The sequence below is a fragment of the Akebia trifoliata genome, chromosome 12, assembly GCF_017979445.1.
Source record: "Akebia trifoliata isolate Shusen 1 chromosome 12, ASM1797944v1, whole genome shotgun sequence".
Lineage (NCBI taxonomy): Eukaryota > Viridiplantae > Streptophyta > Magnoliopsida > Ranunculales > Lardizabalaceae > Akebia > Akebia trifoliata.
This window is the reverse complement of record NC_141386.1, coordinates 29,187,731-29,331,909: the sequence shown is the minus strand read 5'-3', so window position 1 is coordinate 29,331,909 and position 144,179 is coordinate 29,187,731. Positions and strand designations below refer to the sequence as shown.

Here is a 144,179-nt window from a genome sequence, read left to right as displayed (position 1 = left end):
GGTTTGGGTATAATTTGAGTTCAACACACAAGAAAACTTTCAAAACTCCATGTGTATACATATTATCTTTTTCATAGTACTCATATCCACATATTTAGTGAAGACTCCTTCTGTTTAAGATTTATTATTTTTATATCTCATTCTTCAAAATCACTACCATTAACTTTCATCTTTGAACTCTTCCTTATATAAATTAAAGAAATTTAATATTTCTAGACATGTTTATCAAACATTTAAGCATTAATACAAGTCAAGAATACTTGGATATTTCTATACATATTAGTTAAACTTGAGATACTTCTAAACATATTTATTAAACACTTCAATTCTTATTCTAAATAACTAGCATAGAACATATTTAAAACTAAGAACATCATATTTTTTTATGACTAATTATACTATTAAGACACATTTTCAAAATGCAAAACACATACTCTCCTACTTAAATTGAGTTACCATAGCTCTTGTTCAAAGAAGTTTAGGGAGAAGAGATATAAAAGGAGTGAAAAATTAATTTGCCGATCGACAATCTTGATATTCAATAATAAATAAAGCTTAACGATTATCTATTGGTTAAACCTTTAAAGTAAAAAGAGAAAAATAAAAATATTATCATTTGTATTGAGATATAATAATTTTTATAAAAATAAGGGTTAATTTGTGTTTTTACCGCTCTTTGCAGAAAGTATTTTTTACTTGTTTAATTCGGGAAAAGAATAAATCGTGAATGTAGCTACGTGATTTTCGTCGTCATGACGACCACAACTACTAAATATTGGAGTCGCCACCATTCAGATTGGAAAGGGGTGTGAATGGTCACCCGGTGTGTGCCTTGTCGAAAAATTGCCATTTTTGACGTTAGTGACTCGCAACGGATAGGGTTGATCAAACCTAGAGGTTCGGGTAAACGGCTCCGTTGGAGAAAAGGGAAGGTGTTAGGCACCCCTTTCTCCCCGCCACGTGGCGGTAACCTCAAATAACTCGGTCATTTTGATTTTTAAAAGAAAGTGGAAGGTGTGTCCCATGGGTATATTTGTTCCCTAAGTAGGATTTAATTTTGGCTTGATCATAGGATCATCTCATCAATGGAGATGATCCTTGTAGATCCAAGCCTTGAAGTCCATACATGCTCAACTCATTTAAAGTGAAATGAAAAGAGGGGGAAGATAGAAGAGGGAAGAGGAGAGGGTAGAGAAAGGAAAAAAAAGGGGGGGGTGTTGATTGCTCCCACCTTGTACTCTTGGATTCCTTCTTCTTCTTTTTCTTCTTCTTCTTCTTCTTTGAATTCTCTTTAGTCTTTGGTGAGTTGAGTGAAGTTATTTCTCTTAGAGTGTGTTATAAGAGAGTAGTGAGGAGGAGTAGATAGAGTAGATTTTTTTTTTATGGAAACTTGGTGTGTGTACCCCTTTTTGGGGTGAGAGGGGAGGTATATATAGGTGTTTGGAGGGGGTTTGGGGGATAATGGGGTTGAAATGTGAGAGAAGGGGTAATGGTATAGGATTTAGGAGTGAGGGATGTGAAATTTAAGGTGAAATGGAGGGTAAATGTGTAATGAATGAAAATGGGTGAGGTTTAGACCTAAATGGGTTGGATTCTACCCAAACCCATTTGGGTAGAGTGTTTGATGGGTTGACATGAGTGATGGTTGGTGGTGGAGTGGGGGTGTAAGAGAGTGGTTTAGAGAATGAGTGTTAGGTTGGTGATGAGGTGAGGTGTGTAGATTTAGGAGAATGGGTTGTGTAAGAGGTTGTTAAGTTAGTTTTTGGGAGGAGAAAGGAGATGATGCCATATGGCAATCATGATGAGGGGGTGAGGTGATGAGATTGGTGATTGGTTGATGTGGGTAAGGGTTGATGGGTTGGGTGGTGGGTTGGATAGTGAATGGGGTATGGATAGTGGTTTATGGGCTTTTAATGTATTGGGCTTGGGTTTAGAAGGGTTGTGGGTTGTTTTGGATTGGATATCGGATTTGGAGATGGAACAGTGAAGATTGGATGAAGGGGTAGGCATCCCAAGTCTCATATTATTTTTCTTTTGATTTTTTTGATTTTTTTGATTTTGAAATCATTGATTTAATTAAAATGCCACGTGTTGGCGAATCGGGCTTTTGGGCCCGTTATCGGTTTTTGCACGCGAGTGCGGAGCGACGACGTTGAACAACTGTAGGATGGGTCACCACCCTTTTTGCGAGTCCTCGAGACCCTGGGGTGGTCTTAAGAACATTGATTTGACCGAAGTCACCACCTTTGATGTTTTTGGGCCTTAGGGGCCCGTTGGCCCCTTTTGTTGGAAAATCGATATTTTGCATGGAGCGGGGTGGATGGGAGTGTGCCGAGCCCTTTTGGTGGACCTACTAACCCATTGAAAGGTGTTAGTGGCTGGGTTTCGGCGAAAGTATCATTTTTCGATGATTCGGGCCATTGAGGCCCGTTGGTCGAACTTATTGAAACCCTACTATTTTTGGGCCCTTTCAAGTGAGGGCCCGTTCAAATCGAGGTGTCTACAGTGAATAATTCAAAAAAGGTCAAAAAGTCACAAATTTTTACAAGGTGTTGAATTGAACGGAAGTATTAATCATTTATTAAACTATTCGAAAAATGCGGATATTAATTGTGAATTATTCATAATGGTTAAAACTTTGAAACAAACTAGCCTTACTATTGTTGGATAATATGGATTTCCACATAAGAAATCCAACATCACAGCCTTCTAGATTTTATGGAAAAAACTCAAATTCCAAAAATATTCAAAAAAGTTCTTATTGTCAAATGATGTTTTTGGATGCGACAAGATGATGCAATCACCTTAAAGTCGGTAGAGCTACTAAAAAGTGTTTTTGTGACTTTTAAGTATTTTTTTTTTTTTTTAAATGGTAGAAAAACACAATTTAATTTGGCCATTTAAAAGTATACTTTTGCAAAATAATTTTGAGAAAAAACATCTAAAATAAAAGTAAGAGAGAAACTGTTTCTACTTATTATTCATGAGGGAAATAGAATTTTCTTCATAAATTAGTTGTGAGATCGAAACTTGTTGTGCCTAACAAATCTCTTGTACGTTTTGAGTTGATAGGCATGCTTACAAACACGTATAATTATTATAGCATTAAAAGAACAAATTGGAAGAATTACCTTGACACATATGTTTGATGCAAGTATGTAATATTTGCTTTTTTAGGTCCACTAATCTAATGGACTGAAATTTGATGGGCTTATTATAAAAAATAAAAAAACTCAACTTGATTGGTAACTTCTAGTCATTAAATTCAGGAGTCGTGATACCTATTTTTTTGGGGGAAGTGCAGTTTTGTATCTCGATGCGTACAGATTTACGAGTCCCAATGTTGTCACGTCAGGAGAGTTGATTGAGTGTGCCACGTGGGTAGTCAGATTATCACGATTCTAAATTTAGAGTGCTGATTTTGTAACTCAACCTAACAGTCTAACTCAAAAACTCATCTACGTGGAGCGCACTTCTCATCTGATATGAATACCTTCTTGGCAAACATTGGTTTCTAATCCACGTCAGCATAAACATTAAAACAAAAAAGGGTCATGATAATCTGACTACCCAACGTAGCACACTCAATTGACTTTCCTGATTTGACAAGTTCGAGAACTGTAGATTTGTACGCCTCGGGATACATGATTCCCTCTAGATGCACTTTTTTATGGGGAAGTGCAGTTTTGTATCCTGAGGCGTACAAATCTCCACTGTCATGCACAACAGAAGATACCACCATTTAGGGTTAGCTCAAATATTTACCAAAATGTTGAAGGATATAAGAACCGTAACAATTTAGACTTGGTGATTCTTAATTGTATCTCAAAAACAAAACAAAACAAAACAAAAAAAATCTAAATATCAATAAGAACAATTCGAGAGCATCGGATGTTTCTGTAATACGCAACTAAGATGTGAAAATATTCCTAGGGATTCCATGAGAACAAATCGATAAGAACACTAAACCTAGGGTTTTTCTTCTCCCATCTCAACTATTTGTTTTAGTTGGAATTTAGAATGGTGTGGACCAAAAACTACTCTATATTTTATCTATGCTTTTTTAACATTATTTTTCTTCTCAGCTCAACCACTGTAGTTTGATGGATAATAGCCCATAAATTTAATTTGATTTGGTCTCCCTTAGATATTGTTTTTGATGAGTAGAAAAATCCAATTTAACAATATTTTAAGAGAGCTTCTATTGCCAAACCAACTTTCACTAAGAGTAACCCAAGATGTGCCTTAATTCTGAGGTGGTTTACATATGAATTGAGGTGTTCTTAGCAAAAGTTGGTGTTTCTCTTTGTTAATTAACCTAGACGCCTCCCTTGAAAATATAATTTCCTAGTGTTCAAAATTGTGTACTAGTCAAAATAATTTTAGAACTTCAAGTACTATTACACCGGCAATTTCTTAAATTATTTACGAGACCGTAATTTAAGATTAAAACACAAAACACACTCTTAGAACATTACAAAGGTTTGGCTCAATTATAAGGTGAATTTCTATTTCATGAGTTGAAAATGAGTTATTTATAATTCTGACTTATTGTTCATTTTAATTATCAAAACATGAACAATCTCGTTTTCATTATAAAAAAAAAACTTAGAACGAAGTGACCATTTTGCAAGTTTAAAGTGAAATTGTCACTTTAAACTAGTAAAATAATCACGTTAAAAACCTCTGAATTTATTATTATACACATTTTGATAATTAAAATGAACATTGAACCAGAATTATAAATTCATCAAAAGTTGATCACTTTTTTCGTTAATATCTCCAAAATATAATCTCAACATTACAAAATATTATAACACTCATTTAAATAATTTCGATTATGATTAGTCTCATATAAAATCCTTCATAAAAAATAAATAAAAATCAAGAGAACTTTTATTGGCACTCCAACTTTTACTTATTATTAATCATTCTCTTTTTTTTTTTGAGACCTTTTTTGAAAACTTGCGTATCTTATGTAAAAATTCTTATTTTCGTATACTAATCATTTTAATTCCCAAAACATGTTATCGAGTGAATTCGTTAACAAATCATTCGTATTTTATCAACAAATTGTATGAGTCCGAATTTTGTCATATTAAACCCACGAAATGGAGATTCACCCATTTCTTTATTTTTAATTGAAGTGCAATAAGTAAAAATGGGTTGCCAAATAGCAGTTCTCCCTATTACACGTTTGGATTTATAAAGTATTTTTTATTAAAACAATAGTCATATGACGAAAATACCCTTCTTCTTTTATCATTATTCCACCAAAATATCCCTCAAAACCCTAACCCCCATCTCTCGTCTCTACTCTCTACTGGTTCTCAGGCAATTTACAGAGGATACGCCATCTCCAACGATTTTCGGAGGTAAAAACGTATCTCTCATCTCCATCTATCTTGCCTTAACTGGCGATTTTTTAGAAGGAAATCTTCATCGATTTTGGTTGTTAAGATGAGTTGATTCAAATCCTGTTTTTTTAGCTCTGATTCCATTGAAATTTGAAACGAGTGAATTTTGGTTTTTTTTGTATTGAATCACTTCTGAGGATATGTTCGGGTAAATTTTTTAACAGGTTTTGTAAAGGTGAACTCGATTGATTACTTTATCGTTTTTTTTTTTTTTTTTTTTCAATTTTTCGCCCAATTTTTATCGAATTCTTAAAATTTTGTGTGGATTATTTTTCAGAAAGTAAATACCTACGTTGATCGAAATATTTGTTCGATATTTCAAACTGCAACCAATATTTGTTTCATCATCAATAGATTTAATCAAACCCTAGTAAAATTGAGTATTTCCTGTTTTTTCACCAACTTAAGCACAATATTTCAAGAATATATGGGATTTGTCCTCAAAATACTTGTTGTTATAACATTTGATTATCTTGCAATTGAAGCAATTCGTTTTTTTTTTTTTTTTTTCCTCTTCAATTTATGTAGCTAAAAGTGGTAATTTTCGTGTTCATTGAATTCTAGAAGTCTGAAATGGGTCCAATGTCGAAGCGCTCAAGGCAAGTAGGCAACTACAGCACCGATTCAGAAGACGAGAGTGAAACGGACATTGAAATTGTAGCCATTGATCAAATTTTGAGTTTTTTTTTTTTAATTAAAATAAAATTGATAATTCAAATTATCTGTTAGTTTACAAGTCAAGGCTTTTGATGCAGGAAGAAGAAGAAGAAGAAGAAGTAGAGAACGAAGAAGAAGAAGAAAAAGAAGAAGAAGAAGCGGAATTTGAGAAAGATATTTTGGATCAACGTCAAGAGGAGCTGTAAGACGTACCATCAATTCGATAACTACAATCATTGTGTGCTTGATGAATGAAAATTAATTGATATATATCTTTCAAAAAAAATCCACGTTGGAGCGACCAACTTTATTAAGAGTCATGGTAAAATAAACATAGTAATGAAAGAATTTAAAGAAGTATAATAATTTGAAAATTAAAAGTGAGGTTCAATGCAAAGTAATAAATGAAATTGCTACTAGCTGAAATTTCAAGGTTAAAAATGATAGTCATCTTAATAATGAATCTTGTAATGTAACAGTAAATATCAAGTATTATCTTTTTGATACTATTTTTTCATTTGATATTGTGAATTTGATTAGGTCTTGGTTTGTATCAGGTTCATATAGTGCTTAGTAGGCCACATTGGTGCAATTCTTTGTTAAAATAGCAATTAATCATTGTGTTACGCTATTGTTTGATATCCAGCATAACCCAATTTTGGTATTGTTGAACAATATCATTTTAGTAGATTGATATTGGTGCCTACCAAGGTCTTGACTATTCCTTGATACCGTGAATTGTATGCAAGACATGGTCAAAGTTGTTTGAAATTGCTCAAAATCAAAATGAACCTCCTAAAGTTTTGAAGTTTCGAAGAAAATTCAAAACTTGGCATAGTTACTCAATAATGTCCCTTGTTCAAGACGTACCATATTTGCTTTTGAATTTAGTTATCCATACCATATTCATATTCATGAAATGTGGCATTATTTTCTTTATTGATGGGATATATATGTTAGTGTTAGATACTTAGATCTTCGTATAATTGTTATATATGTAATTGCTTTCTTTTCCTCCCATTTTTTTACTGTAGAAATATCTTCAAGAATCTGAAGCATTATAAGAAGGATGATTCTGTAAAAGGTCAAGCCGTGAAGAGCCAAAAGGTATATCATGTTCGAATTAGCCTATAACTTATGGGCTTGTTTGGATACCAGGAGCAGAACTACTCTTCCAAAGAACAGGAGCTGAAGTACTCTATGGAGGAGTTGAAAAAGTAATTCTGTGTAGAAAGGGCGTTTGGCAATCAACTCTGTGAAGTACTGGCAGAAGTACTTTTGTGCTGGAAGTCTGTTTGGGAACCATACTGACTTCTCATGACTTCTAGAAAAAAGACCAGAATACCCTTATATTATACCAGTTATTGTTTTTTATCTTTTAGTGTCATAATATGCTTTCAAACTATATTGTTTTTAACATTTTAACTATAAATATTAATATAATATAATATAATATAATATAATATTTTAAATATTAAATATTAATATAATATGTTTAAATCCATTATACTCAAAATTTAAAAAAAAATTGACAGACTGTCTTTTAGTGTCATAATATGCCTTCAAACTATACTGTTTTTGACATTTTAACTATAAATATTAATATATATAATATAATATAATATTTTTAATATTAAATATTAATATAATGTGTTTAAATCCATTATACTCAAAATTAAAAAAAATAAAATTGACAGACTGTCTTTTAATGTCATAATATGCCTTCAAACTATATTGTTTTTGACATTTTAACTATAAATATTAATATAAATAATATAATATTTTAAATATTAAATATTAATATAATGTGTTTAACTATAAATATTAATATAATATAATATAATATAATATAATATTTTAAATATTAAATATTAATATAATGTGTTTAAATCCATTATACTCAAAATTTAAAAAAAAAATTGACAGACTGTCTTTTAGTATCATAATATGCCTTCAAACTATATTGTTTTTGACATTTTAAATATTAAATATTAATATAATGTGTTTAACTATAAATATAATATAATATAAATAATATAATATTTTTAATATTAAATATTAATATAATATTTTAAATATTAATATAATGTGTTTAAATCCATTATACTCAAAATTTAAATTTTTTTTTTTAATATTAATAAATGTTTCTTTCATTTGATTTAAGGGCAAATGAATTAGGAATATTTTCATAGAAAATTAATAAAGCTAAGGGTATTTTGGTAAAACGAACCGTTAGATTTTGACTCCCCGCAAGATGAGTTTTGAGAAATAGGTTTTCTCGACTTCTTCACAAAGAGTAATTTCTTGCTCTTGCGCGGAGTAACTCTTCGAAGGAGTTGTTCATCAAAACGCATCCAAACGACTTCTAACTCCCCGCAAGAGTCAGAAGTAGCCAAGGAGTCCTATCCAAACACCTACTATGTTTCCATAATTCTTTCTTTCTGTTTTGCAAAACTTTAGTCTATTTCGTTTAGTTTGTGATTCCTTAATCATTCCTATATAGCTTAGTTTATTCTCTATTTTGATTATATTTATATTTGCTATTGCCACATCATTCATAAAACTTACTCCTTTTGAAGGCTCTCTGGGACAAAACTCTCGAGTTCAGGTTCTTACTGCAGAAAGTATTCTCAAGTTCAAATAAGTTACCACAGGTATGCTTTGGTTAACACTTAACACTTTAGGGAAAGGAAGACTTGTCAAGATTTACCTGAAGTTATCTTGTTGCGTTACTACTTAGTGAACATATGGTGCATTCTTTGCAGGAACCGCTGAGGTCTTCATTCTTTGGTTCGGACAGAGCAGTCAACAAAGCATACTCAGATCTTATAACCTCATCTGAGCAAACTTTAGATTGTTTGTTGGAACTACAAGAGGTTTATTTATTATACCTCATTAATCTCTGCTTGTACCATAATGTCTTATTATCATTCCCTCTTTGGTCCAAGTATCTGATGCTTTGTTTATGTTGCAGGCTATAATTGAGAAGAATACTTCTATTGTTCAAGTTACAAATGGTATGGAATGAACCTTCACATTGTTTTCATATCTGGTGATGGCTGATCGTCGAGTATTAAAATGCTATCGATTTACTCTCTTTTGGTGCTGTTGATTTTCCAAAATAATTTTCAACATTTTTTTTTTGATTGGGAGGTGCGTAAGAAAGCTTTGTAAGTGTCTTACCACAAGGACCACTGATTGAAACTAAAAACATTCTCATGTTGTCTTGCTTCTGCCATCAGTCTTTCAGTTCTAATCTGTAAAATGTGGTGTAGGTTCCTCTTATCATTTTGTTTCAAGTTCTCCAATATTTCAACAAGTCCAATTTTATATATTTCATATTTGGATGCCTTTCTACCATTTTTTTAATCCTTCCACCATTTCTCATTTTATTGTCTTGTAATTGTAATTGATCAAAGTAGATATTGAAATTTCTACTCTGACTTTCTCTGCTGGCTCTCAGTGATGTCCTTTGCACCTTCTGGTCATTTTTGCGTTCATCTTGTTATGTAGTTGCTTCATTTATTCTGTCCTTACTCCTACATCAATGACTGTTTGAAACACTTGTAGAAGAGCTTTAATTTATCATCAGGAGTTGGATATCTTGTTAGACATAAACTTCTCATAAAATCTAGAATATTTGTGTTATTTTGATGTTTATAATTTACTTAATGAACATTTCTCAGTTCAATATTTTTTTCCCTTTTCCTCATGTTACTAATATTTACCCAGAAATCCCCAATCAGACCATAAAAATCCTAAAACATTCTAGGATTTTTCCTTCATGGAAAGTTCTTGTGGACGAGTGGTTGTGATTCTCTTTGGTCTTTTATTTCTCTTTTTTTTAGAAAAACATCAGTAAAAACTACGATTTATCAAACAAAAAGAAAAAATAACCAGGGATTATTCCCTGTATGTACAACTTATCTAAGGTTAGGTATTCTTTTGTTATTTCTACAAAACTATTAAGTTCATTTTGTCATTTGATTTCATCCTGAAGTAAAAAAAAAAAAAGGTTTTTATCATCCATCAAAGATTAGATTGGATTGGTTTATTATTATTATTATTTGTGCGTGGGGGGGTGCGCTGTTTGAATCATGTTAAAAACATTATTGATTGAGCTGCTTTTTCTTATCAAGGGAACACAAAAAATCCGTCTGATGGTCAAGAAATATCTCAGAATTCGGAAGACGGGGATGATGAAGAATGGTTACGGATTCAACATATGCATTCCAGGTATTACAATTGTTAGATGCTTCTGCTTCCTATCTATATTTCCAGGACTGTTCATAGAATGATCACTATAATATTAAGGGTGAAAATTCAATTTTCCATTTGAAGAAAGAAGACATGCCACGGTTATTTTTGCATAGTGTATTTTTTTTTTTCTTTTGGCACTTAATTTTTTCTTCCTTTTTGTTGGGGGGGGTGAGGGCTAAGCATGAGATTATATAAAATAAAAGGGGGGAGAAAAATACGAGGTCAAGATAATCTACTAGGAGGAAAGAAAGCAACCAAAAACAACAAAACTAGGCTCAATGCTGCATTCCCTACCTTATCACCAAGTCCAATCTATGGACAAAATCCTCGAAAAGAGACCTTGAAACTCTTCAAAAAACTTTAACCATTGGAAAACGAGGCCCAAAGTGCTGATGATAACTTCCTGAATCAGCTGAACTTTCCTATCAAAAACTTACTTTTTGTCCCTTTCAGAAGAACCAACAAAGTGCAAATTGGATCAAACCCCACAAGATTCTTTTTTTAGATATGGAAGGTGAGGAATGCTAGCTTAAGAAAAGACAAAAACAGTGAACTTAGAGGAATCTAATTTGTCATGGTTTGCGGAGCCTGATGGTATTGGTCGATAAGAAGGTTTTGTTAATCAAGCCACGCATCCAATTGGTCGAGCTTTATTTTCTTGAGGGAACCACGTAAAAATCTGTGTTTTGTATGTGATTGCATCTTGCTTTATTTTCTTTCGTTATTGTTCTTGGATTGATTTCTCTAAACAATTGATATCAAGGAGGCTGATAATGAGTTGACAGAGCAAAAGTTGATTAACAGATTCCCCACTAGCATGATTTAGAGACAATGACAACATCCCGCAAATATGGTGATCAATGACTAAGACAGCTGCCCAAATGAAAATCTTTACTCTCTGGATAACCCATCGTCTGCCTTCACCAAGAACTCCTGAGCTGGCCAATTTTTCTTTTTCTTTTTTGAAATAGAAAACAACTTTGCAAACTGAAATCTATTGGTCGAGTCACCACTCAAATAGTCCTCCCAAAAACGAAGCATACTTCCTTGTCCTATTTTGAAAGTCATTCTTTTTCTGAATTCAAACATGTCCTTTTGGATGCTAATAGCCTAATCGGATCACTCTCCCACTGACTTTCAACTTCTTACAGTAAATGCTTGCTTTGATATTTCACCAGAAATTTCACATGTTTGTAAAGCTGGCAACTTCAAAATAATCTTGTGCTTGTTCTGGTGAATTAATCAAGTTTCTATCCTGATTCCTAGGTTTCTGAATATTGTTTCATGTAAATATACTTTTTTCTTAAACAGGTATGATTTGTGGCCTACACAAACACAATTTAAAAAAAAAAAAAAAATGTTTTGTGGGGCCTAGCAGCCTCACATAGTTCTTTCTCCTCTCAAAGACCGGTAATATGGTGTGGCTAGTTATTTTTTTCTACACCCCTCTTCCAATGCCTGTTTAATATTGCTACTTTACTTACATGTTGATTACATTTTTACTTAATTAAAATATGTATTCTTTTGTCCATTATATAGATTTAACATTTGCTTGTCTCACCCCCTTCTTAATGCATGGTAGTGTTATATTTCATATGACATTCTACTCAGCATGCATTATCACGTTTTTTTTATATTTAATCCTGAGCTTTGGATTAGGCATTTGCTTGTCGCATTCTTTTCCCTATTTGTGTTTCTTCGCTGAAAAAGTATATATAATTCCTATGGTCTCTATATACAACATTAAGGTCTTCAGTACATTGGAGATACTTTCGTGCATAGTTGCTCTTCACACGCTTTTTTTTTAGTTGTCCTATGTTTTGGCTGCTCGAATCAGTCAAATAGATTCTTACTGGTCTTATCTTTGCAGAATAGCTCCATTCAGAAACAAGTCCATAGATAACTGGCACGAGAAGATTCAGGTGGCAAGTGGTGTAGCTGGTGTTAAAAGAAAGTTGCAAGCCTTTAATCAGGTTTGCCCTAAATACACGACTGAGATCCATGGTATGTGAAAGGTACTTGTGTGAGTCATTACGTTAACTTCTGAGTGCAGAATATTAGTGACCAAGTATCTGGATATATGAGGGATCCAAGTAAAATGATTAAGAGAATGCAATTGAAGAGGTCCACTGTTGTATTATTGGAGATGTAAGTTGATTGATTTGCCCTTGAAAATCTGAATTTAAATGAAAAAATTGGTTTCTTTTTTTTCTTTTAAAATCAGTAGTAATTGTCAGGTTGATTACCATGCAGGTTCCTGACGTGGTTGACAATACAGAGGAGGAGGTAATTAATTCTACTTTTTTCCATTCATACACTTGGCTTTACTACACTCTCCCTTCTGTGAGGAACTCTCGACTTTTAGGCTTTTCTTTATACCATTTTGATAAGACAATGCAGAGAGAATTTCTAAAACATTTAACGGAAAGCTGGGAAGTAACTTGAATTTCAAAATTCACTATTAGTATTTCCTTATTACTTTTTTTTAATTAAAAAGAGCAACGAGTCTTTTCTTGGCCATCTGATTTGAAATAATTTTTTGCTTTTTAATGGAGCTCTCCCTCTATGGGATATAGATATTATTTCCTGTGTACTGTTTCCTCCATGGAGTAAGTAGACAATGATCATGTTTAGATAACTGGTAATATAACCTTCATACTGCCTTCACATTCCTAATCAATGTATTTTCCTTCTAATAAAAGGACTGGCATGTTTTGTTAAATGCTGAAAGATATAAAGCCATATTTTCTTTTTCATCTTTGTTTTATTTGTCCATTTTGATGGGCTTTTGTTTTTCTACATAACACACTCATCTTTATCTGGAAAAGAGGAAGTTGTGATATTTAGTTAACCTTTTGTGCGTGCTTAGGGAGCAAATGTGGATGGAGACCCTCAACCAACTGTGGATGGAGACCCTGAACTCCTTGATGATTCTGAGTTCTATCAACAACTCCTCAAGGAATTCTTTGAGTCATTTGACCCTACGTCATCTGGTAAAAAATTTCTGCAATTTTTCTTTCCACTTGCTTAGTTAATTTGTCCATTTCCGTATGCCCATTGCCATGCAACCTTACACCCAGACCTGGGCTCCCGATTAAATTCTATAACATTGTGTGGTCAGCATAATATTATTTTATATGCTCTAGCATATAATGTATAGTAGAAATAATCCATAAAATTATGTATGAATTTCATTTCATTTCATGAGAAAATGTTTTAATGTCAGGACTAATATGAATATTATTTATTCCTTATATTTACAGATCATGATATGAATCTAGATCACTAAAAAGATTAGATATGTGTTGAACAGATAAAATTAAATTGGCATAGAAAAGGGGTTTCTTTTCTTTATTCCTACAATCAAGCGTTTGTGGGGGTCAAATTGGTTGGATCATCTCATGATGAATCTGAACCAGCATAGACATATTACCAATGAGTTTACAGCCGGTTTTCATTACCCGCTCTGGCATTAACCCAGTACTAGCATACGTCCATAGATAGTGGATTATATATTTGGATCTCCATCCATTTCAATATTGTCATTTTTTACCCTCTAATTGATTGTTTCATTTATAAACTGGAGTTGCTCAACTGGAATCATATTTGTTTTTTCCAAACTGCAACCATTATTTTTAGAACTCCTTTACTTCCATGGATTATGAGTCTCTACATTGTTATTTGGCTTGTCCACAGAGGCTGCTGTTTATGCTCTGAAGAGACTGCAGAAGACTAAGAAACGGAAGAACGTTGATCGCCGTGCTTCAAAGAGCCGAAAGATCAGGTAATCTGTCTTTGCTCCCTCTCTTCTTTGACCCCTTGGGAGATTGGCCTTAGCTATTATGATTTCTTTCTATATTCCCTTTTTCATTTTACTTGTCTCCGAATGGATTTTGCAGATACAAAGTTCATGACAAGATAGTCAATTTCATGGCTCCAGAACCTATGAACCTTCCTCCAATGGCCCCAACACTATTTGAGAATCTGTTCGGACGGAAAAATCAGAAACCCACTTCCGTTGCTTAATTCTCACTGCTGAGTTTTGGTGATTGGTTTTTCTTTGCTGAGATGACCATTTTTTGTAAAATAGTTTTGGATTCCCTGCAGAGTTCAAAGCAGTTGGAATTTCAAGCAGCACGACACTACTACTACATGAACATTTTTGTTTTTTATCCTTTGCATATCATGGAGATGCCTATGCTATTTAGGATATCTGATTGATGAGTTTATTGGGAAGAATGAATCCAAAATGGTCATCCCTCCTGTTGTATGTTCCCACTGTGTTTGTCTCAGCATTCCCCTTTGTTGGGCCGCTATAGAGTCTAAATAAATTTATTGTCAACAAATTGAAATCAGTGGCATAGTAACAAAGTTCGGATTCAGTAATTGTTCGGAAAGGGTTCAATTCAGATAAATTTGGGAAAGTTTCATAAAAAAATCGAGAAATTTTTGGAGATCAAATAAAATATTTTATTAAATTTGTTTCCAAAACCAATCATCTTCAAACCTCTTTCTAAATCTTATCTTCTTGATGTTTGAATATTGAAAAAACGAAAATTTTGGAGGTGAAAGGTAAAAATGTTACCATATTCCATGATTACTAGGGGGGATTATCGATTGATTCACCAAATTAATCGGCTTACCCTTAATTTGGAGAATTTTATGTATTTTTTAAAAAATTGCACGAATTTTGTGACTATGATCAGTGGAGCTTTCTTGAAGAATTCATGGAAACATGGATCATAATCATTGGCATTCTAGAGATGATCAAGCACTGTTCTTGATTTGGTGGATTTTTAATTTTTTCAAAATGGCTTATTCATAACTTCCCTTCAATGATGATTGATTTATTAGTCCGTTCATCCCATTTCGGTATGTGCCCAATTGTCTGGTAATTAATCTATTTTGTATTGTTGGGCATATATCTAATGCATGACAGAGAGATTGAACCGAGGGATGATTGTGATAGAAGGCCAGGAAGTAGGACTTTAAACAGTATGTAGTCCAGCTTTACCCCCAAAAAAGTTGAGAATTATACTAATGTTAATGGTTCTAAAAAAAACCTCATTGAGGGGGACACGGGGACATCTTAGACATGGTGGCTTGCGCATGTCGGAAGATGTATTTTCTCCGAGATACGAGTAAAATGCATCTATGGACATGTGCATGATGCCACCACCCGCTGAGATCACTCCAGCACGACTCTAAACTAAACTATGCTTTAAAAAATAAAAATAAATAAATAATAAAAAACCATTTGATAAAAGCTTTAATCAAATGATTAATTGAATGGGATACACCAAATCAGCTGTAAATAAGTATTAAAAAAAAATTAATTAATTTTATGAAAATCTGAAGTTTGACCCAAATCCATCTTAAAGGCGAGACAGACAAGAGTACAAATATGGAAGCCATTTAAGTACTTGTTTTCCCAAAACGCCCCGTTTGCTCTTTAACTAAATCAGCTGATTTATATATATTTCACCCAAAAAGAAGGGCTATCGATGGAACACATCAGACCAAAAATTTAATCAATGTCTTGAGAACTTATGGTCTGGATTAAGGCCTACGGTTCATATTCTCTTTCTTATGTTGGGCAAAGTGAGATGATCTTTCTCATATGGAATATGCGCAGGAGAAATTGACTTTTATAAATAAAAAAATGAGATTTTCAGGTGTAGTGTTTTTTCACTGGAAAACCATTTACCTACTGTTGTGTTATGGGAGAAAAAAAAAATCCTACCCTAACTGAACCAACCCAGTTTTGACATTTTCCTAGGTGCATTTGAATTGCAAAGGAATTCATATTCTCTGAAAAAACAAATTCCCTGCAATCATACAGAATGTTAAAGAACAATCTAATCTCATCTTGTTCGATGGTGGAATATAGAATCAGATATATTTTAGTGACAATCACGATAAATTCTAAGGAACAAGACTCAATATATCTTTCTTCAGATCTTGCAACAAGATCTGGTAGAAATGTACATCAGAACAAAACTGCTTTAGAGCATTTACACTCCTAAGCCCTAGACATAATTTACAATTTCCGTTACAATGATGCATCTCTTCTTTTTCGCCAACCAGCATCTCAAGCAACTTACACACTCTTATGTTGTTGTTCAGAATCATAGGTATTGTCCAAAACTTTCACCACTAAGGGTCTCCAACTCCTTTAGAATCTCTTGCGCCAGAGACTTGACTGAAAGCTCCACATCCTCGAGCAGTTCAGCAAGGAAGGGGATGGTCTCGGGCAACAAAACAAGATATTCCTCTTTCAGATGCTCCACAAGGTACTTCACAACTCTAAGGCCTAAGATCCGTGACCGGACCTTCTCACTCCGAGTTTGCATCAACACCTGTGGTTAAAAACGAACACCATGAAAATCACAAAACAACAAAGAATAGTTCAAACTTCACATCGTTGACATGTCGGTCTGACATTCTAAAGAATGAGGCTAATTGGTTCACAAGTTCAGTTTTAAAAATATGGCAAAAATGCAAGTATTGGAGTCTTAAACCAGACTAGTAGAGAGATTCTTCACTCACCTCGTGGTTTAGAGGCTTCCATAGAAGGTCAGAGCCTGCAGTGACAGCCATCTGACCCAGGCAACCAACCAATGAATCATCGACTTCCTTCACAGAAGGTACTCCTGGCAACTCTTCGGTAGAAGCTGGTGGCTCTGCCACCAATTGTGAGACAATGGGTTTTAATAGAACCTGCAAAGAAATATAAACATGATTTAATAATAGAGAAACACCAACCAATAAATAAATCGTCCAAGAAACAAAACCCTGCTTTCACCAACTTACCTAACAAAAACTTTTTTTTAAATGAAAAAGAAGGCCAATATGAATTAAATAGTGCAGATGTCCTGGTAACTTCATATTGCAATTATGCTTTGATGGTGATGTTGAGTAGTCGAAGTGAATACCATGGGGGGATACACGGAGTGAATCTGATACTGTAACTAGGTCTAAAAAGGCATAACAATACATTTGAAAAACAATCAAGTAACCACAATTCGATGCCAGTTCTGACAATCAACCCAATCTGATGACTAAAACCATCCAGTCTAGAAACTCCCTTGGGATGTTTGCAATATTTTATCTAGATTCCAGATGGTCAGTCTTCTGATTTACTGGAATAAAGTCCAAGAATATCTACCAAATCGAAATACATGAATGGTGGGTTCCACCTCCATCAGTACATCAAATGCATGCCTATGTTGATCATAGATCGCAGCTATTTTCTATGACTTGAATCAACAGTGAAATTGAAATGTTGATATGATGGAGGTGGTCACAGAATTCTGATTTACTGGATTAAAGTCCAAGAATATCCACCAAATCGAAATACATGAATGGTGGGTTCCACCTCCATCAGTACATCAAATGCATGCCTATGTTGATCATAGCTCGCAGCTATTTTCTATGACTTGAATCAATGGTGAAATTGAAATGTTGATATGACAATGGTTGAAACAACAGATTTTTTTCCTTTGACTTTAGGAAAAATTCAAGGTATTCACAGGGTGGGCTCCAAAGAGTTAAAAAAAAAAGCCACCTCTTTGATAGTCCCACAAGGATGTCTAGTCGGAAACAAAAACGGATCAGATGACTGAACTGCAACTAGTCAATTTATAGTATGCCTTTGGATGGTGAGAAATAATGTCAAGTGATTCGTTTTTTGTTTTCTTTAAACAAATGGATCATTTTGTTCATCAATCATGAAATTTTTTATATAGAAAGACCTATGCAGACCAAGCACGCAAGATTCCCACGACAGTTGTTCACCCTAGATAACTCTTAGAAAGGAAGTCTCTAAAAAGACTAGAATACAGATATATATACAATTTATGCTTCTCTGTATGGATCCTAGTTTAAAGAGGAAAAGGTGAGATTGACTAACCTGAAAATTAGATGAGTCGAGAAACTTCAGGCTCCCAGTGTCATAAACAAAACATTTATGCAAGGAAGATATGATCAGTGCTCTTAGATGCCACTGTTGAGGTGATAACTCTCCTTTCCATTCTTTCTTCTTGTTGTTTGCTTCCTCAATCTTGGCCTTCTTTCTCTTTTGGCTTAACCCAGCAGATTGTGTGTCTTGGCCATCTGATAGATGGTGTGTACAGCCCTCAAGCAAGTACTTGAAGTAGGGAACAAACAAGGATCTGCATTTATAATAGCATTCATTTAAGGAGCAACCAAATACAAAGACTGATATTAAATAAATAACGTAACTCAAAAGAAAATGCCTTGCACCAAAAGCTTAAAAAGGGAATAAACAAATAAAAATCCCTCATATAAATCCAGACCGACTGCTTGATCAGAAAGTTAAAAAATGACCCTACAATGATAGATGGAAAGGTTTGCAAATAGAAAAAAAAAAAAAAATTATAACACCATATAAAAGGACCAGGTGAATAATATTAATTAAAATCACTCGAGAAATCGATTAACAGAAAATGGTAAGGATGCAAATGTAACTTGGGTTAGTAGGGTCGGATTGGATCTAACTCAAGTCCAACCCAACCTGAGGCCAGGCCTGAGATGCTTAGTTCGAGCCTTAACCCAATATACAAACTACTCAACCCCAGGCCATAGGTTAGTTGGGTTGCAGGCCTAACTACTAATGTTTCACCCCATATTATCAATATTACCCTTATAGTGTTGATTATTACTCCCATAAATCCCCCCCCCCCCCCCCCAAAAACAAAAAAAAAAAAAAAAAATTCACTTTGAAAAGTTTGGAGATTTGAGAACTCAAGAATGGTACAACTTAGAGAAAAATGAAAATGTAAAATTTGTTGGCATATTATACTTAGTGATCAGCTTGAGTTTCGCTGGGCTGGCCAAGTCTTCAGCCCAGGCCCAATACAAGCCCAGAATATATGCCAGTCACCCAAGGTTGGATTGAGCCCACACAAATACACCCCTAGCAAATGAACTATCTATAAACATAAAAGATTGACTGACTCACCGGTGGTGTTCAGCAAGTTTATTGACCAATCTGTAGAAAGAAATAGTTCTATCCAAATTCTTGCTTTCAGTAGACCCACTTTCATCCAATTCAGATCCTGCCCACTCAAGACTCCGAATGAAAAGAGGTTTGAACATGGTCTCAGTAAGTTTCATTGTCAAACCAATCATTGCATGGATGACACTATGTTCTACGAAATCAACATTTTTAATAGATGCAGGATGTTCGCGCCGAAGATCAAGTGCTAACAAGCACTGTTCAAATATTTTTGCATGATAAGATCCAATGGATGATCTGTCCATTGTACTAATTAAGGTTGCTAGCATTTCAAATGCAATTGATAGACTTGAGTCGCCGGACTTGACAGCTTTAGGGTACGACATCAGCAGTGGTGTAAGAGTAAGGCGAACCTGAAAATTAAATCAGAGTTGAAGATAAGAAATGGAAAAAAAAATTCTGAATAAGAGAAAGTGCAATAAGCAAAAATAACACTGCTTGCAAAGTCCTACATGAATTTTCTCAGTGATAAACCTTCTAACTGTGTCAGCTTTTAGTTTAATCTTTGGATCTGATTCTGAAGCATATTCTGGATGCAGCACCATAAGCTCTATAATATCTTGAAGATACGGATTTAAAAAAGAACCAAGTTTGTCTACTACTGCCTCCAAGGTCACAAGAACAGAAAACAGAAGAGATTCCTTAAAACCAGGAAATCCAGAGACAGGTTTGACGTGGCTATGTTTGAGTTTTATAGCCAAACTTGAGATGTCCCTAGCTCTGTTTAACGTGTGTTCCATGATGTGAGGAAGCTCAGATAATGCTCTTGGACCAAGCACATTGACCAAAGCACCTGTGGTCCCAAGGCAACCGGAAGAGACAGCCAAATTTTCAGAACCAATGTGCTTTGCTACAGACGTTAGACATGAGGCGAAGATTGAACTACTGAAGGGAAATTTATTTGCCAACACTTCAAGTGCAGAAATTGCTGCTAGCTTTACAGGAGTATCAGAACCATCCACATAACTGTCAACCAACTGAACTATTTTCAAACACATCTCATCAAATGATTCCCGAGAAGTTTCATTGAAACTCAGCCAAGAACGAGCTACGTTTCGGTTGACATTTCTTTTTTCATTGCGCTTCAGTTTAACCATATCGTGATCGTTAACTGTCTCACACAGAAGACCAAGAGCCTGCAAGTATAAATGAATATGGTCAATAACAACAGATCCAAAACACACGCATTTGGATGTTTCACAAGCCAGTACCCATTGAGCAGACCATAGGTATAGTCCTCAGATGCCACAATTTTATGTGTCAACTGGGGATCTCCTCGGCCAAAACTCTATTTTATTGAATAATCTTAGCCATCCTAAAAAGTTCTTTCAAACCATGGTAGCAGTCACGTGATGCCATTGGTGACTGTCCTATCAATTAAAGATGGGTACTTCGGCTTTCCTGTAACATTAAAGATTACATCAAGAGAAGTGCAGTGCAGCTGTACCTTCTTTCTCACATTTCCATCTGCATGCCCAAGCAACAAAATGATGCTTTTAAAGTATGCTGAAGGGATCATTCCCTTTGTAATAGTTTTTATGACAGTATGCATGCACTCCTTCAGATCTTTTTTTACACCAACAGGAACACTTAATAGCTTGCTTCTGGCATTGACAAGTTGCAAGGAAGCAACAACCTGCTCCATAAGTGCTCCTAGCATTCCCTATAAAATTAAATAAATAAATAATTCACTCAACCGTTGGAAACATCAATTCAAATGAAAAGCTGTTGAAAATTATACTGCTCCATATAAATGTTCATCATCCCAAAATAGATTCAACAGGAAGTTAAAAACATGCAATTTAAACAGACATTAACAGCTAAAGCATACAAGATAGAATACGATACCTCATTCCAAGATCAAGCTGTAACAGTTAAAAAATCGAAAAAAAATAAAACACCCTGAAAGTACTTCTAGAACCATGTGCAATGATAAAGCATACTACCAAAATAGGAATTGGAAAGTTTTTTTTTACTCCACATATCATATCTAACACAAAAATAAGCAACAAAGCAAATGCAACCTCAGCAAGAGTCTGTACGGGAATGAAAGAGTCACAATAGCATTCCCAAATTCAAGTTTAGAGTACTCACATCTAGGTAAACATAATGTATCACAACTGATCAAAATATATATATATACAAACAATGTATCAGAAACAGATCCATTTTCGTGAATACCTGAATGTTATCTGATTCTTCCCCAGATTCAAGTTTGAAAACCAATTCAGTGTCTTGCAATTTGTATAGAACAAAATGCATCGCAGTTTGCAATTCTACAACTTGTTCTTGTAATTGATCACCCAAGCGAATATGTTGAAGAAGTTTAACTAGAGATGGAAGCCAAATCCTGCATGAATACTGCTCGCATACTTGTGTAGCAAACACATGCTCCCACTCTTTGTGGATGATCGAAACAAAAGATTCTGAAGCACGTATATTTTCATCAGAGCGAGATTTACTAGTCCTTGAAACCAATGAACGGGTGAGCAGAACAAGCAGCAAAGCCAAGCTACTTTCTTCTCCTAGAGTCCTGTAAGGTAAGCATGTCAACTTAAGTTAAGAGTAAAGAATCCAAAAACACCAACAAAAATTTCAATAACAATACCTCAACAGGTACACTATAATTGTCAGCCTTCTATGCTCAGCAACTTCTGGCAAAATGTTTACAAAAATCTGAAAGACGCATTTCACAAATCAGCAGAATATTTTGGGGAAAAAAAAACACCTCCATCACTACGGTCAATGGTGGAAATGTGTACCTCAACTAAATAAATTAAGAACATTTTACATACCTGAAGCAGTTTCTCAGCATTATCTGTTTTAGATAGCCAACATGGAACTATTGTGGCTATCAAATCCTCAAACACACGCTGTGAATAACTGTCACTCTAAGAAGCAGATGAAAAATAAAATAAAATCGTTAGTTACAACAAAATTGCACGGAAACATATCCCAAATCATAATGCTAGGTCCAATACCGCCCTCACACTCATGTATAAAAAAATAAAATCAAACTAATCTAATGGAGGACAACTTGATTGTAAATTGAGCCATACTATATGTTCAAGTACTCACTTTACAACACAACGAAAATTTGAAGAAAAAAAAAACTAATAGTGACCAACCTGCGTGACAGCTGACTCCCCAATGACAGTAAGTATACCAATGATATGATCTAGAACTTTGTCAGGAACGAGCTTTGCGATAGACGTCAACAAAGAGAACACATGATTGCGAGTTGTTGCATCCTTCGTAGCACGTGCACACTCAACCAACAGTTCTATATCAATTTTATTATGGATTTTATCCTGCAAGCATAACACGTATTCCTCATATTTTAAAATAAAAGAAACAAAAATTAATCTAAACTAAGAGAAATATTCCTGATCTCTACAAATTGACATTTCAAGTTCAGGGAAAAAAAAAAGACAGCAAACCTTGAGAGGAACATCAGATAAGAGTGAGGCAATGATGTCTTCAAGAATTAATAGTAATGTCTGTTGAATGTAACATATTGAGCTGCTAATAGATTGAGAAACGCCAGATGAAGCTTCAATCCATTTCTGAACTTGGTCAACAAGCCTAAGAAGCCAATCTTCTATAAAGATTGATCTGAGAAGCTTGGATAGGGGCTCTATCAAAGAAGCCCTACAATTCAGAGTTCAATCCGTTAGTCTGGGGAGTAGGGGAATTGCATCGAGGTGAGGAAAAATTGGTAGTCGTTACATAATGAAATTTTGCATAAGTTAAAACATTCCAAGCTAATCCAGAATTAATCGTAGAGATTGAAGAGAACCTGTGCTCTATATCTTTCTTTAGCAGTAACACATCAAGGAGAGAGCTAAGAAAAGAAATTATGTTTTCCCCTTTGTAAAACAAACCACAACGCAGTTCAGGAATCCGTTCTTTTCGTGGTTTCTTTTTCTTCATTCCATTTGATAAGTGGGACTCTTGTGCAAGAATCGAGTCCAGTAACTTGACTATGGTTAAGCAAGGAACCTACAATATTCAAATGCATAATGTGAATCGCCTTTATTTGGGATGAAATATTTTTAAATGGAGATAAGGTGCAAATGATAAAGATGCAATCAACAGGGAAAAATTCAGAAAGGTGACACCTTGGTGAGGTGGTAAAGTCTATGTGAGGTAATATTATTACAGACATCAGATCAAAACCCCACCTTCATATTTAAAACATATTAAAACAAATAAACAAAGAGGTAAATTCAGCACCTTATTTACCAAAATTTTCACACTATTGAATGAGTCCTAGAGAACATGAGGACCTACACCATCAAGTGTCTGATTTGTTAAAGAAGGGACAACAGAGCCAATAAAATCATTAAAAGCAAAGAAAAAAAGATGAAATTTAAAATATCGTAGCCGTAAATGCCAAGAAAACTCGACAAGGAAAACATCGCCAATACTTAATAAAGTGGAAGGATTGCCCCAGCATATAGATAACATGTGGATCACAGAACCTGAACTAAAGAAGTTGAAAAAAAGATGTTCGGAATGTACATTAAAGACAACTATTCCTCTCAAGCCAGGTAGGATGATGCAGTCCTGATTGCACAACCAAACACCAAACAACCCATGTGAATAGTAAACAGTACAGCAAGGATTAGGTTATTGGGTGTTATCAAGACCCAGATCCATTACACATCTCTTTCAGATCCTAAATTTTAGGATATGATGAGTTCTCAAACCCAATTCAATGACATCAACAGAGAGCAATAGGCACCTCTTTCAGATTCTATATTTTAGTATCTTTACGTTTTAAAGAGCAGTCTTGGTTTAGGTATGCATGGCTTTTATTTCCAAACGAAAGACGTTATTATGGTTTGTAAGGATTTTGTTTATTGAGTTATCAAGACTGTTTTCTAGATTTTCATTATAAAATAAAAAGGTCAAATTTCTTCCTTTTCTTTGCTGCCTAGTCTTATTGCTATTGATTTCCCTGTTGTCACTATATTAATTATGTCTAAAGCGAGCTGCAGTTTGCAATACATATAACAGGCATGAGAAAATCTAGGAATCTAACATACTATGCCCAGTCCACAAATAGGAAGCATGTGTAAATACAGGAATCACATTTTCAAAATAATAAAGTACAAGATTTCATAAGAGGTGAAAACAAACATTTATTCGCAGAAGGGACTCTCTAGCTGCAATTTGTATAGCACCATTTCCATTTCGAAACAGAAAAACAAGGTCTTGAAATAGCTGATCCTGCTCAGCAACAAGAAAATGAGTGAAATTCAAGCATAAAAAACAACGAATAAATAGATGTATCATTTATCCCTGTAATCCAAACCTAATGACAGCTAGATATTAGATGATCCTTTTTTAAAGAGAATTTACAAAAGCACATCATATTATCCTTTTCATCACTTGTGGGACAAACTAAGTGGAAACGAAAGAACAAAAAACATATACGCTCAAGATCCAAAATGCATTTCAAATTTAACTTCTACCACCTAATTATTAACCATAGTTCATCTAACGACAGCTAGATATTAGATGATCCTTTTTTTAAAGAGAATTTACAAAAGCACATCAATAAGGCAAGAACTATCCTTCATCACTAGTGGGACAAACTAAGTGAAAATGAAAGAACAAAAAACATATACGCTCAAGATCCAAAATGCTTTTCAAATTTAACTTCTACCACCTAATTATTAACCATAGTTAATCTAAACTCCGAACAAAACAAGAAGGCATGCTACAACTGAAGAGGTACAAAGAGACCTGTATCTCAATCTTCAAACGACTGTACAAGGAAGAGTTCAGCTTTTGTAAGACAGTAACACAAGGTTTGATGACAGCGAGATCTTCTGAGGACACACCATCCACCTGGAAGGTGAAGAAGTATGAAACAGAAAAGTAAATGAAAACTTGAGGAATCAGCATCTCAAACTAGAAGAGTCATAATAAAACATGTGATTCTTTTTTTATTTAGGTGAAATAAATCAGGAAAGTTGCTACTTACTTGCAAGGCCTTCATTAGATGCTCTGATGGAATATCCATAGCAAATGAAGCACTTGGTGCAGCACAGCTCTAAACCATGGATCTATTAGTATGGAATATTATATAACACTGAGGTCATGGAACAAAGAAAAATCTCACAAAATTTACCTCCAGAAGAAAGCATAGGGTCTCAATTTCAATTTTTGACAATGCTTGACAGGATCTATCAAGCCCGAAATGATACTGACTGCGTCTTGCCAAAAGTTCTGACAGCAAAGAGTTGACACCTTCTACATGCACAATAGCACTGCCCATTTCTTTGAATAATGATAGAACCATAAGCTGCAAAAAGATATCAGCATCATTTGATTTCTCTGTCTCAAGCTTCTCTTGTTCTATTAAGAAAACTGAGGAAAAGATCCTTAAGCATAATAATTGCTCAAATGTTGAGAATAACTAGAGAAGCAAACAAAATAGAAGAAAAGAAAAGAGATATGAGGGAAGATTGAATGCAGACCTTCCCGTATGAAGAAAATTTAAGTGCTGAGCTCACAGTGTAAAGAAATATGGCATCTTTCGTACGCTGATCAAACCTAATATGAAATTAAATAGGATTTGTCAAATCAATCATGAAGAACCATATGGTATGTCTTGGTAAACCTTTTAACAAAGGTTAGATTATATAATTGTACAGCATAAAAATACAAATGGACCTAAATGAAAGCAATGTATTTCTGTGGAAGACGTGAAAGATTCGATTAGAGCTAACAAGTGGAAGAAGTATCAGTCATAAACAAAGAACATAATAAAATTCTAATCGGATCGTTAGTGTTATGGATGAGTAAAAGACTAGGAAAGATAAAATTAGAAAGTGAAAGTATTCGGGAAAACGTGGGAGTAGCTACAAATCCAATAGGCAGTAAACTAAGAGAGTAAAATGAGATGGTTTGGACATGTTCAACGAAGGTAGATTACGGCCCTTAGTTAAAAGAATATCCAAGTCAAAGGTCCTAACAGAGAAAGAGGAAAACCCAAATGAACATGGATGGAGAGGGGGAAAGGGCAGATATGAACTCCTTCTCAATGACAAAAGACTTGGTCTTAAACACTTGAACACAATGACAAAACAATCTCTTGACAATTTCGATTGCAATATGGAGGTGGTTTTAAACTATTATTTATAACCAAAAAAGATCTTCTCAAAAAATCAAAATGACGCAGCAAGCTGGTAGTCCTCCTTGGTCGTGTCACTTTATCGCTCCATATCTCCTCAATATTTTCAATTAATGGTCTTTCAAATTTGATTGATAGACATGCATTTCTTGTCATAATGCTACTTTTCTATTTGTAGTGTTCAAGGTTTATGAAAAAGAAAAGATAAAAAACATCAGTCATTGGTGTATGGGAAATGTGATTATCACTATTTTAGGACTTATTTTCTTTTGGAGTGAGTTATTTCCCGAGTTTAAGCAGATTTTATTTAAGGATTTCTTTGTTCACATATCCTCCAAAATCTAATTATCTCTCTTTTCTAGCTCTGCAACTCATTCCAAGCTAAATTTATCTACCTGAAATATTCTCTTCCGAACTTACATGTCAAAACCAGAAACAACTTTCCAACTCTCTAGACTTCTCTCCTAGCAGGCTAGCACCATAAATATTTTTCTCCAATTAACCAAACATACCATTTACCACCAGCAATCTTTTTAGTTAATTATTAAATCTTTATAACAAGGCCACGCCGTTTCTAGAGACTTTACCAAAGAAATCTTAAACAAATTCAATTATTTCAGCCACCATTTAGTTTTTCCGATAAGTGTAATGTATTAAGAATGGATCCAACAAATTAAGAATGGATACCGACAAACAGTTGCTGTCTAACAGTTCATCTAAATCTCCATACAAGTATTTTGATGCCAACAAACATGCATTGAAAAAAAAAAAACTACGATAAAAGGGGTCTCTAACTTCGTCTTTCTCCACCACATACCCCACTTTGCATTCTGCATAATTTCATTTGTATTGAAAATTTCTAGCAGGAAACAAAAGAAAAGGAGACAACTACAATAAGAGAAATGTGTTAAAAACAGTGAAATAACTATAAGAGCCATGTACTAAACACCCCAGTGAAACAATTAATAAAGAAACAATGCAAGCATTAGAAAAAGATAAAGAAGACAGTAAAAAAAAAAGGAAATATCCATTCTTTAATATGAAAAAAATGTATGAGACTTGCAAATGCTTTCAAATGGATGTCGATGACATGATTGGAGAAAGAAATAATGTAATATTAGAAGAAGACCTCTGATCGGTATTTTGCGGCACTATAAGGCTATGGCAGGAAGAACCAAGTATAGCCGTCAAAAATGATTGAAAGAAATTCTGGTCTGACAATATCAGCCTTTTTTGTTGGATGATTAAGCCCAAAAACTCCCCAAGAAAAGGTGTCCAAATGTTATGGGGCAAATTAATATCATTCCCTGTCATTTTATGATATCAGTACACATCAATACCAGAGAGAAAAAAAAAAAAAAAAAGAGGAGGGGGGGGGAGGAAACGAAATTATATAAATTGGGTGTATGCAGATTTTCTACACTTAGAATTATTCTTTATAGAGAATAAATACCATTTTTTCCGGCAGAAATATCCATAAGATGCCAAAGAGTGTAGAGCCCTTCAATGCACTTCATTGCTGCTATCCGGATATCCTGAACACGAAGATGGATGGATGGATGGATCCTTAACACAAAATTTATCACATAATGGCACAATAAAATAAGATATAGTTGTATGCACCGGAAATGAGAAACCTAACGAAATGAGAAGAAAATAAGCTTGCATCTCCAAACAGGAAAGCACATTACAAAACTTTGTATCAATCATACACAAGTGTTAGTTAAAATTGCCAACATCGCTACCTAAAAGGCCCAAGGTCAAACCTGGTTATTACTGGAAAGTGGAACCAAAACTGAAGGAAAACCAAGCAGAAACTCCAAATATCTGCTTCTTATACTCTTTTCTGATGATGCAGATTGAGAACAAATAGTCGTGAAAGAATTAAGACTCTCAACTTGCACTGCAACAGAAAAATCTGCAAGATACAAATTCAAAAGAATTACAACATATGAAAACTAAATATTCTCAGAGCCCAGCAATAAAATGATCAAGCCTAACATAATTCCTTAAAGAATAGAATCAAAAACACAGACAATGATGCATATAGTATGCAAGAAGTGATAGTAAGAACCTTCTTCAGTAAAAAATCTGGACAAAAAACAGATAGGAGAGATATTGCACTTTGTCACAAGCAAATGAAGATGTTCCTTAAAAACATTCTTCAGACGGGATTCCGCAAAGAAGACAAACAGATCATTAAGAGCGCATAGCCACTCCCTATTATCAGCCTGCAAGATAAAAAGATCCACATTATAATAGGTGCCTAAATACACCATTAATTGTGAGCATAGTCACCAAGTTGGGGGTTCGGGAATAAATCAGCAAGGGAAAAAGTTGAAAAAAAACAAAAAAATGGGGAAAAAATCGAAATAGTGTTACGACAATATATATTTTTTCTACTAAGTGATGTTATCATTTGTATCATCAAATCCTATTTTAAACTTAAGAATAAATGGCCTTTGAAAAAATCCTTTTAAAATAGCTTGTTCAGCAAAAAAAAAAAAATCACATTTTTTAGTTTAAATTTCGACTTTTTCAAAAAGTCGTGATTTAATCGTCAGTCTTTAAAATCGCAATTTAAACACGATTTTTTTTAAAAGAGGGCGACTTTGGTGACTATGATTGTGAGCACTCCACAATGAATAAAAGATATAACATGATATGCAACAACACACCGAGGTATCCAGAGGAGCCATTGAAATAAGTGCTTTTAGTAACCTCCAATATATGCAAATCAAAATATCTGCATTCAATTCTTTGCAATTTGAATTGGACAATTGGCCCAAGAATGTACTGCAACACCTGTCCAGCTTTTCTGCGTTGAACTGCCAATCGGATGCGACAAAAGAAAACAAGTGAAGAAGAAAGATGTAAAATATGACATCAAAGATTAAGTTATCGGGAATCTGTTACCTCTTCCCCTAGAAAGACCCCATCCCTAGATCCAACCTCACTCCACTCGTGCTTGAGAACTGGAAAACAAACTTGAAATAGTGCCACGAAGCTTCCAAGCTCTAATAAGTAGGAAGGTACAGCAGTCAGCTCCCCACTAAACTTTGTGGAGAAAAATATTGAAATAACATTTACCAATGGAATTTGAAAAGGAATAAAATAGCTCCAACGGGCCACAAAGTTGTTCATCATCAAAACAAATATATAAGCATAATAAGGACCAACCAAGTAAGTCCCAGGACACTCGATGGAAGATATTCTCTTGATATGAGGCAAATTATCATCACAATGATGATAATGGAGCTCCATGATGATGATATGAAAATAGAGCTTAGAGGTCAAGACAAACTCCTTATATTATGAACATACCAATCTCTAGGAACAAAGGACATGATGAAAATGAGTCAAATAAAAAAATAATACAAATTAAAAGAAGGTTATAAGAAGCAAGATTTAAAATCTTGTTATTTATATTTATCAAAAAAAAAAAAGATTTAAAATCTTGTTCGGAACAATGTTTTGAAATCAGGCAAAAACCCAAAATGATCTCGACAAGTTACCCATATTGAAAATCAAAGTGTCACACGTGGACAAGTTACCCATTTTGAAGAGTTAAGCAACAGATTCCAGAGATTCCCTGGAACTTGCACTCAAAGTTAACATATGAATGCAATTTGGAGATTTTTGGACTCCGTAAAAAAAGATCTTGACCACGTTGATTCGGAACCTTAGGGCCCTGATTGTTTGGGCTTCTGGAGTTGGCTTTTTTCTGGGTTTTTTTTTTTTTTTTGTTTTTAAGCCCAAAATGCCAAAAGAATGAGTTTGGGCTATTTTTGCTCCCGAAGATTTCAAATGAAACCGAAAACAGCTCTTAATGGAAGTCATCCAAGAGGGGCTTCTTCAAATGGCCTTTGTGTGAAGCTAAAAACGTAAAACGGGTCAAGTGTAGTTACCAAAATACCCTTCATCTTTAATCAAATTTCCAACCAAACTTAACCTTAAAAAACGAAAGGAGATTATCAAAATACCCTTCATCTTCACCAAAATACCCTTCATTTTTAATCAAATTTCCAACCAAACTTAACCTTAAAAAACAAAAGAGAATTACCAAAATACCCTTCATTTTTAATCAAATTTCCAACCAAACTTAACCTTAAAAAATAAAAGGGAATTACCAAAATACCCTTCATCTTTATCAAGATACCCTTCATCTTTCAAAATACCCTTCATCTTTAATCAAATTTCCAACCAAACTTAACCTTAAAAAACAAAAGGGGATTACCAAAATACCCGTCATCTTCCAAAAGGGGATTACTACCAAAATACCCCTTCATTTTTACCAAAATACCCTTCATCTTTACTACCAAGACCAAAAGCAATTCATCATCACTACTTTATTACCAAAACACCCTTCATCTTTACTACCAAGACCAAAAGCAATTCATCATCACTACTTTATTACCAAAACACCCTTCATCTTTATGTGGATTTTGGATTGTGTATTTTACATGTATTTTCTTTATCAGGAAAATTTCATATGTCCATTTTTAAGAGGAGATGTCGAAATTTTGATAGAATTATAAAATTTATAAATTTATTTAAATTAAAATAATTATTTTTATAATTTTTTAATATAAATTTATTATAATATATATATATAGTATAATTATATATTTATTAAAATATTCTGGTCATTTTTTATGCATTATCAACATTAAGGGTATTTTTGTCATTTTACCATAATCCAACAATAAAAAACTGTCAAATGAACATCAATTTCTAGCTTATGTGCTCCTGTAACGAATAAGCTTCTACTGGATATAGCTTTTCAGGCTCTAGGCTTCTGCTTGTTCCAAAAGACAGTTTCTGAAGCTGGAGTTGGCTTCTGTAAAGAACAAACCCTTAATATCTCCCAAGTAGATCCTTGTCCCATTTCCATTTTTATTTCATTTGTTTGAATATTATTTTTTTCTCATGCAGTTTGGCAAATCAAATATTGGTTCAAATAACTAGAAATTGTGAATTTTAGATTAATCAATTCCAACAACTATCAAGCAGCACAATAAACACTTACTGCATCAACTACAAAATGGAGTGACAAACCGTGCTCACATAATAGTAGGAAGGAAGCAATAGAATATGACAAACAAGAACATAAAAACATAACAATAAATATAGAACGTACTCACCTTCCTTTGGCTTCATAAATGACTGCAGTATAACCAAGAAGAGTAATGTCTTTGATAGCTCAAAACCATTAGAACGCTCGACCAACCAAGGCATGTACTCTTCTGGGCTTGTTGAGAAAGTTTCAGCCAAAGCTCCAACAGTCTTCATATTGATTGAAGTTCTGAAACTAGGTTCCAATTTCTGCATTATTTCAAATTCTCAAAATCAGATTACAGATAGTCGATGCCATATCCAAACTAATAAATTGGTACACCATATTACACTAGTAAAACAAAGAAAAAATTCAACAGCCAGATTTGAGAAATACAAGTCTTTTTTTAATTCAGAAATACCTTTTCATGGACTGTGGAGATCAAGGCAGATGAACCAAAAATATTGCGGTAAAATGACCACTGTACTTCCTTTGTTAATTCCAGAGCCTTTAGATTTAACCTCCATGTCTGCAAGTTAGCAAACAAAAAAATAAAAAATAGAATAAAACTAATGGCTTAATGTAAATAAATGGACCAATGTACTGGCAGACACTCAAAATGAATACGTAAAATATAAAATCATAGAACTAGAAAAAGGCTTCAAAATGAAATCAAATAAGAAACCTTCGGCAAAATCAGAAGTAATGGAAACATCATTGTAGCAACACCCTTTGAATAGTCAAGGTGGTCTTGGAAATTTGAAATAGCACAATCAAGGCAAGATACAGCAACATCACAAGCTGCAGATGTAACCAGTTTTGGACCTGCAGAAAGAGAGTCAGGATGAAAAAGGATCCACAAGTAAATCAAGATATTCCAATTTTTGGATAATTAAAAATTCAATTTGCATCGGGAACAATTAAAGAACCCAAAATCATTGTTGCCTGTTCAAGTTTACTTCTAGTAGGTAAAATAAGGTTAGGCATAAGAGATTTCATGATAGAACCCCAAGAAACAGGAATAAAAACATAGGAAGCCTTCACAAGAGGCCGAGGTGACCTACAAGGGAGACTAAAGAGAACAGAAGAACGATAAAATGGAAGCCATTAACCCAGTTTTTCCATCCCTGCTATTTCTGCACACCTGGTTGTCCTTGCTTCCAGGGGAAATAGTAAAGTTAGTGATGGAAGCAAGCAGACTAATCATACGATGTCTACTTTCCCTACCTTGAATGGAAACCATTAACAAAGCTTGTACTCATTATGAATATCCCTCTAAACACCATAGCTAAAGTATATCTAACATAGTTATTGCAGAAGCTTTCAACTATTCAAATATAAAATATTTCTTTCTTATTGGAATGTGAAATAATAATATTTTATATTATTAATGTTGGAGTAACACTTGGAAATCGATTACATGGATTTCAAACTTGATATGGAGAGAGAGAAAAAAGCATTATCAATGTCCTAATCATTATCATCATTTATTTAATGAAATGACACTATATTGAACGACTTGTAATTTTGCATCTCATTTTCTCACGGGTATTTTAGAAACACCCCCATGTAAAATTGGTGATATTGGGTCTACCCCCTAGCAAATGCAAGATTAGGTTCACCCCCCTTGACCGTAAGTCAACAATGTTTTTTCTTGGTGACTTAACACTAAAAATTTTCCAAATTTTGATTTAAGTTAGAACATTTTGAAAAAATATCAAAATTTTACCGTTAAATCATCAAGAAAACGCAACGCTGACTTATAGTCAAGGGGGTAAGCCTCATCTTACATTTTGCAAGGGGGTAAGCCAATATCATCGATTTTACAGGGGGATGTTTCCAAAAATACCCTTTTCTCACCCGTATTTGTGTCCATTTGTGTAGAGCATTATTCATCCCGTGCACCGTGTTCTCCCAGCACTTTGGCAGTAATTCTTCAAACTTCCCTAAATTGACAATTTTGTTTTACAAAACTTCTCCATGTTCAATTAAATTTCTCAAATTAATTCTGAATGTCTATTGACAAAGCATGGGGAAATTTTGAAGATAAATGATTTCCAGTCTTAGTCAACAAAGAATCTTAGAAAATTCACTCAGGCACCATTGAGACCAAATGAGAACAATGTATAGAGGAACTTGAATTCTTAATAAATAGTTAAAAGCAAACATAGTGAACTCAACTTACCTGCTGTCACAATGTCGACACATCTGAAAAGTACATTCTGAAATGCTTCAAGAAGATCAGGGATATTTATAACGCCAGACAATCCATCAAGAGATAAAGCCGCTTGAACAACACTGAGGTCATCATCGCGGAGCCGGCGTAACACTGCTTCTTGAATAGTTACAAGCTTCTGGATCACATGTAAAAAAAAAAAAAACATTAAAATTTGAGGATAGAAAGAATATCAGACAAAGATTTAACGAACCAATACAAATAAAATATTAGAACATTCCCCAACAAAGTAAGAAACCAAGTAGGGAAAAACTGCTAAAATACTGGAAAATTAAGACTAAGAGCACCAAAAGTACCTGTGATTCAATGGCCTTAGCTTTCAGAATACCAGATTTGGCCAAACAGGATAGTGAAGCTCGACGAACCTCAGCCTAAAGACAAATTCATCAAACAGTTCTTTCTAGAAAAATGAATGGAAAATTGAATGAAATAGCAGTAAAAGGGGCATACAAGCCATTTCCAAGGAGCGGGAAGGAAGGGAAAGGTTAGTGGGAAGAAAACAAAATATATTTAATTAATTAAATCTTCTGAAGAATACCAGTTCCAACAGATAGTACCTTTGGATGTTCCAAAGAAAACCAAATTTTCGAATCAGAGATCTCAGGTGGTACAGCTGAACTTCCGTCTAAAATCTTGCCCAAAACCTCAAAAATGGAATTCTCTTTCTTGGAGTTCACTTTTGAATCCTACAAATGAATCACATTAAGGATAACAAATTAAAACTAGGGTCGAGCCAGAAACTGGTATAAATTAAAGAGACAATAAGTCAACAGACCTCCGTGGCCTTGCGAACAGCTCCCTGTAGTTCAGATGGATAATGTTTACGAATTGTATCTAAAATTCGCCAGAAACCTAAGGATTTACGCCAGAACCATCAGAGAGTCAATATATTCATAGTAGAACGATGAGAGTTGGTCAATTAGTGCAACATAAGATACAATAATGCATGTCCTAAGCACAAAAGCACTGAAGAAACCAATCCAATCCGAAGAAATGTTTGCATAGTAGAGAAAATTCTGTTGAGGAAAATAGCATCAAACAATACCTGATTCACATAATTTAGAATTATCTGTGCTCTTTAATAACAGATTGTAGGAAGTGAGCACATTAACAACAATATCACCAATAAAATCCTTTACAGGAACGGTCTCAATTGTGTATATCAAGGCAAGGCAGCAGAAATCATCGGATGAACTGCAAAATAAATGATAAATATCTCAGCATAAAAGGATAAGGGGCAAGTTCAGGAAGGCATTAAAGACGGTAAAAAAAAAACCTGTATTTTGCCAATGATGCTAAATAAACAGACAGAAATTTCTTGATATTGAACTCCTTTGACAGTCCGGAAAGTACTCCAGCAAAATCACTTCATCAGAGAAAAAAAAAAAACTATATGTATGAAAAAACTAAAACGTACATCACACCAACAAATAAAATGGGGAAAAATATGAAGGAAAAAAAACTACGTCTTGGGGGAGCAAGAAATACCTAATTTCGTGAAGGTTCTCCAAAGCTTTCTTAGGGAACATTTGGACAGAATATGACTAGCAAAGGAAAAGGTCAAATAAGCTAGAGTGAGGGGAGTACAAGGCAAATAATTGAAAACGAAGAACAAGGTATGGCACCAAAGCAACATAAAGAGTGCAGTAAGAGTAGGGTAAAGAATTAATTGAAATCATACTGAATTAAAAATAGATAGAAACATATAACAGCAAACAATGTCCTCCATCAGTTTGAGCCTCATAAATCTATTAGGAAAAAAAATACGTATAGTGATTGCCGTGTGACATAAAGATCTTCTAGTTATAATAGAAAAAAAAAAGGTTATAATCAAAAATACTTCACGTCACCTTAGATCGACAGTTGATATTTGTTATTCAAGCCTTAAGCTGTGTTTTTTGGATTTTATCTCAACAGAAATAATTCATAAAGAGCATCGCAAAGGAGGCTTAAGAACGTAGTGACTGTGAATTTATCTTTTTAGTTCTTGCAAGAACTGTGAGCATTTCTAGGAAGAAACTGTGTATGATGTTTTAACCAAGTTTACTTCTGAGAAACCTCGGGTTTAACAGTAATTGGAGTTTTCAAACTTACTTTTAATGCCCTACTTGTTCATAGTGGGTATATTTGAGCTTGGATCAGTAAGTATGCAACAAACAGTAGATGCTTAGAAATAACAAAAATGAGCCAAATTTATTGGCTATTAACATGACATTACCTGAAGAAGACTGATTATGGCCATGAGCGACAACCGAAGCCAAGGCAAATCGGCTGATTCTTTGGAATCTTGTCGAGCTACCCTCGCAATGGATTCAATCAAAGTTTTGACATGCTTAGGATTCAACGCCGCTCTATTTGCTAGTAAACCGATTATCATAAAAGCACCAGCCTGTACAAAGAATTGTGAAATTTCCTCAGAACCAGCAACTAAGAATCAATAAAGAATTTGAATGTACCAACTTAAAACTAGGAGAGATAAATAAACAATAATTGGAAGGATAAAGGCATGTCACATTAGGCTACTGGCTTAGACAACTGTTCTTCAAAAAAGACATTTGAAATCATAGTCACCAAATTCTCCAACTTACTAAAAAAGACTTGATAAAATCATGACTTTTTCCCTTCACAATCAAGATCTTTGCAAATTGCAATTAAATCAGACCAAATAAAATATGGCCTTGATGCACTAGTAAGAGAATATGACCTTGATGTAGTTGATGGGGGCCATTTTATCGATAATTCGTAAGAAAATGAGGATGACATTAATTTTGATGTTTTTTATCGGTTGATGAATCCAAACTCAGACTCATGATTGTGACCTTTTTCATATTTTAAACAATATAAACCCTGAATACGTGTGGACCTCTTGTTACTAGTTGTGGATGCATGAATGATATCAATACGGGGTTTGGTGATGTATTATTGTAGTTTAATATGGGACCTTATAATACAACATGATAACAATACCCAGTAGGAACAATTATAGAGGCTTACTCTAGATCAATTTTTCCAGACTTTTCCCTTATCGTCATATTCTCAAACCTCGTCTTTGGTGACTGTGTTTGAAATTATTCATTTATCTACCATGGCATTGTGTATAAGAACCATTATGCTATGTTGCACAGACTAATCTAAAAGGCGAAGAAGCCATGTCAACTAAATTTTGATGCTTCATAGACTCTAGTGCCACACTTCGAATTTTTTTCCTTTTTATTTCCTTATTGCAAGACATTGGTCACAATGATCACCGATTATCATAAATTTCAATCAAAATTTTCTTCATAGTAAATACTACATTAAATATACATTCTCTTACACCCGAGTATATGATACGTACTAACAAAGACAACTCATCATACAATCCCTGGTTATCCATATTATTGCATGAAAGTAGTGTAGTACGCGCAATATTATGGATAGGTGATATGGTTCCTTTAGGTGAGTTCACAATTTGTTCATTTATTCAACCTTTATTAAATTATTTCATAATAATAGAAATACAAAAATAAGATGACAAAAAGCTCAAGGGAAAAAGTAATCAAGTAGATAACCTTATTTCATAGAAATTGAAGGATAAAAACAATACAGCAAAAGCTCAAGGGATCAAGTATTCAAGCAAATGGCCATAAATTATGTAACCGTGTTCAAAAAGGATTATCAATTATGTAACTTGACCAGCAATTACTATGAGAATAAAGTGCACTGTTGCGAACAAAGTCTAGAAGTTTCTACATTATGCATAAACAACAAAAACCTTCAAAGTTCACCTTGTGATCTGGACCTCCTTTTGTGGTAGGCTCAAGTCCGAAATACACAAAAGAAAGAATTTTCCTCACGACACTATCATCAATGATCGGCAAGGCACCCAGCACCTCAACAAAAACTGCAGTAGAAAAGCTGATCACCGGTATCGAGGACTGATTCTTCTTCGTCGACATTGCCTGTAAAATTACACTCAATAAATTACTTAAAACACTTAAGAAAATCATGACTAATAAAAACAATTTAGCAATAAAACACTCACATAGTCGCATAAAGCCCCCAACACATTCGTATCTCGTATGCATTGTTGCACTATGACCTTTCTCGGTGGTGGGGCACCCGAGGTTTTAACACCTTCAAGAAATCTCCACTTAGAGTTCCTGCACCAAGAATTGAGGGGGGAAATGAATAATTCACATAAGTGATCAATTTATTCATTAATTCGGTTTTACGGGCAACAGGTTCTCTCACCCCAAGTCCAATAACTGCACTATTCGAACAAAGGCATGTGTGTCATGGTATGGCAAAGCACAAAAGATCAGTTCTTCCGTGTTATAAACATGAACCCTGTAATTCCCCAAAAAAAGAACAAATTTCAGTAAAAATATGCCCAAAATCTTCAATATTGTAATTTCTACATAAAAGGGCAGAACTTTTTCGATGATAATTACTTGTATCGACGAATCAAGTATTCGAGAGTCTTTAAAGAAGAAGGTAGTTGAAGATGTCCAGAAAGTAATCTCAAGTAGGAAGTAATCGAATCATTAATTTTTTTATTTTCTTCAACACCCATTAATTCTCTATCTGATTCTCTACTTTTGTAACTAAACAGACTGTTCTTGTAACCTTCAAATCGAATATCTACTTTTACAAGAGCCTCCAAACCTGAAATTCAAATTCCAACAACCAAAACAGATAAATAAATGAATTTGAAGTAATCTGAACGTTGGTTGATGGCTGGGATTAAGGAGATTTGGCTTACTTGATAGAGCAATGGAGAGGATGGTGTCGAGATCGATATCGGCCGCCTCTTTAGGTTCGAAGATTATGGAAGGACGAGTGAAGGGTTTTTTAGATGGTTCTGCATCGGATTGTATGAAGGATTTGATTGCCTGCAACTGAGAAGCGATTGATGTCGCCATGATTGAGATAGAATTGTGATTTCAAGTAGAGTGGATGGACATTAGGGTTTTTGTGATGTGTTTTCTTCGACTAAACCAACAAGAAATCTTGTGTGTTTTGCTTCAACCCTGAAGTTTGCAGAGGTCTTTTTCTGAGTTAGAAGTGAGAACTTCAAATGGTGGCGGGTTTTAGGGTTTATCTTTACCATTATAAACGAGAGTTATTATTAGCACCCCATTTTTTACTTATTACACCCCAGATGAAAATATAAAACAAGAGGTGTAATTAACAGTCTTTCGGGAAACAGAAGAGTTCTGTAATTTTATTTGGGGGTGTGATAAATTATTTCATTGATTGGAACGTAATAAGTAAAAAAGATTGGGGTGCCAATAATAGCTCTCTTATAAAATTAGGGGTGTCAATGGGTGCCTACTTAACTAGAATTGAACCGAACCAAAACTAAAAAAGTCCGGTTTGGGTCCCCTTTTATTATAACCGATTAGAGTCAAGTGTAAAATAGAACCAAACCGTTAGGCATCCACCACTACCTATGATTGATTTATTTTATCATTTTTTTTAATTATATAAATGATATAAGTTTTTCCAACATTGTAAAATTAATACATTTTATATAAAGTTTTTCACTTTTTCTATAGTGATCAGTGTAACTTAAAATGGGTCATCTCTTTTTTAAATATTGTAACTTGTAAAGAAGATGAATGTTAATTTTTTAAAAAATCATGAACTTATATCTTTAGAATGATAAATTGTAATTAAGTTGTTTTTCTTTCTTTCTTTTTTGTGGATAGTATTTTAATTTATGAAGAAGAACAAAAAAATAAAAAATATTTACAATGACAGAAATATTTTTTTTCTCTTTCAATTCATGAAAATCAAAATTGATAGATACCCGCGTGTCTTGATTGTTCTAATTCTACTTATTTTAGAATCAAAATCGGACAAATATGATGATTATGATTTTAAGTAACTTAGAAATTGAATCAGAACCAACCCACTAGCACCCATACCAATGGGAGTTATGGCTTCGATGGTAGATGTAAAAGGGGAAGCCATAGAAAAACTCCCCAAATTCCCCTTAGCTAGTGAGGTAGAGTTATGCCCAACTCATGGGTTTTATGAGAATCTAGATGGGAAGAGCAAAGTCAATGTGTTTGATATCCATATAGGTATGGAAGTGGTGGTAAAAGGAACTTTGTTTAGAAGAATGTGCACGATGGCACTATTAGATCTCGATACTCCAAAGAAGTTCTATAATAGGATGAAGATCTTTCTCAACATTTCCCTTGGGTTTTGGATAGTGAACGAAGGCAAGTATAAGCATATATTTACAAAGTGGCAAAAAAATAACAAATTACAGTAATTGTCGAACTTCCTCGTCGAATTACTCCTACACCCACCATCTTTTCCATCTATCTACCAAATGAAAACCCAATCCATATCACCATCTTCTCCTTATTATCCACCATTGACTTCTCTCCCTCTCATTCTTCTTTTTCTTCTTCTTCTTAATCTTCTTCATATTCATCTCCTTTTGAGTTTTGTGATAGATTGAATAAATGGAAATTAGGTTTTAGTTTTTTTTTTCCATGTTATATTAATTCTTTTTTTAATTTACTTTCTTTTTTGTATTTAATCATCAAGGGAGATGGAGCTATTAAATCCTTCAAAACAACGATTTTTAATCGAAGAACTCAACGTTTTTTTTTTGACAAATTTTATTCAGTAGGTTTAAACCAAACTTATTTTAACCTACTCAGTAGGTATCCTGTCAAATATAACTTCATACCGACCATTACAAAATAAATTCGATAGGTACATACTAACATTAGAAATGGATTTTGTAAACTAGATTGGAGTGGTTAGGGTTACATGAGAAAGTTTGGTTCGATAGGTATTTATCGAATCTATTTTGTAATGTATAGTAGGTATCCATCAAATCGGTTTTGTAATCTTTGGTATTAAGTTGTGTTCGGTACAATGCCCACCAAACAAAACTTTCTCGTGTTTGGTATGTCGATACATACCGAATTGGGTTTGCAATTTTCGGTAGGTACCCATTGAATAAACTAAAACAAGATCAATTTTGAACCTACCAAAAGTCATTCGATGTCTTTTAAGTTTTTTGTAAGTGGGCACAAAGAGCAGGTGGGCGTACAACATGATATGAGAAATTAGGTGGGTTCCATGAGTAAATGGACGTCGAGACCGTATTGGCAATCCAGTACAACAGTTTAATCGTTTGTCTTAGGGGTTAGTCGAAAGAGTCTTGTTACTTGTACCCACCATATACGATATCGGTGCCCATTTTCTCGTGGCACCCACTTATTTTTTACAACCATTTACTAAAAAATTGAAAAGTCATCGAACGACCTTCGATATGTTCAAAACCAAACTTGTTTTCGTTGATTCGATAGGTTCATATCGAAAATTACAATCCCAATTCAATATGTACTAGCATATCAAACACAATAAAATTTTGTTCGGTGGGTATTCTACCGAACATTACAAAACCAATTTGGTAGGTACCCACCATACATAACAAAACAATTCGATGAGTACCTACCAAATCAAACTTTCTCGTGTGACTCTAACACTTACAATCGAGTCTATCGAATCTATTTTGTAATGTTCGGTAGGTACCTATCAAATCGGATTTGTAATGTTCGATCGAAAGTTATGCTCGGTAGGATACCTATTGAATCTGTTAAAACAAGTTTGGTCTAACCTACCAAATAAAATCTATTTAAAAAAAAAAAAATCTCTGAGTTTTTTATTCAAAATCATCGTTTTGAAGGTTTTAATAATAGGTTTTTCATATTTCATGATGATTAAATGCAAAAAAGTAAAAGAAAGTTCATAATAATAATAATAATAATAATAAGATAACTTGAAAAAAAAATTAATCTCCATTGATTCAATCTCTCACAAAACTCAAAAGGAGGTGAATATGAAGAAGAAGAATAAGAGGGACAAAGAGAGAGATAGATGGTGAAGAAGAGTAAGATAATGGATGGAGAAGATGGTGGGATGGTTTGAGTTTACATTCGGTAAATAGATGGAGACAATAGTGGGTGTATAAAGTAATTCGAAAAGGTATATGTGCAATTTCCTTTTTTTAAAGATTCACCTTAAGTGAGCGTCAAGAGAACATATGATGGGTGCGAGTAGAATGACTTTAATTGAAACAAAAACTTTGTCATTAGACAAATGAATGAATGATAGAAAGTCAAGTCGTTGTTCAACTAGCTGCCATAAAAAAATGATCATCTTCATTTTCATTTGGCCCAAGGGTCAACAAAAAACTGACTTGGACATGAATTTTGTATTAACCATATGAATTTATTCTTTATTGTGAGCCATGATCAAAATGAGAGGAACCGATCAAAATGAGAGGAACCAATCAAAATTGAGGTATTAGGTTTTGCCTTACCGGAAATGATGATTGTTATACCATCAAAAGTACTAGCCTCGTGAACAAAAAAATTGATAAGAAAAACAACAATGAGTAAAGGGTGAGGTAATATAAACGAAAAAAAAAAATCTGAATTTAATAGAAGCACATTTATCTAAAACGATTAGCTAAAATTCAAAATGTTGTGACATGCATAGCATAGGTTTGTGGTCGGTTGGACTTAATTATGGTGAAGGTTCAAAGAGGCAATGTTTCTAGACATGTGCAAGTAATATTGATCTCAAAAACATGGTTTTAAAATGGAATGCAATATAATAAGAGGTGGCACATGCACTCCTAGAGTCTCAAGGTCATAAACTATTAACGTTGTTAATAAATGAGGTAAGTACATGGGAAAAATGTGAAGTCATCATTTGCATGCAACTATGACATCCAAACTTGTTTAAATCATTGGTAAAGAAATAAAGGAATGTTAAAATATCCCCAAGTCCCATAACACAATAATGAGATTGGTGAAGTCATTATTGAAAGAAAAATGAGAGAAAAAATAAATAAATAAATATAAATATAAATATATATATATATATATTGAAAGAGATTTTCAACCAAAAATCATGAAATATTGATTAGGTATTTCACACATCAATATGAACAAATAATGTGATCCAATTATGCCTAAATACATGACCATGAATCGCACGTGATTAATTTCAATGACCAATCTCAATTTGCTTATATTGGTCCAATGGGAAATGATCCTCAAAAGCAATGTTTTTAAACCAAGACTGGACCCATTGGTTTTAATGGGTCGAGAGAATCTAAAAGCCCATTTAAAAAAATAAAAATCAAAGGATTTTAAACACACCCCTACACATTTTGGTGAATATTTGAGATACCCATGCATTTTGAAACTGACAATGTGACCCATTTAGCAAATGTCTTCTCCTATAGACTAATGGAAATGACCCAAATGTTCTCATATTCAGGTTTGTAACAAAAATAATTAGGCTTAAATGATTAACATATGAAGATTTTAAATCTCATTAAGGGTTGTTGGACCCAAGTACGGACACATTGGCCAAATAACACCACAATCATCTGGAGTTCACGACTTAGACCATATAGATAGGGTGAGGATCTCGTGACTCCTAAGAATGACTCATGAAAAAAACACATGATTCCAACCCTTTAAATGCAAAATCCAAGGGTTGAGATTTATCATCAGGATAAGTATATTCGAGATTTGTGTTATGAAGATACTCATAAATCTCAATCATTGGATTTTGTGTTTAAAGGGTTGGGATTATTGTGTTTTTTTTCATGAGTCATTCTTTAAGAGTTAACAGATTCTATGGCTTTGAAAATTGATGGCTACTAAACTCTAAAATCTCAAATTCAAAATACAGTGGTGAAAAACATATTTGTTTCTTTTTGAAGTTCTTAAAATTTTATAATCTAGATATCACCGTGGCATCTGATCATGTTTTTGGTTGTCATGTGGAAGTGTTGTAATGGAATTTTCTTTACATTGTGAAGAACATGCTTTTCTAACAATAAAACCATTGTTTTTTAATCCCGAAACTAGTCATTTCAAGTTTTTCATCTCTTAAGGTTGAAGTTGAAGATATTTGTTTGTGGGAACAAATCAAAACATATTTACCAAATATTTCACTTTCAGATCAGATTAGTTTGGCATGTCGATCTGATTGATTTAAATCGACCTTGTCAATTAGTTGGGTCAATGATCGAACGAGTTTTTAAGCATTATTCCGAAGTACAATGAATCTATTCCTCTTAATGACTTATCTCTCCCAACAAAATAAAAGTTTTAAATGCATCTCCCTAACAACCCTGTCAGCCTATCACACCTCACCATTGTAAGAACCAATCATAATCTAATCAAGCATGGTTACCATAGTTGATAATGCTTAAATGTTATTTATTTTGACATAATTATCATAAGCATTGTCATGTTAATAGTCCAAACATTCTTTCTTTTAAGTTCATTACACGATAATTCTCTTAATTGTAGGATAATCGCAATCATAAAACTTAATATTGGAGACTATGAACATGATGAAGACTAATTTGAGAGTATAGGTCATTGTTTAGAGAGATCTCAATGTTTATCTATGGATTATAGGGTCCTAAGAGATAGATAAGGACTCATATCTAAAAGCTTCTTTAAATGGATTTGTGGAGACCTTTTAGTATTTTGCCACTATTTATTGGAAAATGGGTCATTATATTGGATGGGCCACCCAAACTTACCTAGAAACCTCTTTTAGATATTGAGTCCACTTTCATTCAAAAGTCACCAATAATCTTTAGATCTTCCTCGAATACATCACTTGTATCAATGCAAAGAAAATGCATCTACACCGTTGATCTTGGAGCTATTATATGGCAAAATCTCATTACCTTGGGACATTCAAAATGAAGTTAAAAATGGCAAGACATGGAGCCAGTCATCTCCTTGTGCATGCATGCACATCCCAACCACCCCATAGTTCTTTGGATTCCACACCTCCTCTAATTGGTTCTTCAATCCTTATGTCATGCATATATTCACTAAGAACCAATGACCCCTTATTGAGATTTTCTATACTATTTCTTCCAACTTCTCTCACATACTTGCACCAAAATGGTCAGTATTTTTTTTACTACTTGGAAACCACATCCTTTCACATCACCATTACTCCCCACTAATCCATTTTCATTTTCTCTATTTAAAGCATTGATTTTCCATCGTTCTTCATCTTTTGACCTTGTCTCATTTCAATGTTGGAGCTTAGAAGATTCTTCTTCTATTTTTATTTATTTAATTTTTTTTTTGTATTTCATATATTGCCTTGGTTTTATTATGTTAAGCTAAGACCTTTTAAGGCATAGAGAGTGTGTTATTCCCTCTCTTCTTTGGGATTTATGGAGTGTTTATTTATGTTATAGATTTTATTTCTTATGATTTATTTATGTTATAGACATGGCCATGTCTTGTTTTTGTATGTCTTTCCTTTCACACATTATGTCATGTATATTGAGTCGTTAGTATTCATATTAATGGAACTTTTTTAAGTATTTTACATTTTCTTCTTCTATAAGATTTGATGTCTATAGACATCCCATTTTTGCACTCGCATGATTAATCAATTTGTCAACCCGATTGTAATAGTTCCCAATGATGGATGAATATTTCAATATTTTTAGATATATTTCAGAAATTCGGATGAAGTATTTCAAGCAAGCAAAACTTTAGAAACCACGCTACGCTAGGAAAATATGACCCAAAACCTATAAATCATCATTATTGGGACAAAAAGAAGTTTTATAAGAAAAATCACTAAAAATGATCAAATTATCAAAATACCCCTAACATTAAAACATTCATAGAACCTACGTTACACTTAGAAAAATCTTTTCGAACACATAAAACAACAAATTAAAATCAAATAAATCATTTTACCAATTTTCACAAAATTCGATAAAATTATGAAAATGCCCTCATAGGGTCCACGATCATTTTACGCAAAAAAAATTCATAAATGACACAAACTAATACTCCCATTAAATTCCTTATGGAAAACTGATTTCAAAACATCAAAAAATGACTTTTCAATGCAAAAATCCTCTTTGAGGGCAAAACATTAATTTTTCAACTCTAAAAATTTAAAATTTTGAAATTAATAATTAAAATATTAATAAACGTAAAGTAAAATCTTAATAAATTAAATTAAAATTTTGAACAAAAAAAATCAATTAATCAAGCTCACGGGTCAAATTTTAAGTGGTGGCCCACTTATTCAAGTGAGACTCACCTAATATTTATAAAATACCCCTCCATCTAGAGTCCCAAAGAATTAAAAATATAATCAGGGGGGTTCTCCAAAAAACTTAAAATATTCATTATACATAAGAATTGAAACCTTAATTCAAGATACCTAATTAAACCATTTAATTTCGTCTTGAGGAAACTTAATCAAACTGAAAAACTCCCAAAAAGCTCTATAAAAAGGAGTCTCCATAACCCAATCTCGCAAGTCAAGAAAAATCATAGGAAAGAGAGGCCAAAAACTCTCCTTAGCCTTCCCAAAACCTTAGATATGAAATCTTAACTCCTTACCTAACATCTAAATTCCATTTTTTACTAAAAAAAAACCCAAAGACCCTCAGAACATCCAAAAAGTATCCAGATCTAAGAGGAAGACACCTCGTCTTGAAGATCGAAAGTGGATCTAGTGATAAAGACAAAAATAGGAAGATTCATATGAGAAACACACTCCGCCAGTTCTGAGGGAATCAATCGTCGCAATCATCCAGGTAAACTATTTTTTATTTATCTTATTCTTTCTAGGTCATTTTTCGCAATGTAATATTTTTGGGTATAATAAAGACCGGCATTCGCCCAGTGGGATTGGTGCCTAACACCTTCCAATCCCATAACGTAGTCCCCGGACCCTTTTTTTCGTAGATTAATACTTTTGATAAGTTTTGAGTCATGTTTTGGCTTCTAGACCGTAAAACTAAGTGGTAACTCCCAAACCCTAAAAAAGCAAATCCGCAACCCACAGATCGAGGACGCTTTCATCATCATTTTTTTTATACTTTGAATGTCAAATATTCATAGTGTTCACGTTTTACACTAGATTCCCATACAATTTTAAAACACAAGTTGATTATAGTTTGAGTGTGAGTGCTTAAAAATATCTCATTGGAAAACTTACATTTAATATACTTTGAACTTTATTAATATATCTAAGAAGGAGAGAACACTCACTAGTAAATCCTCCCCATGTGATTGACCTTCATAATGAATAAAAAATATCGAACATACCAAATCTTGATACTCTAATCCTTCACCTCTTGATTTTTTTTAAATGCTTTAAGTATTTTTCTTTACATTTTTAAAGCAACACAACTTGATTTTGGGTACATTGCATTTACCACTCCATTCCAATTATTTAGGGTGTGTTTGGAAGCAGTAATTAGTTGAATTTGGAGTTGTTGAAGTTCATTTTATGAGGCGCCCCACCAAACACTAACACAAATCTCCATGTCAAAACTCGAGGTACTAGGTGGCACCTCAAAATTTCGGCATGGTATCCTCTGTTTATGTTAGCATTCCAAGGCGTTCAATCTGTATTTGATAAACGACATACATTCCTGTATATATATATTCAAAATATAATACTAACGGAAGCCTATATATATCTAATAACATACAAAAATCAAAGTGCGGAAGAAGAAGTTTATATACACAATTATACAGAAATTCCTCACTTTAACAAAATTTCTAACGCTCAAAACCAAAATCTATATTACTATTAGACAAATCGACACCACTAGGAGTAATAACCCCAGTATTCACCAGGTAATGGACTCTAGTTGTCTATCTGACCCACCAGATGGTCCCCACTCGCTGGTTCTACGCCCGTCTCGCCGACTATAGGCTCTGAAGCTATATAAAATAGGAAGGAACGGGTGAGTAACAATGGTTACCCAGTAAATAAATAAACAATTTATGCGAATAACATCTTTTAGTATGAACGAATAAACATACTAAATCATTTTAACATATGCAAAGTTTTACAGAATAAACTACGATTAACTGGTACATATAGCTAGGGATGAGCAACTAAACATTTTAAAACTGACATTACATCAATCAACAGTACTCACTATAGTATTTTCTTTATATACAAATCTAATTGACCAAATAGAAACATTAAACATGCATTTCATTTTATATATCAAAGTAAAGCAACAGATACATAATACACTATGGTGGAATATTGGAATTAGAAAGTTGGGATTCACGACTAGATCGTTCTCAGTCGGGATATGATGTTACAATTATTTTTTGGCTTTTAGTTCCTGATTTTGTGGTCAATCGCTGCACTTACCACACTTGGTTGATCATTTATTCGGCTCAGGCTGGCCGTTTGACGTGACCGTAAACAATGAGTCTCTTTTCAATATGTCAGAACGTTCGACTACTATAGATTGTTATTGATCACTAATCATCTTCGTCTATGCCTATCAGGCGTGTATGTGATTTCCAAATATACAAACCATTCGTATACGACTACCTTTAAATTACAAGTTAACTGGTAAAGATAGAGAGGAATAACCCGGATTCCAGTTGTGATTCCACTCTCATATGCGTCCCATACCACGTATGAGCTTGGTGGTCCCTACCGTACATATCAGGATAGTACACCACTCCAGATGATATGACGCATTATCCTTTCAGACATTCACAGACTTTCTAACAGCTCACAAAATAACTACATATATATATATATATATATATATATATATATATTATTTTCATTTGAAAACAAACGAGAAATTAACAATATAAGGTTGAGAATGGATATCCAGTTTCCTACCATGCAACTGTGACTCGTCGGTCTAAAATAAATAACAGAACGGAAACATAAACAACGCCTTGCGCTAACAGAAAGTAAATAAACATGCAACTAGTAACATTATCCCTGGATATCCATTCACCAACCTACAAACAACACAACAATATAAATGCAGACATCACCCCTCAGGTGTGATTCTGACATTTTACCGTTTTCAAACCCTTTTACCTTTTTTTATGAATTTTACAGTTTTCAATATTTTAAACAAATTATTTACTTTCTGATATTCATCAACTCAATTTGAGTTCATTGAATATTAAATCATTTTTTTTAATTATGAAATTCATTTTCATCAATAATATTGAAAAAGTACAACACTTAGATCAAAACGGGGTCCAAGCGGTGCACATGACCCAACTGACACAAATAACCCGTTGAAATATCCTACCCACGTATAATTTGTTAAAAATTACAATTAAACATTTCAAATATACAAGTTCTGGCGTGATTTTAAAATAATCGATTGAATTCTATATTTTTGAAAACTCATCACAAATTTTTAATAAAATCCTAAATGCAATTTTCACAATCTACAATTACTAATAGAAATTGAGAGTTCCTTACTATCTCTGTGTGCAATGATCGAAACGTGTGCACAAAAATTGAGCCGAATGGCACAAAAATCAAGATGGATTGAATTTTAAAGCGACTGATTTTTTAATCTGATTCGGTGATTTTGAAGATCTCAATGCCTTCGTCCTTTCTCCCTTCTGCGACAGAGGACGGTTTGACCTCGAAACAGGCGAAATCTAAGGTTGAAGTTTTGAAACTCCCGTATATAAATATAGCTGATTTTTGACGATACAGGGTGAAAAAGAAAGTGAAACGAAGAGATCTTGGGTGGATTTTATAAATGTCGAGGCTGCAGACCTTTCTCCCTTCTACGTCGGAAGTCGATGGAGAACGGTTTATGACGAACCCGAGGTTGAAAATCAAAGAAAAAAAAAAAAATTAAATGGGTTGGCCATTGGACGGGTTGGAGAAGATGAAGTATATAAAAAAAAAATTAAAAATTTTATTTATATAAATTTTGGGACGAAATCGGTATTTCGCCTATTGTTTTGATCGACGATAACTTGACCATCCGAACTCCAAAACTGACAAATGAATACTCTATTTCGCATAATTTTTTATTCTGGATCTAATGATATAGTCAATTTCTACAAAATCTATCTCTAACAAAAGTTTACATTTTTGGCCTGAGGTGATCCCTAAAATTAATGTCATTTTCATTTTTGACAATAATTCGACTTTTTGTACTCCAAAAATGACAATTAAATAGTCCATGTTCAATAATTTTTTGTTACGAACCCAATGGTATGATCAAATTTTGAAAATTCTCGCTCTAACAAAAAGTCATTATTTTAACCTGGTCCGATTCGGTAATCAAGGATTTTATGATTTTTATGTACGGATTCGCATTTGAGCGTGTTTACAAGCTAAAGTATGTTTTTCGATCATTTTAAAATGATCAGAAACATCCTAAAGTTTTACCCCTAAGTCCCACTTTCAAGATTTTCTCAAAATTCTAATATTTATTTTTCTTTTACATTTTAACTCCTTAAATAAACTCTAGTGTTTGGTTTCGTGTATGAATTCAGTCGATGAATTGTTGACATTTGACCAAGATCCAATATGACTCTTCTATTACTTGAAAAGTATTGTCATAACCAATAAAATTCAACTGAGTCAACTGGGATTTATATATTTTGATAAAATAATTATTTTTTGGTAATTGAAATATTTATCATCTTAAATAAATATGATTTTGTGATGAAACATATTTTAATCTCGGGCTTAAAGTGGGTTGGGTTTGGATCGGTTATGAGTATATCCATACATTGATCTGAGTAAGATCTTATTAACTAAATCCATATCCGAATCATATTGATTACTCTAAATTTGGATTCAATTTCAATCCGACTGAATTACTTGATTCGATTGGATAATTTTAGATTGTTTACCATTTTTTTGTTATGTTTTTTTTCTTCTATTGGCTAAACTATTCAATATGACTATTACAATTGATTTTTTTTTTTAAATCATGTTATGTTAAAGTAGTACATAAAAGATATTTTGAAAAGTAAAAAATTAATTTTCAAAAGCAATATATTATTCGGATCTAAGTAGAATATTTGACCATCTTTAATTACCTCTTGTTTATATGGATATAAATTTGTGTTGAAAAACCATGTTAAGTAGAACACTGATTACCTATCACACACTATTTCATGAATAAATCTTCTTGGCTCCCATTTAAGCACGATTAAAACAATTGGATAACCACTTAGTAACTAACAAGTTCCCATGGTCTAATGTTATATTAACCTACGTTCATTGATGAGAAGTGTGGAAGTATCTTTTGGATTCCCCCGTCAACCAATTATATAATCACAAACACACACACACAGAAAATGAAAAAAAAAAAAAAAAACCTAGATAACATAATGATTTGCTCACGAGGTTCCTCATAGAATCCATTGACAATGTCCTCAAACTCCATGGGAGACATTTTACTATAAACCCCTACCCTCCAACATAAAAATAAAATAAATTAATTACATCTCCTTCGCATTCTCTCTCCCCCTTTACATTGAATCACATCTCCCTTGCATGGATTAAAAAAAAAAAATCAATAATAAAAAAATCCTACACTTTGCAAAAAATGACGGCAAATCAATACATACTTATAAAAAATTAGTAATTATCAGATTTATGTTTATCTAAATAAGATTATGACATGTTGCATTATATATAGATCTAGTACAATATTGAAATAGGTGTATGTACTCGTCAAAATATGTATTAGATAGATCTTAATATTGAGATTCACATTGATTGGTATAATATGAATGGTCCAGGAGAAAGATATGTTTTACCCCTCCACGAGAAGCTCTATATTTTACAGTAGGTTTCACTAAGACACTACTTACACGTAATTAGTCGGTATTTAATAAAATATTCACGTGTTGAATGCTTAATCACCATCACAATAAATTGAGAATTAACTACTTCCAATACAACGAGAACATACTAATATCACAACAAACATATTAATGAAACATCCAACTTTATAATTGTACATGATCATTCTAGATATAAACAATTGGTAAGCTAATTGTACTGTGTTAGTTCAAAACTAATCATTTAGTTTGCATACAATATATCTCATGACCTTAATGGTATCTGTATACACCCCAATTTGAACAAGTCTCACTTGAAAAGGGCTCAAAAAATACGTATTTATCAAATAAATCGTTAACGGACCTAAGGGCCAAATTTTTCGAAATTCAATCATTTTTATTCAAATCAAAAGACTTAGAACTTCCAATAACCCAATGGCTCACTGTAGGATTAGTTTATCATTTGAACCCTACCACTTTCTCAACCTCATCATCTTCTCAACCTGTCATCATTATAATCCTAACTTAATTAAGTCCAACCCAACCTCTAAGCCCGATGGACCTAAACCAATCATAAATGCAACCTAACTTAAATCATTACCCAATCTTAAGCCCAGGCCCCTATTCTAGTCCAAACCCATACCCATGTTCATGATTATAACCAATCAAGATTCATACAACCCTTGATCATCAAGGTAGACACATGTCACCCTCCTTGTTAGCAATCACCTGTTTAATTCTTGAAAAATTCACAAATTTTTTGTTTTTTCAATGAAAGTATTATTCTTCAGATTATTAAATTATTTTGAATAATTCATAGATTTTAAGTTTTAAAATAATAAAATACGTTTTTTACAAAATTTTATAAAACTCGATGGAAAAAAAATTGCTAATATAACTTTTGTTTATTGCAATTATAAACTTGTAAGTTGTGACGTATAACACAAGTTAACTTTGTAGCGGCCGTGCTTCAAAATTTTGGAAGAATCCACATTTTTATGTGACAAATGACATGACTCTCTACATTTATTTAAGATTACATTTTAATTTTCCATATTGATGATTTGTCACTTGACTTTGGTCTTCTTTTAAAACTCAATGGAAAAATAACCTCAATGTCCTAATTATCACCACCATCATTATTATTATCACCAATTTCATCGTCACCATCATATGGCGGGATTCTTGAAATGAAATAGATAATACATGTGTGAAACATATGGCACATATTGTCCATTTATCAAAAAATTTGACCGAATTTTTGCAATCTAAAAAATCAAATATAACTTGAATTTTTCACGAGTTGAATTTTTGTCGTATTCCGAATTGCTAACAAGGGTTACCCCCACAATCAACCTCCCAAAAGAAATCATTATCATCACCCCATCATTATTCCCACATCATACCACGTGTCACCACCTAACCCCATTTATTCTCTTCAAAACATTCCACAAATTATTTTCATATCCCCACACCCCTTTTCTAATAAACTCACCTAATACACACCCTCATAACTCTTTATCCATGTGTCACCATCTCTTCCACCCTCATAAAATATCAGCAATCACCTTCTTACATAATCATTATTCTGATCAAAATCCATATCCCTTAACCCCACCTAACACTCAACCCATATGAGTTGAAAGATCTAATCCATTTGAATAAAAAGCAATCCATTTGCACCATTTTCCACATATACCCTTCCCCTAACCTTAAATCCCAAACACCTCACCCACAAGTCTCATGTCATTTTTCACCATTTTACATTTTTACCGCATCTTACCCCTAAAAAGTTTCCTCAAAACCTATAAAAACCTCCTTTCCCTCTAAAAAAGTTCATGCTTGAACACCCCTCTTAAGTCATCTCTCCTAATTCCCAAGACTTGAACCTCTTATCAAGACCCAACTCTCTCATCACTCAACTCTAAAAGCCCCCTCTACTTACTCATCACTTAACTTTCATTTACCCATCAACTCATTACTTCAACCTTCAAAGTCTACAATACAAACCACTCAAGTCAAGATAAGACATATTTAAAAAATACAAAGAAGAAGAAAAGTCAAGTAAAAAACAAGGTAGAGTAAGTATAAAAAATAAATAAAAATACTACATTACCACCCTTCTCTCCATTCCATTTCCCCCTTTCTATCTCTCCTCATTCTTTTTTTATTTTCATTTTTGGAACAACCTTAAGATGTAGTAGATACCTTCTTCTACTTTCGGTAGATTGGGCTTCGACTCGGTTTGAAGGGTAGGGATTGAAAATCACTTTCCAAAACATTTTTTTAAAATGTTTTGAGACTAAGACTTTAGGCTATTTTCTTATGAAAATGGGCCCTTGATCAAAGAGTCTATACGTTTCAAAATTTTATAAAGGCATTAACCATGATAGGCCCTTTCCTCAATAAGAAAGTCTTTGTTAGTTTGAGCGAAAATCGAAGTCCCTGGCACTTGAGGTCACAAATCGATTTTATCGACTTTTATTTTCTGAAAACGACTGAATCCAAGGTTACCACCTATGGTGGAGGGAATAGGGTGCCTAACACCTTCCCTATTCCCAAACATGGACCCTTTACCTAGATTTTAGGTAGACTAACATCCTTATCCGTATGAAAATCACTACAAACAAAAAATAAAATTTTGAAACTATTTTTTGGGTGCCCATTAACACATTTTTTCTAAAAAATATAATTTTGGTGAGCAGAGATATTCGGACTCGAAAATCTCGTGTCTATAGTATCTATGGAGATTTTTTTGGGCTTCCACTCCTCGAGATTTTTTTTATAAGTTGTTGGCTAATCTTTAACCCAATCCAATGGTTGAGAAGTCTTCAAGATAAGCTGGATGCTTTAAATGACTTCAATGGAGACCGTTACTTTCGATGATGAGGAAAATGTGGAAAAAAATAGGCATTGGTGTGGTGTTTGCCAATAATTATCTAACGATCAAGTTAGTGACAGTGAAGAATAGATAAATATGGGGGAAGATGGTGAATAGTGAAATTGCATGAGGTGTGAGGATATGTCAATCTCTCTCAAAGGGGAATTTATGTTCTGAACCCTATATATGTCTTTGAGAGTGGTTTTTATAGTTGAGTTTCCAAGGATAGGTGTCACCACGTGATAGGTCTATGTCATCTTCTGACGAGTTATTGGACGGGGATTGCTGACTTTACCATTGGGGAGTTTAACGCCTTATTGATGTTTACACTTGAGTTGAATTAATAATATCTCAGTGTATTTAATGTGGGGTTGATGAGATTTCACTGTTGGAGATAAGTTAGTTAGAGAATGTCATATCTTAGTCTATTACGAAAAGTACCGTGAGACCTAATTCATTGATGCCACCTAAATACTTGATATTTATTGAACTGGTGTGATGATGTCTTCAAACATGGGTTTGCATTATCGTATAGAGTGTTTGCTAAATTTGACGACTTGGATGACGATCTTACAAAGGGGTGAAAATGGCATTTACAATCAGAGCTCGGTTTACAATGCATAGCGTCACTATATTTAGTGACACTATCACGATCTCAGGGAGGGACAAAACAAGATTGTAAAAGAAGATAATTACAATCACTCGAGATCAAATGAGGCATCAATCACACGATCATAACAAAAAGAAATAGGTATAAGTTGACCCATGAAGGGTTAAAAATACTTGTTTAGGTTCATTTAATTTTAATTTAATATATATTGTGAATCTGACGTAAACATAAACAATTCTTAGTAAATACCATACCAATTCAAAAAAATCACAACATCTTTCGAATGATGAAAAAATCTCCTAACATACCCTACAACTACCATATATACATCCAATTTTATCAAATCAATTGTTGTGAGCTATAGTTTTTGTTGGCAAATAAACCATACCCAAAGGCCTAGCCCCTCCTTCACCTCCTCAAAGGTACACTAGACTACCTGCATTGCCACTCTCCATGTGGATCATTTTTCACAATAAAAAGGGGTAAGAGGGGCGATAAATGCCTTGAGGGTTTGGCCAATTGGCTCTGCCTCTCTCTCTCTCTCTCTCTCTCTCTCTCTTCCCATCTCATAAAATCCCCCTTTCGAGATCTTCAAAGGAACTCCAAGAACACATTTTTAGTTCACAATCTCGCAAAGTTAGGGTTTACGCAGACCTCGAAGAAGAGGTGAGGTATGAGAATAACAGCTGTTGATTTTTATTCTCGTAAAGATATTAGAAATTAATACAATAAGATTGAATAGATTTCGTTACATCTTCTTAGATTTGTATATCTTTACGACGTGTTGATCTATAAATTTAGTCTGATTGATTGGCAATTCGATTAGGAGGATTGAGGATTAGGGTTTTTGAGGTCTTGGGTTTTTCGTTTCCTGGTTTTAGCTTCTTTGTTTGGGAATCTTGCGTTCTTGTGTGATCAAAGGTATGATTCGAAGAGTTAGGAGAAAAGGGGTGCAATCGAAGGACAAAGAGAAGGTGATTTCGCATAGTTATTTGGAAATCTGTGATGGGAGTTCGAGCTCGGAGAGGAAAGGTGAGGTTGATTGGACAAGTTTGCCTGTTGATACGGTCCTTCAACTGTTCTCTTGTTTGAATTATCGAGACCGGGCAAGCTTGTCTTCGACTTGTCGAACTTATAGAGTTTTGGGTTGTTCTCCTTGTCTATGGAACTCCCTAGATCTTCGTTCCCACAAGTGTGACATGGTGACTGCAACTTCACTTGCTTCTAGATGTACCAATCTCGAGAAACTTCGGTTCCGTGGCGCAGAGGCGGCGAATGCCGTAATGAATTTCCAAGCAAAGGGTTTACGTGAAATCAGTGGTGATTTCTGTCGGGAAATCACTGATGCAACACTATCAGTGATGGCGGCGAAGCATGAGGTGCTCGAGAGCCTCCAACTTGGGCCGGATTTCTGTGAGAGGATCAGTAGTGATGCTATTAAAGCGGTTGCCCGTTGTTGCCCTAAGTTGAAGAGGTTACGTCTTTCGGGAGTTAGGGATGTCGATGGAGACGCGATTAACACGTTGGCGAAGCATTGTGGTAATTTGGCTGAGATTGGGTTCATGGACTGTTTGAATGTTGACACGGTGGCATTGTCGAAGGTGGTATCTGTTCGATTCCTCTCGGTTGCGGGGACTAAAAACATGAAATGGAGTTCGGCTTCAAAACATTGGAATGAATTGCCTAACTTGATTGGGATAGATGTTTCGAGAACTGATATTGATCAAAGTGCCGTTTCGAGAATGTTGTCGTCGTCGCATAGTTTGAAGGTCTTGTGTGCCCTGAATTGTCCGGCTCTCGAAGAAGGTAACTTTGTGGCACATAATCTCAAAGGGAAGTTGTTACTCTCCCTTTTCAAAGACATTTTTAAAGAAACAGCCTCTCTATTTGCCGATATTACAAATAAAGAGAGGAGTGTGTTTTTGGAATGGCGGAGTTTGAAGAATGTGGATAAGAATTTGAATGAGATTATGATTTGGCTTGAGTGGATACTGTCACATTTGCTTCTACGTATTGCGGAGACCAACCCACAAGGGCTAGATGTTTTTTGGCTTAGGCAAGGTGCCTCATTGTTGCTAAGTTTAATGCAGAGCTCACAAGAGGATGTACAAGAAAGAGCGGCTACGGGTCTAGCAACTTTTGTGGTCATTGATGATGAAAATGCTATGGTTGATGGTGGAAGGGCGGAGGCAGTTATGAGGGATGGCGGAATACGTCTTCTTTTAGACCTTGCAAGATCTTTTCGTGAGGGTCTGCAATCTGAAGCAGCGAAGGTTAGCTTAACTTGTCTATCCGACCTATACCACAGTTTTGACTTGTGAACTTGATTTTGTTGCATAAAATCGTTGAATTCAGTTTGATTGTTTTCTACTGTTGAGATTATAGGCTATAGCAAACTTGTCGGTGAATGTGAAAGTTGCAAAAGCTGTCGCAGAAGAAGGAGGAATCAATATCCTTGCTAATCTGGCAAGGTCCATGAATAGATTGGTTGCTGAAGAGGCTGCTGGAGGACTTTGGAACCTCTCTGTGGGAGAAGAGCACAAGGTTGTGCATGTTACACACACACATATATATATATATATATATATACATCCTCACAAAAAATCATCCCTATCCGAAACTTTTAACCCGTATCGGACAAATTTTGGTGCCCGCGCTGGCTCCCTAATGTTGGCTGCCGAACGGGGCCCTATATATATGGATCGGGTTCTGTTGACTCAAGAAATGACCTAAGATCTTGACCATGTAAATGCAAAATCTAATAGTTGAATGTTATCCTCGAGATAAGTATCATTGGGATAGGTATTGTTGAGATACTAAAAAAATCTCAATCGTTAGATTTTGTGTTTGCATGGTCAAGATCTTGTAGCATTTCTTGAGTCAACGGAACCTGCCCCTATATATATATATATTTTAATCTTTTAAAATTTCCCTTAAAAATAGTGGTTATAAATCAAGATTTCTTTTCAGGGTGCGATTGCGGAGGCTGGTGCTGTTAAAGCTTTAGTGGATCTGATTTTCAAATGGCCCTCTGGTGGTGATGGAGTTCTTGTATGTGCCTTTTATGCTGATGCGTAATTTATGTTTTGTACGACAACTGGTTTTGAAGAATGAGGAGCTTAAGTCATGACTTTGTTCTTGTTTGTTTTGATGCCAGGAACGTGCTGCTGGTGCCCTTGCAAATTTGGCCGCAGATGATAAGTGCAGTATGGAGATTGCTGTTGCTGGTGGTGTACATGCTTTGGTGATGCTTGCCCGGTCGTGTAAATTTGAGGGAGTACAAGAGCAGGTGCAACTGATTTCCTTTGTTGTGATTGTTTTGATAGGCAACTTGATTTTGTTGTTTGCACCATCTAAGAACCTTCAGTATTCATCAAAGTAGGCAAGGGTACATCAGAGTGTTTTATTTTTGGGGTCGAAAGTCTTCAAAGAAATTATGGGCATGAGGTTTGAAGACTTTGTAGTGAATTGGGAAGGGGTGTGTTGTATTACAGGAGAGTAGAACCGTTGTATTTTGTTCGTGCTTGGTTGGTCACCTCGGCCGACCTCGGTCTCTTTCAATTAATGAAATTTTACTTATTAAAGAAATACATCAGAGTAAACCTTCATTAATAATCAGTTTGTCCTTTGTTCATTGCTTATTGTTTTTTTTAAATGATAGCTAATAAGGCAAAAAATTGTTCATTAATTATTGTTTTGACTTGCTTCTAGACATTGGTTTTGTTGATGTAGAGCTCAGCTGGATAGTCTTATTAAGGATAATTGAACGTAGTAGAAGTAAAGTTTAACTTTTGAACTCCTGCGTTCTAATTACAGTCGTGATTCATGCATTGCTTGATGCTGGAGTTGTATTCCTGGCTATAATTCCCAAATCCAAAATGGCTAATTTTGTTCAAAATGTGCATGAAATAGCTATTTTTTCCTTAGTTCATTATTTTTCATTTTGCGTGTTACACATCACTCTATGAAGTTCATAATTTCCAGGAATAGGGTTCGGTTTGTAATCATTATTACATGAAGGTGCATATTCAGTAATGTTTTTGTCTTGGCATTTATGCAATACACTCATTAAAGGCATGCACATGCTGTGTGAGGAAAACTTAAATATTCAATGTGCAAAACATACATTTTGAGGACAGAAATTGATGCCAATGCCAATTGCTATCCAGGCTGCTCGTGCATTGGCTAATTTGGCTGCTCATGGTGATAGCAACAGTAATAATGCTGCCGTTGGACAAGAGGCAGGTGCACTTGAAGCATTGGTTCTGCTTACACATTCTCAGCATGAAGGTGTCAGGTAATTTATTTGGTTTTGGGAATGACATTCTTAGGCTTAAAACATTGTGGTTGCTCTTCCATATGCTTTTCAGTGTTTTTGGTTTTTTATTGTTTGAAATGTATGTATTCGTGCTCATTATATTTGGACAACAAAGAACTGGGAAGAAAAGAAAAGAACCAAAGGTTAAGTGAGCTGCCTGGGTACTACAAGCTTCAAAGAGCAAACCGACGACTAATTAAAAGGGGAAAATCCCACTATACAAAAAGTGGATGAAGATGTTGAGGTATTTCCCTCATCATCACCAATCCCAGTAAAAATCTTTTGAAAAGCAAAAGTTTATCTTTTGAAAAGTCAATCCCAATAAAAATCTGGCAACACACAAAAATTTTATCTTTACCTATCAAAAAAAAATTTACAGTTCTCTCCCAACCTAACACCAAAATTTTAAACTGAATACTTTTAGGAGTATATACTAAAAGGAGATCAATGATACACCAGCCCTTTAAATCTTATAATTACTGTTGAGAGTTTCATCCAATATTACAAATTTTACAATCCCTATCTTATAGTCTTACTAAATACTCACACTGACAGGAAAGGGGAGAAGTCTCACAATTCACAAGTCACAAAATATTCTCCGAGCACTGAAAGAAAATGATCAACCTTGAAAGAGCTGGAATCATTAAACAGATTCAAACGTATTGAAAAAAATTCCACAATTCACTGACTGCAAAGAGGATGCAACTGATCTCTTGGTCAATGCTAACAATCCTTCTTCCAAATTCCTTTTGGGTCATAGGTTCTAGACAATTGATAGTTTGATTGACGTGCTCTTCACTCGATGTGGGTTGGGAGAGGGATCTTTTGTAACATTCCGTGGCTATGTTAAGTATTTTATAATCACAGTTGAATTAGATAAGGTTTTACTTAACACTCAGCTGCATATTCTCAGTCAATTTGGTGTTCAATCGTAGTATTTGATTATCTCAATTGCATGAGATAACACTTAATGCCACTTTCAGTTACTTATTCTCGGTTAATCTGACATTAATGGGTTAAATTGTTGTTTTTTCCCCCCAACTTTCTTTTGTCATATTAATAGTCAATAAGACAATAACAGTGCTTTATGTCAACTGATAGTTTTACCATTTGTGGAATCCATTGACAAGTTGGTTACTGTCAAGGTAAGGTCTGTGACTTGTAATACCACAGACCTGGCTTTAGTATAACCACCTTCACCTGCTTGCTTATCAATAAATTAAAAAAAGAACTGCAGTGTTCTGCTGGTGGGTTTAGTTTAAACGTTAACTTTCCATTTTTGTGATTGTAATAGTCATTGGCAGAGCCTTTTATCCCCCGACCTCGAGTTTTTACCGCTTTGACAAGTTGGCTACTGTGAAGGGTAAGTTGGTAACGTGTGTGACTGGTAATACCACAAACCTGGCTTCAGTACCAGCTTTCATATCCTTGCCTACCAAAAAAGGAGCTGTCTGGGGGCCTAAGGTCCCATAAAAAATCTTTATTTGATTGGCTGTTCGGAAGAGGATGCTAATGATGGACTAAGTCATCTAGTGTGGTCTCATTACTCTGAATTTCTGTCCGCTTTGCAGGGAAGATGGGGAGACTGTGGACCATCTAATTCATTATTGCATGTTTTTCGTGACATGTGGTCTTACTTCTTCTCTATCATGGTTTGCTTGCCTAGTTCGTTGTTTCCTTGTTTGAACTTTGAAGGAAGGCAATTTCTTGTAGATTCCTCCACAGCCTCAAAATCATTTTCCGATGGAGCATAGCTCCATTCACCATTTGTTGAGAAATATAGTAGAGGAGTTGAACACATCTTTGAGGATCTTAAGCACTCACATCAAGAGATGATCATTTCAGTAATGGGGTTTATGGTTTTATTTGTAAAATCTTTAGCGAATTTAGATTGTTGTTTTTCGAGGATAACTTGGGTAGATGGGATTGGGATGTAATACTAGATGTGAGGAGTGAATTGTGATTGGGTGTGTATGGGATGTTGCCACTGCTGCTTTGTATATAGTCCTTCAGCTCGATTACTATTTCCTTTGATTAATAAATTTTACTAATCAAATTTTTTTTTGGCACTAGAAAAAAGTTTTCAAATGTGTGAAATAGAAATATATTATTTTAAAACGAAAACGTGTGCTTCATCACACAATTATCGACTACTCAATAATTAAAAAAAACCTTATCCCAACTGCCAGTTTTTACTGCTTATGGAGTTCATCGAGTAAAGTGAAGGTGCTGGCTCGGTAATTTGGTAAGGTCTCTGAGTGTAATAAATGCCACAGAACTCACCTGCCTGCGTATAAAAAATAAATAAAATACTTGACTATGCCAGTGTTCAGGTGTTCTTTCTTATTTTTTGAAGGGTGAGTCATCCTTGGATACAGTAGTGTTCAGGTGTTCAAGAATCATATGTTGCTCGATTGATAATATTTCCTTGAATGTGTGCCAACTTTGCACTCCTCCGACTTTTCATTTAAAATTTTGTAAATTGCATGCAACTACACATGTTGCCACACCCACACGCATATGGATATCCTATGCCTGTACATATATGTATATGTACGTAATTGGGTTAGTCTTATCTGATTTTGGCACTGTTGTACATACTATTAAACAGGCAAGAAGCTGCTGGTGCTTTGTGGAATTTATCATTTGACGATAGAAATCGTGAAGCAATTGCTGCAGCGGGTGGTGTTGAGGCCCTGGTATGTCTATTGTCTAAGCCAGACCAATTTCTTTTCATTTTATTTAAATATTGTTTATTTGTTTTCTTTTATATGCACATCTTTTGTGTTATAGTCTTGACACTAAGTAGAGTTCCTCGTTTCAGTTGAACTTAAGCTCAACCTGTTTGTTTGCCTGTCTAGCTGCCAAAAGGGAGTATTACAAAACCTCCCACACGCTTGAGAGATAGTTCCCTCAAATCTTCCTCATCCTTGATTTCTCTTACAGTCAAGTGGTTTTTATGCATGTTTAGACTTTTTGGACCATAGTTATCTGGTCTTGTTATGATACCACCCAATCTTCCTATGCTTGGTAAAGAATGCCTTTTAAAATGTTTGTGCCTTGTTCACGATACTTGGACGTTTTGGAACTGATCACTTCTGAAATTCACGTCAATGCCTCTTGAAATCTTGTTGTTGTTTTCCTGCTATGTTTCTCAAGGTATTGGAAAACAAAATTTTCCATAAACATCTCATGTCTGCAGATACGATTTCCTAGGTGGTAGGCTTTTAATTGTTTTCCTCGGATATACATATATAATCAATGTTACATGTGCTATACATTGTGCCAAGAATAGGCAATGCTTTTGGGCTGCTTGCTATGTTATGTTCTGATTTTTAGCCTTCTTGGCTGCTCTGAAACTTGGAATCAATACTAAGAATGGACACCCTTTTATGTTAAGTTCTATTTCTGCCAGTTGAAGCATTGTTCGCACTTTTGTTATTTAGGTTGCCCTTGCACAAACTTGCTCAAATGCTTCCCAAGGTCTTCAAGAAAGGGCTGCAGGCGCTTTGTGGGGATTGTCAGTTTCAGAAGCTAATAGGTGTGTGCATATATCTTATGTTCCCCTTCTTCCAAGAAGAAAGTCTTAGTTGAATCTAAGTATTGTGTTCCGTGCTAAAGTTTTGGTAGTGTGTGCACCCTTTCTAAATGTTCCATGCAACTCAATCTTTTGTACCATTGTTTTCTGACTGAATTGAATCATGAATCTCGAATTCATTCTGTTTTTTTGCGAAAATTGTAAAATGATGAAAAAATAGAAAAATAAATCTTATAATAATCAATTATACCTATAAAAAATATGTATTACAACCAATTACTTAACTAATTTTATGCATTTCCATTAATTTACAAGTAGTGAGCTTTTACATGCCATACATTCGTATATGCTGCTAGATCATCACAATGTCACATGGATCACAATTCAAAGGTCAATAACTGTTCACCCTCCCCCTCCTCAAAAAAAGAGGAAGTGTTTTGTTTGTAGGAAAGATAGTGGGAGGGAAATATATTGACGTTATCCAGCTCATTGGGAATGATGTAAGAATGTTATCATCTATTTTCTTTTTTGATGAATAAAAACATTTTTATAGGAGACCTAAAACCCCAAAGGATAACAAAGTGAACAAAAGAGAAAGGAACTAACAAAAAAACACATCCATCTATTTTTTTGGTTATCGCATAACTTTTCGATGAGAGATCTGGGAGAGGATTCCCACATTCTTTATTTCTATGTTTTGTGAACGCGTAATCCTAATTCAGTAAAATGCTATCTTTTTTGTTATAAAAAAGATTTTAACCTTACCCTCCCCAACTTTTGTTGGATTACTCATCTGATTTGTGGCATTTTTACGAAGTTCTAAAGTATAAGTCATCAACATGGACTTGGAAGTTGTTGCGAGATTGAAATCTTCAATTGTAATTTGCTCAATTGCATTCAAGGTTAAGTAGTAGGTTCTTGCTGCATGAGACATTTCTTGAATTTGGGCTATTTTTGTGTGTGTGCTTGGGTTTGTGTGGGGGTATGGGGTGTGTGCTAATCTATAAGAAAAGAATATTTTTTAATAAATGCAATAATGGAACTACAAAAGGGCGAAGGAAGAAGAAAACCTACAAGAAATACACATCCCCACTCAATACAAGACCTCTCTTTCCCTCACCTCTCACATCATAGTAAAACTTGATCAATTGATTCCCTACTTTCTAACCCCCCCCCCCCCCCCCCCCCCCCCCCCCCCCAATGATATTGGTGTCATAGTTTGTCATTCTCTAGTTATCTTCTGAGTTAAATACTTTTCTTGGTAGGAAGAAGTCCATCTCTAAGCTTCTGCTATAGGTATTAATAAAATTGTTTCACTCTTTCTTTTTTTAGCATTGCTATTGGACAAGGAGGAGGTGTTGCACCTCTTATTGCATTGGCACGCTCAGAGTACGAAGTAAGTATTGATCTTTGGTTGATTTTCAATCCTTTTAATTTTTTTTACTTATTCCCATGGAATGATCTTTCTAAATATTTTCATTTCCATTGTTATTGTATTGTTATCAGTTACTAGTATTTGATTTATTTCCCACATATTCATTTTATTTACAATCTACGTTGTGGAATGTAACTCATCATTTCTTCTGAGGTATCTACATCAATTTTTAGTCAAACTCATAATACCATTTATTGCATTGGCTCATGTAACTTTTATAAAAATAAAAAAAAATTAATGTGACTCTGAGATGCTGAACCGAAATTGTTGGCATTTACAAGTTAAGCATGCTAAGTGTTGCAAAAAATCATTGATGATAGTACAATAAGTTACAAATCCCAACTTCCTCTTTGGGATACTACTTGGGGGTTGCTTATAAGAATAAAGGGATTTGGGACCCTGTTATAGAAAGAGTGGGGAGGCAATTGGTTCTTGAAGGTGAGATACCTTTTCAAAGGGGAGAAATGACAAATTAAAAGCACCATAGTAAATATTCTGATCTTCTTCCTATCATTATTAACTTTGCCTAGGACTGTGGAGTGGGGAGAAAATAAATTGTTTTGGGTTTTCTTATGGAATGACAAGGATGGAATCCACGAGTGTCATTTAGTTGATTGGAACTTATCGGTTCTCCAAAAAATGAAGGGGGATGTGGGTTCATGAAAATTAAGTGTCTAAACTTAGCATTTTGCTGGATAAATGGGGAAGTTTGGAGTAGACCAAGAGAGGTATCAAGGAAAAATACTGATACGGAAGTTTGGATTACTCATCTTATTTGTGCATTTGTGACATTGACGTGAGATCGAGTCCTCCCCCTTGCGATTATACTCGATAAACAAGTTTGTGTTGGCTGGGCGTATCCATAGGGAGTAGTCCTACTTCCAAGGGGGATGGGGAACACCCTACTTCATAAAAAAATGGTTATGAGATAACGAGTCTTCGAGAATTAGTACTTACTATACACAAAGCATTATTTGTATATATTAGCTCTCATACAGAATTATCTGTTAGTAGGTGCAGTTAAAGTCATTGCTCTGTGCACAAAGTTTGCTTATGTGTCTTGATAGGAAGCTCTTTCTGAATTAATCTAAGTTTAATGAAAGTAAACTTTCTGTATTTGTTGATTTATAGGATGTACATGAGACTGCTGCAGGGGCACTTTGGAACCTTGCTTTTAATCCAGGGAATGCTCTTCGTATAGTGGAGGAAGGGGGAGTTCCAGCCCTTGTTCATCTTTGTGCTTCATCATTATCAAAAATGGCGCGCTTCATGGCTGCATTGGCATTAGCTTACATGTTTGATGGAAGGTATTTAGTCATGTTTGTCATCCTGCATAAATATAGTAACCCTTTTTGTTGTTCATTTAATTATTTCTTTGCTTTGAATTCTGTAGAAATGTTCATAATGGTGTCTCTGGGTTCCGTTTACTGGATGCCAAACAAACATTACCCTCATCTTCAATCCGGGCTTGGAACAAACAATGTATCTGTGAAACCCATTGTATTTTTTGTGCATAGAAGTAAAAGAATTGGTTTCCCTTGTTCTCTTGATGAAAACTGAATTTTTGTTTTTCTGTAAAGTTTTTGAAAATCTCTGTCAAAAATACAGTAGATACTTGTAATGGACATCTTGAACTTGTTCTACTTGCAACAACTTTTGATCTACTTGAATATCTTCGTATGTCTGGTAAAAGAAATATAGTGTCAGAAGTATTCACTTAAAAGGAAATGTGGTTTCTTCATATGGGGCTCGTTTCTCCTAATTGTTGTTTCTTGTGCTAATCAAGTGCGGATTCGGTGGATCATATTGCTTTCTTCCCTTGTTCTTTCATCTGGGGCTCGAAGGTTCTGTCCAAAGTACGTTTCTTCATTTGGCTAGCCACACTTGGTAAACTTCCTACCACCGACCACCTCATCGTCAGTGGTCTCGTTTCTCCTAATTATTGTTTCTTGTGCAAATCAAGTGCGGAGTTAGTGGATCAATATTTTATTGCATTGTGTTTTTTCAATGTCCCTTTTGTTTCGTTTTCTTTCTCTCTTTGAAGTTCTTTGGGTGGCCCCTAGCTCGACGCTTAATCATTTCCAGTGTTGGGATCTTTCCTTGTCGGTTGGTAGAAAAAAAAAAAATCTCGTGGAGGTTCCTTCCTTTCGCAGTCTGTGGAATAGAAGAGTTTTCAAGGATTCAGTCTCCACAAGTCAGGAGACCTTTTTAGACATTCTGGGTTTGCTTTTCTATTGGTGTAAGCTTTGTCCGGAGTTTAAGTGTGTATTTTTTGAGGACTTTGGTTTTTAGATGGGCTTCTTTGTGTGAACCTTAGTTGTTGCTGTCTCTTGGTTGGTCACCTAGATCGTCTTTTGTATTCTCGTTTTCGTGAAATGACATTTATACTTATCAAGAAAATAAATAAATAAATCTGGTTTAGCATTTTTACCTTGATGCTAAGCTGGTTAATCCTCGCAAGTGGTGTGGCATCTAAATCTGTAGGAAGTGAGGTTCAATTGAAGTTTTTGTGCTTGTTTGTGATGTCTGTGAAATTTTTTTGTCTATGTGGGTCTTTTGTTCTCCATCTTTGGAGTGTGGGCTATCTTCTTCTTCTTAAAAAAAAAATAATTCTGTAAGCTCATTTTTAATGAGATCAGTAACTCAGTGATGATGGGAATTGAACCCAGGTCTATGACATGACATCATCACCCATAGACTTTTTACCAAGTAAGCTAGCTGGCACCTCAAGGGTGTAATCATCTTTACCCCCTTCCCTCGATAAATTTTTAGTAGCCAAAGGGAAAAAAAATTCTGTTATCTGAGTGATGGTTTATAATCTTGCATTAGGACATATTTAAAGCTGAACTATTGTACATATCTTGTACAGAATGGATGAAGTTGCTCTGGTAGGACCTTCATCGGAAGGTATTCCGAAGTGTGTAAGCTTAGATGGTGCTAGAAGGATGGCCTTGAAGCATATCGAAGCTTTCGTTCTCACATTTTCTGATCCACAATCTTTTTCTGCGGCTGCTGCGTCATCAGCCTCTGCGTCCCTGGCACAGGTAGCAGAAGCAGCGCGTATACAAGAAGCAGGACATCTGAGATGCAGGTTCGCTTTCTTTTCTTCTATTTGATGGTTATGTAATCGGTTTCTTAGTTGCCATGACGCCGTACACCAATGGAGACTTTTTTAATCTACATGTTGGTAAACACACACAACAAGACAGACAGATATATATAGGATCGAGACAGATATATATATACATCGGGTTCCATAGACAAATAAAGCTACTTACATCTGCACATATATATATATATATATAGAGAGAGAGAGAGAGGACAGCGTTTGGTGGCCAAAGTTTTGTCCTATATGGATAAAAGTTTCAGAATGGGCTGATTTTTTGTGAGGATGATCTCTATGGTGAGGAGAACATCATCACAAAAAATCACCACATTCCGAAACTTCTAACCCCATCAAAAGTGGTTTACAAATTAATTGTAAAAATTGACAGTCAACGATTCTTCAACTTGTAAACTGGGGTTAGAAATTTCAGAATGGGTCGGTGGCATTCAAGGGCCAAACATTTTTCCAATGTGTTTTGTCAGTAGTTTCAGTGAGGAGACCATCCTCACAAAAAATCAGCCCCTTCTAAAACTTCTAACCCCATCAAAAGTGGTTTACAAATAATTGACGGTCTACGATTCTTCAACTTGTAAACTGGGGTTAGAAGTTTCGGAATGGGCTGATTTTTTTGAGGATGATCTCCTCACCATAGAGATAAAAAAAACCAGCCCAATCTGAAATTTCTAACCCATATAGGACGAAACACGTTGTAAAAATGCTTGGCCCTTGAACGATCCCCTATATGTAAAAGCATTTTACATAGACAATGAAAGAATGCATCTTTTGTGCGTGTCGTATGCGTCCACACGTGTGTGTGCATTCAAACCCTCGTTGTGTTTTGTTGTTGATATAATCTGTGTTTATTGTAAAAATTATGAGGAATGCCAGGAAGCAACAGTCATGCCACACCTTACTTTTTTGTCTTTCGAGGGGGATGTGCTTCTTCTGCATTGCTCACTGAAAGAATAGATTCCTTTCCTAATTGCTTTATCATATATGTAGTTATTACTGATGGAATGTTAATTTTATCCATCACTTTATATTTCTCACACATTTTCAGCAAGTTCTGACTTCTTTTTTGAAGCTTATTTTTCATGTTTTCTTTCGAGTTTTGTTATAATATGGTGTTTTTGCATAATAGGCTGGACAGAGTCGTTACCTGTCCTTAATGCCTGTCTTTACAATCTAGTTATGTTTTCGGTTTCTATTTTTTATTTATTTATGTTTTTCTTCAGTGGAGCCGAGATTGGGAGATTTATTTCCATGCTTCGGAACACTTCTTCTATACTTAAGGCCTGTGCTGCTTTTGCTCTTCTCCAGGTAAAACATGGGATGTCAATCCAAGTTTTCAAGCATTGTTATCTAATCTCACTCCTTATTTTCTTTAATGGAAATAATTGAACTTCACTGATCCGCATAGTTTTTTCTAATGTTATTCTTTAATTGCAGTTTACTATCCCAGGCGGCCGACATGCAATGCACCATGCAAGCCTCTTGCAGAAGACTGGAGCTGCACGGATCTTACGTGCTGCTGCTGCAGCAGCAACGGCACCCATTGAAGCAAAAATCTTTGCAAGGATTGTACTTCGTAACCTTGAACACCATCATGCAGAGGCGGCTTCAATCTAAAGAGACTTGACTCAATGGATAAAGAAACTTTCAACATTGGCACTGCAATGGAAGTTGATCTTAATCTCAGACTACTGTCATTGCTTTAGGTCTGCACTTTATTGTGTTATTGGAGTATATCTTCTCAATGCAGACCAAATTTAACCTTCAAAAGAAAAGTGGGTAAGAGAAAATGTTTCAAGAACGGAAATACAAGTTACTCCCGTATGGGTTTCTCTGAAGCAAATCCGTTCGATACAAGGAAGACATGGTTGTCTGAGAATCTCAAACCAAGGATTCCAATTAGTTTTTTTTCCCCCCTTTTAGTCTCATTTTATTCTCAGGTATTTGTGATCAGGTTTGGTGTGGTGTGATTTTTTATTTCCTTTTTCTTTCATCCTTTTCAACATGTACAAGGTACCAGGATGCTGAAAGAAGAGTTTTACAATTTTTTTTTTGATTCTCTATTACATTGTGACACTGTTGTCATCTATTATTTTATATGTTTAAGCTATTTGGGACTTAATGAGTCTGACAGCTATCATCGAAGTTTTATCTCAAAGATTTGGTGTCGGCTATTATTGTCACTATTACACAACATTGACATCATTTCTCCTGATTTGTCTGTTTTAAGTTTACGAGCGAGGATTAAATTTTTAACCAACTAATCCTTGGGGCACGTGCAGTCCCCTCCGCCCATACGCACCAGGTAAATTAATTTCAGATCTTTCCGAAATTTGTTCGTTCCATGTCAAGAAATTTTTGCTCTTTTAGTGTGTGTGGAGAGGATGGATTCTATTATTAATTTTTCTTTATTTTTAAATAAAAAAAATATTTTTTAAATTTAATAAAATTATAGAGCAGTTCTCTAACTAAGACATCCTATTGTAATTTGTTGGGTTTGATGGAGGGTTGTTAATAGCCATGGTGAAGTGGGAGTAGGGATTTTTTTTTCCTTTTTTGTTTTAATTTTTATGATGGGTGCACAAAAGCAATGTTTTCAGACAGTAGCTATTGCAAGTCTCTCACATGCATGATATTTTAAATAAATAATTGAATATAATATTTAAAATAATTAATCTTAAAAACTTAAAAATTAGGATAATCATTAAATATTTCCAAATTTCAATTCCATACAATCAAATTTTAAAATTTAATCCATTACAATAAATAATGATAGCAGTGCCGGCTAACTTAGTTGCAAAGTCTTTGGTTGATGATTCTTGGGACCTGGGTTCAAATCCCGCCGGCATTGAGTTTCTGAACTTGTTAAAAACATGTTTATTGATTAAAAAAAAATGATATATCTTAGAAAAATCAAAATAATTTGAATTTGAATAATTGAAAGTCTCTACAATAAAATAATTATTTTATATTTATTACAAAAATACATCAGAATGTTTTTTTTTTCAATAACTTCATTTTTATAATACTTTGATACGACAAAACTATTATAAATCAACTCATCTCAAAGAATTTCTTTTTTAGTATTTGCATATATTACTATTTTGTATTTGAAGTTATTAACAAAGATTACAAAAAAATCTTGTTTAGATAGTTGAAAATAAAGAAAAAAGTAAAGTATAAATAAAAGAATAGAGAGTTAAGAGGAAGAGATGCATTATTTTAAATGCATACGCGTTAATGGCGAATGCCTATTATAAGTACCTCATGGTTTGAGGCATAAGCCTCGAATTGCTTTTATGATTTAACCTAATGCCTTAGAATGTTTTTAATGAGCCTCATTCTAATGCATGCCTTGAAGCGTGTAAGGCTCACACGTCTCTAAAAACATTGCACAAATGTACAATGGAGTGGGGTTTGGAGGGATGGGGAAAATTCAATGTGTGGTGGATTGATCAACGTCGTTGATAAAAGTTGTAAGGGTTCAATCTTGATATATAGTGATTTTCTAATGATTTCCGATTTGAGCTATTAGATGAGATGGGTCAAAGATTGGCTATTCGTTGACAATATTATTTTGTTCCTTACTAATAATTAGGTATGTCACATTCCACCCTTCTTGAAAACATCCTTGCCCTTAATGTTAAACCCACTAGCATCCCAAATTGTATTTGAGATAAATGTGTTTATTGGAACTAGTGTTCTATAGAACAAGTGTCTTTTGTAGTTGATGATGACCTTCTCGCACAAAGACTAGTCAACAATATCATATTCTCAATTCCACTTCTCTCTCTCTCTCTCTCTCTCTCTCTCTCTCTAATGGGATATCCCTGTAGACAAGGGATGGACCTGTATTTGGGCTTTGCCCAGTCCATAGACCATGGTCTTGTCCAAGTATTAGTCCCGAGGCACATGCAATGCTTGCACAACACATGCACCAAGTAAGGGTGTGCTCGAGGAATTAATGCTTATACTGAGTATCTAACTCACGACTATGGGCATTAATCGCTTATCGGTCCAAAATTGCTATTGAGCCAACTGTCTGAGGGGTTTCTCGATGATGATTGACTTGATTACATGAACCTTAAATTCGATCGAAAACACAAAACCAATTGCATCTTACCTTGTGTTTTCAATGTGCTCAGTGACATTGGAATTTTATCTCCTATACTTTTCGGGACAATGATTGTGGGGATTGATTTCTATTATGGGATCATCTTTTTTGAGAAATTACTGTCTCTAAAAGATCATGGTAAGATTTAAGTATTTTGTTTTGATAAAAAACTTTTTCCCCTTCATTTTCGTCGTGTTCGAATGTGATGCATGGTTTTTAAATTCGTTTTGATGTCTTGTCTCCTCCATGAACGAGACCAAGTTGTCTCGGATGAGTTTTCTGATACATTTGAGTCGTCTCGTTCAACAATGAGACAATTGAACCATGGTTTTAAATCTTGTCTAATATGTTTGACTTGTTTGTCTATCTTGTAGGTGGACGATATTGAGACGTATCGGATGAATCGGCTCGGTCAAGATTTAAAACCATTATTTGATGTACAATGCTGATCTCATTGTGATACCAATTATAACATTTCTTTAGGATTATTACAACAATTAAAAAAAAAAAGAGAAAAAAAAAAGAAATAGAAAAGAAGACGTTTAATTCAAGGTAGTCGAACCTCCTAAACCAATTCAAGACGGTTGATCTCTTAAATCCCAAAGCTTCAATTAACTTTTCTCAATCCTTTTCAAATCGAAATACATAAAATATTTATTGAAATATTCTCTAATCAACTGATTTCTGTCCTCCCCATATCCCAATTTATAAATGACCTCGACACCAAATATATATATATAAGGGGAGCGTTCAAGCAACATAAGTAAAAATATATGTAAAAAGAATCATTTTTCAAAATATTTAGAAAATTCAGATTGAGCTGATTTTTTGTGAGGATGATCTTTATGATGAGAAAATCATCCTCACAAAAAATCACCCCAATTTGAATCTTCCAACCCCATCAAAAGTGATTTAGAATGTGGACTGTCAATTTTTTTTATCAATAATTTGTAAACCACTTTTAATAGATTTGGAAGTTTCATATTGAACTGATTTTTTGTGAGTATGATCTTCTCATCATATATATATATATATATATATATATATATATAATATATATATATTAAATAGCAGGGCTGAAGTGCTAAAGGTTGTAGAATTGTTCATTTAAAACAAATTAGGGGAACTTTATTAAAAGAGGGTTAAATATCTTAATTTTTACAAATTTTTTTTTTTCAAAAAAATTACTAAAAACAAATTAAATTACAGGACAATCTAGCGTTTTTAATGTGTTAAAATACATTACTTTACTAAAATGCCATCCAAATTATTAAAACACTAGACTATCCAACGTTTTAGTAGCTTGCTTTAACATCCCAATAATTTTATTTTGTTAATCGAGTACTCCTATAGATAGGGGACCGTAGACCATCGAGAACTAGCCCCGGGGCATGAATAAAGTCCCCACATCACACACGCCAGGTAAGTGAGGGTTTACCCTCACAGGTGGCCCCTGAGGAATTAATGCTCGTATTGGGTATCAAACTCATGACCTATGGGCATTAACTGTTTATCGGTCCAAAATTTTCATTGAGCACACCCCAGCAATTTAGCATCCATGTAAAACATTGGACAATCCAACGAGTTACTAAAAAGTCGAACTCTCCAATGACTTAATTTGTTTTTTTGGTAATTTTTGAAAAAAATAGATTCTTTTTTTCGTAAATATTTAACTCTTTTTTGGTTTTTTCCCAAAATAAAAATAAATAAATAATAGCAGGGCTTTAGTGCTAAAGGTTCTACTGTTCATCGAATTTGTAAGGTGTGTACTTAGACAGCACATCTTGTCTTAGGTCCACCATACTTACAAACTGTCTCATTAATTTTCTTGGCCAATGGCCATTAATGGTGGTCGATATATTTGCCGAAGAAAAACGACTTAGAGATGGGACAATGTGAGAAGAAATTCCATTTAGATTAGTCCATGGTGTGGGACAATATATGATTGAAGGGTGAGGCATTGGGAGCAACTTGAAACATAGTTTTAAAACTCATTGAGTCGACTCAAAATTTGGATCAATCAACCCAATTCAATTGGATTTTGAGGTGATCAAATCCGAAAACTCGATGGAACCAACATACGGGGTAAACGTGAAAAACCATTGAATTAATTTCTCAAATCAGTTGAATAAGCACGAAAATATGACGAGTCAAGTCAGAAACTCAACCGAGTTATTTGACTTATGTAATATATTTGTGTTAGATAAAAGTAAATATTATTATTTATTTTTAAAAATAAAAAAAATATTTTAAAGTATATATAAATTTAATATATTTTTGTAAATGTTAGATTAACATTTTGGGATTGATATAAAATGATACAAAATCATTATTTAAAAAAAAAATATGCATATAGTTTTCAAGTTATGTGAAAATTATTTTGAACTTTGACACAATATGAGGCGTATTTGATATCCCTCACTTTGCATATGGTTTGATAATCTGTCAAATTGGAGTGTACGCTCGATTCCAATAAAACGTATGTAAAATATATGAATTTGTATATATTTTGTAAATCGATCAAATTTTAGGATTATCTGGATGAAACAACTGGTTTCTTAGAGCACCATATCACGCCAGAATCCTCAATACATGCTAATACTCCAAAAACCACACGTACTAGGTTAGTCGGGATTAGGACTGTCAACGAATGCTTATTATTTCGGATATAACAATATCCGAATTCAAAATTTTTATTTGATATCTGAATTCAAAATTAAATCCGACAGATATTCTAAAACTCTATCCGAATTTGAATCCGATTATCCTATCGGATATCATATAATATCCGATTAGAATTTGAATAATTTGTATATAAAAAAACATAGTTTTTCCTTGTCAAACTGATTTTTCAATATTAAAAAAAAAAATTAATATATGATATAATATTTATATAATAAATAAATAAATAAATAATATATATTATATTATTTATATAGAAAATTAATCAAATAAAGTAATATATATTATATATTATTTCAAATTGTATATTATCGGATTCGAAATGTTATATCCAATAAGTATTCGAACATATAAAACTATCTGAATTCGAATCCGATAATCAAAATTTTCGAATACGAATCAGATTCGAATTTTCAACCATCCATTGACACCCTTAATTGGGATAAATTCTTGTGGGTGTCTAACAAGAGGTTTGAACTCAAGACCTCTTTTGATCCAATTCGTTTTGTTATTAGGTCAGATTTGAATCTTAATATTGAGATCCAATAAAAAATCCAATCCGACAATGATCTAATCCAATTCTTATCATATCAATTCCGAATTTTATCTTATCCTTAATGGATTGGTCCCACATTGGACCCTACCATTAATAGTCCTAAAACCAAATGCACTTCAAATTTTATTTCTCAACTCCAACATTGATGGTGCAACCCAGTCATACTTTTAGTACTTTTTCTGTTGGTGGTGTGACAAGTAATTAACAACCATTTGAACTGCACAAAAAACATGGAAAAATTACTTCAAGGACCATGGCGGAGGGATTTATTTGTAAATAATCCTTAAGTTTTGAGGGTTAGTTTGATAATTTATTTAGTAAAATTTTCTTTTCTTAGTGGTCTCTCATTATTGGCGAGCTCACCGCTTTTCTTTTCTCAGTGGTCAAACAATTTTATTGCTGAGTTCACGACTTTTTATTTAGAGAGATTCTATTGCCCACACCAACTTTTGCTAATGACACCCAATTCATATATAAATCACCAAAGAATTTGCACACATCTAAAAGTTAGTGTGGTAATAAATTCTCTTTTTTCATTTATTATCCAGTTTGACATTTTTTAAAGTTGAATTTGATAATTTTAAAAAAATGTCAAACTTGACAAAAAAAAGTGGTGAACTCGATGTTGGTAAAACACACCCATTTTTGTTTTTCGAGTTTTTTCGACTAAAATACATGAACAATTCGACTAAAAACTTCAGATAAAGACTTGTCTAGATGATTTCAAATCAAAAGTACCATCCTTGATCAATTTTCATCCAAAAAAGAATAAAAATTGAAAAAATCTTAATCTTTTACATATATCTTCAAAAAGTTTGAAAAAACTTGAAAATGATTTTTTCTTCCTTCTTAAATTTTTTCTGACAGATTGGAATCTTCAAAATTTGATTGGGATGCTAAAAATTTAATTTTTAGGACGAAAATGGTGAGATTGAACAATTAAGACATTCAATCGTGAGAAATGTGGAAATGGGTTCAGGGATTGATTAGATAAGAAAATTTTACTAAATGAATTATTAAGAGAAGTCCTAAAACTTGGAGGCTAATTAATAAAAAATCCCTCCACCAAGTTCTCTTAAGTAATTTTTCCTAAAGACATATATTTCAAATTTTTTATAAGGAAAATGTTGAAGTGACTATGCACAACACTGTATTACACGCTACGCTGATAAAGATGTGTGTACAAAATCATATATGTTTTTCAGAAAATACTGGAATGACAAAAGATATTTATTGCGATTCTCACAAGTCTGATGTGGGATGTGCACATAACCATAAATGTGTTTCTTTGTGATACTAGTAAAAATCATCTACGGTTATGTATGCATGTCTACATCAAAATTGTGAGAATCACAGTAAATCCCATGTCACCCCAGCATGACTCATGTTTTTCTTTGAAATATGAGTGAAAAGTATTTTTATGGTTTCACACGCACATCCATGTCAACGCGGTGTGTAAGGGTAGCGTCCAACGCAATCACTCCAACACGACTCTTTTTTATAATTATGACTCTATCTTCATTCAATTTAGATATTTATGATTGCTATCCATTTTGGTATTTACAATTATAGTCTTTTACTTTTTTTAATAATTACAATTATATTCTTTAATAATTAAGTTTTAATTTTTATTATATATTTTTAAATTTTATATAAATTAATTTTTAAATAGAACTCACCAAAATAGTTTAGAGTTGGCGTTGGAAGTCCCAAAAAATTATTTTTAACAGTCAATAAATTTCTATATATAATATATATGATATAATACTTTTTAAACATAAGTATTAAACAATAATTTATCAAAGGGAACTACTCTTTGCACTCCCAATATTTCTAAAAATACCCTCACTTAATAAAATGACACCCATGTCCCTCCCCAATCCCTCATTTTCTCAAATCCATATCTCCCTCATCTTCTTATTCACCACCACCACCACATATGGTTTTAAATCTATTTCAAGACCAAGACGACTTGTTTGAGTTGTCTTGATATCATCCACCAACAATATGAGTTGACAAGTCGTCTCAAAGATATTATTTATCTTAATTCTAAGGTTTTTTTTAAAATCTCGTTTGAGACAACTCAGATAAATCAGATATTTTGTCTGAGATTACTCGATATTGATCATGCACGAGACGAGATGTCAAAACAAGTTTTAATACCACATGAGAAAGCACTAAAAGAGAGAAGTAGCAAGAAAGAAGAAATAAAAGAATATGAGAGAGAGAGAGAGGGGATGGATGCAGCAGTGGTGTTGGGGGAGAGAGAGAGGAGGTGATTTGAGTAAATGGGGGATATAAATGTCATTTTATTTTAATTTGGGTGTACTTTTAGAAAAGTGGGGACAATTAGTGCTAGTCTTTTAAAAAAATAAAAATAAAAATAAAAATAAAAATAAAAATAAAAATGGACTTCTCAACTTTTATATCCATCACGTTTTCATATTTTCTATCACAGAAGCTGCCAGCGTTACCAATAAAATCCATTAATGAGAAAGCCAACGAACAGATAATAAAAAAGTTATACAAAACCAATTTTCTCTCTACTGTTTACGGCTAAATTTACTTTCTTTACGTTTTCACATTGAGATCTTTCTTTCTTTCTAATACTTATAACTACCACTACTCCCATCACGACCGCATTGCGCCTCACCATTTTCTTTGCCGAGTTTTTTTGACATTTCTGCAAAATTCGCCCAATTTTCTTCTCTCGTGTCCTCTGTGTTTGATCTTCTCTTTGTTTTGCGATTTCGTTGTTGTTGATCGATTGGATCATAAATGCAGAGGAGGTGAGTGTGAGTAAGAACAACGATCATGGATCGCGATCAGGAAGATAACAGTGTTTGTTCGAGATCAGTTAATGGTGGTCAAGATGTTTGGAGTTGTAAGGATTCTGCTTCTGCAGCCGATCATCTAGTTGTTATGGTTAATGGTATCCTTGGGAGGTGAGGTTTAATGATCCCGATGGATTACTTTTGATTTTGTTTGTTTTGGAGGAGAATTTGAGTCTGGTTTAGGTTTTGATGTAGCACATGTTGACACCATTACTTTACATGAATTGGCTGCGGAAATCCACTTTTTATTGAGGTTTCAACTTCACATGGTGAGCTTTGTGTCGGTCGCTGATGTTTATCCTTTTTCTTTTGCAGTTCTAAAGACTGGAAATTCGCAGCCGAGCAATTCGTGAGAACTCTTCCTGATAAAGTGATTGTTCACTGTAAGGAACTTTTTTAATTAAAAAAAAAAAAAAATTTAATGATTTGTATTGTTTTTTTATTTTGTTATTAGAAAATGCAAATTAAAGGGTTCAATTGTTAAAAAAACGATTTTTTTTTTCCTGGGTGTTCTCTTACATTTTCTTAATTTTCATGTTGGGCGCAACATTTTTTTTTTAAAGCTTGCACCCACCACTTATCGTACATAAAGAGATGCGTTGAAGGAAATGGACCGATGATTCAAATAAAATCCATAGACCTTTGGAATGGGTTGGGTGTTGGGGATCTGAGACTTGTTTCCAAGGTTGAACTGCCTTGGAAACTAGTTTACTTGAGAAACTGAGTGAAAGAGCTCTGAGTTTGTAACCAAGTATTGGTGTCAACATGTGCTACATGCCATCTGTTAACATAGGCAAGGTTTAAAATCTCATCTCGAGGCAATGTTTCGGTCAGGATAAAAATCAGGACTATCTCGACTGAATATTCCCAAAACCTTCAATTTTTTGGGTTCAGTGTTTTATTCCAGTTTCTTCCAAAACTTGAATGTTCCACTAAAATATTTTAAAACAGAACAAAACTTAGAACCATGAACATAGGTGTGTAAGGGTTACATTTGTGAAATGGATTCGATTAAGTTATTCTGTTGATTAATTTCATATAGGGTTTGGTCCAGGGTCTTTCAATGTCATCTAAGGTGTGTTTCTTTCTTCTTTGGTACTGTGACCCTCGATGATAACATGCTTACATTGGATTTGATTAGAAGGAATATTTTGGTTAGCATGTCTTTCATGCGAAAGAAATTGGGGAGAGGCTAGATTAGTTCGCAAATTATGTTTTGCCAACTGTTTAGCAGCTTTCTTGTATCAATTGGGTCATGTGCTGGTCAGGTGGAACTTAGCTTGGGTTGGTCGATATGATGGTTGACAAGATCAAACGTTGCTTTTCTGCTCATTTTCTTTTCTTAAAAATTTTAAAAGGAATTTTTTGCTAATTTTCTCCGTAGTTGGAATCTTATAATTCATGGCTTCTTTAAGACATATTTTAAAGCGGGAGCTTTGTATGGGTTTAATTTTGTTTCTAGTGAGATTTTTTTCTTCTTTTTGATATAGTTTCCATCCTTATGATTAAAGAAAAGTTTTCTAGATTACATTTTCTCTCCCGAGGATGTTTCTGTTATTTATCTGTGGAGGCATGGAATTACAGAATCATTGCATCCATAATGCATGTTTGACTAAAATTTGTTTTCCTATGACCTGGGTTGTTTACGTGTTTTGCAGGTAGTGTTTGCAATGTGGCGAAGCTGACATTAGATGGCGTGGATGTTATGGGAGAGCGATTAGCTGAGGAGGTTGGTTTGAGTTAAGATTGTTGACTAATTATATTACTGTGAGACTAGATCTCTTCAAACTAAGTGCCGAATGTTCTTGCAAGTTGCAATAGTCAGTGATTTTGTCAAAGCAAGGTGCATCTGCCTCACAATTTTCTATTATTTGACAAAACATATAAATTATAGGTGAAAGAAGTGATTAAGCGAATGCCAGTAGTTCGGAAGATTTCTTTCGTGTCACATTCTGTGGGAGGACTAGTGGCTAGATATGTGATAGGGAGGCTGTATAGACCAAGAAAAGAAAATTCAGAGGATGCTTCAACTGATGTATGCAATGAAGATTCAAAAGGAACAATATGTGGACTGGAGCCAATGAATTTTATTACAGTTGCTACACCTCATCTTGGTTCAAGAGGCAAAAAACAGGTATTCTTTCTCGCTTTCCACCTATGAATAAATTTTTTTAATTTTGTTAGCATTCTATGGCTTAATTTACTGTTGATTGGCTGAAGATTAATAATTTGAAAATGTAGAAATGAATATACTAATTCCTATAGCCACGATGTAATCATAAGCGTGAAAGCTTCTTTCTTTTGTCCAAAGGGTTCCAAGATTTTAGGGGTCTTTTCTTTGAGGACTTCATGTGAATGATCTAGGTGGAGAAAGTGCACTAACTTGTCTGCACACATACTTGATTAGCACTCTTGTTTTTACAAGTCTTTGTGCTTTTTTCTTTTCTTTAAGTACAGGTTTTATTAATAAACAAAGAGAAGTATAAGAGAATCAAGGTGGTTGAGGAGGCAAATAAAAAAGCTACGAATGAGAAAAGTAACAAATTAAAAAGCTTCCCTACTGCATCTACCATAAAATCCCATCTAAAAGCAAAATCCACTAAGAAAAAACCCTTAACATTCCTGGAACAGCTGGGACGATTGAAATATGGGTGCTTTTATATTAAGAATGATTACATGGACCTCATTTATCTTGCTTCTGAAGACTCCTATTTCTTTCAATCCACTAGATCCGTAAAGTCTCAAGGGAAAGAAGCCTCCAAATGGGCCTTCCTCCGGAAGAGAAAGCTTCGGTGTTCAAACTCCTAAAAGGTCAAGAATAGATTGAGAAAGTATCCAATATATTCTAGATTGCATGCCACAAAAATCAACAGTGGTTCTTTGTTGATGGATCAATTAATTGATGGTAAGGATTTTATCTAAATATGCATTCCAAGCAAAAAAGGCAATTAACGAAGGGATGTTTGCTTGCCAAACTTAGTTTGCCAAAAAACAGATCTGGAGGCCTTATGCTAAATGGAAGGATCTAATGGTAAACGTACCATTCCAGCTTTCCATCCAAATGCATTTGTCTTCCACCAAGGAAGAAAAGTAGCAACCATATATATTGGACAGTGTACAGGCAACCAAATTGATCTCTAAATAGTCATATTCCTGTGGAAACTACGATTCCATTAGAAGTCCTCTCAATTGGAAATCTTTTGCATAGGTTGGTCTCACAATCTGAAATGAAGAAAAGCAATGGTATTGGTTATAAAACTTCTCCATGTCCATCTTACGAACAATACCTAGGATATTGCTATGTTTTTTAGAGTCAATACATTCATCAGCAATAAGGATACCATTTGTAATCCCCCATGCTCCCCCACACCCACCCACCCTTGAAAGGCCCCTTGCTTTTGAGAGGTATAGGCTATAAGATCAGATTTTTCTAGAAGCTTAAGTTTTGGCTATGATATGATAGACACTTCCCACAAAACTAATAGGCCTATGGCTGGTGATATTTATCACTAATTGATATTTTGAGATTCTATAAAGGTATTGTTAAAACAACAGTCAAGAATCAAGATATTCATACTCTTGGAACCACACCTCATCCTAGCATTTCTTAGAGAAAGTATGTTGAAATCATCAGAACTAGGAAGTTTATCCCCTGCAAGCACTTTAATCAGAGACTACTTCCTCTCTCCTGTGGGTCTTAAGCTAATCCCTCTCGAGATCTAAGATTCTGTAGATGGGAATATCACTTTAAGCCTGGCAGAGACTATTACACCATAGATGTATCAGACTTGAGGCGTTAGAGAAGGGGACACAACTAGATTGTGTGTTCTACAATAGTTAGAAAGTTCTCTTTTGTAGAGTATATTAAGACTCCTATGAAAGTTTTTTTGGTTATCATTTCTGTTTAATATTATAATCGCCCCACTTTGGGTTATGTTGCTCTTGCTCTATGGAAAAGGTTCTTCATTTGCAGGTTCCGTTTCTTTTTGGAGTTACTGCTTTAGAGAAAGCCGCGATTCTTGTCATTCACTGGATATTTAGGAGAACTGGCCGACATCTTTTTCTTACTGATGCTGAGGAAGGGGAGCGACCATTACTGCGGCGCATGCTGGATGATTACAATGGCCTCTATTTCATGTATGATTAATTATAGTTCTTTCACTCCTTTGCCTCTTCTAAATTTTTTGGTAGGTCAGTGACTGCTTTAAGATGACTTCCTCTCCAGTTAACTGGAAATTTTGATCATGACGCTCAATATTACTAATGCAGGTCTGCCTTACGTGCATTCAAACGCCGTGTGACTTACTCAAATGTTGCTTTTGATCGTATCCTGTTTCCTCCAATATCATTCTTGGTTATGCATGCTTTTTCAATAATTCTGATATTAGTATTCTTATTTTCCATGACCAAATATTACTAAGATATTGTTGGCTGGAGAACATCGTCAATTAGACGGCATAGTGAACTTCCCAAGGTTATATCAACTTGCATATGCTTTAACTATTTTTTTTTTTTTTTGGTTTAAATTCTAGTGGCAATATCATAACTAGCATTCTTGATTACTAGTGGGGGGATCCTCTTAGTGAGAAATATCCACATGTTGTATACGAAGAATGGTGCAAGGAAAATGATGGTGAGCAGTGTGCATCCGTTTCAGTGGATGATGAAGACTCTGCTATGCTAGAAGGTTTGTAAGTTTGTTGTTTAATTGGAGCAAGTCTGGAAAATCACAGTTAGTTTTCTGTTGCTATTTGATTACTGCCTTCCATTCCTGTTTTCATGTTTACATATTTAGGTTATGGGTGTCTTATCTTATTAATTCATGTCTACTTTTGTTGATAATATACTTTGCCTTTATTTTATTTTTCATTTTTCAATTCCCTTCTCTAGCGTGTTCTAAACATCTACTGATCCATTGTGGGGAAATCTTTTAATGCTTATGATGTTCCATTAATTGTCTATGAATTGTTCTTCTTAATTCATGTGGGTCTATGGAATATAGTTGTGGAGTTATAGCTATCACATCAAAACATCAGAAGCACAACTGCATCCTCAGCAGTGTGGGTGTTATGTGTGCTTCATGTGAAAGGAAAGTCTTTTGCAACTAAATAAGGATATTAATGGAATAAATGTTGTAAAATTGGTTTCTATTAGAATTACTTTGGTCAACAATTTGATCCATCTTGAGAGTTGATTCTAATTAGATTTTGAGAAGACTTAGCATCATCGTCATCAAAGCCTTATCCCAAAAAATTGTAGTCAGCCGTATGAATCCTATTCTGCCATCCAATTGCATTTAAATTCATGTCTTTCATTAATATAGGAATCCTCAAATCTACTCACTATTGCAATCCGCGCCCTTTATGGGTTTTCCTCTTTACTTTTTTTTTTTTTTTGAAAAGTATAATATATTGATAAAGAGGGAAAACAAAATACAAGGAGGCCGAGAAAGCCTCCACAAGAGTAACAAAGAAAAACTACAGCATCACTAATCACATAAAGAGTGCCAGCTAAAAACGAAATCATCAAAAGTTGTCCCCGTGAACTGTATGTTCTGTTTTGACCAAATGTATAAGAGATCCTCTTTACTTTTTTAGAACCTTCAATTTGCATATTCATTCTAACTAGGACTATTATTGGTTTTTGTTGCGCATGAAACCATCTCAATCAACTTTCCTTTTTCTTTGATTGATATCAAACAACTTTTCCTTAGTTTTTCACCTGCTGGAGTTTCATTTCTATGAACTCATCCCTTTCTAATTTTTATGTTTCTTAGAATTTTCACTCATTTATCTCAACATCCTCATACCTGCTACACTCAATGTGTGAACTGGTGGTATTGCTATCTTATAATTTTTATTTTTTTTAATATGATTAGGATTTATTGATCACATGGCATTTCAAAATCACACATCCGCTTTAACCGTCCATCTCTAATTTTATGGGCATCACTTTTTTATCGGACTCTCTCTACATGTTTTTCACCAGAGTTTCACTCCATATACTTTGTCATGGTCCACTTAAAACTTAGTCTAAATCCCTTGGATTCCAAAGTAGCTTTCCCAAGTTCCAGTTTTATTTTGACTCCCTCTTTAGTCCCATCAACTAGCACTACAGTATATGTAAATAACATACACCAAAGGACCAGCTCTTCATCTGTAACTAGAGTAAATAAATATTGACCCCACAACGATCCCTGATGTTGTAATTGGGAACTCATGTCTTATCACAATTTGTTTTCACACTAGCCGCAATTGGTCATTCATGTATTTAATTGTGCCAATGTATTCATTTTGGATTATTTTATTTCCCAATACCCTCCAAATTTACTCCATGGGTAATTTAGCTAATGTTTTCTAAGTAAATGAAATCATGTGGAGATCTTTCATCTTCTTTTTGAACTTCTCCATCATTTTTACTATATGGAATGAATGCCTTGATGGTTTACTTCCTGGCATAAAACCAAATCAAATTTTCAATATCTTTGCTTTTGTTTAATCTTTTTTTCACCACTCTTTCATAAATTTCATTTCCTGACTCGTAAGTTTTATGGCCCAATAGTTTGTGCAGATGACAGTTGCCAGCAAGGTTTAATATCTCGTATTATTATATTGTTTTGGTTTTTTTGAAAGCCAAACTGGGACCAAAACAAAGTGAATGATCTAAGACTCATTTACTTTAAATCTTATTATTAAATTCCAACATATTTCTATTGCCACACGGCTCCAACACGGAATTTAACCAATAAGTTCCTTTTGTATATATTTATATGGATATCACTTTTCATTTCACGAAATATTTGGATGAATAGTAAATTTTGATTGAAATTATTGAATTTTCATGTGTAAAAATGCTAGAGTTTGGTGGAAATATTTCGATGGTTAATAAAATTCAACTGAAATATTCTTTCATGAAAAGATAACTCTAAAATTACATTCACAATTTATAAAAATATCAAAAAAATTAAATTGCTTGTATAAAAGACTTGTAAATTACTCATAATATTTATTCCTTAGAAGAGACAAAATATTATTTGTTTGATATTTGTGTCTTATCCTATTTTGATTATTATAAGCAGATTAGCACATTCATATTAGTACACACATACAATTGTCTATATTTTAATTAAGGGTTATTTAATTAATAATTTGTTCATAAGTATTTTATAAGTACAATATAATAATAATATAGTACTAACAGTTTGTTGATTTAATCAAGTGTTTTAACGTGGAGTTATATGTAGTTAGTATGAACGCTATCGTTCTCATTTCTACTTAGAATTTCACTGTTTTTTATTATCAAGCATGCAAATACCAAAACCAACATATACCGGAACACTATTGATTTCATTTCCACACTCCATATGGTTGTTTACAGTATTTTGGTTACCAAAGAGTGTTTTCATGTCAGTTTTATCATTTCCAACAGTTTCAATGAAAAAATTTCATCATTTTTATTAAAATTGTATTTATTTCCACATTGGTCAAAATATCTTTGCTTAATATTTTCCATTTCCAAACTATAGCCAAAATAGACACCAAAACTGAAATTTAATGCCTCTTTAAATAATTAAATTTAGTTTTCTATTTATAGGAAATAGAGAACTTGTTTTTATCATACTTTTTTTAAAACATTTTGAAATAGGCACCTCAAGTCATTGCATTTGATGCATATATAATGTTGTGAAAGTATTTTCATTTAATGAAATGGATCTTAGAAGTTATAAAATGTATGTTATGGTTAAATTAGTTTTGGTACATTACATTTGATATGTTCCGGGAGACTGTAGTTGGGGCATTCAAATTTTAGCAAAAGATTTCTAATTTACATGCTGATATGTTTTGTGGAACATACAGAGAAAAAATTTCAAAATATTGGGATACATTTGGAATTTCACACGGACTCGATGTAAAAAAAAAGAGAATATTTCAGCCAAAACATTCAGGAATGGAATGAAAATTTTAACCATGGTTTCCATGTGGCTTCTACTACTGCATCTGATGCAAATGGTCAAACTGCTGAATTAGTCCTAACTTTGCAAGACAAAGGCAAAGCCTGTGATTAGTTGATATTACCTAAATTACAGTATTGGTTTGCGTTATCTCAATTTTGTAGGATGAGATGCATGCACCCCTCACAGTTCGGAGAAGGAGAGAGAATGAATCAAGAACTTAATTTCCCGATCACAAATGTTTTCATCATTTATAGGCATAACTTTGTGCATGGGTGAAAGTTTAGGCTTAAGTTGATTCCTCACTTCGGATATTTAGTTGTAATCATTTTTTATTTTGTTTATTGAATTAACAGTGTTCCATTCTCACTAAAATTCTTCTTGATAATTGCATGATAAGTTAGCTAGCATAGTAAGGTAATTTGCATGGAAATTGTGTATTCTTAATGCATTTTGGTCTTTGCTTGATGCGGTTGTCAATGAAGTACTTTCTATGAAGGAGATCCATTGAAGTGGCTTTTAAGTTTTGTCATTTGGACTCTCATGCAGAGGAGCTGCTGATAGGTCTCTCCCGTGTGTCCTGGGAAAAAGTAGATGTCAGTTTTCAGAGTAGCAGACAGAGGTTCGCTGCTCACAGTGTCATTCAGGTCTCTCTCTCTCTCTCTCTCTCTCTCTCTATATATATATATATATATATATATATTTTCTGTGCTAAATATCATTTCTTGTATTAATGTTTTTACTAAATGTGACACAACTTCTAATATTGCAAACTTCTTACAATAACACTAGTTATAATACACTATTTACCCATTTTTTCGTGATGGGACTACCAAGCGAATTGTTAGGAATTAACAAAATAACTAATTGTACCCAATAAAATGAGAGAATTTTAGTATAGAACCATCTTTGCAGTTTCTGGTATTAATCTCGAATCTTGTGGATATAGGTATGCTGGGCATAATGGTGAATCCAGGTGTTACCATAATCCTCTAAATTTGTGTCAGTCTCCAGAATACCGTCTTATCTGGGTCCCTACATTTTACTAATCGCCTCCAAAACATTTGATTTGTTGGATTCAATGGAAGCAAGTATGTAGACAACTAGTCTGCACCAGATTTTGCCAGACAGTGATACCAATCCATGCAACGTTTGTGTCTGCTTCAACAACTTTTTTGAAAATGGAGTGTTCTTGTTTCACACACCCACATAGTTACCCTTTCTAGCACCTTGGGTTTCAGCCTATATATGACTTTCTTTCGCCATGGTTTCTTATCTGAAGAGTCTAGATGTGGGCTACATTGAGCTGGACACAGCCTGAGAATAAGGAACTTAAATTTTTGATGGTCCAAGAGTGGTTTTGTGAAACTTACCACAAAAATAAGAGTGATGTAGGAGTTTACAACTGATCATGCACCATTTTATACTCTGGATGAAATCCTAATGTTACACTGCTCTTCAGACCTGCCATTGTCTGAAATTTGAACCTGTCTTGGATGATCTTAGCTGTCCAAATAACAAACTTGCCCCTGCTAATTTTTGATAGTCTTCCATATATATATATATATATATATATATATTTATTTATTTATCAATCAGACGGAGAACCCAATAATTTGATGTCTGTAACTGTTGACTAGAAGCCCATTGGTACGACATTGACAATTCCTTCGACCATCAAATGTGGATATTCATTGGATGGTTATAATCATTCCACACTAATTCTGGTGTGCGGTCAAAGGGGTTTCCCAGCATTCAGTTGGCCTTGATGGATGTACGTACAGTTTTTCCAAAACAAAATGTGAAACTCAGATGTCTTGTGTAGACTGGAGTTGCCTAACTCATGTACAAAAACAAGTGAATACTACAATATGGAACATTAGCATTGTTTAATTCCTTGTATTTGGTAGTGCCACTTGCCAAAGTGGTGTCAGGAAGAAGTTTTGACAAGAGTGTTTTTGTTCAGATTCCTACCATATCATATATTTCTTTGTGTTTTCATATTTTGCATATAGCCCCGTTTAACTAAGTTTCTTGCTTATCTCTTTAATTACATCTACATTTGGCTCTAAAAAAGACACTAAACTCCTTGGATTTCCACATGATGACGCAAGACCATTTCATTCTCGTCTTGGGCAAGAAAAGAGGTTCACATGCACGTGAAATTCAAAGGTTAAAGTTCTCTTTTTCAGTTATTTTGATGTACCATCCACAATAATTCCCATAAGTAGAAAATTGCAAGGAATCTAGAACCTAGGGGAACATGTACAAAACCCCTAGCAATCATTATTGTCAACTAGCCTTATCCAAAAATATTACGGTCCGACAATCTTCATATCTGTTGTTACTACCTTCCTCCATGTCATTTTTGGCAATCTTTTCTTACTACCTCCATCCATGTCAGATCTGTATTTTTCTTCCTAACCTAGTAAGAACAATTGAAATGCTTTTTGATTTTGTTTAATTTGAAGTGGGTATCCTAGTCCTTCTTGTACATCATTTCACTAACTATATTTCAATTGTGAAATATTATGTTTATTTAATAGATGACTGGGTTCTCAGATGTTCCTTGATCTTATTCCAAGGTAGCAATTATCAACTTTTTTTTTTCTAAATACTCTACAGGTGAAAGATCCCTTTATACACTTGGAAGGTGCAGATGTCATACAACACATGATCGATCATTTTCTTACTTGAAAGTGTAACAACTTCTACTGTTGAAGCAATTGTATTCTCCGGGGGTAGGAATCTCATATTATAAACTGTAGTTACCTTTATCTCTCATTAACTCCTGTAGGCCCCCAGTTTCAAGGTCATTTAGTTTCATTGATATCTGAACGTATAGGTCACAGAGAAAGATACTTCTTTTGATATTCATTGTTTCCTCGAATGTACAAGCACACCTTAAATATATTTATAATAGATGCAATTACAATAGGCTGTGTTTATAGGCACCCCACATATTATTAAGGGCACCCACTTATTTTTCAAGGACTAAATTTTATAGTTAAAAAGTTGCTCTCAAATTTTGTGGGGTGCCAAAATCCAAGAATTAAAATTGTATGTGCTTATGTAAAAATGGGCGCCCCAATCAAAATTGTGAGTGCCTATAACACTAGCCTTACAATAAATTCAGATATGTATTTCTATGTTCATCGTTCCTCATTGTTTGATCTCGGTAATCTCAGCTGTTTCTTGATGGATTGATCAAAGTACATATTTCTATTTTGGACTCTCCTTTTGTTCTTTCTGTTTCGCGCCTGACTTCCTAAAATTATGCTTATGCTGTATTTTTGTTGAGGGGTCTTGGGACCCTGTTAGTTTATAGATTACTTGATGACTCGGCTGAACTCATCTCATTGCTTTACTTTCATTGATGGTTCTGGGACCCGTGTTAATTAATGAGAGCTACTATTGCCACACCAACTGTATGCGTTTCTTTGGTGATGTACATAGGAATTGGTGTGGCAATAGCAGTTCTCTAATTTATTGATGCTTGGCGACTCAGGCTGAACTCATCTCAGTTGTGAAAATCAGAGCCTCTCACTCAAACGTGTTATTTCAACATCTTCAAGAAGCTGATAAATTTTTTTGCTCAAACAGACCTTTTTTGTTTCTCACAGGATCTGGGATCGACCCAATTTACAAAACTACCCTCTCAAAAAATAAGTTTGGTGATTCTATCTCATCCAAGTAAAATAACTTAGTTCAAAATTTAATACTTTCGGTTAAGGGAGAACTTTCTTTGAATTTTGGCTTGGAGAGAAACTTGAGTGTCTTCTGAAGAGTATTATTAGATTATAGAGTCGTCTCATATCTGATATTCTAATGGTTCCTTTGAACCAAGGACGTTTGGGTGTGCACTAAGAACTGAATTTAGATCATCTCATCTCATTGTACGAAGGCAATGATGATTCAGTTTTTGCTAAAATCATTTGGTCAAAATTTACTATTCTTATGTGCATTAATTAAGTGGACTTTTCCTACTTTTTTACAAAGTTGGTGCCTACATCTCTTCGGATCACACACACACTAGTGGAGTTTCATTCCATTGGCAATGTGCTTTAAAATTTAAATTTTGGAAAGAAACAAGTGGGTTTTCAATGGAAAAAAAAGCCGACACATTATAAAATCTCAGACCTCGACAAAATGAATCTGTAACTAAAAGCATAGCTTATGTATTTAACAAACCAAAGATATTGAAAAGAAGCTCTTGTAAGTTACTCTCCTTGCCATTGAATGTGCGTGAATTCCTTTCTTTCCACAAGCCCCAACAAATTGCGAAGGGCGTTAACCTCCACAGAATCTTCAACTTATTAGAAAAATATATGGGTCTCCAACCGAAAAGAAGAGAAGCAAGAGAATTTGGTTGACACCAGAAGACTTCCTCAAAGCATTATCTTTGAATCTTGGTCCTCTAGGTAAGGCACGACATACTTTCTCATGTCACTTTGGGATATTCCAAGATGCTTTCCTAGCACACTAATGTATTTAACCTTTCCAGCATTGTCCAATTTTTTCAAACCGATCCAATCTTCAATGTAGAGTCGTGTCTGCAAGGTGGACCCATATATGTTGTCATTAGGGAATGCTACGTAGACTTAAATAAACAATCTCAAAGTTGCATTACATAATATAAATCAACTGAACTATGGGTCCAAGTTTGGACTATCACATCTTAAATCGTCGTTCAAATTACAGAATTTTCCTTGGTTTTAAGAAATTAGATAAGTTCAGAAAAAGAAAATAAGCTGCCCCAACCTACTGCCAAGGAAGTTCTACCCAAGCCAGATCATAAAACATCCAAATTACCATTTAACATTAAGGTTTTAAACAGAAAGCGTACCTGTTGAGGAGGCAAAACTGGGTTAAAGGCCCCATCTGGATAATATCCGAACCAGGAGGTTTCCTTGGGTACCAAAACCGTGTCATTCTCGAACTAATAGGACATGCAAAGACAAGAAGGGGAAAATCATTAAGACGAAAATATTCAACTAGATACTATAGCAAAGGAAGACATTTTGAATTTATATAAAAAATAAAAGAGTCGTGCTTTTCTGACACCCCCAGACGTGGCATGGGCTAGAACCCTAGATTTTTTTTCCTCAGGATACACAACTGTACATCGCCGTAAATATGTGCATTTGTGTGTCCCGAGGAAAAATCAATGGTTCTAGTGCATGCCATGTCAGGGGGCGTATGTTAGACCCGGGGGGGGGGGGGGTGTCAGAAAATCATTATTCAAAATAAAATAATGAAATAAAGCATTTTGAGCTTACCATGATAAGCACTAAATTATGTAAGCTAGCGAATCGATCCTTGTAAGTGGAGTTTCTCTCATTAGGGAGTTCATTGTTAAGCTTTGGGAGGAACTTACATCCTTTTAAATAGGAGGAAATCTCCTACAAAAGAAAAAAAGTTGATTCTCTTGTTTAGTGCTCAAGAAAAGAATGCAGCATTGCATAAAACTATCAATAATGCATATTTAAGAACACATTTTAATAACAGGAGATCACGAATAGGTAGATCGGATTGCCCTAAATATCTCTTAATGCCCCCACCACTAGAGTATTTTACTCACTGTTGGAATTTTAAGGTAACCACTTGGAGCTAAGTGATTCTGCAATCCGAAAGAAAAGAAGTTAGGTGTGGCCATAGATATTAAGTCTTGCGACATACAACAATAAAATATGGGTATTTTAGAAACCACTCCCTGTAAAATTGGTGATATTAGGTTTACCCCCTTTAGTGTAAGTCAACATTGCTTTTTCTTGATGATTTAACAGGGATTTTTTTTTCTCCAAATTTTGATTTAGTAATTTAAGTATTTGTAGAGCACTTTGAAAAACAAAAACAAAAAAACAAAATTTCACGGTTAAATCATCAAGAAAATGCAACGTTGACTTACGGTTAAGGGAGGTAAACCTAATATTGCCAATTTTACAGGGACCCTAAAAAAATATGAATTTTAATTTTTCCTCAAGTGAGAAGGAATGCAAACTAGACAGTAAGGTTGTGCTATCTATAATGTATAGGTACCTGGACAAAATTGGAGTAGACCTTTGACTTAATTAAATCATCCACGAGAATGCAAAAGAAACCGGACTGCAAAAGTAGGTAGCATTTTTCCAATCTTAATCAGAATTGAAAGTTAAATTAAAAATAATTATTAAACAAAAACCTATTCGTCAATGTTCTTTAATGGACAGCTAATTTGTTACTCAACATACCTTGGAGTGGATCTTAACCTCATTAATTTGTGGCGTCCAAAAACATGATTTGATGCCACAGGGTTATAAAGGACAGAATTCTAAGAACTTTGAAAAAAAAATTAGTTTTCACAGTGCCATCCATTTTCAATACCTTGGATCAAGATCAAAAAGGTTTTTTTTTTTTTTTTTTTTTAATCTGATTTTTCCCATGAAATCTAGAAGAATGTGGTGTGGGATTGCCAATTTGATAATCCATGTGGGCCCAAAGACCCTTAGTAATTTTCCAAGCTAGTCACACTAGCCTGATCCATAAAGTAAAGGTTTGCTCGGTAATGAACTTGATAAATTAAGGGAGTTTTTGTAATAAAATTGCAACAGAGAGGTCTGCCTGGTAAATCTCTCTATTAAAAAAAAAAGAAAGTATTGATTAGATTAGGATCGCTTTCTGGTGTAGGAGATATGTGGGGACCCATTGAAATGGTGGGTCCCGCAACAATGCATATTAAACCCCTAGATGGGCACCTTAGATTTTCTCAACAACCCTAGTGGCATCACATTTATAAATTAAAAACATTAATTTAGAACTGAAATCTTTCTGTTTTTTCCATATTATTTTGTGAGATAAAAAGAGACTACTTGTACCACATACTGTGGAGATGATTAACTTTCTATTCTCCTTTGATGCTATATATGGTTACATCTTCAAATTAAAAGAAAATTATTCTAGATTCCTTTGAGACATTCCAAGGTCAAAAGAGTACTTACTCCACAAAGTGGTATAGAAGCAATACCAGCATGAGGACCTGCAAGTGAGATGAAATTCTTAACCTGTACAAAAATGAAAAGCTCAATGAAAGAAGAGTAGTACAATGAAAGAATGCATTAGGGCTGCAACCGGCCCGAGCTCAATCCGGGTTCAACCCAATTGATGGGTGAGCCTGGGCTGAGTTATGTAGAAAACGAGTTGAGCCTGGGTTAGAATATCTTAACCCAACCTTAATTCCGGTTGAGGGATCGAGCAACCCGACGAACCCAATGCCTGTATGCTAATATGCACATACTTTTATAAAAATCATCTTTTTTTTTGTTTTGTTAACTTTTTGATTCCTTATGGTAATGGCTTCTAGACAATTGAATATTATTAATGTGAGTTTTGATTAAGTATGACTTATCTAAATATCCACTCAATGATGGATTTGGAGGTTACACGTGATTTTATTTATAAGTGGTTTTGTTTCTGATATTGTATTTTTTTTTACAATATAAAATTTATTTATTGATTAAAATGAAATTAGGGATATTCAACGAGCCAACCCGTCCAATCCTCCCAAAATTACCTAACTTGGGCTAACCCGAGCTCAACCCGATTTTAGAATATCAAACTTGGGTTGAGCTCGGGTTAGTGAGCTCAATCCCGATGGTTGGGTTGAGTTGAGCTCAGGTTGAAACGAGAAAATCAATACATCAGAAGAAGTTCTTACAGGAGGTCCTCCGTCACAAAACTCAACAACTGCTCGACCAATTAAGTTTCCCTGAAACAGAACAACAATTTAAGATTTCTTTTAGAATATTTTTATACTACCTTAACATTAGAACTATTAAGTCAAGCAAACATAAAAATAAATGAGAGACTCTTAACATCAACAAATACTGAAATGACTCCATCACATGATCAATACAAGCTAGAAAGAAAATTCTTTAGTGGCACGGAGAAAGACCTATGTAGTGGCAAACAACTCAAGAATCATCAACCGAATTCAAGAGCATTTTCTGAGGAATTTGCTTTTTAAGTGGGGGAGTTAACAATGTCAGAGGAGGGTTGACAACCATGAGCCATCTCACCTCATTCATTTGAGCTGTTTTTTCTAGTCGCTTTCTCTTTCTTTCTTCCTTCTTTGGCTATCTTCTTGGTAGGTCTCCTCGACCTCTGGGAGATTCGATGAATTTGCTCTTTTTGTTCTTCTCAATGTACTTTTCAGGAAAAAAAATTGAAGGTGCCAGCTTGCTAAGTATGTAAATAAGATTTGAATTTTCGTATCATATCGTTTCAGAATGTTTTGGCCAAGATATTCCAGCTTTGGCTGAGACCGAACTACACAGTAACCCCCGAAACATCGAATGTTTTGGATTTTCATAGAATGTTTTGGTTGAGATTGTCTAGGTTTTCCTTCAAACGAAACATTGCTTCAAGAAGAGATTTTTAAACCTTGTGTATAAAGTCTAGAGTGTTTAAAGTACAAAACTGCGTCACCAACCTGCCTTTACCCATTTATCACAGAGCATTGGCCCACTTACATACCCAAATGAAAAGAAAAAACAAACAAACAAACAAAGAACCATGACAGTTGTAACTGGATAAAGATGTCCAGTTTGTTGTAAAGTCCTCTGACGTTAGAAGAGCTCAGGAAGACTTAAAAAGCCTAGAAGTATATGCAGATGGTCCATGTAACATATCTTAACATCTTATATTTACCAATTCAAATATCATCCATTCCCCATAAATTGGTACGAAATCTATCATTTATGAAGAACAATGATGGGAATCAAGAAACCAAAAATATCTAGAACAAGCTCAGCTAAGATGAGGATGTTGAGATGGATGACGAGCAAGAGTGTGAGACCAGGAAAAAAAGAAGATGCATTCATAAAAAGATAAGCATGTGATGCATTAAAAAAGGTAAAGTAGAAGAATTGCAAAGCATCCTATCATTGTGAATCACCTGTGAAAGTCCCACTATGTTATAACCTTTACTGAGCTCTTTCATTTCCTTCACCTATAAGTCCAACAATTAACTGAATGGAGATGAGTTGAACTAAGAACATCAGGACCACCTAAACAGAAATGTAATCCAAAAAGCTTTACCACCTTATCACAAGCAATTCCCGACTGCAAACATGTGAGAATTTAAATTACTACTAAATGATGAATTAAGGAATGTCATATATGAAAAGTTATCATAGTTTAAATTTTTACATAACAGGTCTCACTTGTTTCTGAAAGGGCATAAACCAGGAATCCCATTTTCCATTTCCAATTTCTCTACAGGGGAGGAAAGAAAAATTAGAGTGTCAGTTCTTCTTATAAAAGGACAAGCCAGAAAGATAGATCGAACGAAAGGGTTCTGATATAAAACATGATCTGAAACAGTGTTTTAAAAATCGGATCGAATTGGTGGTCTAGCCAGAATTTGTAACAAAATCGGTTTGGTTAGGTTACCAGCTATTCTCGGTTTGTACAATTATAGATAGGTTATTTTGTATGTACTGAGACTTTGCTCTGGATAGAGTGTAATGGATGAAGGGATAAGGCTTTGTTGCTTTTGTATTTCAAATGCATTAACAAATCTATGCAAAGGTACTTCAAATTTAAAAATTTACCAATGATTTTAACCCAAATCGTCAAATTCAACTAATTAAATAAGAAGCCTCGTGCCATCAATAAAACATCCAAAAATAGCAAATGTGAATTCCACATGTTATGTATATATACATATTTATAAAGTGTGTGTGTAGTACCAGAGTTTGCCCGTGTCTACCAGCAGTTTCATCCTCTTTGTGATTGAGGGGGTAGAAGAACAAAGTCAATAAAGTTGGACCGGTTTTATTGGAAAAAGGGCAGAAGAAGAAAGATAATAAAGTTGGAGAGGTATTATTAGAAAAGGGAGAGAAGAGGAAAGGCGATAATATAAAGTTGAAAGGGTATTCTTTGAAAGAGATGAAAGGCAATAAAGTTGGAGGGGTATTCTTGGAAAGGGAGATGGAAGAACTATTTATGGAACTGTTGTCAATTTTTTAGAAGCAGAAGCATCAGAGAGAGAGAGAGAGCAGAGCAGCCCATTAAAATTTTCTTGTGATGTCTACGTAGTAATGTTTTGGGTCTTTGTTGAATCAAACATCTTTAGACAACATCGAATCCATTTCTATCTATATGTTTGGATTTCTGAATGTTTTGTATCCATGAATTGCTCATTTCACCAAATGATACATTAATATGATACATTAACTGGTTGTCATATATGTATCTAACCAAACTTAAGGCTATGAAATTTAATATGATACATTAACTGCAAGCTCTTAATCAAGTCTGAAATGTTACAATAAACCAGACAACAAGGTCACAACTCACAATATGTAAGGAATTAAAATAAGAAATGCACTTTAAATGCATCAGGTCAAAGTTTATCACTTCTTTTTTCTACTTCTACTTAGTGTTTAGTCCATAGTCTTCAGAATTTGGTGTCTACATGAGTTATCTGCAATTCCTTATAAAATGGATTAATTAGTTGAAACACACCTGCATGAGCCAGTAGACATAAACTTCACTTAACAAGTTCAGGATTGGATTCGTTACAATTAATAAGTTTTCTTATAACTTACAAGCATGTTAAACATAAAATAAACATGGAGTCATTTCCACAAGAAAATAAGAGCATACATGCAATATCCTGTAGAACCAGACCAGTTGCTTAGAAGCTCTGTGAAATGGGAGACTCCATGACTGGAACAGCGGTCTCCAATGCCTGTCACGTGAAAAAAAATGAACTAGCAAAGATAACACAATTGCACAAAACACAAGGATTTACGTGGTTCAGCATTGTGCCTACATCCACGGAACTGAACAAGAACAATCACTATTTTTTCATAAGTTTTACAGCCCTATAGATCTCAATTTATAGAGCCGAGAGTTACAAAAACACATAAACTCCCCAAAACAGAAAGCCCCCAAAAAATAGAAAATCCATAGCGCAACAGAATACAAGACATTTACACAACATGTCATAAGATACGCATTAGAAATCCGAACCTATGAATGTAGCAAAGATCCTAAATGAAAGTAGCATCTCACATAGTTTTTACGCTAAAATATGGGAGACCCTTGATGTTTAACACATGTACTAATTTCTAGTATAACAGGATAATAAAGAATTGTTGTTGTCAATACAGCAGACAGTAACTTGATAGGGAGACATTCTGATGGCAGAAACTTTCAAGGGAAAGAATGGCTCGTTGGAAATACATATCAAACACATTCGCTGATACTTTTATTGGAATAATTTTTATTTTATTTATGTTGGGGCGTATCTTAATTTGTTTTCTTATATTATATATTATTCTTTTTTCTTTTTTTGATAGGTATATTATATATTATTCTCATAATCATTAATACTGTTTTCAAATGAAGATGCCAGATAGCTAAATTGGTTTAAGTCTGTGAGTGTTGATACCACGACTTGGGTTCAAACCCACCCTCACCAAATAACTAAACCACTTATCAAAATAATAATAATATTTTGGAGGCATAAGCCTCCAGTGAGCGAGGCTCTCACAAAAGCCTCGAGGCTTTAAGGAAAGGCACTTTCCTTCAACGGTAGCACTTTGTTCAACGAGAGGTTGAAAAAGCTTACACCTAAGGGACAATGCACGCCTTTTTGACGATTTGTGATTAATGTGTAAGCCTTATGGGGATGTGTTATATTTCTTTTCTCTTTGTTTTAATTTTACCATTATATAATAGTCATTACAAAGTTGTTCCTGTTGTAACATTTAATTTAAATAAAATTCATTAACTATATATATATAGGTTGGTTTCCGTTGACTCTAGAAATTACACACAATCCCAATCATGTAAACAAAATATCTAACGGTTGGGATTTTATGCATATCTCAATAATACATAACTCAATGATACTTATCTCAAGGCTAATTCCCAACCAGTTGGATTTTGTGTTCACATGGTCAAGGTCGTGTTTTACTTCTTGAGTCAAAGGAACCCAACATTATGTATATCACATCTTTATTTTTTGGCCCTAATCTATAATAGCCTTAGTCGATTTGCAACATGAACAGGTAAGAATAGATATACCAAAAAGCGTGCAAACTAGGGTCAGCATTGACCTTAACATCCAAAATACCATTAATTTAGCATACAGAATCCCCCGACCAATGGATGATTTGAGATATTTAATCATATATTTTAATTCCATAAGATTTGATATTCACCCCATACTGGATTGCAGAGTTAAATTGATTTATACACAATAGAAAATCTGTGGCCTTAGTTAGAAATCCATTACTTATTCTTTGCAACTACACTGGTTGTAAAACCCATAGCTTATCATAAGCAGGATTAAGTCAAGAACATTATACCATGGTTTTAAATCTCGTTCGAGACCGAGATGACTCGGGCGAGTCATCTCGGTCTCCTTCAGCAACGATACGGATATAAACTGTCTAAGCATTCACATTATCTCATGAGACAAATGAGATATCTTGGACGATATTTTGAAAACCTCAGTCGAGTCAACCAGGATTTTGTAGATTTTGATTTTTTCATTTTAGTTTAAATATTTATTATATAAATAAAACATGATTTATGACTAAACATTTTCTAATCCATCTTATTTTATTGCAAAATTTTAACAATTTTAATTTAAATATATGTATACCAATCAATCTAAACCGAGTTTAATGGACTGTCTCGCCTGATACGAGTTGACTCGTCCGAGACAAATTGGTCTCATCCATGGACGAGACGAGCCGTCAAACCGAGTTTTGAAACCATGCCTTTTAATGATGATTACTAGTTACAACATCCATTATTAAATGAATATAAGCTTCAATAATTTGTTATAAAACCAGTAATGTTTCTCCACAGCTTCAACTAAATCCTTCCAACTCATCAAGGAAAACGAAATTATTCCCAAATTTGTCCAAAGATTTCTCACCCAAAATTAGAAATTATAACTATTGCTTAAAAAAACCAAAATCAAAATAAGTTATAATTTGTTCTAAACAACACATAAAATCAAAATTAACAAGTTCAAGCTCCAAGAAAACTCAAATGAAGTAGAAAATTTATGAAGAATTCAATGAGATTGTTCATACCGTGTAATACGACGAAAGGAAGAGAAAATGAAAATGGGATGAAAATGAAGATGAAGGAGAAAATGATTGGTAGTTGCAGAGGAGCCATTGATGATAATGTTGCAGGAATTGTTTGGTTAGAATCTTGATCTTGCAGAAATCTAGGGTTTCTAGTTTCTCGGAGAACTTTGGAGTCTCCCTCAGTGTTCTCTCTTAAAGGAATTTGTTGAAGTGTAGTTGGACTGACAGTTTGAAAGAATAGCAACGTTGACTTTGAGTCGGTAATAACCTTGAAATATCATGTTATTATCATGTTTTAGACAACAAATTTATAATAAATTAAAAAAGAGTCTGGATCCGATACTCCAGAAGTTGAATAATACGTCTCTTTATGCCACGTGGCACATTATTACAGAGCTATGAACCGTAAGTGTTTTATCCATATTTATAATTTACAGAAAATCACGCTTGTTAATATCTGGCAAATGGATTCAACTCTCTCTCTCTCTCTCCATTAAATGCTATGATGGGTCGTTATAACCAGAATTTGGTGTGGTAAAATAAAGTCTCTAACTATAATAATAAAGATTGAAAGACTGCAAATGACACTAAATTCAAACAAAGAAGTTTTATTGCAACTGTTACATAATAGAGTTTTGTGAGCACACAACATAACATGAAACCAGAAAAACTAGAGGAAATAAACAGAAGATTAGAAGAGAGAGAGAGAGAGAGAGAGAGAGAGAGGGGGGGGGGGGGGAGGGAATAAAGAACTCCAAGACACCTTTCAGACGGTGTAGTGCTGGTTGATAGCATCAACGTCCAAGCCTCTCAGCTTGGCAAAGGATTCGACCCGACCTTTTAGAGTGTGAAGCTCTCTCAGCCTGTGAGGCGGCAAAAAAAAAAACATTAGTTATGATGAGTTGGTGATCCGCATTGTGTGTTTGTGCGCTTGTACATGCGCGCGTGTGTGTGTGTGTGTGTGATGAGAGGTATTCTAAAATTCATCCCTTGAGATCAAAGTACAGAACAAAATACAAACCTAGCAATCTCAGCTCGTCGTTTAGCTTCCTCAGCCATGAGATTAATGTCTCCGAAAGCATGTCTCTCATTAAACATCTTTGCCTCAACAGATTGGAGGCCATGAAGTGTCCGCTGTTCCGCTGCCCATGCAGCCTCCCTAGCTTCCCTACCGAAGTCCTTTCGGTTTGTAAATGCCGTCTAGTTAAAACACACACAAGGCCAAAATCAAATCAAATATTAGACGAAAGACCCATTAAGAACTTTAAACAGAAAAGAACATAGAAAATAGATATTAGTATACATAATGGAAAAATGTAATGGGAGGGAATTTCAGATATACTCACTCTCTGATCCATCACAAGACCCCACGCTTTTCCGCTGAGAGCATATTGGACGGCGAATTTAATTGGATCGAGCAGCATGTAAGTTAAAATGTTGTACAACCAAATAACACCAGTCCAATGCCAGCCAATCTTTCTGATTCCAGCATACGGCCACGATACAGTGGCAGCTATCAGAGTTGCAACCTTCAAAAGAAGAATCATAGTTATCTTTTACAATCAAAGTTTCTTAAGCAAATAAATATTGAAATTCAAATCTTCAATGAGAACTATGATAGCATTACGTCAAGTGAGAAAACAAACCATATGTCATGATGTAAACAAGCAAAAAAAAAATATAATTAGTGGTCTCTGATTGACCAATTAAGTCCAGAGCCATCCGAAAATTTCCCATTATTGGACTTAATTTTATTTACCAAAAATGAAGTAAAATGATGAACGGTATCAAATCCAATACCAGCTGAGCAATGATGAATGCAGTGACAAGCAGAAGACCGGGCCGTTCCGTGAAAGACCATCCCCTAGAACGAGTGACGAATATTAAGGCCTGGCTGATGGTGCTGACTTGAAGATAAACAGCAGATGCCATCATTTCATTGAGTTGTGTTAAATCCTTCTCATCTTTCATAATGAAGTGGTGTTTGTTGAAATTCTTCACATTGAAAAGGTTCTGGAAAGAAAATTTACCAAAAGACAATCAGAATCCATCATTATTTCTGCACAACTGCACAAATTAATCAGTGTGAGTGATTGAGTGAGATGTAGGGAAACACAACTGTGGGTTGCAAGTTCCCATAAGATGGTTAATATGATCATCAGAGTGAATCACTTGTTGACTTGTAAGATTTCGTTGGTGGGACCAATAGCATACAAACGCAAGATGACTTCTTTCACGAGGAGTTTTTTGCTCAGACTTTTATGTCACAGGCTCTCCACTGCGTGACATGTGCAGCCTAACGAGGGTAGTTTTGTAAATTTTGAGATGCCTCAATACAAAAAAAAATAATTCTTCTTTTCACTCCCATCCTGATAAAAATATTTCTCTTCAAGAAACCTTCAATGCAGTCCACACACTTTACAGAAATCGGTAGGTTCTTTATTCATCAAAAGATGAGGTATATTAAAATGAAGAAGAAAAGAAGCGCGTTTACCGGAAAAAAGTTAGTCTCGTGAGTTGCCCAGAAAAATATTACGGTCATTATAGCCAAGTAACTACCGATGACAACCCCAGTTGCGAAAATTTCACTGAGCTTCCAACTGTCAGGAAGAGGAGAAGGCTTGACCCTGTCTTTGGATATTGTCATGATAGTACCTGAAAACAAGTTCACAAGCCAAGCAATAAACAAGGGGCGTAACAGATCTAAAGAACAAGTAGGAAACACATCAATAGAGATGGTTGAAAACAATTGACGCTAATGATACATGAAACTAGAAGTAGAGATTTTAGTAATAATAACCATCATTAAGAATGGCGATGACGAGAACCATGAAAGGAGGGAAGTCGAATCTCCAGAATACAGTCAGCAACATAAACCCTAGCTGTTCAACAACCCGGGTACTGGTGAGAAATAATTGGTAAAGGTAGCACTTCTTTGTCCACTAATAAATAATGTAATATAAATGGAAGCTTACCACTATACGTATGGTGATAGACACAGCATATATCTGAGAAAAGACAGATTTTCAGTACATATACTACACAACTCAGGTTTCCCACAATAACTAGTCTTAGGCCAGTGTTAAAGGTGGCGAACAATTTAGCTTGGGCTCTCATGTATTTTTTAAAAACCGAATTTTTGCTCAAGTGGGGACCTGATTTGGGCACCTGCATGTTTTTTCAAAAATTTGTCTAGTGTCAACAGGGTCTTGTCGACATGGCCCTAATGGTGTCAACAGGATCCTGTCTACACTGGCTAAAAAAACTTTCTGATTAATGGTGCATGTGTGATTGTGGGTGCCCCTGCTAAACTCAATAAGTTGGAAATAAAATGTGGGTGCCCCTGTGAAAATGGCTGCCCTATCTAATATATGGGAGCCCTTAACACCAGCCCTTTTAAAATCTAACTAAATGAATGATCCGATTACCGTATAGTTCTTCATTCTCTGAAAGATTGCACGACTTGTTAAAACGGCACTAATAATAACACTCAGCCCAGGCTCCGTTAGTACTATGTCAGAAGCGCTCCTAGCAGCATCCGTGGAATCTGCCACTGCAATGCCTATGTCAGCCTTTTTTAATGCGGGCGCGTCATTGACCCCATCACCCGTCATTCCACAAATGTGCTTTCTAGCTTGTAGCCTCTTAACAATCTCATACTTATGTTCTGCATGGTACCATGAATCAGAAATAGGTATATCGGGTAGATTCCTTGAAGTTTATATTGTAACAAACAAATTTACCAGGAAAGACCCCAGCAAAACCGTCAGCTTTCTCAATAAGTTCATCGATTGGCAGAGTTGCAACCGACTCATCCTTGTTTTCACCGAGTAAAGATGATGAGGGATACATGTTGGTGCCCATTCCAAGCCGCCTTCCTGTTTCCTTACCAATTGCAAGTTGATCACCTGCAAAAGTTTTCATGACAGAATACTTCAATGAGAATGCACGTAATGCAAAAGCCTTAATGGTAGTAAAAAGAACCTGAAACAAAGGGTGCAAAATTGACTTAGGTCTAAACTCATTAGTATTAATGAGACTTTGGAGTCACTTGAGATTTGCCAATCCGACTCAGGATCAGTGCTGAACAATACAAATTCGGATCCTAATCCTTTAAACCATGAGATAATAGTGATAGAAGCACAAATATTAATGAGAAAAAGTATAAGTTACAAAAAATGTTTCTATAAATAATAATAATAAAGGGTGTTAAATGAGATGTTTATAATAGATGCCACGCTTGGGTTCGAACAAGTTTCCCAAAGGCTTAAACCGAGCCAACTCGACTTTGAGTCAGGCCCTGAATTTTCAGCCTGAGCCAGAGCCCAAGCCACTCAAGCTATGTGAACACGCAAAACAATATATGCTCACAGGGGGCCAAGATTGAGATGAGTCAATGAGTCCTTTTTTGTGAAGATAAGAATCTCAACATGGTACTCATCCTCACACAAAATCAGCTCTTTCTAAACTGCTGACCATATCAATTTGGAGTTCATGTTCGCAGTAAAATGGGTGGTCCAAAAAAAGTTTCAGTTTCCAATCCTCTTTTGATAAGGCTAGAAATGTCGGAATGAGATTTTTTTTTGTGGCAATGATCCCATGATGAACAGATTATCCTTGCCAAAAAAACAGAGCAATGTGAGCCTTTAGTCAAAAACCCAAAAAAAAGGTGTCATATTGATCCATTGAATAAATAAGATGGTTATAATATAATAGGAAAGAGCGACATCATAGTAGCAGGAAGAAATGTAGGTAGAAACCAGAATATGAAACTTCGTTACACAGGATTCGCTTTTGGACATTTTGTTAGGCATTGAACCTGCCTTAGATGTTGTGGTCAGGTTGCCTAAAGCCTAAACCTGAGGCCAATCGGCTTTGAGTTGAGTGCTGAAATTTCATCCCAAGCCCATTGCCGAAGTAGGAAAAATCCAGCCCAAGCTTGAGCCTGTTAGGTTAGGACTGTCAAACGTAGGTTGGACCAGTCCAAGTTACACCCAATAAGTAACAATAACTCATAAGGAATGCAAGTTTATTAGCTTGAAAATACATTGATATTGGGGAAAGACACTCAGTAGTATGTAAGACATCTTCTTTCGGGCTGCAAAAAGGAAAATATATTCACCAGCTCTCACAATTTAACTAACTATAAAAGGTTCTGTAGTCCAATATATAAGAATGTGCGTCAGCATGGGTTAACAAATGTATGAGTATGTCTTTTCTGTGTTTAAATATGAGGCATTGAATAATTCAACACATCAATCAAGCCACCAAACTACTACTATATTCATTCAGGAAGACTGACACAGTAAATAATCCTGAGATGATATTTCAAGCATGATGCATAATACATGAAAATGTAGTCCATGCACATGGGCAATTGAAGTGGAGAGGGAATCTAATAAGAAACACGGCAAACCTGTGATCATCTTAACGCTCACTCCTAGATCCAACGCTCTTCTAATTGTTTCAGCACTATCATGGCGAGGAGGATCAAACAAAGGGAGAAGGCCCACGAATTCCCAAGGATTACCGGGACTGTCTTTATCACCAGTAGGTACTTCCTAAAGAAAAGAAAACTCCATATGATCCAAAAATCCATCTAATTGGTATCTTTATTTATGCATCAATGACGATAGATGCATTCGCCAAGTTCCAACATTACGGCAAACCCATGTAAAATATATAGCCAATTTGTGTGCTCTAGTTGAGACAAAGACTATTTTGGATACAGTAAAAGCATGAATGATAAATTACCTGGCAAGCAACTCCAAGGGATCGAAGTCCACGACCTGCAAACTTGTCAATTATTGCATGTACCCTACGTTCAATATCTGTTTTATTCCACGCTAGATTAAGAATCTAAAAGACAAAAAGGCAAAACAGCTTAGTAGTCTCAGATGCAAATTTATATAGTCAAATTTCAAAGGTCTTGCATGAATAACTTTGTACCTGTTCTGGTGCACCTTTGCTCACTCTATGCATTTTGCCATCACTATCTATGTAAGTCAGTGCTGTCCTCTTATCAGTTGGATTAAACGGAAGGAAGTGAACCTCTTTAATTCCAGCCCGTGCCTTATAATAAGCCAACAGAACATATTAATGATGTGTAATGAGGTGAAGAAATTGATTATCAGCAATTAAAAAAGTTGGGTTCAAACATAAACAAATGAGTCCACAAGAATGCTGGACAAGGATCTTTCAGCATAAACAAAATTTGTTAATATGAAAAAAAAAAAAAAAACTACAAAGACATATTGCTTGATGATGTTCAATAAATTAAATCCAATACCTCTTTAGGATCTCCCAACATTGAGACAATGGCAGTATCAATAGCATCTTGATTCTCTAATCTTGAAGCTCTAGCAGCCATCAGTACAACCATATCCTTGTCAATACCTTTTGCAAAAACCTGTGGCGACATAATAATTTCTTGCAACATAAGTTCTAATGCAATTATGCATGTAAACATTTTTCTGAAAGAAAGCCTATCTAGTGAACTCAAGAAACTAACTTGATTGGGGCTATACCTTCTTTGTGCAATGAAATTGTCACCAAACAAGCCCTAAAGATTTAATTTTATATGCAAAGCTATCTACTGAAATGTAAAAGCAATTCAGAGAGACCAAAAGTATCACCTCAATCATATTTTTGTCCACCGTGAGCTTGTTAAGAGTTAATGTGCCTGTTTTATCACTGCATAGCACGTCCATGCCAGCCATTTCCTCAATAGCAGTCATTCTTTTTGTTATGGCACCCTATATAGAGTGGGATGAAGATTAATTCACAGTCATTAACATAAATGGGTTCAATTCTTCTTAGGAGATTATGAAATTCCAGCATTATGAGCATGATTTCAAACCTGTTGAGATAAACGGTGCGAACCAATAGCCATGGTAACAGAAAGGACAGTCGGCATTGCAATTGGGATCCCACCAATGAGTAGCACAAGAAGGTTATCAATACCAACACGATATGGCCTCTGTTGAAGCCCGTATATTACAATTATTTCAATACCCATCCCCACTGCAATTGAGCAAATACAGAAGTTTCCGATTGCTTTTAAGACCTGAAACCATCAAGTGAATATTACTCATTAAATACATGATCAGTAACAAATTCTTTCTCAGATATAACCTAGTAGACTCCCACATATGGTAAAACTTTCTGCCTGACCATTAGCACTGTTGAGTGCACATTTTCCTCTCTCGGGCGTGTCATACCCCAGTTAAGTCCCATGACCCTCTTATATTCATAGTTCTCCCCTTCTCCAACAGATCGGTCTTTTGGAGTAGTTGGTTGGTTAACATGGTATCAAAGCGCTAGGTTCGTATAGGTCAAGGGTTCAATTCTTTCCACCCTTATATGGGTGAGGGGGAGTGTTGAGTGTATATTTTACTCCACTCTCGGGTGTTTCATACCCCAGTTAAGTCCAGTGACCCTCATATATTCATAGTTCTCCCCCTCTCCAACAGATTGGTCTTTTGGAGTAGTTGGTTGATTAACAGTTTGAAGTTGACTTCATAGAGATAGAAAAGTTTTTGAACAAAATGGACCTGTTGAAAATGCCCAACATGTGTGGTAGTCTCCACTAGATGAGCAGCCTTCCCAAAGAAAGTATGAACTCCAGTGGCAATAACAACTGCTTCAATTTCACCTTGCTTACATGTCGAACCTGAGTAAACCCCATCACCCGGATGCTTGGTCACTGGCAATGATTCTCCAGTGAGGGAAGACTGAAAATGTTTGCTAATTATGTTAAAATCAAGTACCTCAAAATACATCCAATCGATTTAAAGAACTAACTTTTCTTAACAATCAATTGACCATTATAGATGTAACTCACTCGTCGCATATAAATGTCAAAAGTTCCAGACCACCATATAGGGTATGATTTTCCAAATAGTGTAATGAAGCATTCAGGGAGTTTTAATTGTGCTGAAAGATCCTTTAGATGTTGACAAACAAATGAGATTTTGAAAATCTCTCATAATCCAATTTATTGTTGTGAACAAGATAAGTTGGCCCTTCGATTCAAAAAAGAATATAGAATACTACGATTCAGGTTTAACCTGGAGGAGTGAAGTTTCTTTCATTTTGATTGGCCAATAACTAAAAAATGAAAGTACCTAGCTTCAAACAGAACGAGCAAAGAGAATTAAACCAATAACAAAATGCCTTTCTGGACATTCCTCAATCCTGACCATTCCACACACACACGCGCACACGCACATGCACACGTCTCAAATCAGATGTTTCTCAGATGCATGATTTTATCATTCAATGAACCAGGTCAATCACAACCTTTATCCTACGAAGGCAATTTAGGGCCCCAAGGTGCCTTCAAAAGTATCATTTTTTACGTGGTCAGCGGCTTTGGAAGAAAAATCCTCATGTCGGATCAATTAATTCGAAGAGGGTTTTTTAGGACAATTTTTTGCTTCCTTTGTAAGGATTGTCATGAGGGTGTGGCTCACATTTTTATTCATTGCTCTCTTGCTCAGAAGGTTTGGTGGCATTTTCTGTCTTTGTTCAGAATTGTTGGGTGTTTTCCATTGTTGATTCAGGTGCTGATTCTTTCCATTGCATTTTGCTAGGGACAAGGAAGGAAAGGAATAGTAGGATTTTTAAGAGTAAGAGCAATGATGTGCAGGATATTGTTATTTCCATTTTAAACTTATATTATATTGATGTAAAGTGTTTAAAGATTTTAGGGGTGTTTTCGAGGATTTTGTGGGGAGATGGAAGTTTGTAATATAGCCTCGCCGTAGTTTTGGTGTCAGTTGTATTTGTTGGGGTGGTCATCTTGATCACCCATCTTTTTTTAATATATTGTTTTTACCTATCAAAAAAAGTAAGGACATCAAAATAGGAATATGTGAATCCACAAACTGAGTTTGGCATTTTGATAGCATACAAAGGTAAGTGATAATATACAGGCAAATGACTTAAGATTAGCTCATTAGGAATTTCAGAATTATTAAAAATTCAATCCAATTTTTATCTTTCGTATTTTAAAGATAAATGTTATGTGTTCATGATTTTTTTTCTCACAACAAATTAAAGCTCTATATATACATGTAAGATGACCAATCCAATGAGTCAATGATAACGCAATAATAATTCACATTGAGATCCAAACACATAAATTAACAGAAAACATGGCTTTCGACAGAAATGAATGGAGCAACAAGATTCATTCAGCCGACCCCAAATTTTTAGGATTAGGCTTTAGTCATAAATGCAGCAACCAGTTACTCATAATTTAAAAGAATATATACCTGATCAATTTTTAATGGATCTCCATGATCAAGAAGACGTGCATCAGCGGGAATGATGTCTCCAAGCTTGATACTGATTATGTCTCCAGGAACCAACACAGAAGCATCTTCCTCACTCCATTTCCCATCACGTAAGACCTAATGAGAAGAGAAAATTTTACGGGCAAGAGACAAAGTAAACAAAAAGTGAAGCTAATTTTTCAATGGAAAAGATGAAGCTGCAAGGAAGAAGTAAAAAGGGGAAAAAAAAACCTTGGCTTTTGGAGCCAAACGAGCCATAAGTGCAGCAGCCGCATTGCCAGCATTATTTTCTTCTATGAAACTGATGGTTGAATTGATAATAAGTAGTGTAATAATGCCAAAAAAATCAAGGTAGTCGGCTCTTTTTTCCTGCACACATGGTATTTTTTCATATAATCAAGATAGTGAGGTTCTGATATCATCAGATAATATTTAACAAAATAAAGGAAGAATTCTATAGACTTGCCCCCGGTTGTGTTAGAGCAATGGCCATGATCGCTGCTGCTTCCATGACCCATGATAGAGGATTCCACATAAAGCCCAAGAACTTTAATATTTTGCTTTCCTGTAAAAAGAATGATAGAAAAAATATCTTAATTTTCCTATTTTATATATATATATATATATATATTAACCATATTTTAAGTTTTCTTCCTCTCTTCTTATGCCTTATGCCTTGAGGTGCTAGCCAACCAAGTGCCTCACCTCACGTCTTAGCATTTGAAAATATTGAACCAAACCATGTCATGACTGACCTTTATCTCTTCAAGTTTGTTGTACCCAAACAGTTCCAATCGCTCTTGAACACCATCAGAACTCAGCCCCTCTCGTGTACATTTAAGATTTTCAAAAACTTCTTCAAGGGGGATGTTTTCCTACAAAATGCACAATCTAGATTTAGCAAAAAGGCATCAAGTATATGTTTATGCAAGAGTGAAATCTGTACCATTGTCTTAGAAATTCATATTACCAATAAGATCAAGTTCTCATTATTTTATTTATGATCAATGAATCATCTGAATTATCTTTTAGTTTATTTCAATAAATTAAGTCCCGAAACAAATTCTCTTGAATTCCATCGATTAAAGAATTAAAAACTTTCACTAGAAGGAAAAAAATTAGTAAAACAAGGAAATTAGGAGATAAGTCAAACTTTAAAGGTAAATTCATCTTCGATAAATGAAATCTTTTATTCCCCAAGATCAAACAAAATTAAATACAATTAATTTGGCATATTTAATACTTTTTATAGAATTTACAAAAACAGTTCAGGAGAAAATGACCTCCCCAAATAGTATCCCAAAAAAAAAAAAAAAAGGGGGCATTAGGACTAACGATATAAAATGAGAAAATTTTGGTAGCTACATTAAAAACCAATAATAAGCTTAAGATTTTAGTACAATCAGACATGCCTTGTAAACATGATAATTCAAGAGCTCAAGTTTGTATCTCAATTACATAATGGGATCTGTTGTACATTAGGAAAAAAAATTTATAATTCTAAAATATGTACCAGATCAACAGTTTCCTTGCTAACAGCTGCAAGGGCAATTGATACATCATCCATTTTGGTTCTCCTTTAGCTTCACCTTAGTAGAGAATCTGCAGTATCAGAAGATTGTGATCAATTCATGAGGTTCTTTCTTTTACACATAGAATTCCAAAAGTAATTGCCTAACACTTAGCCAAATTTCCTTGTTTTTATAACATTTTATTTCTTATTTTTCTGCTAAGTTGGCTTACAACCAAAGTTTGGGGTTCAATGGGTACCCAATTACCCGACAAATTGAAACCCGCTTAGTTGGACTTGAGTTTAATCTTTTCGACCTGACTAGTTATTGCTTCTGGTCTTGTACACCATCTGAAAGTTTTGTATTCATTTTACGTGGTTGATAACCAATTCCCTGATTGACCCATTCAATCTGAAGATGTTTCGGACGATCAATTAGACGCAAATAATAATTCGAGTTGGAAACACCGTCCAAATGGAAAGAAATAACTAAAAATATGCATTATTTTGAAGCAATAGTGTATATTATAACATAAAATAAGTGCAAATATGCATTTGTATACAATCGTAATTCAAAGCCACGGCGTCAACGGATTCTTCTTTTTCTTATTTTCGGATGAATGGGTAAAGCAAACCCTAGAATACATTTATTTTCAACTATTCTCAACTCAAACAAACATTACTGATCTCAAAAACTTGCAAGATTTCCAAAAGATACTAATCAAACAGAGCTATAAAATATAGAAACAATTACGTTATGTACCTCTGAGAATTCAAATAATCCGTTTCTGCACTATGAAACTAGCTCCAACACCCAATCACCCAAACCCTAGAATCGGAAATCGAAAAGCTAGAAACAAAGCTTTTCGAAATCGCGTTCTCAGAGCCAGTGCTCCAAAAAAAGAAATGAAATCCAAATATATAACCTGAAGAAAAGAAATGACAGCAAACCTTCATCGATTGAAAACAGACAAATTACAGCACAAAACATAATTAAATAAATAAACAGAGATTCCAAGAGAGAGAGAGAGAGAGATGTGAGGATGATTGCAGATGCGTACATTTGCCGTAGTCGAGAAATCCATGGCCGATAGCTCTATGCGCAAGAAGACGAAACCCTAACTTCTGCAACTCCGCCAAACGAATAAACAACGAGACGTTCAAATGTTAGTTAACTTCCCGCCGAATCAAAACTGCTATTTTTCGACTACTTCGGGCACTACGTCCTTGTACTCCCAATCCGTACTCAATGTTCTTAATTTTTAAAATAATAAATAGCTTCTTTGTTTATGGCGAAAATGCCCCTTAGAAGAACTTGTCAAAAAAAAAAAAAAAAAAATATGCCCCTTAGATGGTCACGTTCTTCCTACCAAAGATAAGATAAACTACATTGGGATGTGATACTCCCAGGTCCATATTACATTAGGGCACTCAATGAATGGATCCACGTATTCGAAAATCCAATCTATTTAAGCCATAAGTATTGGGTGCAATGGCCAAGGCCTCCCTTCAAAAAGAGAGAGATCTTGAGTTTAAGCCCTCTCGTTAACTATCTATAAGGATTTATCCCGGTTTACCTGGTACATGTGGTTTGTAGGGTATTGCATGTACTTGGGAATCCCCCTGTTAGTTAGGTCTATAGGTCTGGACACTCTCGTTATTAAAATGAAAAAAATCCAATCTATTTTGATATGATAATATTGGATTTGAATTTAGGGTTTGGGTTCAACTAACAATTTGAGTTGATAATCTATTGGACTTGCTCTAAATTTCATGTACCAATAGAATATTTGGCAGCTACCATGCCCTTGCTACTTCAAGTGGAACTCTAGGTCGAGAACTTATTTTGAATACTACCAATATAATGGTCTCTTTGATGTTATAGGTAAGGGTGCACATCGGATCAGGCCAAGACAAGAATCAAATTGATCCTAGACGGTTAGAGTTGGTTTAGTTTGAATTTATGGATAATCGATTTGATTCTGGGTAGAAATTTTGAAGAATCGATTGATTCAGTTTAATTACCAGTTCAGGGGTGTCCTAGAATCAAACTAAACCGAGAACCGAATCAATATTCATTATATTAATATAAATATAAATATAATATATTTATATTACATTTAACATATAACACATCTTCAATCTTAGTTCTCTTTTTTTTCTAACAGATCCTTTGGATTTTTAAGAAGAAAATCCTAACCATCGTTGTCACCCCTCACTAACAATTCAATGTCATTGTCGGATATGTTTGTAAGAATTAATGAATAGGGTGTAACATAGCAAAATGATGGTAGGAATACAACTTTTGGTGACCCGAGAATCGAACCAAACCAAAAGTTCTAGGGTATATTCGATTCGATTTTAGTTTAGGATTTGTTGAACCAGCCAAGTTCAACTTGATTCCAATACTTCCCCCAACCCAGATAGTGCACATCCCTAGTTATAGGCATGAGTAAAACAAACTAATATGTAATCTTTACCAACAATTTTGAATCCAACACTTGCTTTATCCTTTGTTTGTGGTGATATGTCCCTAGTTATATCATACATTTTGTTTAAATGTATAAAATTTATTTATATCTTGCATATCAAATCGGATTTAACCCGATCCATTTGCTATCAAATTCAGATCCTGATATTGAGATTCAATGAGAAAATCCGATCTAACAAGGGTCCAATCAAAGTTTTATCGGATTAGTTCTGGGTCCAATCTAATCTATGTCAGAATGGTCCTACATTGATCTTGATTCAACATGGACCCGATCCATTAACAACCCCCCACCCCCTTCAATGACTGCTATAACTATTGTATGAATCCCGATATGGGTGTAAATGTACCCAATTCCGAAACACATTTCCTTTCGATTCCGCTTCCATTAGTGAAGTATCTAAACTTGGAACCACTATCCTGGTTCAAGAACAATTCTGATTTAGGTATTATTAATGTATCCAAATCTGAAATATATTTCCTTTCAATTCCAGTAAAGTACCAAAACTTGGAACCACTATCCTGGTTGAAGAACAGTATTGGTTTGGAAAATATGCACCCGAACCGAGATAATGGATTCGGATCCGAATCAAATACCAGTTAGACATCTACAGTTTAAACATTAATGAGCCTGAAATTATCATTCCTTTTGTCCTACTTATATAAGAAAATTAAGAAATTGGTTGCAACATTAGAAGATCCGAATCTCCGGTCCAGAGTACACGTCAGGATGATTTCTGTACTACGGCATTCATGAATCCAATGAGAAACAAGAAATTCGTTGGCAAAAGGTCACAATTTGGTTTTAAAATTATCTGCAATCTGATGCTTCGCGAGCTATCAAAAATTAGGTGGTCCTGTCACGTAGTAGTTCAGATCCTAAGATCTAATTTGTCCTCACAATCAGATTCTTTATTTGGTTATACTAATATAAGTGATTCTCTTATAATCAAAATTAAAAATCATAATCGACATACGATACATTTTTTTATGATTTTGAAATATTTTTGTTGTGATTTTGCACTTAGTATATGATATTTCGTGTCAATAAACAGGAGATTATCAATTATGAAACTAATTTCTAGAAATTGTGGGTACATAGAAATATCATCCAATGAGAACAATCCACGTGGATCATCATTTCTAAAAAAAAAATTTAAGATAACGATTGAAAGTGTTTGATAAGACGTGTAAACATGCATGTATGTTACTGTGAGAGTCAAATTTTACACATCGTTCGATATTCTAAACATTGGATGATCAAAGATCCTCAAGATTCGTGTCCAAACATTAAGAGATTATGACCTAACTCCATACATTCCAGAGTGGGAGTTCGGTCAAACTAGTCGAACTCACCACACAAGTGTAAAGAGTTCAGTCCATGCTGACTGAACTCATCGCACTCTTGTGTATGGAGTTCGGCCAAGCTAGCCCCACTCACCACGCAAGAGTGTAGGGAGTTCAGCCAAGCTAGCCACTCTCACTATGCAATAGTGTAGGAATGCTCGGCTATGAATGCCCACCTTACTACACCCTTGTGTGGAAAGTTAGGTCGTGCAATAACTAATATAATTTAACTAATTAAGTGTAAGCTTCTACCATTATTTAAGAGTTAGATCATAGATAATAGAAATGCCCGATCAACTTGGCGAACTGATCCAAACAAATTGTAAGGGCATAGGTCGATTGAGTTAACTCAATAAAATGAGTCGATATTGAGTTTCGATTGTTATACTAATAAAACTCACTAGAAGTAGTCGTGACTTAATTAAAAATTTGTGGACATTAATGCAATATTTATGAGATCATCAGTTACGGTCTAACATAACCCTAAGGGGTTGGCCTAGTGGCAAGCCGAACATTGATAAACTCCTCAAGAAGAGTAGGTCAAGTGTTTGAAACCCCGCAAAGCTATGAATTTTCGGTTGACCCTCGACTCATCAACCTGTTTGCATGTAAGACTTTTGGAGAGGGTGGTGCATGTGACCACGAGATTAGTCTCACCGAAGGGTAGGGATACCCACAATATAAAATAAAAAAAGTTACAGTCTAGCATAAGCTAGTGGGCGAGTTGTTACGGATTGAGCAATAATAAACCAACTTATAACTGCCCACCCAAGTATATAAAAGTAGACATGCCTCTCCATCTGAGGGGACCAAAAATCAGAGAACAATACTAGATATTCTCATTGCCACCTCTTTTCCATCTCTTTTTTCCCTACAATTTAGTGGGTTGGACTTTGTACTATCTTGATCGTCGGAGTCTATTAAGTAGACACCATACTGATGTCCCAACTCGTCGGAGAAGACGATCAGATACTTAACCTTTCATCGGACAAAAATATCTAAATTGAATCATTTCATTGGAAAAGAAGACCTAGACCACTCAAATTCATTGGAGAAGAAGGATAGATCAAACCATCCTATAATACATATCTCGAAGAATGGGTAAACAAAAAAAATTCACCCATAGTAACCATGCTACATAATCCAAAAGTTGGTAGCACAATGAGAAGGTTAACCAATGGAAGGAAGATTGAAGGAAGTAAGAGTTATGAAGGAAATTATTTACCACAAAAGTAATTAATTATGAGAACGCATATGCCATGATCACAAATGATGTATAATATAAGAGTCATGATTTTCTAACTCCCCCTCTAACAAATTCTACCCCACCCCAACCCCACCCAACAAAAAAAAAAACTCTCCTGACATGGCATGTGCATGGAACCACTGATTTGTTTTCTTTCGGATACACAATTGCACATCCCCATAAATATATGCAATTATGTATCCCGAGGAAAAATTTATGATTCTATGCACATGCCACTTAAGCAGAGTTTGTCAGAGGGGTAGAAAATCATTATTTATAACATAAATACCAATACCAATACCAAGAAGGTACGGATGAATTTTATTCTTAAAAAGGTCTCGTATAATTAATTTCTATCAAGCTTTAGAGAGATTAATTGTTTTGCAAGGACCAACATCTTAACTCATAAATTCTGGTAAATCAATCCTGGGGGGTATTGGAAAAATAATTCTAGAAGTTCATGATGACAACATCGGACCTAATAGAAACTATAATGTAAACAAGATTTTGGATTTTCAAAAATCAATTTTCAAAAGCTGATTCTAGCAAATCCAAAATTAAAATATTGAATGATAATACATGTATATTAGCCAACCACAGAATTCTTGGTTCATGAACACCATTTATACAAAACATGTAATGGTATGATGTTTAACACGGTGGATGTTACCATGGAGAGACTACTTATATTCAATTTGGACCCATATTTAATCTGGACTGTCCAATTTACGGGCCTCATATTGGATGGATGATGCATGGAATTGATTTAGGTAAATCATGGGATAATTAGCTTATCAACACTGTGCATTAAGGCCTCATTTGTCGCATCCCTTACTTTTAAAAGAGAACGATTATATTTATTTGAATCATGATTGCAACATTCATTGTTTTGGTGACAAATATCATGAAGTGTTTAGAATTAAGCTATGTGCATTTTGTAATTAAAATTTTGGACATTTTGATTATAAATTTGAAACCTTAGAATCAATTTTTATTTTTGTGATTTTCTAGTCATTAATTTAAATATTATGAGATTACAGAGTTTTTGACTAGAGAAACTCATTTTATGGCCTATTTGAATTCCCCCAAAAATGCAAAATGAAAAGTGAATCAGAGCAACTTTGTCTCCTGCCCACTTTGGGATTTTGAGTTCTACATGATTTCAAAAACCATTTGCATACCAAACAACAATTGACTCCAAAAGTGCTTTTCAAGGAGGTAAGAGGCGAAAACACACTCCTTAGAAGCCGCGTAAAACGATGCCTAAGCAAATCCACCAAAAAAAAAATTTCATAGATCGTTCAACATGATTTTATAGATCTTTTTCAAAGCTTTCTAATGATAACTTTTTTTTCATTTGTAGACAATCCATTTTTGCATCTGTCTTATTCGACAATTCGTCTCCTAGTATTTATGGATTCCTAATAATAAGTGTAGAATGTGCGAAAAGTCAAAACTTTATGCGTGGTATTTTCCCTATTTTCTCCAATCTCTTCTCAGTCCTCATGATTTGATATCTCTTTTCCTTGGCACACTCAACATAGAGATTACGCATGTTTATGATCGATATATTTTACACTCAATTTAGTAAGTACACATGTTTAGGTTTGCCACACATTTTGATAGCTTAGAGACCTTGCAATGTTAGAAAAATGTGACTTCGAGACTTAAAAATAATGACATTGGGACCAAAAGAAGTTGCATGTCAAAATTCGTAAAAATTGATAAAATGATGAAATTATCCCTCGTGGGTCCCATACCTCCAAAAAACCTTAAAAGTACTTTCATTACTTTAGAATGTGATTGAGAGTCTAATGAGACTAAAATCAAAGAAAACGAAGATGTTTACGAAGAATTGAAAAAATGACAAAAATATCATTTTGATGACGACTTGTAGAAACCTCAATTTCTAGGAAGACGCAATCAAAAATAAAATTTTGACAATGTACATGTACGTCGAGAAAATCTAGAGGCCCCATGTGCAGAAAAACCATATTTTTTATATATAAAATGACAAAATTCTTCATACAATTTTCACCATGTGGAATTGCGTCGGTTGATCATGTAAAATGATGATTATATGGATTACATCTACAGTTCGTGATGAGATAATGGAATAAGAATTTTTAAATTGCAAACTTGGATATTGGACCTTTGTCGATAATAATTTTTATTATTACACCCCAATTTTAAAATTAAAAAAAAAAAAAAAAGATCGATCAAAATTAAAGAAGGATGTCAATAGTATTCAACAAATCGAACCAATCACTAATCAATCAATTGAATAAATTCATGATCAATGATGAATAACCAACACAAAATTTTTAGAATAAAATTTCACTAATTAATGTGAAATACAATCAAGTCATTAAGCTATCGATTTTAAATTGATCCAATCGATGGATTTGACCAATCGTAAGTTATGGAAGTGACGTGAATCGTGAAGTGCAAGATCGAATTTTTTTTATTGCAATCTCACACGTTTGAGACTTGAGGAAGTTTCTAAAAAGAAAAAAATTAGAAATAAACAAACTAAAAGAAAGAAAGGAATTTTAGAAAGAAAAAAATGTATAAAAGGTTGGGGGCAGCAAATCATTCTCCTGGCTTAAAAAAATAGAAAAAACGTGAAAAAAGGCCATTCTCCTCTCTAAAAAAATGTGTAAAAAGGCTATGCTGTTCTCTCTAAAAAAAACGTGAAAGAGGTTGGGCAACAACCTATTCTCATCTCTCTAAAAAAAAATGTGAAAAACGCTATTTTTTTTCCTTCTCTTCAATCGTTCCTTCAAAAATCAAATAATAATTAGAAAAAAAAAAAAGAGTAACCTTTAATTGTTCATCATCTTCAACGCCTCCTTCTCTTCACCCAGTTGTTACTTCTTCATCCCACTCGATGCCCACTTCTCTTCACACCAGCCATCACTTCATCATCCATCTACAATGCTCTACCACAGCGATCTTCATCACTTCTTCATCTCACATCGACGCCTCCTTCTCTTCACAGCAGCCATACTCTCTCCCATAATCCATTTTTTAACGTCTCTCACAACCACCTCAGATCGTGCCTGAAGGAACCCCACACATCTACCCTTAGTTACAGAGGTAAGTTCATTAGTTTGTTTGTTTTTTTTTCTCATCACGTCTTATGTTTTTTATTTTCTTTCTTCGATGATCGATTCTGATACTCTTTATTATTTTCGAATTATAACCATCATGTAGCTTATGGTATAAGGAATTTTTTTTTTCTTTTCTTTCTTATTTCTTTTTTTTTTTATTTGTTTCTCACATTAGTAGGATTGGAGATTATATATATTTGTTTGCAAGTTCATGATTACTATGCTCAAACTATTATTTTTATTGGGATTGTTTTTGAATTTTTTTTTTATGACTAGAGTAATTAGAATTATCCTTTCAATTATTCGTGTTTGGGAATATATGATGTTTAATTCGATGAATCCTAACATGCAATTTATTGTTTGATGATTTGAGAATTATCCCATACCATAGCATAGTTGTTAAATTAGAAGATATTCATGATTTAATTTTTAAATTAGGAGTTAATTAATGTGTGAAGATTTTTTTAATTTAAAATTTTTCAACATGAAAGATTTTTTTTTTTTTTAATTTAGAAATGTCATGTGTATCAATATTTACCAATTTGACAATCTTGCGTGATATCGATTTTATCAATTTAGAAATTTCATGTGTATTCATATTTTACCAATTTGGTAATCTTATGTGATATCGATTTTATTGATTTGGAAGGTTCACTTGCATTCATATATTCTTAATTTGACAATCTTACATGATATAGATTTTGTTGATTTGGAAAGTTTACATATATTCATATCATCCCGATTTGGCAACCTAACATGCTATCGACTTTATTAATTTAGAAGGTTTACATGTATCCATATTTTACCAATTTGGTAATTATGCATTGTATGTTTTTTTTATTGATTTAAAAAGTTTATATTTATTCATGTTTTACCAATTTGGTAACTATGAGTGATATGGATTCTATAGATTCAGAAAATTTTACACGTATTTTACACGTGCGGACTTTATTAATTCAAAATTTTTTGTGTATGATGAAATTTTCTAGTTTGGGAAATCAATTTGTACATGTTATGATAATTAACCAATTTGGTAATTATTTATGCATATTTTGATATTAAATCGAGTTGGTAATTATTTATGCATGTTATGATATTTAACTTATTTGATATCAATTTGTGCAAGTATGACATCACTAATTGGGAAATTATTTATACATGTGGAATATTTATCAATTTTGAAATTGTTTATTCACGTGTGAATTTTGGCCGATTTGAAAATTATTCATGCATGTTGGCTTTTTAATTAAATTTCATTTTGGTAAAAATTGTCATGTGAACTTTAGGGCATTAAACAAGATTTAACATTTTTTGCATTTTTCCCTTTTTATGTGTGAAATTCGAGGAATCATTTGGGTATTTGGGGAATTTTAGCCATAGGATTCATTTGGCAAATTCAATATAAAATGATGATGATTGAGCTCTAACTTTACTCTAGTTTTTGCCCGTTGTCCATGGAATTTTCTTGGATTATAATAGATACCAATCATCTTGATCGGGCGGGTTCGATGCTATAAACACCCCAATTTGCAGGAATTCATTAGAAATTTTCAAAAATCTTAAGTTAATTTTGATTAAAAGTTCAAAACCTTTCAATGGGCCCACATTGTATAAAAAATGTCACTTGGCACATTTCTTCAGGCATACACGCACCCATGCATTATTTTATATCATTTTGCATACTCAAACCTTGTCCTTAGTCCATTCAATTACATACTCAATCCCCTAACCCATGAACTAATCCATTATCCATCTCCTAACCCATGAATCAATCCATTATCCATCTCCTAATCCAACACCAATCCCATTATCAAACCTAACCCAAATATCCAAACCCAAGTTCATGCTAAGCCTATTCCCTTAAGGATGACACAAGTAGGTTTCTCATAAGCCCTCAATACCCGATGCTCCAACCTAATTAGAATGTCAACTCTCCTTATGAAAAATCCAATAATACCATTCTAAAAAAGTGTGGTCAAATCAAAAAAGTATTTAGTCTTTAATAAATATCCCTAAAGTTGGGAGAACTTTTAATTATACCCTAAAAAGTGGAAATCTTCAAGTACATACATGAAGCTCTCTCATTAGTCTATTTCAAAAATATACATTAAACCTTACTTTATAAGTTATTTACAAATGAACTACGGTCTATTTTTTACCTATCATTTCACATTTACACATGTTACTCTCCTATTCACTCTTCCATTAGTCCATTTCAAAAATATACATCCACCCGTGGTTTATGAGTTATTTACAAATGAACCAAGGTCTACTTTTTACCTACTACTTTACTTTTATATATGTCACTCTTCTACTCACATTCTCAAAAATATTTTTGTTCTCTCACCACTATTTACCAAAAAAATCAAAGATAAAAAATGCTTTTAGGATTTTATCTCACAAATTCTACCGTTACCCTCATAAAAATGAAAAATCTGAAAAGAAATAACTTAAATCTTATGTTCATTCTCTTTATTTTTAGGGTTGGATCACTTTATCCCTAAAAATTCTTTAAAAACTCTATAAATAACCTCATTTTCTATGAGCAATTCATACTCTCAATCCCCCATTTCTCAACCTAAAACTCTACATCTCTAACCTTCTCTCAATCCAATCTTCAACTCAAGAACTCTTTTCCATCTCTTAATTCTCAACCAACAACATTTTTCTTCTCTAACCATATACCCTCAACTGAAGTTTTCAACCCTCAAATTACTTCTCTCAAAACTCAAGATCATTTAAGAATATCAAGGGACAAGGTGGGTGTAGATTAGGTTTTTATTTTTTTATTTTAACACTTGCATCTTACCTATTATTTATTTTAAAGTCCTAGAAATCCTTTAAGATGTAATGGGAAATCCTCCTTCATCCCGAGTAGATTAAACCTCAACCTTGAGCACGGAATACTTAAGGCGGTTTGGTTAAAATGATGGAGGTTGAAGACTTTGTTAACCCATTTCATAATGTATATTATACACACAAATCACACATGTTTGATCATGATGAAGAAATGTATAACTTTTTTGATAGAGTTAAAACACTATATTTATAGTCAAGCATGTATGCATTAAGGTTATAGATCTAAGAGAACTTTATTCATGAAATTTCTCTAAAATCTTAAACTAAAATTTCAACTCATGTAAAATGTGATGACTCGATGAGATATCATATTCCATAAGATATTCCTTACGTCAACACTAACATTAAACCCTTTTTCAAATAGGTATATATCCACCATGTGCACACACCCACTTCATGTATCCCATGCATTTTTTTTTTGTTATTTTCAAAATAGTCAAGTTTAAAAAAGTAACCATCTTAAGTGGAGAAAATGGGATGCCTAAAACCTTCTTCATTCTCTAATCGAATCCCTTTACCTAGATCTAAGGTAGACCATTCATTTTTCATGAATGAGAGTCGTTACAATGCATAAAAAATGATTTTTCTAAAAAATTGATTCAGATGTTCATTTAAAAAAAATGGTGGCTGTAGACACCCGAATTTGAGCGGGCCCTCGACGCAGAATACCCCAAAAAATCGAAAAATTGGAATGGGCCACCCAAGCCCAAACCTACAAAAACCCAATTCATTTTCCATTAATAAATGTCCGAGGCCGCTCACGGGCCCATGGGTCCGCACACCTCACCACTCTCCCACCCTCATAAATTCAACCCAATACTATTCTACCTAAACCCAATCCATCCCAAAACCCAATCCATTATAAATCCAATCCATCCCAAAACCCAATCCACCTAAATCCAATCCATCCCAAAACCCAATCCATCCCAAAACCCAATCCAATCCATCCCAAAACCCAATCCATCATAAACCCAATTCAACCTAAACCCAATCCAACCTAAACCCATCAACCCAAAGCCCAACTCATAACCTAAGCCCAATTCAATACTCAAACCCAATCCAACCTATCAATCTCATCAAACCAATCATCCACTCAATACAAAAAAATGACACATGTCATCACACCCTTCCACCTCCCTCATCTAATCAACCAACTCCATCACTTCCCTCCAAAAATCAACTCAACCCATAACCCTACCCTAACCTAATCTATTCCCCATCCACTCATCATCAACCACCAACATCTCAACCCATAACCCTACCCTAACCTAATCTATTCCCCATCCACTCATCATCAACCACCAACATCTCAACCCATAACCCTACCCTAACCTAACCTATTCCCCATCCTCTCATCATCAACTACCAACATCACAACCCATACCCTACATACCCTAACCTATTCCCCATTCTCTAACACTATCAACCACCCACATCACAACCCATATCTATCCATCACTTTCCCTTAAAATACTCCCACAAAATCACCTCAACCCATACCTCCCACTATCACCCCCATACTCTTCTCTCTAATCAACCAACTACCATCACCAATCAACCAATCTCTTCATCTCTCCATTTGCCACATGTCATCATCCCTTCAATCCTCTCAAAATCAAACCAATCACTACCCATCCCCCCAAATCAAACACCTTACCTCTTCAACCATCTCAACACTCATTCTCCAAACAACTCTCTTACACCCATCAACCATCACTCATCTCACCCCACCAAACACTCTACCCAAATGGATTTGGGTAAGATCCAAACCATTTGGGTTAAAACACAACTCATTCCCCTCATTACAAAACTACCCTTATTTCCATCTCAAATTTCATACCCCTCTCCTCTCAAACCCATGCCATTATCCATTATTCTCTTCATTCACCCCATTATACCCTCAAAATATCTCTCCAACCTCTATAAAAATCCCTCCATTCTCCCCTCACCACAACTAATGAAAATTTGACAAAAAAATCTAAAAAATCACAACTCATCTCAACTCTCAACTCTTACTCTACTTTCAACACCCAACTCTCAACTCATCTCACAACTCTCAACTCTCAAACTTCTCTCAAACAAATCAAGCAAGGAAAAAGAAGTCAAGGAAGGTCAAAGGAAGTCAAGGAAGGGTCAAGGTGGGTTTGACAAAAGGGACACCCCCCTCAACTCCCCTTCTCTACTCTCCCCTTCTCTACACATTCGCACACACCACCATGATTTAAATCATCAAAGGGCCCCTTCTTCAATAAGGGTGCTCTCAATGATTTGGATCAATATCGAAAGCCCCTCACACTTGAGGGCATACATCGAATATTTTCGATTTTCTTTTCTTTTCTTTTTACTTTGGAATACCGAATCCGAGGTTACCACATTACGTGGATGGAGTAGGGTGCCTAACACCTTCCCTCGTCCATAAATGGACTCCCTTACCTTGAATCAAAGGTTGGGCCACGTGCATTATCCAACGAGAGTCATCAAACATACAAAAAGTATGATTTTTCAAAAAATGTGACATCGGGTGACCATTCACACCCTTTTACCAATTTGAATGGTGGCGACTCCAAAACACCCCAAAGTGGAGGGATGTTTGAAGAATATTTAAAATCCCATGTCCACAGTGGCGACTCCAAATAACGTAGCATTGAGATTCAAAGATGAACATTCTCATGTTTACAAGTGCCTAACACTTTTCGAAACCCGTAATCTGACTTCTTACCAATGGATTGACCTAATCCGTTCTAAAGTTTTTTTGGTTTGTAGACCTAAACTAGGTGATGACTCATAATTCTTAGAAAATCCCTCAATTTACTAGTTAGATACCTTTTACTATTTAATAAAAAGAATCGAAGTGATTGCACCATCACAAAATCAACTTATTGATTAAAAGAGGAGAGAACAAGCTTAAGTGTGTGTTTGGTAACACTTCTGAAGTCTGAATGGAGGTGGTCCAGATTTAAAATTTAAAGTTCAAAAGCTTTGGCCTTATTTGGATATTAAAAGTATAAGTACTCTGCCAAAAAGTAGAAGCTAAAGTACCTTGTAAAAAAGTTGAAAAAGTATTTCTATGTTGAAAGGGTGTTTGTGAATCAACTCTATAAAGTACTGGTAGAAATACTTTTGTGTTGGAAGTGTGTTTGGGAATCATATTGACTTCTCCTGACTTCTGAAAAAAAATATCAGAATACCCTTGTATTATACATGTTACTATTTTTTATCTTTTAGTATCATAACGTCTGTAAATTGTATTATTTTTAGCATTTTAACAACAAATATTATTATAATGTATATTTAAACCCAAGTATACTCAAAATTTAAAAAAAATAAAAATTGACAGCACCTCCCTTAAAAATTGGATGTTTGCACCTATTAACTATTGAATTACTATATATATTAAAAATATGTCTCATATATATCAAGTATGGATTTATAACCATATTTAAACAAATCTCAAGAGCCAGAAGTAGTCAAGGAGTCGCATCTAAACACCTACTTTATTTCCATATGTTTCATTTCAGATTTCAAACTTCTAAATCGAAATTCATAAATTTTGAATCGACGATGGGGGACGCTAGATGAAACTTCTGAAGTCTGATTTCTAGTTTTCAGACTATAGATGTTTGCTGACTTCAAACTTCAGAAGTGTTATCAAATGTAGCCCAAGAAAATAGGGAAAAAAAGAAACTAAGTGAAAAATAAGAGGCATTTTTTTTGGGGGGGCGGGGGGGGGGGGTGCATGATTAAAATAAATATAATTACATAATAATTAAATTGATAAAATAGTAATAAGACATAATTTAACACAATTATTTTAATTAATCACTTAATTTAGTGGCTATGATATATCTTTTTAATTTCTTTTCATCCCTACTAGTTGATTGTTATCTCAATTTCCTAAACATAACTGGTTGCAGGATTTTGATAAATATCTCTGTATCTGAGGTGGGGTTCCTTGTCAAATATCTCAATGACACGTATATTCTAGAAGATGAAATCATATTTAAACTCCTCACAAAACCAAGTAGGTATCTATATTAAAAAATAAAGAGTGTGTGCGTGTAAGACAAACATTTCAATGGGTCCATATTAGAATATCTACTAAGAAGAAATTGTGCACAATTTGATGATCTAAGCCATTTTGTTGCATCAGTAGTGATGCAAGCAATTGCCTCAACTCAACAACTTATCTCATCACAAGCTTATCTTTTAAGATGCATTTGTTCTTAAATGTATCTATTTATTTTATAGTAAATTAGAGATAGTTAAAGACATCTTAATCTTAATCAATCATCGTCAATCTTAGTCGTTGTCATCATCATCATCATCGTATCAAATTCAAAAACATTCCACAATTATTGAATAGTCTGTTAAAATTATATTATTTAAATATCATTTTAATATATTTTTTTTTAAAAGGTAAGAAAGTATTTTCGTCATCCCCATTTGCAATCATTAATGGTTGTTAATCTAAGAAGGCGTTTGTGTTCAATGTCCTCCTCGTGTGGGGGACATTGATTAGATTCTTTTATTTGAATCTAAATTCTAGATTCTAAAAATCAGTCTGTAAATAATCATAATTATTATTATAATAAAATATAAAAATAAAATAAAATAGCCTTTCATTTTATATTTTGTGTGATTGATTAGATTCAAATAAAAGGATTATGCTATGGACACAATTTGATCGAAACTCTAAAAGAATCGGAGGAAAAAAAATGCATTTTTGATATATTATACAAAACAATCGAATTTTAGTCGAGATCTAATCAAAGAATCCAACAATAAAATAAAAAATAACAATTTTTTTAATCTTTTTTCCTCATATAAAACAATTTAGATCCAAAAAATCGTATCGATTTTACAAAATCATGTCCTCTTTTTCTCGAATCCCAAATTTATCCTATTTTCGATGAAAGCAATTGACAATTGCGGTTGCGTGTTATCTTTGACTCTTCCAAGGAAATCTATCAATGCCTTTGAAAAAAGTGCATTTTCTTACTCCCATGAAATGGAATTATATTATTAGCACAAATTTTCAACTACATTGACTATGGTTACAAAACTTGCAACTTATTTCTTACCACGTGGCAAAATTTGTTAGACAATTTGGGTTTTCAATAGATCCGGTCTAGATCGGATTGGAGTTGATTTGAGTCCGATCCAATACAAATCAGATTGGACTCTTATTGGATTGGGTTTTTATCGGATCTTAAAATATTATGATCCAAACCCAATTCAATACAGTCAGATTGGATCCAAATCGAATCAAACCTGATTTAATATACAAAATCTGGACAAATTTCATTTACTTAAACATAATATATAATATAATTTATTTACTTTCTTACATTTATCGGGTTGGGTACCGATCCAATTAGGAGTTGATCTAGAATCGATCTGATAAAATATTGAGATCTCATCAGATCCTAAATCCTCATCCACAACCAATGTAGTTGGATTGGAACAGATCGGATTTTGGGTCTGATTTGATTCATTGACAGTCCTATAAGTATCCGGCCATGAAATTTGTTGCCACCATTGCAGAAGCAGGTATCCATCATTCCCAACAGCCAAACAGGCCCCCTGAAAATTGGGGGAGATGTAGGAAGATTCATGTCAAGTCCCATGAATTACAGTCAGCATTATAAAACCCATGTACACCCCCAATTTCTTAAATTACTTATCACACCCCAATTAAATATTAATACACATTCTTCAAACGTTACAATGGTTTTGGCTTAAATTATACTCTCAACATTACATAACATTATAACTCTCATTGTTCAAATAATGTCAGTAGTTGTTCACAATTATGATATGTCTCACATAAAATTCTAAACCCGATAAATAGAAATCTAGCCAAACGAGAGAGAGAGAGAGAGAGAGAGAGAGAGAGAGAGCATTGATACTCTCGACTTTTACTTATTCTCAACTATTTACTTTGGGATTTTTCCCAAAACATGCGCAACTTATGTCAAAATTCCGATTCTAATACACTGTTTATTTTAATGCCTAAAATATGTTTTTTTCTAGTGAATTCGTCACTTTTATTTTATAATCAATGAATTCCACCCACCAGGTGTTAGTTGGGATGGCAGGGACGAATGGATTTGTCCCTTAGGTCACACCTTCAAGTCTCTATCTGACCATTCACATAAAGTGATATATTTAATTGTTGTACACGTGCAGGTGAATGATACGTGCGATCCGCCACAGCAAAAAATAAATAATCAACGGAATCGTTGATAAATTACCAACGAGATTGCTGATTTGGCAAAATCACTGGTATTTTATTAACGAATTTGTTGATAACAAAAGTGATGAATTCACTGAAAAAATATGTTTTGGGGATTAACATGAACAGTTAAACCAAACTCAGAATTTCACCATATTCAACACACGAAATGAAGATTCACCCTTCACTTTATTTGGGGTGTAATAAGTAAAAGTCGTGGTGTCAATAGCAGATCTTTTTTTTTCTTTTTCTTTCTTTTATATATATATATATATATATATATATATTATATATATATATATATATATATATATATATATATATGACCAAATACTAATGGTGTGTGGGCCTGAAATGTTATTCCAGGTGGCACAATTAGAGGTATGAAGTTGGGTAATTTACTCAACAGCAGGAGAACCTGAGTTCGTAATCTCATTATCAGTACAGTTAAAAGTCCAACTTGTTTCACAACTTAAATGCTCCTTTAATCAAACCACTTGCACATTTAAGAGCCTTTGACATTTCCATCTGCATTTGTTTGATGAAAAACTGTAACTATCAAACTTGATCCGTTGGATCTCACACCTAAATATGTAAATCAGGATACTTCTTAATCAAATTTATGCTAGCAGTCCTGATTAAATCATAAATTATTGCATCGTAATATAAAAAATATAATACCGAAATGGGGACCGATCACGGGACATGTGTAAAAATAATGTAATAATAAAAAAAATTAAAAATATGGGTTAGACGTTTTGGATTGATCTGATTTTTTGTGAGGATGATCTCTATGATGAAAAAGATCATCCTAAAAAAAATCAGTCTAATCTAAAACCTCTAACCCCATCAAAAGTGATTTAGAATGTGGACCATCGATTTTTTACCAATAATTTGTAAATCACTTTTGATGGACTTACAAGTTTCAGATTGAGCTGATTTTTTGTGAGGATGATCTTCTCATCATAGAGAACATCCTCACAAAAAATAAGCTCAATCCAAAACCTTTAACCCATATTTTAAACAACCATTGTTTTTACATACGTCCCTTGATCCGCCCCTTACCAAATATATATATAGGATCATGTTCAGCACCCTATATTTTGCACTACATAGGTTAGAAGTTTTAGAATGGGCTGAATTTTTGTGAGGATGATCGGTATGGTGAAGAGATAATCCTCACCAAAAATCAGTCCATTCCGAAATTTCTAATCCCATCAAAAGTGATTTACAAAAAAATAAATGATCCACAATTCTTCGACTTGTAAACAGGAGGTTAGAAGTTTCGGAATGGACTGATCTATGGTGAAGATGATCTCCTCGTCATAGGCATCATCCTCACCAAAAATCAATTAATTCCAAAACTTTTAATCCATGTAAGATAAAACACCTAGGGTGCCAAACATTTATCATATATATATAACCGGTATCCCTGTAGACAATCCCATATTTGGACTTTGCCCAGTTCATAGACCTTAGTCTTGACCAAGGATTAGTCCCAGGGCACGCACGTGCAATACACACATCACAAGCACTAGGTAAGTGAGGGTGTGTTCACACAGGTGGCCCCTGAGGAATTAATGCTCATATTGGGTATCAAAATCACGACCTACGAGCACTAACCGTTTATCGGTCCAAAATTGTCATTGAGCCAACCTCTCTGATTTTTATTTTTTATTCTTTTATATGGATAAGCTGGCCTTGAATTCACAGCCTCAAGGATGCCTTGCAATGTGTCAAACCAACCAAATTATGGGTCTAAGCACGTGTATCGAACGACATAGAGAAAGATGGATTTTGATGGAAGCTTCTGTGAACAAGACAGTACTACGTGGAGTAGTTTGACATTTTCTCATCTTCAAAGTTAGATCCATTTGAATATTTTGTTAAAATGATGGTCGTTGAATATTATATAAAAAGCATTGAATCATTATTATCCTGGAATAATCCAATTCTAATTTGGTTTAGTATGGGAAATTGATAATTAAGAAAGACAGAGAGTGTGCAACGTTCTTGGAACATCTAGCTTCATATTCTCAATCTTCTAATTTGAATCTTTCCAATGTCAAAAACAACAACAAAATGCGACTTTTCTAACCTTCTTATGTGAAAACCCCCCCGTTTTACTTCATATTTAAGTTAATTTTTCCACGAAAAGTGTATTTATTTTATTCTCTTTGAATCTATCATAGAAATGGTGACTACAACTTTTCAGTCTCCGTGTGTTGATTTGAAGTCTATAAACTTTTAGCACTTCGACCCTAGTGTGAAGAAAACAATCATTTCTTGTGTTGTGTAAATGTTTTTTATTTTTTGCGCAGAGTTATGTGGGAGCGGAACCCGACCCAATTTTTTTAAGGATACAGAAAGTGAAATCGTATAATATTTTTCTATAGGATTTTCTATTTTTGAGAGTTTCTTATTTGGGGAGATTTACATATTTTGATCATTCTCGACTTATAAATAGAGATTTTTAGGAACGTAAAACTTAAGAGTAAATAATGAATATTCTTGATCTGATTACAAGACGTAAGCACCTATCGAACCACATAAATCCTTGTATTTTTGTGTGATTGTATTAGCTTTGTCGTTTTACAATCACACCTTTTAACACTTCAATGCACCAAGTTGAAGTCCCCTGATTACAAGGTTAAAATGCATTAGGTGGTTGTGCTCTAGGGTGTCGGAGCTTGTTATCGACGTCATAAAAACAAAAAACTAAATTTGGATCGATAAATGTATAATTACATATCTTACTTGATATAAATTTTATTTATTTGCTAAATTTTAAAAATCATTTATATTTATATAAAAGAGTAAATTACCATTTCGTAAGTTGAATATGAATTTTTTTTTATTCCAACTCTACTGTTCATTTTAATTCTCAAAACATGAAGAATGAGATTGCTAATATTTATTCGAAAAGTGATAATCTCGTTGTTAATAAAGTGACAATTTCACTAAAAAGTAACGAATTTGCGAAATCATCATTTTTATAACCAACGAGATTATCACTTTGAAAAAATTACGACCTCACCATTCATGCTTTCGAAATTGAAATGAACAATGAGTCAGAATGAGAATTTCTTCAAAAGTTGGTCACGTTTTAAAAGTTTTCTTTATATAAAATATAAAAAATAATACATTCAGATCATCTCTACCTTCTTATTCTAAATTATAAAATTGAACTTTAAATTGATATATTTTTTTAATCCAAAGATTTGTTAATATCATCTACATAGTTGGACCTAATTAAGATTAAAAAAATAAATATACATAATTTTATTTATAGAACCCATCCAACAAATCTTTGCGTGGAAGCCAATTCAACCACAAACATTTGAATAATAATAATACATAAGAGAACAAATAACAGCAACTCCCTTCCCCTTTCCGATTCAATCACGTTTCGGATTTTCGTCTTGGTTTTTTTTATCTTATATATTTTCGTCTGTAGAACCCACGTGTGGTTTTGTCGTTTATGAGCGAAAACTCATACTTTGCGGTGATGCACACGTGCGGTGACGAGGGCCGTTCCGATGCAGCAGCGGCATACATGAATGCGTGCCAAAAATGGAAAGAGAAGCTTTGTTAGTCAAAGTCAAATGTGACCAAAATTGTCAATTTCAAGCGTTCAATAAGCGTAATTGCTGACCGTTGATTATTGAGATCCATACATCTGATAGATGCGCTATGGAGATATTTGAACTACTTAACCGATAAGGAAAAAACTATGAAGCGGATTCAAAATTTTAGAAGAATCCCATATAGTTTTTTATGACACGTGGCTCTTTCTTGATAAATGTTAAGTGTCATCCTACGTTTTCAAATCACCTACCAAGACTTTTGTTTTGATGTTATCTTACTAACAAATGAAAAGTAATCTAAAACTTTTTTTTTTTCCAAAACCATTCTTCAACTTTTTGGGACAAGGATGATAGTGATGAAGGTTGAGGATTTATGATGAGGGTAATGAGATCATTTTTCAATGAATTCGTAGAAGATAAAAGTCAAATGAGCTCAGTAGTTCAATACTGATGGAATTTGAACGTGGGTTTTTGTTATTTTCGTCCAAAGATTTTACCATTTAAGCTAGTTAACACTTTTTTTTTATTTATAAGAAGGCAAAATCTTATGTGTCTCAAAAATGTAGAACTAAACATCATCAGAATGAATATGTAAAGAGCCAAATGTGATGTAAATTGGGGGGATTCCACTAAATTTTAAAATGGGTTGGCCGCTTCAAAATCAGGTGCCAAGATACATATCATCGTTATAGATTTTACTATTTATTTGTATAATAATAATTAGATGAGAACTTTGAGGCAAGTCAAGAGTCACAATTGCTTTTCTTATAAGATAATTTTTTTTTATTAAAAAGTTTAGTTTAACAATTCCAATTCTCTTTACACACTTTCACACAATAATCCTCCTTTTCTCTCTCCTAGGGCCCATTGACTCATACAAAAAAATGTGAAATCCCAACAACTAAAACATGGACTCTAAAAGGTGGGAATTTATTTTAGGGATACATATTCAATATGTGTTTATATTTTATATTATCAGTCAGATTTTGTATTTTAACCGTCAAGATTTTTGTATTTTTTTCATGGGTGAATTGATCTCGATCCTCAATTCTATTAGGGGATACATAAAAAATTACTTTCTAACTCTAATAATGGACTTATCGTCATTCCCTATATTAAATTGACTTTGGAGGATTGACTTGATTGCTTGTATCCTTGATTGATGATATGACACAACACCGACATATTTGCATGTGTACCATAAGATTTCTTTTAATTTTCCACAAATGGTGGCAAAAATGTTGATTTTGAAAAAAATATTAATACTAATTTCATACACCTCCATTGATCTCCAACCCTCAAGTCAATAAGCTATAAACTCGAACGAGGAAACAAGTGCAAACCTTATTGGCTCTCTTTGTTATATCTCCCACCTTTGGCTTTAGCCTCTTATATAGAACTAGAGTTTGCCCTTATCCAATGGCATGATCATCTTTTTTGGGGTTAAAGGGGTTGAAGAGGAAAAATAATAAAGTCTGAGGGGTATTATTTAAAAATGAGTAGTAGAGGAAAGACAATAAAATTATTGGAGAGGTATTCTTGGAAATAGTGTAAAAGAAGAATGAAGATAAAGTAATGAGTTTTTTTCTTGAGATTTATAATAAATCTCAACCCTTCTTTATATGGGAAATATAGGGAGTGGAAATCACCATTGTGTTTTATTATATGGATTTGCAAGTAGAAATTCATTATTCTTAAGATGCTTTGTAAAATTAATTTTTATAGAGATTCGTTCTTGTGGTCGAAGTTTTATGCCACATTTCATATCTTTGCAACTTAAGTTTTTAATTAGCTAGAAATCAATCAATATTGAATGTCTATAGATTCATTCTCTACTCAATAAATATATAATCTTTCTCAGACACAGGATCTTCATGGTCATTAATTGTGGGAGGTAAAATTACACCCTATGAAATAAGGACATGTGTCACCTAAGAACAATGTCAAACTCGAAGGTCAGATCAAAATGTTTGAGTAGTCAGAATCAAATAAGATTTCAAAATGAATTTTATTATCGAAACCAAGATAAGATCAGAGTCAAGGGACAAAGATTTTCGAAAGACTCAACTGCTATAACTAAAATAACATCCTATGTTAAAATTATGACAAATATCAAGGGATAATAGCCCACGCATAAATCAAGGCTAAAATCAAGGAATGGAGGTTACAATAGTAACTATATAAAATGTCATGGATTCAACTAAAAATGGTATGCAATTTCAATCCAATAATACATTTTGTACACTCTTTCTTGGCTTCCATCTAACTTGAACATCTAAGGCTTTGAAAGGACGAACATATCAACAGTCAAGCTCAGAAGAATTAGTGGAGGTCAGGTAAACCAAAATAAACTTCCCCAATCACATCTCAAATTCAACTCTAGAACAATCTATTTAAGCTTATGGGGGACAACTCGTGCGATATCTATCTCGAGGTAATACATATCATCACAACTTGAAAAACCAATTTGCAGTTGTAGACACCCAAATTTGAGCGGGTCTTCGACGCAAAAATACCCAAAAAGATAATAAAAATTGCATCGAGCTCTCAAAGCCCAAGCTTCCAAAAGCCCTCCCTCTTTTAATAAATGATCCAAGCCAACTCACAAATCATTTTCCTTCACTCTTAAACTCAACCCAATATAAGCCCAATCCATTCTTATTTTACACTCCTCAACTCAACCCAACTTAAGCCTATCACTTAAAACCCTACCATTCCTCAATCCAATCCACTACCAAAGTCCAACTCATTATCCAAACCCAACCTAACCCATAAACCATCATCCACATCAAACCAATCACCAACTTAACATCAAAAGATGACACATGTCATCATTCCCTTTCACCTTCCTCATCTAATCACCTACCTCTATCACCTTTCTTTAAAAAAATCAACCAACCACATCATTTCTCTCCAAAAATCACCTCAACTCATACTCTACCTTAACCTAACTTATCACCCTTCTCTAACACCATCAACCACCCATATCTCCTACATCCTAACCCATCATTTTCCCTTAAAACACTCCAACAAAATCACCTCAACCCATACCCCCCACCATCATCATCAAACTAACCCATACCTTTCTTTCTAATCAACCACAATCATCACCAATCAATTTTTCTCATCATCACATCACCTCTTCCTTTTTTACACATGTCATCATCTCATTACCCCTCCCAAAAATTCAAACACCTAACCCCTTACACAATCTATTATCCTAAATCTAAACACCTCACTTCTTCAACCAACATAACACTCATTCTCCAAACAACTCCCTTACACCCCCATTCCTTCCATCAACCATCACTCATCTCATCCCACAAAACACTCTACCCAAATGGATTTGGGTAAGATCCAAACCATTTGGGTCAAAATACAACTCATTTATCTCATTACACAAATACCCTCATTTCCATTCTAAATTTTATACCCTTCATCTCTAAAACCCATGCCATTATCCATTCTTCCAATCCTTCACCCTATTATACCCCTAAAATAACTCCCTAACTTCTATAAAAACCCACATCCATTCTCCACTCGCAACACCTAATGAAAAATTAAGAAAAACACCCCCTAAAACTACAACTCTCTCAACTCTTTACTCTTACTCTTACTCTACTCCCTAACCACCATCAACTCTCAACTCATCTCACAACTCTCAATTCTCAACCTTCTCTCAAACAAATCAAGAAAAGAAAAAGAAGACTCATAAAAGGATACATCTTTGAAGATCAAAGAAGATTAAGATTAGATCAAGGTGGGTTTGAAAAAAGAACACCCCCTCTAACTTCCATCTTCTACTTGTCCCATTTTCTACACTTTTGCACCAATCACAACGCTTTGAATCACCAAATGGCTCATTTTTCAATAAGGGTGCCTCAATGGTTTGAACCAATACCGAAAGCTCTTCATACTTGAGGACACATATCAGATTTTTCGATTTCTATCATTTTATTTTTTATTTTTAAGAAGTTGACCGAATCCGAGGTTACCACCTATGGTGGATGGAGTAGGGTGCCTAACACCTTCCCTACTCCATAAATGGACCCTCTTACCTTGAATCAAAGGTTGGACCAAACATACTTTATCCATACGAGAGTCATCAAATGTTAAAATGACATAATTTTCAAGAATATGACATCGGGTGACCATTCACACCCATCTCCAAACATGAATGGTGGCGACTCCAAAATCCCTCAAAGTGGAGGGATATTTCAAAAATGATGAAAATCCCGTGTCCACAGTAGTTATGCATTGATATCGAATAGGTAGTGTGAGAAAAAAATTTTATTGCTTCTTATATGATCATGTGTCGCCTCAAAATAAACATCAATTTATATCTTAACCTAACTACAATATAAGACCCATCTAAAATTCAATCAGGTAGGATATGCAAAGATTCACTAGCAGTTACAATTTAAAAATTACCCAACCCAAAGCATAAAGGTATTAATTAAATCCCAAAACTTTAGAAGTTACCATGTGAATTAAAATGCCAATAATTTTAAAATATAAACTTAATGAGATTTGTTACGAAAACCCAAAATTGGCTACAAACATTAACTCTAAGAGATTGATAATAAGATGGAATGTTATGGGGGATGTTATTCCAAGTACATGTTTGGATTAACTTCAAAATAAGCTTTCAACTTCAACAGGAGTTGGAAATGCGTCATGAACTGTTTGGATAACAACTTCTACCTCCCCATGAGAGTTGGAAACTTGATTATCTGAAATTGGGGACGATATAGGAAGTATGAATATAGATTTCATTACACTACAATATTCAAGATTAAGGGCAAAGCCAGGTAAGGACGAGAGGGAGCTATAGCCCCCACTTAACTTTTTCAATTTTTTTTTTTTGAGATTAACTCCTTACATTTGGATTGATATTAGGGATACCTCCAGTGTTTTTTGAATTGACAACATGCAAGTCCCATTGACTTTAAACCAAAAGAGTTTTGTTGTCATTTATCACAAAACTCCTTTGGAGTTCTGACAACTCCAAGGGTACCTTACTTTATCAAGTTTGTTACCCTACAAACCTTGGAATTGGAATTCACCTCATAAAATTAAAATTGATGTGATGGAGTGGATCTTAATTGCATCAATTTGTGGTGTCCAAAAACACGATCCGATGCCACAAGATTATAAAAGACAAAATTCTAAGAAATTTGAGAAAAAATCGAAAAAGTTTATTATCACTGTTGATTTTTAGTTTTAAATTTGGGAACTCCAAGGGTGTCTTACTTTATCAAGTTTGTTACTCAATAAACCTTTATCAAGTTTGTTACCCTACAAACCTTGGAATTGGAATTCACCCCATAAAATTAAAATTGATGTGATGGAGTGGATCTTAATTGCATCAATTTGTGGTGTCCGAAAACACGATCTGATGCCACAAGATTATAAAGGACAAAATTCTAAGAAATTTGAGAAAAAAATCGAAATTTTTTACTATCACTGTTGAATTTTAGTTTTAAATTTGGGAGTTTGATAGCCATCCATTTCAACACCTTGAATCAAACTCAAAAATCGTTTTTTTTTTTTTTTTTGAATTCTTTTGAGTAGGAGTTGTTCCATGAATATGAGTGATATGGATTTTACTGATTTAGAAAATTTTACACATGCGGACTTTATTAATTCAAAATTTTTTATGTGTATGATGAAAAATTTTAATTTGGAAAATCAATTTGTACATGTTATGATAATTAATCAATTTGGTAATTATTTATACATATTTTGATATTAAATCGAGTTGGTAATTATTTATGCATGTTATGATATCAATTTGTGCATGTATGACATCACTAATTGGGAAATTATTTATACATGTGGAATATTTATCAATTTATCAATTTTTTATTCACGTGTGAATTTTAGCCGATTTGAAAACTATTTAAGCATGTTGGCTCTTTAATTAAATTTCATTTTGATAAAAATTGTCATGTGAACCGTAGGGCATTGAACAAGATTAACCTTTTCTTTTTTTTTTGCATTTTTCCCTTTTATGTGTGGAATTCGAGGAATCATTTGGGTATTTGGAAAATTTTAGCCATAGAATTCATTTGGAAAATTCGATATAAAATGATGATAATTGGACCCTAGCTTGACTCTAGTTTTTGCCCGTTAACCATGAAATTTTTTTGGATCGTAGTAGATATCGATCGGGTCGGTTCAATGCTGTAGACACCCCAATTTGCACGAACCCATTAGAAATTTCAAAAAATCTTAAGTTGATTTCGATTAAAAGTTCAAAACCTTTCAATGGGCTCACGTTGCATAAAAAAAATCGTTTGACACATTTCTTCATGCATACATGCACCCATGCATTATTTCATATCATTTTGCATATTCAAACCTTGTCCCTAGCCTATCCAATTACATACTCAATCTCCTAACCCATAAATCAATCCATTATCCATCTCCTAACCCGTGAATCAATCCATTATCCATCTCCCTAAACAAAATTCTAATAGTAAATTTGATGCAATGTTCTTAGGGCTTGGGCTTAGAAGCATAGCACGATTGGTTTGACATATTGCAAAGCAACTTTGAGGTCGTGGGTTCAAAAATCATTGTTGCCGAACTAAATTCTAGATTCTAAAAATCAGTTTCTGTAAATAATAATAATAATAATAATAAAATATAAAAATAAAATATCCCTTCATTTTATATTTTGTGTGATTGATTAGATTCAAATAAAAGGATTATGCTATATATGGGCACAATTTGATTGAATCTCTAAAAGAATTGGAGAAAAAAAAATGCATTTTTGATATATTATACAACACAATCGGATTTTAGTCGAGATCTAATTAAAGAATCCAACAATGGACCAAAAAATAAGAATCTTTTTTCACATAATCAATTTCATATAAAACGATTTAGATCAGGAAAATTGTACCAATTTTACGAAACCATGTCCTCTTTCTCTCGAATCCCAAATTAATCCTATTTTCGATAGAAACAATTGACAATTGTGATTGCGTGTTATCTCGACTCTTACACGAAAATCTATCAATGCCTTTGAAAAAAGCACATTTTCTTACTCCCGCGAAATGGAATTATATCATTAGCACAAATTTTCAACTACATTGACTATGGTTACAAAACTTGCAACTTATTTCTTGCCACGTGGCAAAATTTGTTAGACAATTTGGTTTTTCAATGGATCCGGTCCTGATCGGATTGGAGTTGATTTGAGTCCGATCCAATACAAATCATATTGGACTCTTGTTGGATTGGGTTTTTATCGGATCTCAAAATATTATGATCCAAACCCAATTCAATACAGTCAGATTGGATCCAAATCGAATCAAACCCGATTTAATATACAAAATCTGAAAAAATTTCATTTACTTAAACATAATATATAATATAATTTATTTACTTTCTTACATTTGTCGGGTTGGGTACATATCGAATTAGGAGTTGATCTAGAATCGATCTGATAAAATATCGAGACCTCATAAGATCCTAAATCCTCATCCACATCCAACGTAGTTGGATTGGAACAGATCGGATTTTGGGTCTGATTCGATTCATTGACAGTCTTATAAGTATCCGGCCATGAAATGTGTTGCCACCATTTCAGAAGCAGGTCTCCCTCATTCCCAACAGCCAAACAGGCCCCCTGAAAATTGGGGGAGATGCAGGACGATTCATGTCAAGTCCCATGAATCACAGTCAGCATTATAAAGCCCATGTACACCCCAATTTCTTAAATTGCTTATCACACCCCAATTAAATATTAACACACATTCTTCAAACATTACAATGGTTTTCGCCCAAATTATAATCTCAACATTACATAACATTATAACACGTTCAAATAATTTCAATAGTTGTTCGCAATTATGATATGTCTCATGTAAATTTCTAAACCCGATAAATAGAAATCTAGCGAAACAAGAGAGAGAGAAAGAGACCATTGATACGATCGACTTTTACTTATTCTCAACCATTGACTAAGGATTAGTCCCAGGGCACGTGCAACACACACACACATATCACACGCACTAGGTAAGTGAGGGTGTGTCCTCGCGGGTGGCCCCCGAGGAATTAATGCTCATATTGGATTTCGAAATCACGACCTACGGGCACTAACCATTTATCAGTCTGAATTTGACATTGAGCCAACCCCTCTGATTTTTATTTTTTATTCTTTTATGGATAAACTGGACTTGAATCCACGACCTCAAGGTTGCCTTGCAATGTGTCAAACCAACCAAATTATGGGTCTAAGCCCTATAATACCAATATCACAGATGTATCTCCTTTATTTGCCATAATTTAGGTGAGAGAGAATTGCACGTGTATTGAACGACATGGGGAAAGATGGATTTTGATGGAAGCTTCTGTGAACAAGACAGTACTACATGGAGTATTTTGACATTTTCTCATCTTCAGAGTTAGATCCATTTGAATATTTTGTTAAAATGATGGTTGTTGAATATTATATAAAAAACATTGAATCATTATTATCCTTGAAGAATCCAATTCTAATTTTGTTTGGTATGGGAAATTGGTAATTAAGAAAGACAGAGAGAGAGTGTGCAACGTTCTTGGAACATCTACCTTCATATTCTCAATCTTCTAATTTGAATCTTTCCAATGTCAAAAACAACAGGAAAATGTGACTTTTCTAACCTTCTTATGTGAAAACCCCCCTGTTTTACTTCATATTTAAGTTAATTTTTCCACAAAAAGTGTCTTTATTTTGAATCTATCATAGAAAGGGTGATTACAACTTTTCACTCTCCTTGTGTTGATTTGAAGTCTAGAAACTTTTTGCACTTCGACCCTAATGTGAAGAAAACAACCATTTGTTGTGATGTGTAAATGTTTTGTATTTTTTGCACAAGTTATGCGGGGCGGAACCATGGCCCAATTTTTAAGGGATAAAGAAAGTGAAATCGTATAATATTTTTCTTAAGGATTTTCTATTTTTGAGAGTTTCTTATTTGAGAAGATTTACATGTTTTGATAACTTCCGAATTATAAATAGAGATTTCTAAGAATGTAAAACTTAAGAGTAAATAGTGAATATTCTTGATTTGATTTCCTGATGCACTATGTGAAAATTGGAAAATTCGACAGAAAAAATTGACGGGCCAAGGCCCACGAATTTTAAAAACTGAATTTTGACAGTCTAGGACTATCGAAATTCTAGATATTCCTAGATTTGATAGTTTAGAGCTGTTGAATTTCTCTCATCCTTCATTAATTTGATAGTTTCGGCTCGTCGAAAAAAAAAGTTGACAATGAAAAATTTGACCCCTTTATCTGTTGAATTTTATGAAATTTGATGGCCTAGGATCGTCAAATTTGAGCTTTTTTCCACATAAATCATTGTATTTTTATGTGATTGTGTTAGTTTTGTCATTTATCAATTTCACCCCTTTAACACTTCAATGCACCAAGTTGAAGTCCCCTAATTACAAGGTTAAAATGCATCAAGTGCTTGTGCTCTGGGGTGTCAGAGCTTGTTATCGATGTTTAAAATAAAAAAAACAACTAAATTTGAATCGATAAATGCATAATTACAAATCTTACTTAATATAAATTTTAATTATTTGATAAAATTTAAAAATCATTTATATTTATATAAAAGGGTAAATTACCATTTCATAAGTTGAAAATGAAAATCTTTCGATTCCAACTCACTGTTCATTTTAATTCCCTAACATGAAAAGTGAGATCACTAATATTTATTTGAAAAATGATAATCTTGTTGTTAATAAAGTGACAATCTCACTAAAAAGCAACGAACTTGCAAGATCATCTTTTTTATAACCAACGAGATTATCACTTTGAAAAAACTACGACCTCGCCATTTTCATGCTTTCGAAATTGAAATGAACAATGAGTCAGAATGAGAATTTCGTTAAAAGTTGATCACGTTTTAAAATTTTTCTTTATATAAAATATAAAAATTAATGCATTCATGTCATCTCTATCTTGTTATTCTAAATTATAAACAATGAATCCAAAATTTAACTTTAAATTGATTTTTTTTTAAATCCAAAGATTTGTTAATATCATCAACATAGTTGGATCCAATTAAGATTAAAAAAATAAATATACATAATTTTTTTATAGAACCCATCCAACAAATCTTTGCGTGGAAGCCAATTCAACCACAAACATTTGAATAATAAATAATACATAAGAGAACAAATAACAGCAACTCCCTTCCCCTTTCCTATTCAATCACGTTTCAGATTTTCGTCTTGTTTTTTATCTAATATTTTCGTCTGTAGGACCCACGTTGGTTTTGTCGTTTATGAGCGAAAACTCAAACTTTGCGATGATGCACACGTGCGATGAGGAGGGCCGTTGAGACGCAGCAGCTGCGTACATGATTGCGTGCCAAAAATGGAAAGAAAAGGTTTGTTAGTCAAAGTCAAATGTGACCAAAATTGTCAATTTCAAGCGTTGAATAAGCGTAATTGCTGACCGTTGATTATTGAGACCCAGACATCTGACAGCTGCGCTATGGAGATATTTGAACTACTTAACCGATAAGGAAAAAAAAAAAAAAACTATGATTCAAAATTTTAGAAGAATCCTGTAGTTTTCATGACACGTGGCTCTTCCTTGATAAATGTTAAGTGTCATCCTACGTTTTCAAATCACCTCCCATGACTTTTGTTTTGATGTTATTTTACTAACAAATGAAAAGTAATCTAAATTTTTTTTTTTTTTTACAAAAACATTCTTCAACTTTTTGGGGACAAGGATGATGGTGATGAAGGTTGAGGATTTATGATGAGGGTACTGAGGTTATTTTTCAATTAATTTATAAAAAATAAAAGTCAAATGAGGTCAGTAACTCAATATTGATGGAATTTGAACATGGGTTTTTGTTATTTTCGTCCAAAGACTTTATTAACTAAGTTAGTTAACACTTTTTTTTATTTATAAGAGGGGGGCGTAATCTTAAGTGTCTCAAAAATGTAGAATTAAAAGTCATCAGAATGAATACGTAAAGAGCCATATGTGATGTGAATCGGTGAGGATTGCATCAAATTTTAAAGTGGGTTGGCCGCTTCAAAATCAGGCGCCAAGATACAGATCTTCATTATAGATTTTACTATTTATTTGAATAATAATAATTAGATGAGACCTTTGAGGCAAGTCAAGAGATACAATTGCTTTTCTTATAAGATAATTTTTTTTATTAAAAAGTTTAGTTTAACAATTCCAATTCTCTTTACACACCTTCACACAATAATCCTCATTTTCTCTCTCCTAGGCCCATTGACTCATAAAAAAAATGTGAAATCCCAACAAGTAAAACATGTAATCTAAAAGGTGGAAATTTATTTTAGGGATACATATTCAAGGTGTGTTTATATTTTATATTATCGGTTGGATTTTTGTGTTTTAACCATCGAGAATTTTGTATTTTTTTCGTGGGTGAATTGATCTAGACCCTCAATTCCATTAGGGGATACATCAAAAATTACTTTCTAACTCTAATAATGGACTTATCGTCATTCCCTATATTAAATTGACTTTGGAGGATTGATTTGATTGCTTGTATCCTTGATTGATGATATGACACAACACCGACATATATATGCATGTGTACCATAAGATTTCTTTTAATTTTTCACAAATGGTGGAAAAAATGTTGATTTTGAAAAAATATTATTAGTAATTTCATAGACTTCCATTGATCGCCAACCCTAAAGTCAATAAGCTATAGACTTTGCCTCTTATATAAAACTAGAGTTTGTCCTTGTCTGATTGGCATGGTCATCTTTTTTAAGGTTAAGGGGGTTGAAGAGGAAAATAATAAAGTTTGAGGGGTATTATTTAAAAATGGGTAGTAGAGGAAAGATAATAAAATTATTGGAGAGGTATTATTAAAAATAGTGTAAAAGAGGAATGAAGATAAAGTAATAAGTTTTTTTCTTAAGATTTATAGTAGATCTCAACCCTTCTTTATATATGAGATAGAGGGAGTGGGGAACACCGTTGTGTTTTATTATATGGATTTACAAGTAGAAATTCATTATTCTTAAGATGCTTTGTAAAATTAATCTTTAGAGAGACTCGTTCTTGTGGTCGAAGTTTTATGCCACATTTCATATCTTTGTAACTTAAGTTTTTAATTAGCTAGAAATCAATCAATATTTAATGTCTATAAATTCATTCTCTACTCAATAAATATATAATCTTTCTCGGATCTTCATGGTCATTAATTGTGAGAGGTAAAATTACACCCTATGAAATAAAGACATGTGTCACCTAGAAGCAATGTCAGACTCGAAGGTCGAATTAAAATGTTCGAGTAGTCAGAATCAAATAAGATTTCGAAATGAATCTTATTATCGAAACCAAAATAAGATCAAAGTCAAGGGATAAGGATTTTCGAAAGACTCAACTGCTATAACTAAAATAACATCCTATGTTAAAATTATGACAAATATCAAGGCTAAAATCAAGGAATGGAGGTTACAATAGTAGCTATATAAAATATCATGGATTCAACTCAAAATGGTACGCAATTTCAATCCAATAATACATTTTGCACACTCTTTCTCGAACTTCCGTCTAACTTGAACGTCTGAGGCTTTGCAAGGACGAACATATCGACAGTCAAGCTCAAAAGAAATAGTGGAGGTCGGGTAAACCAAAATACACTTCCCCAGTCACATCTCAAATTCAACTCTAGAGCAATCTATTTAAGCTTATGGGGGTTGGACAACTCGTGCCATATCTATCTCGAGGCGATACATATCATCACAACTTGAAAAACCAATTTACAGTTATGCATTGATACCAAATAGATAGTGTGAGAAAAAAAAAATTATTGTTTCTTATATGATCATGTGTCACCTCAAAAGCAGCATTAATTTATATCTTAACCTAGCTATAATATAAGGCCCATCTAAATTTCAATCAGGTAGGGTATGCAAAGATTCACTAGCAGTTACAATTCAAAAATTACCAAACCCAAAGCATAAAGGTATCAATTAAATCCCAAAACTTTAGAAGTTACCATGTGAATTAAAATGCCAATAATTGTAAAATATAAACTTATCGAGATTTATTACGAAAACCCAAAACTGGCTACAAACATTAACTCTAAGAGATTGATAATAAGATGGAATGTTATTCCAAGTATGTGTTTGGATTAACTTCAAAATGAGCTTTCAACTTCAACGGGAGTTGGAAGTGCATCATGAGCTGTTGGGATAACAACTTCTAGCTCCCCACGAGAGTTGGAAACTTGATTATCTAAAATTGGGGACGATATAGGACAAAGAAGAATGAATATAGATTTCATTACACTACAGTATTCAAGATCAAGTGCAAAGCCAGGTAGGGACAAGAGGGTCCATAGCCCCACTTAACTTTTTCAATTTTTTTTTTTTTTTGAGATTAACTCCTTACATTTTGATTGATATTAAGGATACCTCCCGTGTTTTTTGAATTGACGACATGCAAGCCCCCAATGACTCTAAACCAAAAGTGTTTTGTTGTCATTTATTACAAAACTCCCTTGGACTTCAATTCCAAGGGTGCCTTACTTTATCAAGTTTGTTACTCAATAAACCTTTATCAAGTTTGTTACCCTACAAACCTTGGAATTGGAATTCACCTCCTAAAATTAAAATTGATGCAGTGGCATGGATCTTAATTGCATCAATTTGTGGTGTCCAAAAACACGATTTGATACTACAAGATTATAAAGGACAAAATTCTAAAAACTTTGAGAAAAAATCGAAAAAAATTATTATCGTTGTTGAATTTTAATTTTAAATTTGGAAATTCGATAGCCATCCATTTCAACACCTTGAATAAAGCTCAAAAAAGGTTTTCTTTTTAAATTCTTTTAAATAGGAGTTGTTCCATGAAATCTAGGAGAATGTGGTGTTGG

General features: G+C 34.1%; 6 protein-coding genes across 12 annotated transcripts; 3 read left to right on the top strand and 3 right to left on the bottom strand.

Moving 5' to 3' along the window:
* Nucleotides 1-5,229: 5,229 nt before the first annotated feature.
* LOC147389345 (rRNA processing protein-like protein) lies at nucleotides 5,230-14,608 on the top strand. Of its 4 annotated transcripts, none has more exons than XR_015170724.1 (14): nucleotides 5,230-5,375; nucleotides 5,982-6,075; nucleotides 6,177-6,276; nucleotides 7,109-7,181; nucleotides 8,654-8,728; nucleotides 8,840-8,950; nucleotides 9,049-9,091; nucleotides 10,214-10,310; nucleotides 12,205-12,307; nucleotides 12,388-12,482; nucleotides 12,588-12,620; nucleotides 13,204-13,327; nucleotides 14,031-14,118; nucleotides 14,234-14,608. XR_015170724.1 is itself a non-coding variant. In XM_086418878.1 (14 exons), the coding sequence occupies exons 2-14, from the start codon at nucleotides 5,991-5,993 to the stop codon at nucleotides 14,358-14,360; spliced, it is 1,143 nt and encodes a 380-aa protein (XP_086275004.1). In that variant the 5' UTR covers nucleotides 5,230-5,375; nucleotides 5,982-5,990; the 3' UTR covers nucleotides 14,361-14,608. The 4 variants fall into 4 exon arrangements, 1 of the variants encoding a protein (XP_086275004.1); XM_086418878.1 differs by having other exon boundaries at nucleotides 5,982-6,074; nucleotides 6,173-6,276; nucleotides 12,388-12,468; XR_015170722.1 differs by having other exon boundaries at nucleotides 5,231-5,375; nucleotides 5,982-6,074; nucleotides 6,173-6,276.
* A 1,572-nt stretch (nucleotides 14,609-16,180) lies between these two features.
* On the bottom strand, nucleotides 16,181-38,876 carry LOC147389344 (ARM repeat superfamily protein). 2 transcript variants are annotated; one of them, XM_086417565.1, is made up of 39 exons: nucleotides 38,558-38,876; nucleotides 38,247-38,460; nucleotides 38,047-38,142; nucleotides 37,838-37,955; nucleotides 37,581-37,754; nucleotides 36,032-36,202; nucleotides 35,302-35,357; nucleotides 35,090-35,179; nucleotides 34,859-35,007; nucleotides 34,589-34,665; nucleotides 34,371-34,499; nucleotides 34,110-34,184; nucleotides 33,763-33,931; nucleotides 32,263-32,402; nucleotides 31,999-32,106; nucleotides 31,666-31,846; nucleotides 29,438-29,538; nucleotides 29,200-29,349; nucleotides 28,596-28,752; nucleotides 28,288-28,439; nucleotides 27,975-28,056; nucleotides 27,651-27,828; nucleotides 25,866-25,941; nucleotides 25,517-25,690; nucleotides 25,370-25,438; nucleotides 25,129-25,233; nucleotides 24,520-24,609; nucleotides 23,174-23,376; nucleotides 22,815-23,025; nucleotides 22,503-22,685; nucleotides 22,170-22,265; nucleotides 21,983-22,050; nucleotides 21,556-21,907; nucleotides 20,822-21,037; nucleotides 19,827-20,510; nucleotides 19,318-19,727; nucleotides 18,247-18,508; nucleotides 16,884-17,054; nucleotides 16,181-16,693 (listed from the first exon to the last, which is right to left on the bottom strand). In XM_086417565.1, exons 1-39 carry the CDS (start codon nucleotides 38,715-38,717, stop codon nucleotides 16,463-16,465), a joined length of 6,528 nt encoding a protein of 2,175 aa, XP_086273691.1. In that variant the 5' UTR covers nucleotides 38,718-38,876; the 3' UTR covers nucleotides 16,181-16,462. The 2 variants fall into 2 exon arrangements, with proteins under 2 accessions (XP_086273691.1, XP_086273692.1); XM_086417566.1 differs by having other exon boundaries at nucleotides 28,288-28,424.
* Nucleotides 38,877-55,311: 16,435 nt separating this feature from the next.
* Nucleotides 55,312-69,483, top strand: LOC147389343 (protein ARABIDILLO 1-like). Its single transcript, XM_086417503.1, has 12 exons — nucleotides 55,312-57,225; nucleotides 57,338-57,496; nucleotides 57,923-58,003; nucleotides 58,110-58,241; nucleotides 59,122-59,249; nucleotides 61,882-61,969; nucleotides 62,717-62,811; nucleotides 64,141-64,204; nucleotides 65,375-65,550; nucleotides 67,113-67,334; nucleotides 68,585-68,669; nucleotides 68,799-69,483. Exons 1-12 carry the CDS (start codon nucleotides 55,876-55,878, stop codon nucleotides 68,976-68,978), a joined length of 2,760 nt encoding a protein of 919 aa, XP_086273629.1. The 5' UTR covers nucleotides 55,312-55,875; the 3' UTR covers nucleotides 68,979-69,483.
* Nucleotides 69,484-77,218: 7,735 nt separating this feature from the next.
* On the top strand, nucleotides 77,219-88,651 carry LOC147389342 (lipid droplet phospholipase 1-like). Its single transcript, XM_086417983.1, has 10 exons — nucleotides 77,219-77,658; nucleotides 77,863-77,930; nucleotides 79,206-79,276; nucleotides 79,442-79,681; nucleotides 81,521-81,684; nucleotides 81,817-81,872; nucleotides 81,969-82,021; nucleotides 82,114-82,234; nucleotides 86,048-86,145; nucleotides 88,124-88,651. The coding sequence occupies exons 1-10, from the start codon at nucleotides 77,528-77,530 to the stop codon at nucleotides 88,193-88,195; spliced, it is 1,074 nt and encodes a 357-aa protein (XP_086274109.1). The 5' UTR covers nucleotides 77,219-77,527; the 3' UTR covers nucleotides 88,196-88,651.
* An 888-nt stretch (nucleotides 88,652-89,539) lies between these two features.
* Nucleotides 89,540-99,044, bottom strand: LOC147389341 (uncharacterized). 3 transcript variants are annotated; one of them, XM_086417984.1, is made up of 12 exons: nucleotides 98,596-98,995; nucleotides 96,146-96,230; nucleotides 94,699-94,750; nucleotides 94,577-94,597; nucleotides 94,431-94,484; nucleotides 93,192-93,242; nucleotides 92,476-92,538; nucleotides 91,538-91,603; nucleotides 91,080-91,118; nucleotides 90,778-90,900; nucleotides 90,345-90,437; nucleotides 89,540-90,051 (listed from the first exon to the last, which is right to left on the bottom strand). In XM_086417984.1, exons 1-12 carry the CDS (start codon nucleotides 98,681-98,683, stop codon nucleotides 89,887-89,889), a joined length of 900 nt encoding a protein of 299 aa, XP_086274110.1. In that variant the 5' UTR covers nucleotides 98,684-98,995; the 3' UTR covers nucleotides 89,540-89,886. The 3 variants fall into 3 exon arrangements, with proteins under 3 accessions (XP_086274110.1, XP_086274112.1, XP_086274111.1); XM_086417986.1 differs by having other exon boundaries at nucleotides 96,170-96,230; nucleotides 98,596-98,663; XM_086417985.1 differs by lacking the exon at nucleotides 91,080-91,118 and having other exon boundaries at nucleotides 98,596-99,044.
* Nucleotides 99,045-99,183: 139 nt separating this feature from the next.
* On the bottom strand, nucleotides 99,184-110,653 carry LOC147389340 (plasma membrane ATPase 1-like). Its single transcript, XM_086417982.1, has 24 exons — nucleotides 110,466-110,653; nucleotides 110,168-110,330; nucleotides 109,673-109,816; nucleotides 109,408-109,496; nucleotides 108,650-108,769; nucleotides 108,361-108,459; nucleotides 108,126-108,263; nucleotides 107,874-108,011; nucleotides 106,149-106,328; nucleotides 105,455-105,661; nucleotides 105,231-105,350; nucleotides 104,885-105,004; nucleotides 104,545-104,667; nucleotides 104,350-104,454; nucleotides 104,012-104,156; nucleotides 102,339-102,503; nucleotides 102,024-102,262; nucleotides 101,571-101,603; nucleotides 101,396-101,477; nucleotides 101,090-101,250; nucleotides 100,396-100,608; nucleotides 99,942-100,124; nucleotides 99,617-99,795; nucleotides 99,184-99,458 (listed from the first exon to the last, which is right to left on the bottom strand). Exons 4-24 carry the CDS (start codon nucleotides 109,459-109,461, stop codon nucleotides 99,362-99,364), a joined length of 2,901 nt encoding a protein of 966 aa, XP_086274108.1. The 5' UTR covers nucleotides 109,462-109,496; nucleotides 109,673-109,816; nucleotides 110,168-110,330; nucleotides 110,466-110,653; the 3' UTR covers nucleotides 99,184-99,361.
* Nucleotides 110,654-144,179: the final 33,526 nt, after the last annotated feature.

What these genes read in the sequence shown, in the direction of transcription:
- LOC147389342 (XM_086417983.1), top strand. Translation starts at nt 77,528, where the DNA reads ATGGATCGCGATCAGGAAGATAACAGTGTTTGTTCGAGATCAGTTAAT. An exon ending in GAGAGCGATTAGCTGAGGAG is followed by an intron (nt 79,277 to 79,441) that starts GTTGGTTTGAGT and finishes TATAAATTATAG; the next exon opens with GTGAAAGAAGTGATTAAGCG. An exon ending in GGCATAGTGAACTTCCCAAG is followed by an intron (nt 82,022 to 82,113) that starts GTTATATCAACT and finishes CTTGATTACTAG; the next exon opens with TGGGGGGATCCTCTTAGTGA.
- LOC147389343 (XM_086417503.1), top strand. Translation starts at nt 55,876, where the DNA reads ATGATTCGAAGAGTTAGGAGAAAAGGGGTGCAATCGAAGGACAAAGAG. An exon ending in TTGAGGGAGTACAAGAGCAG is followed by an intron (nt 58,242 to 59,121) that starts GTGCAACTGATT and finishes ATTGCTATCCAG; the next exon opens with GCTGCTCGTGCATTGGCTAA. An exon ending in TCAGTTTCAGAAGCTAATAG is followed by an intron (nt 62,812 to 64,140) that starts GTGTGTGCATAT and finishes TTCTTTTTTTAG; the next exon opens with CATTGCTATTGGACAAGGAG.
- LOC147389345 (XM_086418878.1), top strand. Translation starts at nt 5,991, where the DNA reads ATGGGTCCAATGTCGAAGCGCTCAAGGCAAGTAGGCAACTACAGCACC. An exon ending in GTGAAACGGACATTGAAATT is followed by an intron (nt 6,075 to 6,172) that starts GTAGCCATTGAT and finishes CTTTTGATGCAG; the next exon opens with GAAGAAGAAGAAGAAGAAGA. An exon ending in ATTTGACCCTACGTCATCTG is followed by an intron (nt 13,328 to 14,030) that starts GTAAAAAATTTC and finishes GCTTGTCCACAG; the next exon opens with AGGCTGCTGTTTATGCTCTG.
- LOC147389341 (XM_086417984.1), bottom strand. Translation starts at nt 98,683, where the DNA reads ATGGCTCCTCTGCAACTACCAATCATTTTCTCCTTCATCTTCATTTTC. An exon ending in TTTGTGACGGAGGACCTCCT is followed by an intron (nt 92,539 to 93,191) that starts GTAAGAACTTCT and finishes ATTTTTGTACAG; the next exon opens with GTTAAGAATTTCATCTCACT. An exon ending in GTTACCTTAAAATTCCAACA is followed by an intron (nt 90,901 to 91,079) that starts GTGAGTAAAATA and finishes TTTCTTTTGTAG; the next exon opens with GAGATTTCCTCCTATTTAAA.
- LOC147389340 (XM_086417982.1), bottom strand. Translation starts at nt 109,461, where the DNA reads ATGGATGATGTATCAATTGCCCTTGCAGCTGTTAGCAAGGAAACTGTT. An exon ending in CGCACCGTTTATCTCAACAG is followed by an intron (nt 105,351 to 105,454) that starts GTTTGAAATCAT and finishes CACTCTATATAG; the next exon opens with GGTGCCATAACAAAAAGAAT. An exon ending in TGTTGGGAGATCCTAAAGAG is followed by an intron (nt 104,668 to 104,884) that starts GTATTGGATTTA and finishes GCTTATTATAAG; the next exon opens with GCACGGGCTGGAATTAAAGA.
- LOC147389344 (XM_086417565.1), bottom strand. Translation starts at nt 38,717, where the DNA reads ATGGCGACATCAATCGCTTCTCAGTTGCAGGCAATCAAATCCTTCATA. An exon ending in GTGCAGTTATTGGACTTGGG is followed by an intron (nt 37,956 to 38,046) that starts GTGAGAGAACCT and finishes TTCTTGGTGCAG; the next exon opens with GAACTCTAAGTGGAGATTTC. An exon ending in TACTTCTGATTTTGCCGAAG is followed by an intron (nt 32,107 to 32,262) that starts GTTTCTTATTTG and finishes GCTAACTTGCAG; the next exon opens with ACATGGAGGTTAAATCTAAA.